This window comes from Hemitrygon akajei, chromosome 26 (assembly GCF_048418815.1).
Source record: "Hemitrygon akajei chromosome 26, sHemAka1.3, whole genome shotgun sequence".
Taxonomy (NCBI): domain Eukaryota; kingdom Metazoa; phylum Chordata; class Chondrichthyes; order Myliobatiformes; family Dasyatidae; genus Hemitrygon; species Hemitrygon akajei.
Genome location: NC_133149.1, coordinates 41,481,534 through 41,625,712, shown reverse-complemented (window position 1 = coordinate 41,625,712; position 144,179 = coordinate 41,481,534). Strand labels below are relative to the sequence as shown.

Below are 144,179 nucleotides of genomic sequence, written 5' to 3'. Positions count from 1 at the left end.
GGAGGAGATGTTGTTGCCAATCCAAACTGACTGGGGACTGCAAGTGAGGAAATTGAGGATCCAATTGCACAAGGAGAAACTGAGGCCCAGACCTTGAAGGTTATTGATTAGTTTTGAGGGGATGGTAGTATTGAATGCCAAGCTGTAGTCAATAAAGGACATTCTGATGTATGCATCAATCAAATTCTATTTTCCTGCATCCAGCCAGTGATCTATTCACCACCCAAGTAAGTCACCAATCTGTGTACTTTCACTACAATCCTCAATTGGATTTTTAAGATCCCATTGTATAATTTCAAACAAAGAAGGAGCTTTCTCCATGATACGTCCCTCAGCATCACTACGTACAGAATGCGTGGTAGATACTACTTTGTATGTTTACGCCTGGGTGAATACTGATGTACATACTGATCTATTCATATCCCACTTATCACTACCCCAGGACACTCTGAAATACCTGCAGCTCTTTTGTTGAACTCGTTGTAACAGAGAAATGTCCCAAAAGAAGCATTATATAACACGAATATCACAAAAGGTCATTAACCGTATCTACTTACTGCTTTTAATTCCATAAATGCCCTTCTTTTATCTATTTAATAGCATTTCAATTTTTGATTCTGAACTTAACCCTTCCCTTTATTTTAATAATCAAGCCCTTTTTATTTCTTCGAGTGAAGCAATGACAAGAAAGCAATTTGGCCCCTTTGTGAGCTCTTTAGTGGGACTATTCAATTAATATTGAAATCTTGCTCTATTCCCACATCCCTATAAAATAATATCCTTCCAAACTTGACTAATGATTGTAAATTCTTATTGAATCTGATTTCACTGTAGCAGGTTCCAGCTTTCAACGTTTAAAAAAAAATTGCTCAATTCTGCATTGTATTCTTGCTTTTTATCTTTTATTCTTGACACAGTGGCCCTCTGTCCTCCATGCACTTTGCATATAAGGGCTTCTTTGCAATGTGCTTTAGGGACATTTTCTCTCCGGGAAGTGTCCAGTGAGTTGTTTGCTGTCCTTACGATCAGCTCATGACCCATGAGGAACATCCATGAAGTGAAGTCTGACGCACTCTGCGATCTTGGGTTTCAGCAGATGCTTAAAACTGTTCCTTGATGTCCAGTCTGCTGAAATTTACCAAACTCACATTCTCATCCTGTTCTGGTCACTTTTCATCTTGTATTGCTGCTGTTTCATATCTTTATAGGACTGTTTGTTTTATTATACTATGTCACTGACATTATACTGTCTTACAGTAACATGCACCTCACACTGGCAATCTTCAGGCCATGTCACTCAGGGACTTGTGACTGCATGTGCTAGACCGTAACTCTATGTGCTGTGTGTGACTATGTGTACTGTATTTTGCACCTTGGCCTCCGAAGAATGTGGATCCATTTACTGAAAATAACCTTGAACTTGAAGTGAATGAAGCTCCAGTAACATCTACAACTGGTCAGGATAAAATAGTTTGCTTGATTGTTGGTTTCTCCAATATACTAAATGTCCGCTCTGACCACAGAAAGTACCATGTGGTTGTCGACTGTCACAGTAATAGAGGCCACTGCACAAGGGAGTCGGGACTTCATCAGCACTGCTACCTCCTTCTGGCCCTCATTGGGTGAGTTTGGAAATTAAACCGGTACCAGGTTATGCTCTGGGTTCTATTTTAGGGACTTCTCTCCCTTTTGCTCTTTCTAAATTGCCAAAACGAATTGACAACCCGATAGTTAAATATACCTTACGTATATGGTTTCAATTTCGGAAATTTTTCGGGTTGACTCAATTCGTTTTAAATATTCCTATTGTATCTAATTGTTTTTTCCACCCCTCAATTATAGATCAAGCTTTTTTGGCTTGGAAAACTAAGGGTTTATTAAGATTTTCTGATTTATTTTCAGACAATTGTTTTATGTCTTTTGAGCAATTATCTAATAAATATAATTTGCCTAGATTTCATTTTTTTAGATACTTACAGGTTAGGCATTTTTTAAGTACGGTACTTCCTACGTTTCCAAATTTTGTGTCTTCAGATATTTTGGAGAGTTTGTTTGAATTAAACCCTTTTCAAAAAGGGCTTATATCAAAACTTTATAATATAATTATGAAGATACGTTCAGTGCCCCTTGATAAGACCAAAAAGGATTGGGAAAGAGAGCTCAATCTTATTATTCCTATTGAGAATTGGGATAGAATTCTTCAATTAGTTAATACATCATCTATATGTGCCAAACATTCATTAATACAATTTAAGGTTGTACATAGGGCCCATATGTCCAAGGATAAATTAGCTCATTTTTATTCTTATATAAACCCTATTTGTGACAGATGTCGATTGGAAATCGCGTCTTTAACTCATATGTTTTGGTCATGTCCGCTTTTGAAAAAATATTGGAAAGATATTTTTGATATTATCTCTGCAGTACTGAACATCGATTTACAACCCCATCCTATTACCGCAATTTTTGGTTTACCAATGATGGACTCACTTCATTTATCTTCTTCCGCCTGTCGAATGATTGCTTTTCTCACTTTGATGGCTAGAAGATCTATTTTGTTGAATTGGAAGGAAATTAATCCTCCCACTGTATTTCACGGGCTTTCTCAAACTATGCTATGTTTAAATTTAGAAAAAATTAGAAGTGGTGTATTCGATACTTCTATTAAATTTGAAAGGATATGGAGACCATTTATTCAATATTTTCATATGATGTAATACGACCCTGTTCCAAGCTTATTGGTTTTTTCAGCTTTAATCGTATTTATATTGAGAGGATCAGAGTTGACGACATTGATGTTTATGTATTCTTGTGATATATTATAAACAGCCCTTTTTTTCCCTCTTTTTTTTAGTTTTTCTTTTTTTTTTCTTTTTTTGCTTTTTTTCTCTTTAGACACTAGATTAGTAGGTTAGTTAACTTTGCATATATATATTTTTTCTTTTTTATATTATATATTATGAAATTTCTAGATATACCTTGTTTATATATATACTATATGGTTCATGTTTTGGGAAAACTTATTAATACTGTATTCATTGCTTATGTATTCTTTCACGTGCAATGGGAATTTGTATGTTTGTAATCCCTTTATTAATATATCAATTGTATTTTGTTCATAATATTATTAATGCAAATAAAAAGATTGAAAAAGAAAAAGAAAAAGAGCACTGCTACCAAAGCTCATGATCTCCATCACCTGCTTGGACAAAGCACGGAATCAGAATCAGATGTAATATCACTGGCATATGTCGTAGAATTTGTTGTTTTGCAGCAGCAGTACTTTACAATTGGTGATAATAAAAATATATATTAAAACAAAAATATATATCTAAAACTAAAATAAATTAGTAGTGCAAAAAGAGAGGAGAGAAGATAGTGAGATATGTACATGGCTTCATTGTCCAATCAGAAATCTGATAAAGGAGGGGAAAATCTGTTCCTGAAATATTGACTGTGTGTCTTCAGGCTCCTGTACCTCCTGCTTGATGGTAGCAATGAGAAAAGGGCATGTTCTGGGTGATGGGGGTCCTTGATGATGGATACTGCTATTTTGAGACATCACCTTTTCAAAGTGTCCTCGATGCTCAATGGAACTGGCTGAGTTTACAACTTTCTGCATCAACAGATCACTTGCAATACCAGAGGAAACAACACACTGGGCCATTGCTACACCACCATCAAGAATGCCTACCGTGCTATTCCACACCCTCACTTCGGGAAGTCTGATCACCTGGCTGTACTTCTACTCCCTGAGTATAGGCAGAGACTGAAGACTGCAGCACAAGTAGTGAAGACCAAGACAGTTTGGACAAGGGAAGCACAGGAGCACCTACAGAACTGCTTTGAATCAGTGGACTGGACTGTATTCAGGAATTCATCTTCAAACCTGGATGAGTATGCTGCAGTTGTTACTGACTTCATTAAAACCTGTGTGGATGAGTGTGTGCCTACAAAGACTTACTGTACTTTCCCAAACCAAAAGCCGTGGATGAACCTGGAGGTACGTCATCTGCTGAAGGCTAGATCTGTGACATTCAAGTCTGGTGACCCAGGACTGTACCAGAAAGCCAGGTATGATTTGCGGAGGGCTATTTCAAGGGCGAAGAGACAATTTTGACTGAGGTTGGAGGCGACATCGGATGCACGGCAACTCTGGCAGGGTCTGCAAGACATCACTTCCTACAAAGCAAAACCCAATAGCATGAATGGCAGTGATGCTTCACAACCAGATGAACTCAATGCCTTCTATGCCCACTTTAAAAGGGAGAATACAACTACAGCTGTGAAGATCCCTGCTGCACCTGATGACCCAGTGATCTCTGTCTCAGAGGCCGATGTTAGACTGTCTTTAAACAGAGTGAACCCTCGCAAGACAGAAGGTCCCAAAGGAATACCTGGTAAGGCTCTGAAAACCTGTGCCAACCAACTAACAGGAGTATTCAAGGACATTTTCAACCTCTCACTCCTATGGGCAGAAGTTCCCACTTGCTTCAAAAAGGCAATAATCATACCAGTGCCAAAGAAGAATAATGTGAGCTGCCTTAATGACTATCACCCGGTAGCACTCACATCGACAGTGTGAAATGCTTTGAGAGGTTGGTCATGACTAGACTGAACTCCTGCCTCAGCAAGGACTTGGACCTGTTGTAATTTGCCTATCGCCACAATAGGTCAATGGCAGATGCAATCTTAATGGCTTTCTACATGGCTTTAGACCACCTAGACAACACAAGCACCTATGTCAGGATGCTGTTCATCGACTATAGCTCAGTATTTAATAGCATCATTCCCACAATCCTGATTGAGAAGCTGCAGAACCTGAGCCTCTGTAGCTCCCTCTGAAATTGGATCCTCGACTTCCTAACCGGAAGACCACAATCTGTACAGATTGGTGATAACATATCCTCCTCGCTGACGATCAACACTGGCGCACCTCAGGGGTGTGTGCTTAGCCCACTGCTCTACTCCCTGTATACACATGACTGTGTGGCTAGGCATTGCTCAAATACCATCTATAAATTTGCTGACGATATAACTATTGTTGGTAGAATCTCAGATGGAGACAAGAAGGTGTACAGGAGTGAGATATGCCAACTAGTGGAGTGGTGTCGCAGCAACAACCTGGCACTCAACATCAGTAAGATGAAAGAGCTGATTGTGGACTTCAGGAAGGATAAGACGGAGGAACACATACCAATCCTCATAGAGGGATCAGAAGTGGAGAGAGTGAGCAGCTTCAAGTTCCTGGGTATCAAGATCTCTGAGGATCTAACCTGGTCCTAACATATCAATGTAGTTATAAAGGAGGCAAGACAGCAGCTATACTTCATTAGGAGTTTGAAGAGACTTGGCATGTCAACAAATACACTCAGAAACTTCTGTAGTTGTACAGTGGAGAGCATTCTGACAGGCTGCATCAAGATATATTAAAAAGTCCAATGGGGAGTTAAGTTTGGTGACATTTTCGAGACTGAAAGATTGAGTTTTTGTGTGTTTACTGGAGCTTCATCTTTTAGTTCACTTCAGTAGACTGAACCACGTTGCTGTCTGTAAGGAGTTTGTACGTTCTCCGTGTGACCACGAGGGTTTCCTTTTGTTTCTCTGGTTTCCTCCCACAGTCCAAAGGCATACCGGGTGGTAGGTTAATTGGACTTTGTAAATTGCCCTGTGATCAGGCTCGGGTTAAATTGGGGGCTTGCTGGGCGATGCAGCTTGAACAACCGGAAAGGTCTATTCCATGCTGTATCTCAATAAATAAATGATTTGAAATAGTTGCAAGCACCTTCCAAAGCCCTAGATCTCAGAGTCAGACGTATTTCTCTTCATGAATGACCCTCGCGGAACAACAAATAACTCACTTAATAGCCAGTACTTCCTGAGGGGAAAAAAATGCCTCTAACACACATTGCCATATTGTCCTCATATGCAAAGTATATGGAGGAGACTGGGCCACTGTGGCAAGGATGAAAGACGAAAGACCTGAAAGTTTAAAAGGCAGGGATATATTAAAGCTGTGAGTCCCCAGCAGTACAGGCCTTGGAAATCACTAAAGTATAGACACCAGACCACAATAAGTGTTCCTACCCTAACGGTTTAGTTTGAGAAGAGTGAGAAAGATTGAAATCTACTGCGGGAGTGCCAATAACCTTCCTAAGTTGTATTGAGCAACACACACAAAGTGCTAGAGGAACTCAGCAAGTCAGTAAGCACCTATGAAGAAGAACAAACAGTATATGTTTCAGGCCGAGATCCTTAATTGGGACTGGAGAGAAAGTGAGGGGAGGTGAAGGAGTACAGGATAGGATCGAGATAGCTGAAACCAGGTGAAGGGGAAGATGGGTGAGTGGAAGAGGTAAAGGACTCAAGAAGGAGGAATCTGATAGGAGAGGACAGTAAACCATGGAAGAAAGGGAAGAAGGAGGGGCACCAAAGGGAGGTGATGGTTGAGATTCTACTAAGTTGTACTAAGATAGATCTACTTACCTAGTTGTAAAATCTCTAGCGATTTATTTTATCTATGTCTCATCAACGGCTCATCATTGACTGTGTACAGAATATCTAGCAGGAACTCATAACAATTTTTACAATCTTTACCAGCTCAGAACAGAAGAAGAAAAAGCAAATTTATGACAAACCGTGAGGCTTAAGTATGTAAACAGACTAGAGGAAACAAAAATATTCATGAAAGTAATGGAAAGATGTCTATCATATTTCAATATATAAAGCTTGTCAATAACGTTCTGGCCATCAAATTTATATTATCTTAGCATATGAGAGGAAGGTGATTACATTGCAGGACTAGTAATCAGCAACCAGGCATTGCTTCTAAATCATCAGCAGCAACTGTGGAATTTAAATTCAGTCACTTGATGATGGAATAAAATGCCAGCCTCAGAATAAAATTGGAATCAATAATTGCACAAGTTTAACAAACTGCAACAGCCTCAGGCCAGTCAAAGCCTGCATCACCCCACCACCAAGGAGGACAAAGGAAGCAAAATGGGTTAAAGTTTGCATGGAAAGGGCTAACTATTTGCGAACAGGTGGGGCTAACTGGGTCATTTTGAGATTGGCACACAGTAACCACCGCTGTGCCACAGGGAAGGTGCTGGATTATATTAAGGACGGGTACAAAGGGGTGAAGTGTACTGTTGCCAAATTTACTGATGATACAGAGTTAGGTGGATTCTCAAGTGGTGAGGACAAAACGAGCCTGCAGAGAGATAGGGGTAAGTGGGGAAGTCGTTAACAGATGGAGTATAATGAGCGAAAAAAGTGCTGTTATTTGGAGGTATAATAAAAATATTATGTAAGTTGAGTAGATTTATAAAATGCTGCAGTGCAAAATTGTCTGAGATCCTAGAGCATTAAAACTGCAGATACAAGAGAATAATTAGGAATACACACAAAATTCTGGAGGAATTCAGCTGGTCAGGTAGCATCTACGCAAAAGAATAAACAGTTGACGTTTTGGGCTGAGACCCTTCTTCATGACTGAGCAGCAAGGGGACAGATGCCAGAATAAAAAGGTTATGGGGGGTAAAGGGGTTAGCTGGAAGTTAATAGGTGAAGCCAGGTGAGTGGGAAAGGTAAAAGGCTGGAGAAGAAGGAATCTGATGGGAGAGGAGAAGGGACCATAGGAGAAAAGGAAGGAGGAGGAGACACAGGGGATGTAATAGGCAGGTGAGAAGAGGTAAAAAGTCAAAGTGCGGAATCGAGGAAAACAGAGAATAGAAGTAGTAATTAGGAATGATAGCATTCATTGCAATGGGTACGAGGTATTAAATGAAGGAAGTTTGGATGCAAATTGACAGGGTTCTGGGTTGATCATACCTGGAGTACAGTTTTGGTCTTCTTACTTAAGGAAAGAATATTTGCACAGGAGGGCGTGAAGAGATGGTTCACTAGGTTGATGCCTGCGATGAAGGCGTTGGTAATGGAAAGGCATAGAAGACACTGAGCCTGTAGTCACTGAAATTTAGAAGCATGAGAGGTAATCTTTTTGAAATGTACTATGTATCCATGAGCTCAGGCAGCAGAAACTTGCTTTACACACTTACAAATCACAAATCCACCAATCTTCGTATCATCTGCAAACTTGGCAGTCTTCAGATACAGAATGAAAATTCACTTCAGGAGGATTTAGAGTCACTGAACCTCATCAGACTCCTAACGAAGTAGAGCATAACAAAGAAAATACTAATTATCTATTTCCCTACACAGAGGTCCTCCAAAAGCTTGTTTTCTTTGTGTGTTCCAGATTCCAATATTTGTAATCTTGTGTGTGTCTCTCTGTGTAGATCCTGTGTAATGAATAGGATTTGATAAGTGATCTTGAAGTAAAGGAGCCATTAGGAGGTAGTGACCATAATATGATAAGTTTTTATCTGCAATTTGAGAAGGATAAGGGCAGATCGGAGGTGTCAGTGTTGCAGTTGAACAGGGGAAAATATGGAGCCATGAGGGAGGAGCTGGCCATAGTTAACTGGACGGATATCCTAGCAGAAAAGACAGTGGAACAGCAATGGCAGGTATTCTTGGGAATAATGCACAAGGTGCAAAATCAGTTCATCCCCCAGAGAAGGAAGGATTCAAAGGGGGAAAAGGGGCCACAGTGGTTGACAAAGGAAGTCAGAGATTGCATAGCATTAAAAAAAAGGAAGTATGACAGAGCTAAGGTGAGTGGGAGGACAGATGATTGGGAAGTTTTTAAGGAACAACAGAACTTAACTAAAAAGGCAATACGTGGAGAAAAAATGAGGTACGAACGCAAGCTAGCCAGGAATATAAAGGAGGATAGCAAAAGCTTTTTTAGGTATGTGAAGAGAAAGAAGATAGTTAAGAACAATGTTGGGCCCTTGAAGAATGAATTGGGTGAAATTGTTATGGGAAACAGAGAAATGGCAGAAAAATTTAATAAGTACTTTAGATCTGTCTTCACTAAGGAAGACACAAGCAATCTCCCAGATGTATGGATGGGCCAAGGACATAGGGTAACAGAGGAAATGAAACAGATTGACATTAGGAAGGAAACGGTGATGAGTAGACTGATGGGACTGAAGGCTAACAAATCCCCAGGTCCAGATGGTCTGCATCCTAGGGTACTAAAGGAGGTGGCTCTGGAAATTGTGGATGCATTGGTAATCATTTTCCAATGTTCCTTAGATTCAGGATCAGTTCTTGAGGATTGGAGAATGGCTAATGTTATCCCACTTTTTAAGAAAGGAGGGAGGGAGAAAACAGAGAACTATTGTCCTGTCAGTCTAACATAAGTAGTGGGGAAGATGCTAGAGTCCATTATTAAAGATGAAATAGTGGCATATCTAGATAGCAGTGATAGGATTGGGCCGAGCCAGCATGGATTTACCAAGGGCAAATCATGCTTGACTAATCTATTGGAGTTTTTCGAGGATGTAACCAGGAAGTTAGACAAGGGAGATCCAGTGGATGTAGTGTACCTCGATTTTCAGAAGGCATTTGATAAGGTCCCACATAGGAGATTGGTGGGTAAAATCAAAGCTCAGGGCATCGGGGAGAAGGCATTGACATGGATAGAAAACTGGTTGGCAGATAGAAGGCAAAGGGTAGCAGTGAATGGATGTTTCTCGGAATGGCAGGTGCCACAGGGCTCGGTATTGGGACCACAGCTGTTTACGATTTACATCAACGATTTAGACGAAGGCATTGAGAATAACATCAGCAAGTTTGCTGACAATACTAAGCTGGGTGGCAGTATGACATGTGATGAGGATGTTAGGAGAATTCAGGGTGACTTGGATAGACTGGGTGAGTGGGCAGATACTTGGCAGATGACGTTTAATGTGAATAAGTGTGAGGTTATCCACTTTGGGAGTAAGAACAGGAAGGCAGATTATTATCTGAACGGTGTAGAGTTGGGTAAGGGAGAAATACAAAGAGATCTAGGAGTCCTTGTTCATCAGTCATTGAAGGTGAATGAGCAAGTGCAGCAGGCAGTGAAGAAGGCTAATGGAATGTTGGCAAAGGGAATTGAGTACAAGAGCAAGGAAATCCTCTTGCATTTGTACAGAGCCCTGGTGAGACTACACCTGGAGTATTGTGTACAGTTTTGGTCTCCAGGGTTAAGGAAGGACATCCTGACTGTAGAGGAAGTGCAGCGTAGATTCACAAGGTTAATTCCTGGGATGTCTGGACTGTCTTACGCAGAGAGGTTAGAGAGACTGGGCTTGTACACGCTGGAATTAAGGAGATTGAGAGGGGATCTGATTGCAACATATAAGATTATTAAGGGATTGGGCAAGATAGAGGCAGGAAATATGTTCCAGATGCTGGGAGAGTCCAGTACCAGAGGGCATGGTTTAAGAATAAGGGGTAGGTAATTTAGGACAGACTTAAGGAAAAACTTCTTCTCCCAGAGAGTTGTGGGGGTGTGGAATCCACTGCCTCAGAAGGCAGTGGAGGCCAATTTTCTGGATGCTTTCAAGAAGGAGCTAGATAGTTGTCTTATGGATAGGGGAATCAAGGGATATGGGAACAAGGCAGGGACCGGGTATTGATAGTAGATGATCAGCCATGATCTCAGAATGGTGATGCAGGCTCGAAGGGCCAAATGGTCTACTTCTGCACCTATTGTCCATTGTCTATTGTCTCTCTAGGTTGTCATATCTTATGTTCAAGCTCCGAAGAATTCCTGGTCATAATACAAGATTTCTGCAGACCTCTGTAAAAACAATGCAGGTAATTAGGAAATTCTTCAAGAAAATCTTAACACCTGGCCCATTTTGTTCTTTTATTTATACTTTGGCTTCAAACAGAATTTAAACTGTTTTTCTCATTACATTCACTATCTTCTCTGCCATGCACTATGTCCCTTCTCCCTTGGGATGCTGAACTCTCAGTTCGGCAAATGAATCAATTTCCTGTGTACTTGCAGAAAGCAAATCCCTGGAGAAACGGTGTATCATGCAATGGCTAACAGTGCTTGTTGTTCACTTTGTGGAATATCTTTCCTATTGCTACAAAAGAAACTGTGGCTAGAATGGCAGGTTCAAGCCATCCAGCCAGTAAGTTTCTCACTTTCTAATGGACCTGAGAGGAGAGACAGTGTGGGGATGGATGTTCTGGGAGACTAATAGTGGCAGAATGAGAGGGGAGTGAAACATTCAGTGGCCACTTTATTTGGTACACCTGTTCGTTAATACAAATATCTAATCAGCCAATCATGTGGTAGAAACTCAATGCATAAAATCACGCAGACATGGTCAAGAGGTTCAGTTGTTGTTCAGATCAAACATCAGAATGGGAAAGAAATGTGATGTGAGTGATTTTGACTATGGAATGATTGTTGGTGTCAGATGGGGTGGTTTGAGTATCTCAGAAACTGCTGATGTCCTGGGATTTTCACACACAACAGTCTCCAGAGTTTACAATGGTGTGAAAAACAGAAAAATCCAGTGACAGTTCTGTGGGTGAAAACACCTTGTTAATGAGAAAGGTCGGAGGAGAATGACCAGACTGGTTCAAGCTGACAGGAAGGCGACAGTAACTCAAATAACCACATGTTACAACAGTGGTGTGCAGAGGAGCATCTCTGAATGCGCAACATGTCGAACCTTGAAGTGGATGGGCTACAGCAGTAGAAGACCATGAACATACACTCAATGACCACTTTATTAGTTACAGGAGGTAATAATAAAGTGGCCAGTGAGTGTAAGTGGACCTGTGATGAAGTCTTGACCAACCAGGGCTGGCAATTTTATTGTTTCACTTCAATGGATGTTACCAGATCATCAGTAGCCTCACCGAAGTGACCAAACTTGTTGTGGTCTGGGGATGGAGTTATCAGATAATTAGCAACGTTCAAATGATCAGATAATCATTAATAATCAGTGAGCACTAAATTTTAATGCTGACTTTCAAAATGTATTTAAGGAGAACATCTTGATTAATGTGTTTTTAACCCTATAAAGGATGAGGCATGTTGGATTTGGTTCTGGGAACCAGAATGTGTCAATCTGGTCATAATGGTTTGATATAAAATGGAGGGAGATTGTGAGAGAATACTATCAGAGTTTTGGGATAATCTATGCAGATTGTTAGTGTCTAATACACATTCTTGGATATCCAGCATTGAGTACAGCAATGCTGATGTACAACAGTTCTGAAATATGAAAAAGGAAGCATTTAATTTATCTAACACTCTGCATGAGTTCTCGATGTCATAACTAACTTGAATCCAATGAGAATGTTTTCAAATATTATTACTGTAGTAATGGAGGAAATGTGACAGTCAATTTGAGCCCAGCTTGGTTTCATAAAAGCAAAAGTTTACAATAATGTTTCAAAAACCTGCATTAAATGTCTTCATGAGAACAAATGTGGCTGATGGATGTTTGGCCACAGGAGGCACAGAGGCACATGTCGGGCAGGACATACAGGTGAAGAATCCTGGTTGGTTTCAGTGTCTAGACAACCTAATGTACTGGAAGATTGATTCAGTTTCAAACAGTCATTAGTATTTCTCGGGTTCAATAAATGGCAGGGCTTCAGTGAGCTTTGCCAAGCAATCAGTATTTTATTAGAGTCACTTTCTCTGGAGAGGAGTTGAAATTTATCTTCTACCTTTAGTCTTTTTAACATTCTGCAGCAGATTTGGACTCTGACAATCCCATGGACTATAAAAAAAATTAAGAATTTATTTTAAGTCATACAAGGACATCATTGTCAAGGCCAGTGTTTAATGCCCATTCATAGTCACCCTCAAAAAGGTGGTGGTAAGCAGTCTTGACTTAATACATGGAGTAAATGTATTTGTGCTCTATGTTTTGTGTTTTTGGGAAAAATAAGTGAATGGAACAGGAGTTTATTAATTAGCTACTCGGACCTGTTGCATCCTTCAATAAAACCATGACTGATTCAATTCTGTCCTCAATTTCACTTTCCTCCACTCTACCCTAAGGCCTTGGTTCCCTCATAATTCAAATATCTGTCTGTCTCCACCCTGAATGTAATCAATGGCTCTGTTGTAACTGTGAACAAAGTCACCAGAGAGACACTGAAGAAAATTCAACAAAAATGAGCAACAGGTATTGTATTGAGACACCCTTGGAAGAAGAGGCCTCCTCAATCCAATATTACATGACATTTTTAAGTGCTAAAGATCAAAGGTTACAGCAGGACAAATGTATAGTTACGATGTATCTACAATGCTTCCTTTGAATTACATATAGTTTTCAAACACCTCCTTCTTCACACCCACACTCCAGACACCCAAAATGAATGTTAATCCCCACTGACTCCAGGCCACGTTCATGCATATACAGGCATCTGAGGTCTAGCTGGAGTGTTTGCGATTGACCCCAGCTTGCAGCTCCACAGCTCTCTGGGGCAGAGAACTGGAAGAAGTCATGACTCCCTGAGAGATGAAATTTATCTTCATTTCTGTCTTAAATGGACAACTTCCAATTTTGAAACCATTCTCCCTAGTTCTATATAACCCCTCACTTGGGGAAATATCCTCCCAGTATCCGCCATTTATTTTCCTGTTGAGTCAAATTCTCAGTCAAGTGCCTCAAAAATCTAAGAATATCTGATATTCCACTGACAAGGAATCTGCAGTAAATAAGATTGGATAGAATGATGAAGCAGACACCTACAGCAAATTATACCTCTGCAATAGTCTCTAGCTTAACAAATGAACCAACATTTAATAGTCCTTTCAACCAAATCCAATCTCAATACCAGCGCCTGTTAACTCAGCTCTGTACAGCGACCCTGACCCCTGGTGGTTAACTGGTAGAACTGCAAGCAGGCATTCTCTGCTTGACCAGAATGAATCAGAATCAAAATCACAATGGGGTTTATTACCCACTGCCATATACCATGAAATTTACTGTTTTGTGGCAGAAGAACACTGCAAACATAAAAAAATCGTTAAGTTTCAAGAAAAATAAATAAATATTGCAAAAGAGGAATAGCATGGACCAATGGCAGAGGGGAAGAAGATGTTTCTAAAATGTCGTGATGGCATCTCTGATAGCAAAATGCTTCTCCACTACTGCATTCAATTCCCTGGACTGAGACTTGAGTCCAGGGACCCAGGATCTTCTGACATACAGAGCAAAGTAAATTCAGATCATTCATAGCTAATAAAGCAGGTTTCTAGCTAGGTGGTTCTTGATATATTTTAATTTTGATAAACACTTAAATGATGTTATGTACCAACTTGTATATTAATTGTTGGTTAGATATTGAAGCTAATAGATGATGGGCAAAGTTACTAAATGATCAGGTGAAGTGATGTGCAGGTGATTCTCAACCAGTACTGCTAAACTGACTGGGAGTAACAGAGTGGAAATTCTGCTTATTTCTCTAAGGATGTGTTGGAGGGAACTGTCAGGTCTGACACACCTGATAGTGTTATCAGGACATGTGCAAAATAAAATGGAAAATGCTTCCTCTTTCAGCCCAACTTACCCAACTGCCCTTAAGTCAAAGAAACATACTGAGGCCAAGCTGTAGCCTTAGGTAAATCAAGACTATAAGATCATAAGACATAGGAGCAGAATTAGGCTATTTGGCCCATCAAGTCTGCTCCACCATTTAATCATGGCTGATCCTTTTTTATCTCCTACTCAACCCTAGTTCTCCCCATAACCTTTGATGCCATGTCTAATCAAGAACCTATAAATCTCTGCCTTAAATACACCTGGCAACCTGGCCTCCATAGCTGCCTGTGGTAACAAATTCCACAAATTCACCACCCTCTGGCTAAAGAAATTTCTCTACATCTCTGTTTTGAATGGACACCCCTCTATCCTGAGGCTGTGCCCTCTTGTCCTAGACTCCCCCTCCATGGGAAACATCCTTTCCACATCTACTCTGTCTAGGCCTTTCAACACTTGAAATGTTTCAACGAGATCAACACCCCCTCGTCCTTTTGAATTCCGGCGAGTACAGACCCAGAGCCATCAAATGTTCCTCAGATGATAACCCTTTCATTCCTGGAATCATCCTCATGAACCTCCTCTGGACATTCTCCAATGCCAGCACATCTTTTCTAAGATGAAGGGCCCAAAACTGTTCACAATACTCAAGGTGAGGCCTCACCAGTGTCTTATAAAGCCTCAGCATCACCTCCTTGCTCTTGTATTCTAGACCTCTTGAAATGAATGCTAACATGGCATTTGCCCTCCTCACCACTGACTCAGCCTGCAAATTAACCTTTTGGGTGTTCTGCACAAGGACTCCCAAGTCCCTTTGGATCTCAGATTTTTGGATTTTCTCTCCGTTTAGAAAATAGTCCACACATTTATTTCTACTACTAAAATGCATGACAATGCATTTTCCAACATTATATTTCATTTGCCACTTTCTTGCCCATTCTCCTAACCTGTCTAAGTCCTTCTGCATCCTCCCTGTTTCCTCAACACTACCTGCCCCTCCACCAATCTTCGTATCACCTGCAAACTTGGCAACAAAGCCATCTATTCCATCATCTAATTAATTTATATACAGCATAAAAAAAAGTGGTCCCAACACCGACCCCTGCGGAAAACCACTGGTCACTGGCTGTCAACCAGACAAGGATCCACTCGCTGCCTCCTACCAATCAGCCAATGTTCTAACCATCTTAGTAACTTTCCTGATGCCACACTTTACTACAGGTCTAGGAGTAATCATCTGATTTGCTGGTGTCATTAGAAGATAGTGAAGTCCAAATGACCATCAGCAATGACAGAAGATAGTGAATGGTCAAAGGCCGCATGGTAGCGTAGGGGTTAGCACAACGCTTTACAGTACCATGGACCAGGGTTCAATTCCCACTGCTGCCTGCAAGGAGTTTGTATGCTCTCCCTGTGATTGCGTGAGTTTCCTCTGGGTGCTCTGGTTAATTGGTCATTGCAAATTGTCCTGTGATTAGGTTAGGGTTAAATTGGGGGTTGCTGGGTGGTGCAGTTTGAAAGATCAGAAGGGCATAATCTGCATTAATATATAAAAAATTACCAAAGTACATATATGTTACCATATATGGCATTTACTGGAAAAATAAACGTATAGAAATCTATGAACAGCTACACAAAAAGATAAACAACCTCTGTACAGAACAAGTCAAACTGCAAAAAAAAACACTTTGAGAACATGAGTTATAAAAGAGCCCTTGGTAATTAGTCCGGGGGTCATAGAATCAATTCAGTCAGTGAAGTTATTCACACTTTTTTCGGCTGCGTCAGAAAGACTCCCAGATGGAGTCACTGTAGTTAACCTATGTCTCAGTTCTCTAACTATTCTGTAGTTCAATTGTGGGGCAAAGTGGGAATTAGTAAAGCAGAGTCTGTTACTCACATAATCACCGGTGCCATTGAGAAAAATTGTTGCAGAAAGTCAAACAGCTGTTCTAGTAATGAGGGTCTTGGGCAGTGCTCTCTACGCATTCACCTGATCAACAAAAGCACTAAAACACTTCGTTAGACATCATGGGCTAACAAGCACAAGGGTTCAGTCTCATAATGACACGAACTAGAACGAGGTAAGGCAGCAGATTGTTTATTAAGCCCAGGCACCTGGAAGCATCCATGCAAAAACGTGGACTGCTAATTGTTGATAAATACATACGTCAGTGTTAAGAATTACTTTCAAATTCCTCATGTGTTACAGATGATTCATTCACAGGATGTGTAGGAATAGGAATCTGTGCAAATGATTTTCATTACACGCTCCATGTGATGTTCACTTTTGATTCAATATGCATATTATAGCACTGATTATGTCACATTGGGGAAGTTAATAACATTTAATTAAATACATGTTGATAATATTGAGTTACAAGATCAATACCTTTTTAACTAGATCATACCCACAAGATGTTGAAGTGGGAGAATATAAAACTATAGGATGTACAAAATCTTGCTGCTGTAGACGATATATCAAAAAAGATTTACAAAAAAGTTGTGGGTCTGAATATACCCTTCCTGTACTTCCCTCTGGGATTCTCCCTGCAAGTGACAACACAAGTAGACAGAGTGATAATGAAAGCATACAGCATGCTTACCTTCATCAATTAGGGTATTGAGTTCAACAGCCCAGAAGTCATTTTGCAAGTGTATAAAACTTCAGTTAGGCATCATGTGCAATTCTGGTCATCCTATTACAGGAGAAATTGCGGAGGCTTTGGAGAGGGTCCAGAAGAGGTCTACCAAGATGCTGCCTGGATTAGGGGGTCATGAGCTATAGGGAGAGATTGGACAAACTAACTGATTTTCTTTTCTGGTACACCAGAGACTGAGAGGAGTTCTGACAAAGATTTATAAAATTATGAAATGCATAAATTGTGATATGCATAGATAGGGTAGATGGTCAGAATCTTTCTGCCAGGATAGAAATCATAAATACTCAAGGGAATAGATTTAAGGTGAGAGGGGAAATGTTTAAAGTTGTGAGGTAAGATTTTTTTTCACTCAGAGAGTGGTGGGTGCTGCAAGGAGGACAGTGGAAACAGTGGGTTTGGAAAACCTGTTAGATAGATAGGCGCATGAAAATGCAGAGTGGAGGAACATATAGGCAGAAGGAATTGATATTATGTTCAGCTCTACTGTCCTTGTTTCTATCTATATGTAGTGGTTAGTGTAACACTTTACAGCACTAGTTGTAAGAACAGGGTTCAATTTGTCTAAGGAGTTCTTATGTTCTTCCTGTGAATCCGTAGGTTTCCTCCCACAGTCCAAAGACATATGGGATGGAAGTTCTGGGCATGCTATGCTGGTGCTGGAAGCATGACAATATTTGTGGGCTGCTCAGCAGAATATTCAAGCAACACACACAAAATACTAAACACAAAGTACACTGCAGATGCTGTGGTCAAATCAAGACGTACAAACAAGCTGGATGAACTCAGCAGGTCGGGCAGCATCCGTTGAAAGGAGCAGTCAACGTTTCGGGTCGAGACTCTTCATCAGGACTAAAGAAGGAGGGGGCAGGGGCCCTATAAAGAAGGTGGGGAGAGGGTGGAAAACCAATCAGAGAAAAGATCAAGGGGTGGGGGAGAGGAAGCAGGGAGGGGATAGGCAGGAGAGGTGAAGAAGGAATCTAAGGGGAGAGCACTATGGGTAGTAGAAGGAGGCAGAGTCATGAGAGAGGTGATAGGCAGCTAGAAGAAGAGACAGAGTGAAAGTGGGATGGGGGAAGGGAGAGGGAGGGAATTACCGGAAGTTGGAGAATTCAATGTTCATACCAAAGGGCTAGAGACTACCCAGACGGTATATGAGATGTTGTTCCTCCAACCGAAGTTTGGCCTCATCATGGCAGTAGAGGAGGCCATGTATGGACATATCTGAATGGGAATGTGAAGGAGAGTTGAAGTGAATGGCAACCGGGAGATCCTGTCTGTTGTGGCGGACGGAGCGTAGGTGTACACACAAAATGTGTACACCTACATATCCGTGTGTAGGTGCTCCGTCCTACGCCGTCGTGATAGATCTTTGCTTGTTTCATGATCAGCATACCGTTAAGCGGCATATATTCATTCTGATGCTGATAACTCCACTTTTTCAATACACGATCAAGATCTCTATTTTTCACTTTATGCAGTTTTTTTTCTATTTTTCGTTAACTCCTGTTCAATACATTTGTGAGATCATTTCTCAGAACTGTCTGGGTCATGTAGAGACCTGCACGTCACTAGGAACCTTCCGAGTGCCTCGTGGAATTTTCCATTTGTGACGTCAGCTCAATGCTCAAAAAAAAATCTGATTTCTGAGGTATTTGGATTTTGGAATTTCAGGTAAGAGGTACTCAGCCTGTAAAGAGAAGAGGGTATGGCCTGAATTGTGTGGGTCTTCAGTGATGGATGCTACTTTCTTAAACCATGCATAGCCTTTTGAAGATGTCCTCAATGGAGGGAAGGCAAGTGTCCATGATAGAGCCAGCTGTGGTCACAACCATCCACAGCTTTTTCCAAACCTGTGCATTGGCGCCTCCATACCAGACAGCGATGCAAACAGTCAGAATATTTAGCATAATCCCATCAACTATTTCTAATGATGTTTCATTGGCACTAAAGCAGAGTTGTACTCTAAGTATGTCAATACATTTCTGTTAAAGCTCCTACACTGATTTCAGCTCAATCAATGACAAGGTAATCACAGCCTGACACAACATTTCACTACAACATAATAAAAAACCAAAAATAATGGAAATACAGATCAGGCTACATCTGTAGGAAGAGAAACAGAATTAATGTTTCAGATCAAAGAGCCTTAATCAGAACTGGGAAGGAGAGAAGTTTGTTAAGATTTCCCTTCTGTTCTGGTCAACACCAATTTCTTAAAACTAGCTATAATTATAACTAAAACTATGTGTTCTGGTGCAGGGTTTCAACCAAAAACATCATGAATTCTCTTCCATGACAGATGCTGCTCGGCCCACTGAATTCCTCCAGCAGATTGTTTGTTACACCACAATTCGAATATTTGTTCATTATTGTGTTTCACCTTTTTTGGCATTGCATTTACTACTCAAATTTTTCCCCCAAGTAACTATTTGGCCTGGTGACCTTCCACCTTCCTTTCTGGTTCCGCATTGACAATCAGGCCACACAACTGTCAATCAATGCCAATCACCAATCAGAGAGCATCAATGTGCTGTAGACCAACGTTTCTGAGCTCCCCGTCACCAGAGACCTGGAGGTCACCTTTCACCACAAACATGACATAAATACTGAGGTTACAATCGGTCTGGGTATTTTGGTGTGATCAACTCATCTCCTCATACCTCAAAGGCATATTGCAGTTTCAGCTATACTTCAACAGATCACCCCCATCTATGACAAAGGTGTTTGTTTGTTATAGACCACATTCAGCACACTGAACATTCAACACTGCTTCTGTGGTGCTTTATGGCTGTAATCTGTTCCATCTTCCAGATGCAATGTAGCCTGGCTTATTGAACAGCATTTCCCATTACTTCCACTAACCAAAAAAAAACAGGACATTAGGAACATGGGAATCCCATCTCCAGCAATCAGCTGGGTCCCAATCTATCTTTTGATTGAGACTGAGAAATAGGTGTGGGAGAGAGCAGAGTCTTCTGTGGAATCCATACTGGGTTGGGTAGGGATTGGTCCCTTCCATGGGCGCTGCCCTCCAGGGTTTTCTCGGTGGAAGACAAGCCAGACCCGGACAACGTTCCATACAGCATCAGTCTACAAGCCAGCCCATTCAGGGACGTAGTCACAAAACATATAATATAACCTATGTTGTTTTGGCTATTGGAACTATATGCGCTATATGCTGTGCTGTTGGCATTGTGTTTTGCACCTTGGCCCTGGAGGAACACGGTTTCATTTGGCTGTTTTCATGTATGGTTGAATAACAATTAAACTTGAACTATGAATTTGGACTATAGCAGTTTAAGAAAGTGTTCAACATTTTCTATTCAAGGACAATTAGGTCAATTGATCTTATCCCACAAGAAGAATTTAGACTGATTCAGCAGTCTGATTCAGGGTAACTGGTTCCCAGGCAATATACGAGATGATTGAAATTCTGGTCTTGCTGCGTTGAGTCCAATTAATCCCTGCATGTTCATGGCTAACAAGTAAAGACAGATCTCACCATGAAGTGATGTGAAAATCAATAGTAAGTATAAATCAATGCCATAATTTTAAAATAAATTCAAAGACCATGGAGCCATGGAAACAGGCCCTACAACATACTGGCGCTACCCATCACCGATCGAGGTTCGATTCCTGATGCTGTCTCTCCACGACCGTGTGTGCTTCCTCCGGGCTCTCTGTTTTCAGCCCATATTCCAAAGACATATGGGTTAGGGGTTAGTAAGTTGTGGGCATGCTATGTTAGCATCTGAAGTATGGCAACTCTTGTGGGCTGCCCCCAGCGCATGCCCACTGATTTGATTTGATACAAACAATACATTTCAATGTATGTTTCCATTTACATGTGACAAATAAGCTCATTTTTAATCTTTATCTTTACCACCCATTTACACTGTAAATCACCTTTAATGTGTACGATTTAGTGGGTAAGTAAAATATACCAGCCTGCATGGATGTGGGAGGAAAACTGAGCACCCAGAGGAAACTCGTGCAGTCACAGGGAGAAGGTGCAAACCCCACACATACAGCACTCAGAGTTCAGGATTGAACCCGAGGCAGCTGTGCCTGCGTGCCTCTCATTCTCTCTGCACTCAAGCTTGCATCCATTTAAGGTTTGAAAGTTTAGTTTCACTGAAAACCTCAGTGTTTTGATGAACAACATGTCAGGCTCCTAGGGGACATTACTGTGCAACACCACCAAACTATTTGACTCAAGTACCATGGATGGAGTTCCAGTAGATCTATTGTTCATTTTGCAGCAAGTAATGAGTTATAGATCCACTTCTTCATAAAGACAAAAAAAAATTGAAGAATTCCTGTAGTCATCCAAAGTCACGGCTGGTGTTCCACCTCTGGTGCCTCACATCTCTCCCTTTCAGTAAAAGTTAGAATTTAACACTTCGAGAATGAAGACAGACAATTGTAACTGTAGTTGCAAGAATCCTTGTCCTTTTGCATGTCATTTCTCTAGATCTGCTATGAATGATGAAGTTTGCAGGCAATCATAATCTACGTGGTTATAGTTAGTTTTACCTTTTCAACTGGTTGTAGTTAAAGCTTGAGACCCTGCGTCCAAAATTCCCCAAGATGCTTATGGTAATCACGCTGTCATTTAACTTTCTGCATTACAGCTTTACCACTCTGTTCTCACACCACGTGATTCAATTACCACAAACCATTGAGAATATATTCCATGAGCCTTCACCCACACATCTCTGAAGAACAGAATTCCAAGCTGCATAGACTTTTGAGTAAAGACAGTTTTCATGCAGAGGCTTTACGTTCTCTGTTTCTCCCAGTCTTCCCTCTCCACACACACACACCTCTTCAATCTGTGTAATCTGCACTTCAGCATCTACTTTGTCAGTCAACATTTGTTATTTTTTAGGCAGGTGACCTTTCAATAGGCCTCTTGAAAAGGAATTAAACTGAAAAAAATATACAAATCTGTTCAATTCCTTGCAAATACCATCAGCTGATTAATTAATTCTTAACAGAGAAACTGAATTAAAGGGATTTTAAAACAATTTTGATAACATGGTCATTAGAAATCAAGTGAGTTGAATTTTACATTTGGAACTGTTTTCACAACAGCTACAAAATTCCATTATGGGGTGATCTTAAGGTTGTGATTTATTCTTCAGACCTCTCTGTAGCTGTGGGCTTGCAATGCCCTCTGCTGGAGAATTCAGATTCAGCTTCCTATGTTTATCACATGTACAGAAAAACACATTGAAATATGTTGTTTGTATTAAAAACCAACACAACCTAAGGATATGCTGGGGGCAGACCGCAAGTATCGCCACACATTCCGGCAGCAACTTACTATGCTCACAATTCTCATCAGAACCACAACAACAACAACAACAGAATAACAGCAGCAAAACAAGCCCCTTTCCTCCCAGCTGCCCCTCACACACACACATATTCAGGCCTCCTCCGAGCATTCAGCCTTCAGTGGACTCTGACTTCCCCAGTAGACTCACAGACCCAGGGTTTTGGCTATCAGGGCTTGCCTTCTGGACTTGTTGACTTCGGTCTTTGACCTTTGATATTTGGTATTGACCCCAGGACTCGCTGATGCCTGGACACCAAAACCCAGGCCTCAAAATCCAGACTCGCCAAATTAAGGGGTCACAGTCCCTCGTGCCTGGGCGGTGGTCTTTGTCCACAGCACTTGTCAATCTGACATCCATCCTCAGGGATCGCTGGCTTTTGACTGTTGACTGTTCCAACCTGGAGTCTATTTTGACCCATCCCTGTGCCTAACCCCCAACCTCACCCCTAACTGTGAATACCTGAAAATGCACAGCTCTTCATTTGAGTAAGGAGGAGGAAGCCACCACTTTCCTCATTCAAATTCATGGATGGTCATAGAGAAGTACAGCACAGAAATAGGTTATTCAGCCCATCTAGTCTGTGCCAAAAACCATTTAAACTGACCATAGCCCTCCATACCCCTACTAAGCATGTGCCTATCCAAACTTCTCTTAAATGTTGAAATGGAGCTTGTAGGCACCACTTACGCTGGCAGCTCATTCCACACTCTCACCACCCTCTGAGTGAAGAAGTTTCCCCTCATTTTTCCTTAACCCGCGACCTTTAGTTGTAATCCCACCCAACCTCAGTGAAAAACCCTGCTTGCACTTACCCTATCTATACCCCTCATAATTTTGTATATTTTTATAAATTTCTCCTCAATCTTCTACATTTTAGGGAATCAAGTTCTAGCCTATTGAATCTTTCCTTACAAGTCAGGTCCTCCAGACCTGGCAACATCCTTGTAACTTTTCTTTGTACTCTTTCAACCTTATTTACATCTTTCCTGTAGGTAGGTGACCAAAAATGCACACAGTTCTCCAAATTAGGCCTCACCAATGTCTTATACAATTTCAACGTAACATCCCATCTCCTGTACTCAATACTTTGATCTATGAAGGCCAATGTGCAAAGAACTTTCTTTTCAACCCTATCTACCTGTGACAATTTCAATGAGTTATGGACCTGAATTCCCAGATCCTTTTGTTCTACCGTACTTCACAGTGCCCTAGTGTTCACTGTGTAAGACCTACCCTGGTTTGGTCCTCCTAAAGTGCAACACCACACATTTGTCTGTATTAAATTCCATCTGCCATTTTTAGCCCATTTTTCCAGCTGATGCAGATCACTCTGTAAGCCATGATAGCCTTCCTCACTGTCCACTAAACCCTCAGTCTTGGTGTCACCCACAAATATGCTGATCCAGTTAACCACATCATCATCCAGATCATTGATAACAAAAGACCCAGCACTGATCCTCGCGGCGCACCACAAGTCACCAGATTCCAGTCAGAGAGGCAGCCCTCTACAACCGGCCGCTGGCTTATCCCGTGAAGCCAATGTCTAATCCAATTTTCTTGAATACCAAGTGACTGAACCTTCTTGACCAGCCTCCCATGTGGGACCTTCCAAGAAATACTCTATAAGATTGGTTAGACATGACCTACCATGCACAAAGTCAAGCTAACTGTCCTTAATCAGTCCATGTCTATCCAAAATACTTGTATATCCAGTCCCTCAGAATACCTTCCAATAACTTTCCCACAAGTGATGCCAGACTCACCAGCCTATAATTTCCTAAATTTTATTTAGAGCTTTTTTTAAACAGTGGAACAACATTGACTATACTCCAATCTTTTGGTACTTCTCCTCTTGCTAAGGATGTTTTAAATATCTCTGCTAGGGCTCCAGCAATTTCTGCACTTGCCTCTTGTAGAGTCCAAGGGAACACTTTGGCAGGCTCTGGGGATTTATCCACCCAATGAGCCTCAGGGTAGCAAACACCTCCTCCTCTGTAATCTGTACAGGGTCCATGAAGTTGATACCGTTTTGCCTCACTTTTATAGACTCTGTGTCCATCTCCCAGGTAATTAGAGACGCAAAGGATGCATTTAAGATCTCTCCCATCCGTTTTGACTCCACACCTGGATTATCATTCTGGTCTTCCAGAGGACTAATTTTGTCCCTTGCAATTCTTTTGCTCTTAACATATTGGTAGAAGCCCTTTGGATTCCCCTTCACCTTGTTTGCTAGAACATCATCATCCCTTATTTTAACCATCCTGATTTCTTTCTTGAGCGTCTCTTGCATTTCTTGTACTCCATAGTGGGGATGACTGGAAGAATTGGATCAGCCCATGATTGAATGGCGGAGCAGACATGATGGGATGAATGGCCTTCTTCTGCTCCTATATCTTACGGCCTTATCTCTCCCTTTCAGTATAAATTATAATTTAACACTTGGAGAATGAAGCCAGACAAGTACAATCATGGTTGCAAGATGATATCTATTTGCACATCATCTTTCCAGATCTGTTATGAACAATGAAGTTTAGAGGTGCCCATATCCTTTGTGGTAAATCAATGGCAGTGACGGCCTGTTTTAGAAATTTCACACAATGCTTAATTGTAATTGCTCTTTCATTTAACTTCCTGAGTTACAGCAGGGGTAATGCTGCTTCAGCAATCTGTTCTCACTCCACCTGATTCAATTACCACAACCCACTGACCCACAACCCAGCAATATACATTACAGATCTCTGGAGTGCAGAATTCCAAGCTGCATAGACTTTCACATGAAGGCATTTTTCACTTCAATCTTGGGCTTATTCTTCCTGCCCCACTCCCTCTCATCCACTCACATGAATCTTCAGCAGGGTCAACTGCCCCTCAGCATCTACTTCATCAAACCTTTAGGGATTCAACTCTAGAAATATATTCTCTGTATCAAAAGTCCAAGGACATTGCAGTATCAATATCAAATGAGACATGTGTTTAAATCTTTAGTAGAAAATGTGTTATGCTGTCAGTTTGTAATCTTAACTGTATAGATTTTACATAATTTCATTTTAAAGCTCAAAGTAAGTTTATTATTAAAGTACATAATTGTCACCGTATTAACTGTGGGCATACTCAATAAATCCAGTAACAATAATAGAGTCAATGTTGTACCCAACAAGGCAGATAATCAGTGTGCAAAAGACAACAGAGCAAATACAAAAGAAAACAATAATAATAAATAAATAAGCAATAAATATCAAGAACATGAGTTGAGGAATCTTTGAAAGTGAGTCCATAGGTTGTGGGGACAATTCAGTGATGAGGCAAGTGAAGTTATCCTTTCTGGTTCAAGATCCTGATGATTGAGGGGTAATAACTGTTCCTGAACCTGGTGATGTGAGTCCCGAGGCTCCTGTACCTTCTTCCTGATGGCAGCAGTGAGAAGAGAGTATGGGGTAGTGGGGGTCCTTGATGATGGATGCTGATTTCCTGCGACAGCGCTCCATGCAAATGTGCTCAATGGTGGAGAGGGCTTTACCCGTGATTGACTGGGCCATATCCATTACTTTTAGTCGAATTTTCCATTTAAGGGTATTGGCATTTCAATACCAGACTGTGATGCAGCCAGTTATTACAGTACACCTGGTAATAGAAGTACCAATCTCATAGGGCCAAGTTGATATCTATTATTTTGCATTAATTTACTAATTAGAAATCTATTTAGCCAGATCTATAGTCCCAGTTAAACTCATGACCCATGTTGGCTTAGCTAATATGTTGGACAATCCTGGCAGTTACTATCAATAGGATGTGTTCTGCAATAACTCACCAACTTAATTCTTCATTACATCGTAACTCCAGGCTGGTAAAATGTTACCATTGTCTGTCATCACTGGGTTAAAACTCTTCATATCCATTACTAAACTTCAAACACTGCACATTCTGAAATCTTCATAGAGTCAGAGCAGTACAGCACAGGAACAGGCCCTTCAGCCCATCATGTGCCAAACTACTAATCGGCCTAGTCCCATTGACCATAGCCCTCCATATCCATCCCATCCATGTGTCCAGATTTCTCTTAAATGTTGAAATCAAAATTACATCCACCACTTCCACTGGCAGCTGGTTCCACACTCTCACCACCCTGAGTAAAGAGGTTTTCCCTCATGTTCCCCTTAAACATTTCACCTTTCACCCTTAACCTGTGACTTCTATCTACTTCTAGTTTCACTTAACTTCAGTGAAAAAAAGCATACTTACATTTACCCTATCTATGCCCCTCATAATTCTGTATACCTTTATCTTCTCTCAATCTCGTACGTTCTAGGGAATAAAGTCCTAACCTATTCCTATAACTCAGGTCAAGTCTTGGCATCATCCTTGTAAATTTTCACAGCACTCTTTCAATCTTATTGATATCATGTAGGTAAGTGACCAGAACTGGATACAATACCAAATTAGGCCTCACCAAAGTCTTATACAACAACATCATAACATCCCACACAGGGAACCAGATCATGAAAGCTAAAAGATCAAAATGGAGAATGTGGTTATTAACAATGTGAATTGTGAAAATACTTGTCCAAACTATTTCAAGTAAATAAACAAATCATGTGGTTTTACATGACTTGAATTTTAACTATCTACAATGATTGGGGAGAGTGGAGTACAGGGTCATGCTGTTATAATTAAAATTCTGTGTTGAAGCCAAGTTGCTTTGTGTCCATCAGGATGTAGGTGAAAATGTTGGATACGAGCAATAACGACTTCATGCATCACTGTTAATGTAATGAAATACCTAAACATGCTTTAAGGGAACGCCACCAAATAGATTGGATAAGATTTATATAAAGATTTCCGAAGAAAATTCTCCTTCGAACAAAGAATGGGATGCAATGTCACATGAGATTAGAAAACTGACCAAATTAAATAGGGTAGATAAGGAGAGATTGTTGCAATTAGCAGATGGTTCATGGACTGGGGAAACACAATTTAAAAGATAAGAGGAATAGGGAAAATGTTGTATAGAGTAGCGATGATCTTCAGCACACTGCCTACGAGGATGGTGGAAACAAAATCAATGTCTTTGAAATGGAATTAGACAGGCAATTAGAAGAGAGAAGATTGCACAGTTGTGGGAAAAGAGCAGGGAATGTAGCTCAGAGTCACTATAGACCCATGGATCAATTATTATTACTTTAGTACATCATAGAATTTCATTGAACAGTACAGCACAGGAACAGGCCTTTCAAACCACAATGTCTGTGCCAACTATGATGCCAACTTAAACTGCACATCTGCCTGCAGTTGACCTAAATCCCTTCATGTCCTGCCTTTTCATATATCTACCTAAATGCTTCTTAAATGTTGCCATCTTATCTGCTTCCACCAATTCCCTTGACAGTGTTTCAGACACATACCACTATGTAAAAAAAAAGCCTCAAAACCTTCACCTTCTCACCTTAAACTATCCCTTCCTATTTTTGACATCTCCACCCTGGACAGTCTATTTACCCTTTCAATGCATCTTGTAATTTAATATACCAATTTAAAAAGTGTCAATCATTTGTGGAGTTGTTTCTTACAGTGATGCCTAGAGAGCAGTGGCAGAGACCATTTCTGCACTTTTACAATTCTATGGCATCAGGTTAGAGGACCGTAAGCTTGGTCAAGGAGGTCGATTATAAGGGATATCTTCAAGGTGGAAATAGCGGCAGAGGACAGTTTAATAGGGGGGAAAATTCCAGAAATCTGGACATTGGCATGTACCATCAGCAAAGTTCAGCAATTACAATTGGGCAGAATTAAAGGAGTGCGGGTAACCCAGAAGCTTCTGCAACTGAAGGAGTTACAGGATTAGGAGTGAGGTCATGTAAAGAATATGTTCCACAATCACAGCAGAGACCTTTTCAAATAACATTTTTATTATAGTTTTTCTACTTAAGTGCAAGTTCTACGGAAAGATTTCAAAGCATGAGCTGAAAAGCAATTTAACTGCGGCATGGTAGCGTAATGGCTAGTGTAACACTTTACAGCACCAGCACGCAAGGTTCAATTTGTATGACCTCCCTGTGACTACACAGGTTTCCTCTGGGTGCTCCTGTTTCCTCCCACAGCCCAAAAATGTACAGATTAATAAGGGTTAGTAAGTTGTGGCATGCTATGCTGGCAAGACTTGGAGGCCCGCAGCATATATTTGGACTGTGTTGGTCGTTGACGCAAGCAACACATTTCACTGCATGTTTCAATGTACTTGTAACAAATAAAGTGAATCAAATACTTAAGTTACACCTTCTTTGTACATCTGTGAACATCTGCAACGCTGACAGGCAAGGCCTGTGGTTCAAGCCCCGAGATGGGTTGTTCAGTAACTGTATCCACCTGCTCAAATGAGTAAAACAGACTCAAGGACCTGAATGCTCTAACCCTATGACCCTGATCACTTCATCCTCCTGCTGCAGCTTGTGTGGAGCTAATATTGGCCTTGACTTCCACCAAAATCTTTTGAAACTTATACAAACACAGGAAATGACAATTGCACACGAGGAAATAAAATACAAATTGTATTTATTGCACAACAAATACAAAATTTAGAGTTGCATGAGAACAAATATGCCCAGTATTTCATGTAACTAATGCTATTTCTCCACTCTCTCTGACCAGGTGTAACAGATAGAGGATCAATGCTTGTGAATTGCTTTGGGACTCAAGGACCACATAATTCAAAGGATGAAGAATTGAAAATCGCATTTGCCCCTTATCAGATGGAGGGACTATTTGACAGTGACAGGTGAAGTGCTGTGAATGGATTCCATTACTGCTGCAAACCTATTACACAGGTCGTGGGGCGAGTTTGGCCGGATCTTTGGCGGCTCTCGTAGGATTCGAACTTCTACAGAACAATCCAGAAGCCTCGGGAGGAATTCAGTGAGTTTCTCCTGCAGATGGGCTACAAAGTAAAAGCATAGAAATTAACCAAGATTATCGTTTCAACATTTGAGAGTATTGACTCCACACAGATGGAATATATTTCCAGAATATCAGAAAAAACTGTCAAATAAATTATTTCAGGAATTCCTCACCAAGTATTATGAATATCTAGTTAACTTGACTTTGGAGGAGCTGGTTGATGGATCAATTGGATTGAACATCAAACTTTCTACTCATCTTGCATTGGTGCCGTAGAATCTCATAGATCTATCGAAGCAGCTTGATTTGCATTTTATCCATGGTACAGTGATTATGCTAATAGTAATTACTATGCTAGCTATAATTACTATGCTAACCATTACTTAAAATTATACAAAAGGAGTGAAATGTGCTCAATCCCTGCATGGATAATTGCAAGATACGTACAAATGCATGTCTACAGCCAGAAGGTGGTGAATCTGTGGAATTCATTGCCACAGACAGCTGTGGAGGCCCAGTCATTGGATATATTTAAAGCAGAGGTTGATAGGTTCTACGTTAGGGAGAGCTTCGAAGATTATGGGGAGAAGGAAGAAGAATGGGATTGAAAGGGGGGAAAAGATTGGCCATTATGGAATGGTGGAACAGACTCAAAGGGCTGAACAGCCCAATTCTGCTCCCTTGTCTTATGGATGCTGATTCTCGAGCAGCCATTTGAAAACATCAGTTTAGGAAGATCCTTAATTTCACCTATTTGCAGAGGTAGTTTTTTTTTAATTGGTTATCTTCACCTTCAAATGGTAGCACCACACAGCTCTATATCCATTACATATCCTGAGAAAGTCTCTTTTGCTAATGACACTCCTACTTCCTCTTATGCCGGGGTAGTGATGGAAACACACACAATAGTGATTTTGTTTATTTCACTTCTTCTATGTCTTCCTTTTATTTTAAACTTGTTTCTGGTACTGTTAGAGCCAGTGATCTACAGTTTGAAGATTAATTGAGTGATCTGGCATTTTGCTGTCTCTGAGAAGATTCCAGAAGGTGAGTGACTTCAAGGTGAAGAAGCTTGGAGACAGGACGCAATTTCTCCCGACTACAGCGTCAAGGGGAATGCAGAAGGCAAGTGTTCAGTGCCGACTAACAGCCTCTCGGAGAAGATGTGTGCGTGTGACGGACTCTTACTCGCTGCTCCCAAGGGAAGGCCTCTGCGTTCAAGTGCTCTCTCAGGCACAATGCTGTTGGAGGATGTTACCGAAGTTCTGTGATTTATGGATTGGACTGTAGTTCAGATTGGACTCTTACAGTTTTATATTTTTATATTGTGCTTTCGCCTGTTCTTCCTGGTTGCAGTTTGTGCAATTAGCTGGGGGGTTTTTTGCGTGGGGAGGGGGGTTTGATGTTCTTGTTGCTGCTTGTGCGATTGCATGGGGTGGGGGAGAGTCAATGGTTTTGTTTCATGGCTGTCTGGAGAAGATGAATCTCAGAGTTGTATACTGCATACATACTTTGATAATAAATGTAACTTGAAGCTTGTGTTTAAGAGGCTTTTGGATGAACACATGAATATGCAAGCAATGGAGGAATATGGGTCATGAGCAGGAAAATGGATTGAGTTTACTCTGGCATCGTGTCCACTGCAGACATTGTGGGCAGAAGGGGCTGTATTGTTCTGCATTCTATGCTAATAAGAAGGAACTGCACTGAATCCAAAGCATTCTTCTACCAAATGAACTGCAGACACATTGATCAAATCAAGAGGGCAACCAAACAAAGGGAAGAGGTAATTCAACAGTATTTTCAAAAAGATGACACAGAGAAGGAAAGTCAAATAACTTCTTTCAAGGAGCAGATACTAAGACTTACAATCCATGTCTTCACCAAGGTAGGAGCACCAATGGTTTCTCATCATCTCCACTGCAGCCAGGTCTTCTTTAGAGAGCTCATTCGTGACAATCAGGTGCATGCAGGGAATGACCAGATCATTCATTATACTCAATCCTTCTGCCACATCGCTCTCACTGCCACTTTCAAACAGGTTTGCTGCATATGCGTTCAGCTCCTGCAATGAGAAGCGAAGTACAGGTTAGTATATTATTATTGAAAGGGATTTAAATACTGTACTGTAAAATATTGAGTCCTGATGAAGGGTATCAGCCTTAAACATGGACTGGTTATTCCCCTCCATAGATGCTGCATGACTTGCTGAATTCCTCCAGCATTTTGTGTGTTGCTCAAGATTTCCTGCATCTGCAAAAGCTTGTGTTTATAAATACTGTAAGAATTGTTCTACTCTGTTGATACCTGTAGCTTAATCCAAGCAATTCTTTTCCTGCTTGTATAGCTATCAACACTGAAATATTATCAGGACCAAGGACCAATTTTAATCACCATATACATTTACATGTATTAGGAATTTGCTGTAGTGTGTTGATGCGACATGCCATAAAAACATTCAACAATTATAAATAATAAACACTTTATAATTCCACATTCTATGCCAATGAGAAGGAACCCCACGGAACCCAAAGCATTCTTCTACCAAAAGAACTACAGACACAATGATGGGAGGATTTCAACTAGATGTGAAGGGGAGTGGGAACCGAAGTGAAGAGACAGACGATAGGGCGGTTAGCACACAAGTACAAACAGCTTGTCGGGAGTTTGTGTGGAAGGATCAGCAGATGTTACAGCAAAGATGCACTCAGCCTGATGGTTTGAGATGTGTCTATTTTAATGCAAGGAGCATCATAAACATGGCGGATGAACTTAGAGCGTGGATCAATACAATATGACGCTGTGGCCATTACCGAGACTTGGATGTCACAGGGGCAGGAATGGCTGCTGAACGTGCCAGGCTTTAGATGTTTCTTTAGATGGAGGGAGGTGGGGTGTGGCACTGCTAATCAGGGATAGTGTCACGGCGCAGAAAGGGAGGAAGTCATGGAGGAATCATCTACTGAGGCAGTCTGTGTGGAAATCAGAAACAGGAAGGGGGCAATAACTCTATTTATTTATTTACTTACTTACTTACTTACTTACTTACTTACTTACAGGCTACCCAGTAGTAACAGGGACAGCGAGGAGCATATAGGGAGGCAAATTCTGGAACGGTGCAATAATAATAGGGTTGTTGTGATGGGCGATTTTAACTTTCCTAATACTGAGTGGCATCTCCTTAGTGCAAGGAGTTTAGATGGGGTGGAGTTTGTTAGATGTGTCCAGGAAGGTTTCTTGACGCAATATGTAGATAAGCCTACAAGAGGAGAGGCTGTACTTGACTTGGTATTGGGAAATGAACCTGGTCAGGTGTCAGATCTCTCGGTTGGAGAGCATTTTGGAGATAGTGATCACAATTCTATCTCCTTTGCCATAGTATTGGAGAGGGATTGGAACAGACAAGTTAGGAAAGCGTTTAATTGGAGTAAGGGGAAATATAATGCTATTAGGCAGGAACTTGGGAGCAGATGTTCTCAGGGAAATGCATGGCAGAAATGTGGCAAATGTTCAGGGAACATTTGCATGGTGTTCTGCATAGGTATGTTCCGTTGAAGCAGGGGAAGGATGGTAGGGTAAAAGAACTATCTTGTGTGGAAAATCTAGTTAAGAAGAAATGAAAAGCTTACAAAAGGTTCAAGAAACTAGGTACTGATAGAGCACTAGAAAATTACAGGGTTGCTAGGAAGGAGTTTAAGAATGAAATTAGGAGAGCTAGAAGGGGCCATGAGAAGGCCTTGGCAAGGAGGATTAAGGAAAACGCCAAGGCATTCTACAAGTATGTGAAGAGCAAGAGGATGAGCCGTGTGAGAATAGGACCAATCCGGTGCGATAGTGGAAACATGTGCGTGGAGTCAGACGTGGTAGCGGAGGTACTTAATGAATATCTTGCTTCAGTATTCACCTGGGAAAAGGACCTTGGCAATTGTGGGGATGACTTACAGGGGACTGAAATGCTTGAGCATATAGACATTAAGAAAGAGGAGCTGGAGCTTTTGAAAAGCATTAAGTTCGATAAGTCAACAGGACTGGACGAGATATACCCCACGCTACTGTGGAAGGTGAGGGAGGAGATTGCCAAGCCTCTGGTGATGATCTTTGCATCATCAATGGGGACGGGAGAGGTTACGGAAGATTGTAGGGTTGCAAGTGCTGTTCCCTTGTTCAAGAAAGGTAGTAGAGATAACCCAGGAGATTATAGACCAGTGAGACTGACTTCAGTGGTGGGCAAGTTGTTGGAGAAGATCCTGAGGGGCAGGATTTATGAGCATTTGGAGAGACATAATCTGATTAGGGTTAGTCAGCATTGCTTTTTCAAGGGCAGGTCGTGCCTTATGAACCTGATTGAATTATTTGAGGATGTGACTAAACACATTGATGAAGGTAGAGCAGTGGATGTAGTGTATATGGATTTTAGTAAGGCATTTGATAAGGCTTCCCCATGCAATGCTCCTTCAGAAAGTAAGGTGGCATGGGATCCAAGGACACCTTGCTTTGTGGATCCAGAATTGGCTTTCCCACAGAAGGCAAAGTGTGGTTGTAGATGGTTCGTATTCTGCATGGAGGACAGTGACCAATGGTGTTCTGTGGAGATTTGCTCTGGGACCTCTCCTCTTTGTGATTTTTATAAATGACCTGGATGAAGAAATAGAAGGGTGGGTTAGTAAGTCTGCTGATGACACAAAAGTTGTGGGTGTTGTGGATAGTCTGGAGGGTTGTCCGAGTTTACAGTAGGACATCGATAGGATGCAGAACTGGGCTGAGAAATGGCTGATGGAGTTCAACCCAGACAAGTGTGAAGTGGTTCATTCTGGTAGGTCAAATTTGAAGACAGAATATAATATTAATGGTAAGACTCTTGGCAGTGTGCAGGATCTGAGGGATCTTGGGGTCCATGTCCATAGGACACTCAAAACTGGTGTACAGGTTGACAGTGTTGTTAAGAAGGTGCATGGTGTGTTGGCCTTCATCAACCATGGGACTGAGTTCAAGAGCTGTGAGGTAATGTTACAGCTATACAAGACTTTAGTCAGACCCCACTTGGAGTACTGTGCTCAGTTCTGGTCACCTCGTTACAGGAACGATGTGGATACTATAGAGAGAGTGCAGAGAAGACTTACAAGGACGTTGCCTGGATTGGGGAGCATGCCTTATGAGAATAGGTTGAGCGAACTTGGCCTTTTCTCCTTGGAGCAACTGAGAATGAGAGGTGACTTGATAGGGGTGTATAAGATGATGAGGCATTGATCACGTGGATAGCCAGAGGCTTTTTCCCAGGACTGAAATGGCTAACACGATGCGGCATAGTCTTAAGGTGCTTGGAAGTAGGTACAGAGGAGATGTCAGAGGTAAGTTTCTCCACACAGAGAGTAGTGGGTGCGTGGAATGCATTGCTGACGACAGTGGTGGAGGTGGATACAATAGGGTCTTTTAAGAGACTCTCAGATAGATATATGGAGCTTAGAAAGGTAGAGGGCTATGCGGTAGGGTAATTCTAGGCAGTTTCTAGAGTAGGTTACATGGTCGGCACAACATTGTGAGCTGAAGGGCCTCTAACGTGCTGTAGGTTTTCTATGTTCTATATAAATAAGCACAATCTGCTTTCTTGCAAAAGCAAATCCTGGATAGACTTGAGATACAAATGGAGCACAAAACACCATTCAGAAAGCTGATCAACAGCACAGTATAACAATATGGCAGCAGGAAAAATGTCGAAGTTGCAAGAGTCTAAAATGAAATAAGATTAGATATGATAGAGGGCTGAGAGCAAAGGAGAAAAATCATTAACTCTCTTGGATAAGTAATTTCAAAGGTTTGTAAAGAAGTCTTAAGTATTAACCTACTTATTTCTAATATTGTGTAATAATGTTATTTTAAATAAAATATTTTATTATTTTATAATAAAATATTAAATCCTATATGTTCAACAACTGACCAAAAGGCACTTTCTCCTGTAGAATGCAATCAATGCCTCATCAACTCCCCGATTTTTCCCATTCTTCAACAGCTTCAGGTTGCTGTGGTATGCATGGACCAAGTAAGTGAGGGATTCACGGCATCTGCAAGGTACAAATATTTGGATTCAAGCACTATTTTGAACAAGTAATCCTATCATAGACAGTACAAGATCAGTCTATTTTCCCTATACCTCTTCCCTGTTGAGTAGCACTTTAAGGCTTTTAAATCTAGGAATAAGGTTCCACCAATGACTTCAAACAACTAGCCCACTTACAAATTCCTTTCAGTAAAACCTTCAGTAGGGCAGAAGAAGAACTTGGTTTAAAATTTCTTCCACATCTGCCTCCAGAATGATGTCCTGAAATAGGTTTCATGACCCAGGCTAGTTTGGAGAGATTTCCCCATGGGGACTCACTATGATAAACTCAACTTCTGTGAACTTTCAAAGGCTGTGGACAATGCATTTTCAAAAATAAGTTCCTGAGTCAGAGTTTTAGCCTGGCTTCCAAGCATTCAATACATACTTTCCATTTTGGTAGCACTCGAGTCCAGTCAGGAAGTAGACAGAAACTTTCCGAAACAGGCTGTAGTCCTCGTGCCATTCCTGGAAACAAGGGCAGCACGTCACTGAATTAGTATTGAAATGCGGTGCATTTCAAAGATAAATTGCACCCATTAAGGCTGCCATTTCAGATACAATTGGCATTCATACATTGTATGGAGATGTTAAAGGCAGGAGCATTTGACATTTATAATGGGCTTCCTGAAGCCAAAACAGAAATAGGAGAGAAAAAACAAAGTGAATTTATAGCAAAGGTTAAAAACAATATACTTAGTTGTCAATAGCTATTTTACCCCACCACATTACAGGGCTTAAAAATCTAGTTAACAAAAGTCATACATTAGACAAGAATAATCGTACCTTATATTCCTGCATGTCCATATCAGAGGGTCCAATAAGCTTGAGCTTTGTCTGTGCCACTTTCATTATACTTATGGACCTACAAATTGAATAAAAAGGGATTTTCTTTAATATTTTGCAATGGGGTTGATGAATATGTACATATATTTGTTCCATAACATCCATTATTGCCCATCCCCAGTTGCTCTTGAGAAAGTAATTGAGTGGCTTGCAATGTCAGTCCTGGGAAAAGAGCCAAACACACTAGTATAGGATTGGAGTCACATTGGGGCTCGTGCCAGATGGAGCTGAAGTTTTCTGCTAGAACTATCAGATCAACCACATCTTTACTGAATGTCAGAGCAAGTCCACAGGCTGTATGATCTACACCTATTTATGTTTTTACATAAGAACCATGACAGTTTGCATTTAACACAGATGTCACTTATTAAGAGTGTAGAGTAACTTTCAAAAGGTAAAAGCTTAGAGAACATTAATGGTTGTGGGAAAGATGTAGAGGAATGAGATTAACTGGATAGCTTTTCGAAGAGGAACAAAAGGCTGACTTGTCCAATTTTGTTATGCATGGAACAGCCCCTTTTGGCCCAACTCATCCACGCCAATAGCATTGCCCACTGAGCTAGTCCCATCTGCCAGTGTTTGCTCTTAGCCTCTATCAACCTCTCCTATCCATCTACTTATCTGGATGGCTTTTAAATGTTGCTAAGGTGCCTGCCTAAACCACTATTTCTGGCAGCTCATTCCAAATAGAAACCTTTCTTTGCATTAAGCAGCTGCCCCTAGTGTCCCTTTTAAATCATGCCCTCTTGTTTTCAGCAACCCCTCCATGGGAAAAAGACTGTGTGCTTTCACCCTTTGTCTCTTATGATCTAGTAGATCTCTACTGGATCAACCCTTAATCAATATTCCAGGGAATAAAGTCCCAGTCCATGTTCCATGAATCTAAACATTAACATTTCTGGTCAGTTTTTACACAAATCCCAATGGGCAACATCAGTTTATGCTACAACGATGCCCCCAAATTAAAGTAGTAAAGTAATTGGATAAAGCAACATTACACTGGAATTGTGATATATCTAAATGGAATCAGAATTGGGTTTAATATCACCGGCATATATCATGAAATTTGTTGTTTTGCGGCAGCAGCACGATGCAATACATAGTAATAAAAACGATAAATTACAATAACAAGTACAGTATATATAAAAAAGAATTAAATTAAATAAGTAGTGCAAAAGTGAGGGATAAAAAATACAAAGGTAGCATTCGTGGGTTCATTGTCCATTCAGAAATCCGATGGCGGAAGGGAAAAGCTGCTCCTGAAACACTGAGTGTGTCTTCAGGCTCCTGTGTCTCCTTCTTGATGGTAGCAATGAGAAGAGGGCATGACCTGGGTGATGGGGATCCTTAATGATGGATGCCACTTGAGACATTGCCTTTTGAAGGTGCCCTCGATGCTGGGGAGGCTCGTGCCCATGATGAAGCTGGCAAAGTTTACAACTTTCTGCAGCTTTTTCCGATCCAGTGCAGTGGCCCCTCCATACCGGACAGTGATGATTATATTGAAGTTTTTGTACCATAATTGGAATGGAGGATGAAGCTTCATTCTAGAATTGGGAAGTCCCAGCTCTAAATGAACACTGTACAAAGTGATGCAAACTACTTTGTATTTGAATAAACATTGAAGAATTGATTGCACTGTTTGAAAATTCAAAAGAAAGTGTCAAAATAAATCATTCACCCTGCAAAGCTGCTCCTTTTTCAGCACCATTGAATGTGGACAATTAGTTGGTATAAAAACAGGAAACGTTAGAAACACTCAGCAGGTCAGGCAGCATTTGTGGGAATGAGGAACAGTTAACAATTCAGGTCTGGAACTCTTATTCAGAAAGATCAGCACCTTTCATCATAACTCAGGTTTTTGTCTGCAAACTGCTCCAGGAGCGTCCGCTCAATCACCCGCTTGGAAGCCTTGTTCTGGAAAAAGTAAACCAGGACATGCTGCAGTCGAGGATCATTCTGGGGTGTCGGTTTGTCCTTGGCCAAATCAAACAACCGTGAGTACTCTTCGTGGAATGCCTAGGTAGATAAGGGAAAGAGAGGAAAGAAACATATAACTGAATACCAAACAAGAGAACAGAAGCTGGAAGCAAAATAGGGGTGAATGGTGGATAAATTCATGAAATTACTCAGCATCCGCCTGAGGTATCTTGCCTATTTGAAGATGATGGGTAGAGATCAGAACTGGCATTTAGCACACAAAAAAGGACATTTACCAAAGTAATTGAGGCTAACAAGGGAAAATAGTACTCTTGCACCTAGCACTAACTAAGGGAAAAGTGGCTAAGCAGCTCTGCAGAATGACAGGATGGAAATCATACAAAGGTTGGACAAGCTCTCCTTAGACTAGTGGAAAGACCAAAATTCACAAAGCTACCTGGGCAGACATCCAGTCTGAGCTCACAGGTTAGTGACACTAAAGGCAGAATAGGTGTTACTGACAACATGCAGCTCCATTGATTAGTGACTGAATATGAAATTCAAGTCTAAGGAAGAAAAAACACCTCACAGACACACACATAAACACAACTGGGCCTCACCCTGCCGCTACCTTATTTGGAGAGTTGCTTTAAAGCTTCACCCGAATTCATTATAAAATCATAAGACCTTAAGACAGAGGAGCACAATTAGGCCATTTGGCCCATCAAGCCTGCTCCACCATTCCGTCATGGCTGATTTATTAGGCCTCTCAAAACATTTCTGCTTACTCCCCGTAACCTTTGACATCCTGACTAATCAAGAACCTATCAACCTTCATTTTAAATATACCCAATGACTTGAACTCCACAGATGTTTGTGGCAATGAATTCCACACATTTCATGGATTCACTATGATCTGGCTAAAGAAATTCCTCCTCATCTCCATTCTAAATGGACATCCCTCTATTCTGAGGCTGTGCTCTCTGGTCCTAGACTTACCCACCATAGGAAATATCCTCTCCCCATCCATTCTATCTACACCCTTCAATATTCAATAGGTTTTAATGAGATTCCCCTTTATTCTTCTCAACTCCAGTGAGTACAGGCTCGTAGCCCTCAAATGCTCCTCAAACATTAACCCTTTTATTCCCAGAACTGTTTACATGAACCTCCACTGGGCCAATTCCAATACCAGCACATCCTTTCCAAGATAATATGCCCAAACCTACTCACACACCAAGTACGGTCTGACCAATGCCTTATAAAGCCTCACTATTACATCCCTGTTTTTATATTGTATTCCTCTCGAAATTAATGCTAGCATTGCTTTTGCCTTCCTCACCACTGACTCAACCTGCAAGTTAACCTTTAGGGATTCCTGCACAAGCACTCCCAAGTCCCTTTGCATCTGTAATTTTTGAATTTTCTACCCGTCCACCATTCCTTCTACCAAAGTGCATGACCATACACTTCCCTACACTATATTCCATCTGCCACTTCTTTGCCCATTCTCCCAATCTGTCCAAGTCCTTCTACAGACACATTGCTTCCTCAATACTACCTAGCATTGTATCAACTGCAAACTTGGCCACAAAGCCATCAATTCCATCATCCAAATCATTGACATATAATGTGAAAAGAACCAGTCCCAACACAGACCCCTGTGGAATACCACTAGTCACCAGCAGCCAAACAGAAAAGGCTCCCTTTCTTCCCACTCTTTGCCTCCTGCTAATCAGCCAATGCTCTATCCATGCTAGTATCTTTTCTGTAATACCAAGGACTCTGAACTTGTTAAGCAGCATCATGTGTAGCTTTCTGAAAATCCATGCAAACGACATCCACCAACTCTCCTTTGTCTACCTTGCCTGTTATTTCCTGAAAGAATTCCAACAGATTTGTCAGGCAAAATTTCTCTTTAAGGAAACCATGCTGATTTTGGCCTGTTTTATCATGTGCCTCCAAGTACACGAAACCTCATCCTTAATAATGGACACCAACATCTTCGCAACCACTGAAGTCAGGCTAATTTGTCTATTATTTCCTTTTTATCTGCCTCCCGCCCTTCTTGAAGAGTGGAGTGACATTTTCAATTTTCCAAACCTCTGGAACCATTCCAGAATCTAGTGATTCTTGAAGGATCATTACTAATGCCTCCACGATCTCTTCAGCCACCTCTTTCAGAGCCCTGTGGTGTAGTCCAGGTGACTTGCGTACCGTCAGCTTCTCAAGCACCTTCCCCCTAGCAATAGCAACTACATTCACTTGAACCCCGACACTCTCAAATTTCTGGCGTATTGCTAGTGTCTTCCGCAATGAAGACTGATGTAAGATATTTATTAAACTCATCCACCATTTCTTTGTTCCCATTACTATTTCTCCAGAGTCATTTTTCAGCAGCTCAATATCCACACTTGCCTCTTTTTAACTGATTATATATCTGAAAAAACATTTTGTATCCTCTTTGATATTATTGGCCATCTTACCTTCATGTTTCATTCCCCCCCCCACCCCTTATAGCTTTTTAGTTGCCTTCTGTTGGTTTTTAAAAGCTTCCCAATACTCTAACTTCCTGCTATTTTTTGCTATATTATATGCCCTTTCTTTTGTTATGTCATCTTTGTCCCTTGTCAGCCATGGTTGCCTCATCCTCCCTTTAGAGTACTACTTCATCTTTGGGTTGCATCTTTCCTGCACCTTCCAAATTGCTCTCAGAAACTCCAGTCATTGCAGTTCTGCCATCATCCCTGCTAGTGTCCCCTTCCAATCAACTTTGGCCAGCTCCTCTCTCATGCCTCTTAATTGTAATACATCTGATTTAAGTTTCTCCTTTTCAAATTGCAGGGTGAATTCTATCATATCATGATCACTGTCTCCTAAGGGTTCCTTGACCTTAAGCTTCCTAAACAAATCTGGGTCATTACATAACACGCGGGCTCTGTCGTGGGCAAAGTACTGGAGAGTTTAACATCGGTAGCTGAGCGAAGGGCGCTGAGTAGGCTACGGTCAATTATGGAAAACTCTGAACATCCTCTACATAGCACCATCCAGAGACAGAGAAGCAGTTTCAGCGACAGGTTACTATCGATGCAATGCTCCTCAGACAGGATGAAGAGGTCAATACTCCCCAATGCCATTAGGCTTTACAATTCAACCGCCAGGACTTAAGAACTTTTTAAAAGCTATTATTAATGCTTTTTGAGATAGTGATTTAGATGCATATCTTATTTTTTACTGAGTTAAGTATTGTATGTAATTAGTTTTGCTACAACAAGTGTATGGGACATTGGAAAAAAAAAGTTGAATTTCCCCATGGGGATGAATAAAGTATCTATCTATCTATCTAGTGGGCTCAATCACTGGCTGCTCTAAAAAGCCATCTTAAAGGCATTCTACAAATTCCTTCTCTTGGGATTCAACACCAAACTGATTTTCCAAATTTACCTGCATATTGAAATCCCCCATGACTAGTGCAACATTGCCCTTTTTACATGCCTTTTCTATCTCCCATTGTAATTTGTACCCCGCAACCCAGCTATTGTTTGGAGGCCTGTATGTAACTCCCATCAGGGAGTTTTTACCCTTCCAGTTTATTAAGTCTACCTACAAGAATTCTACATCTTCTGATCCTATGTCACCTCTTTCATCTACCTTATTCCTTATACTGCATGCATTCAAATATAACACATTCAGTCCTGCATTCATCATCCTTTTTAATTTTCCCCCATATTACACTTCTACTCATTCAATTTTGTCTTGTCCTTTCTCACAGTCTCACTACACACTGCATCGACTTGGTTACCATCTGCTCCACCCTTAGCCCTATCACTCCAGTTCCCAACCCCCTGCGAAATTAGTTTAAACCCTTAATAAATCAAGCAAACCTACTGGGGAGGTTTTAAATTAACTTGGCAGGAGGTCAGGAACTGAGGTGACTAACATTGGCCCTCCCACCTTGCCATCCAATTCGTCAAGGCGAAAAGGCCACGGAGGAGCATAACTGACCCCAATCAGCAAGTCAGAGCAGTGATAACTCCACCCTGGTGGTCTCCAGTGAAGATTTTTGACAGCAACCATTGCTTTTTGATCTGCCTGAAACTTCTTGTCCTTCCACCAAGATATATGTATGTAAGTGCTGCTGGCTAGTAGATTCCATACTACGGGTGAGGGATGCACTGAGGCTTGGTGTAGCCAGTGCAGTGGCTCTGTGGAAAAGGGCTCCTTCCACTACAGACATGGAGTGGCTGAGATGGATGGGGAAGACCCTCAAAAACACCAGGGAAAAACCATGGTGCCATTAGTATCAGGTTTATTATCACTGACATACAGTATGTCATGAAATTTGTTGTTTCGCAGGAGTAGTTATAAGATATAATAATTACAGTAAGTTACAAAATTAAAAAGTGCAAAACACGATGGAGTGAAAGAAGCTATTCTTAAAAAAGTAGAGTGAGAGACTTCTGGCTCCTGTAGCACCTCCTTTTGTTTACATATTTAATTTGGAATTAAATTTATAGTTGAAATAATAAAAATGAGCCTCAACAGCAACCATTGAAGCCAGTGAGGATCACAGCCAGGCTTACTGTAAGGCTCCAACAAAGTGTGGGGTGGCACAGTAGCTTTACAAAACCAGCAATCATCGATTGGGGTTCGCTTCCTGCCGCTGTCTGTAAAGAGTTTTTTTTATTTTCTCCCCATGACCGTGTGGGTTTCCTCTGGTTTCCTCCCACATTCCAAAGATGTACATGTTCGGGTTAGTAAGTTGCAGGCATGCTATGTTGGGACTGGAAGCATGGGGACACTCATGGGCTGCCCCCAACACTTCCTCTGATTGTGGTAGTCGCTGATGCAAAAGACACATTTCACCGTACATTTTGATGTACATGTGACAAATAAAGCCAAACCTTATCTTTAATCTTTATCAAGCCTGATGTTTAACATTTCTACACAGACATCTATTTATATTCCAACTTCCCATATGTCAGAAAGCTATCTCTAAGAATCTGTCAGCCTAAAAATGTATTCACTGATGAACAACAGAGAGATGATGACCAAAAAAAAAGTATGAAAACTGTTCCTTAAGGGATATTTGCAAGCAGACTTTTAGAAAATAAAACCTTTTGACAATTTTTCAAATGTAGTTCAAACTTCAGTTGTATATGCCTCATTAATTTGCAATTCCAGATATATATACTGCCAGATTATCTTACTACAGGAAGAAAAATTGGTAAATGCTACCTTCGCAAGTAATACAGATGTTGAGTTGACCCTAGACATTACAGGTGTTATTACATTACATTACACATATCATCATGAAGCAGCTCAGCTTGCTGACAAATATAAACTGCTTGACTCAATTAGTGATTTGGAGGTTGAGTTGGCGCACACTGACTAATAATACAGATCCATTGGAATGAAAATTAATTTGCCATTTAGGACTTGTGTATCACTAACTTGACCACCCATCATTCTGAGCATAGAAGTTCTGGTACATGGCATTTACATGCAATGATGGAGAACATGCCATTCCGACCTGGACAGGATGTTGTTGGGTTGGTCAGACAAGCACACCAACATTTGCTGATTTAGATCTAAAGGACAATTACTTGGGGGTAAGTACACTGAGGCCAGACATTGTACAAGAACATATTTATTGTCCAATATGTACTGCTGTGAAGGAGATGGCAAAACAGATTCATAATTCTCAAAAGGTAACAGAATGGAAATAAATAAGGATATGTCAGAAGAACAATGCTGAGTGGAATTAACTGGATAGTGGTTTGAAAGAACCAAGGGAATATCAGTCTCTTTCTACACCCAAGATTCCAGAAATAAATGGTATATGTTAAGATGAAGCAGGCAACATATTAGAATAAATTAAATCCCGAAAATCTACCAAACCAGGACAGTAAGATTGTTAATCAAAATAAGTCTACACAAGACTTATGTACAGTAGCATAGTGGTTAGCACAATGCTATTACAGCTCAGGCAATGGAGTTCAGAGTTCAATTCTGGCGTCCTGGCTAAGAAATTTTGTACGTCCTTCCTGTGTGATCGTGTTTTCTCCAGGTGCTCTGGTTTTCTCCTGCAGCCCAAAGACATACCAGTTAGTAGGTTAATTGGTTATTATAAATTGTCCCATGGATAAGCTAGGGTTAAATCAGTGGGTTACTGGGCAGCTGAGCTTGGAGGGCCAGAAGGGCTGACTATAAAAATAAGTAAATAAAGATCCATGCAAATTACAAGCTTGGCAAAAGTACAACAGAGCAAATACCTTTCTCAACCCTGCCTCAGCACCATCCCGGTCATAGACTTGTCTGGACTTGGCAATAGCTAGAATGATGCCCTGCATAGCCGGACTTAACATTTCCTGCCGTAAGACAGTGATAGGAAGGAAAAAAATGCATCAGAAAGACAGAGAAATGTCATAGAAAAAAAAGGACTGAGGTCTATACAAATTTTAAAAGCATTACAGGAGCTGAGCTAAGAACTTTTTTTTAAATAAATTTTTTTTATTGAATTTTCAAATAGGTTACAGAAGGAAAAAAAATTATTAAAAAATTTATCAACCCTTCCCCCCTCCCCCCTAACATATCCCTGTAGAAAGAGGGGAAAAAAAGAGAAAAAAAAAGAAAGAAAGAAAGAATGCCTGGATATCGGAAGATCCCCACATGCTCCATGGAGTTTATAATAGCTTTAGTATACATATTTATTTCTTTCCCCAGATAGCCAATAATTTTATCTTCGGAGCACCTATATATTTAATCCTATCTTTTGTAAATAAGGGTGCCAAATTTTCAGAAATATTTCATATTTATCTCTTAAATTATAAGTAATTTTTTCAAGTGGAATGCAGCTAAAAATTTCATTCTTCTAACGATCTATACTTAAGTATGAATTCGATTTCCAAGTAACTGCAATAGCCTTTTTGGCTACTGCCAACGCAATTTTTATGAATTCTTTCTGATAATTATTCAGTTTGGATTTCGGTTTTATCCCTTCAATATCGCCTAGTTAAAATAATGTTGGATTATGTGGAAGTTGTGTTCCAATAATTTGTTCCAATAAAATTCTTAAATTTGTCCAAAAAGGTTGAGTTTTAAAACAAGTAGAGTGTAAAAAAGTACCAATTTCTTGATTACATCGGAAACATTGATCAGATAAATTTGGGTTTAATTTATTTATTTTTTGTGGTGTAATATGTAATTGATGTAAAAAATTATATTGCACTAATCTTAACCGGACATTTGTTGTATTTGTCATACTTTCAAGACATAGTCTTGACCAACTTGTTTCTTCAATTTTAATATTCAAATCAGTTTCCCATTTTTGTCTTGACTTGTGAATTCCTTCTTTAATTGCCTGCTTTTGAATCAAACTGTACATACAAGAAATAATTTTTTTAATTTTTCCTTTTTGAATTAAAGTTTCTATTTCATTAGGTTTCGGCAATAACATTGTTTGACCCAATTTATCTCTTAAATAAGCCCTTAATTGGAAATAACAAAAAAGAGTGTTGTTTCATATTTTGTATTTATTCTTTAATTGATCAAATGACATTAATATACCTCCTTCAAAACAATCTCCTATATATCTAATCCCTTTTTGAAACCAATTGTATAAAAGTTGGTTATCCATTGTAAAAGGAATAAGTTTATTTTGAATTAAAGGTCTCTTTGCTAATAAAGATTTCTTTATCTCATCATCAACATTTATCTTATCCTATAAATCAATCAAATGTTTTAATATAGGAGCAAACACGAGGAAATCTGCAGATGCTGGAAATTCAAACAACAACACACACAAAATGCTGGTAGAACACAGCAGGCCAGGCAGCAACTATAGGGAGAAGCGCTGTCAACGTTTCGGGCCGAGACCCTTCGTCAGGACTAACCGAAAGGAAAGACAGTAAGAGATTTGAAAGGATTTTAATATAGGAGATTCTTTCTTTTCCTGTATCCATTTAGATTCCCACTTATATATAAAATCTTCTGGTATATTTTCTCCTATTTTATCTAATTCTATTCTAATCCATGCCGATTTATCTTCATCAAAAAAAGATGCAATAAATCTAAGTTGATTTGCTTTATAATAATTCTTAAAGTTTGGAAGTTGTAACCCTCCTAGGTCAAATTTCCATGTCAATTTTTCCAACGATATTCTTGACATCTTACCTTTCCAAAGGAACTTCCTCACACATTTATTTAACTCTTGAAAAAACTTCTGCGGTAATTGTATTGGTAGTGTTTGGAATAAATATTGTAATCTAGGGAATATATTCATTTTTACAGCATTTACTCTGTCTACTAATGTTATTGGTAATGTAATCCATTTATCAAGATCTTCTTGAATTTTTTTCAATAATGGTAAATAATTTAATGATAAGCAAAAATTTGCAATATTAGAGGTATGAAATCTAAGTACTCAGTTCAGGGAGCGTCAGTAGAGACAGTAGAGCTAACATTTCTCTCAGAAGGGTTTCTCTCATCATAGTAACTGTCAGATTTGCTGAGTATTTCCACCAGCTTTGTTTGAAGCCCAGCACTACCAATGACCAGTTAACACCATTTCCAGATCAGAACTGTGCCACTCTTTGAAGGGTTACCCAAGAATGCCACAATATTTCTAAGATACTCATGATCTTCATTCAGTATACTGTAGCAAAGTGCCAATACTTCCCAAAGTCCTACCATTCTTGGTACTGGATGCGGCTTTTACAGAAGATCAACAGGAAATAGTGATATAGTCAAAAGGCTGGCTCCAATCCCAGTGTTGTGAGATAGTTAGTGGGATTACATATCACATTACGACAGGAGTAAAGGCAGGTATTAAGGATAAAGAGAGGACAACTTTTCACCACTTGCAGTCATCTCAATTTTCTTTTAAATGTTACTGCTGTAAATCTTTGCTACGTTTGGAATCATGTAAGCTCCTCACTTATATCACCCATTGGCAGCACAATATGAAGCAGTTTGGCTTCATGTTGGCACCGGCTTTAACAACAAAAGGGGTCAGTCTTAGAACTTGAATCTCAAACTAATACTGGAGCAATGAATTGTGAGACACCATGAATGAACAAATTGACTCAGGATTTTGTTGCACCAATATTTGCAATATTAATGATGCCTTTAAAATTGCAATGTCAAATAAAACTTAGCTAAGTTTCCTCAAAAGTTATAAATTACAACTACAATGTACTAATTTCATCAGGCAAGGAATTTAACATTGCTCAGTCTTCTGTTGACCTAGTACCTCCTCGTTGTAGCCATCAGCATCATGGCGAACCTGAACCTTTCCAATAGTCGGAATGTCCACCTCTGTTATCTGGGTACCAGTGTGCTCAGGCTGCTCCTCTTGCTCACTGACTGCCTCCGACTCTGGCAATTGCTCTGCTTCAGGCTTGAGCTCAGGCTCAGACTTCTCTTTGGTTTCCTTGGTCTCCAGGCCTGGTTCTGACTAGCTCAGAAAACAATGGTGAAAGAGCAGAGGAAGTGAAAGGAAAGGGAAAGAAGAGGACAGAGAAAAGCAAGAATGATAATCAAGGAAAGTTAAAAGTGTGTGCTTATTAGCAGCATTTGTGTAAAATATAAGTATCTTCAGCAGAAGTATTTGGATAGGGTAGTATTGGAGCAATAACCATGGATTGGTCTGATAATCTTAAGATCAACTCTGTACTGTGAGTGAGAAATTAGTTGAAGAAATAAATTGTTGTCAACCACGAAGCTATTGTATTGTTGGAAACCTAACTGGCTTGCTTTCATACTTTTGACAAGAAAGGCTGGACTTGCTTAGAAGCAATTCTGAACCCACAGCCCTCTGACCTAAAACCCTTTTGAAATGATCTAATAAAACTTTGGTGTATCAAGCAAATCAAGAGTCAAGCAGTGGAGAAACACAACAGATTCTGAAGATGCTGGAAATCCAGAGCAACGCACACAAAATGCTGGAGGAACACAGCAAGTCGGGTAGCATCTATGGAGAAGAATAAACAGTTGACGTTTTGGGCTGAATCCCTTCATCGGAACCAGCCAGACCTCAGTTCTGATGAAGCATCTCGACCTAAAACATTGTTTATTTCCCTCCAAAGATGCAGCCTGACCTACTGAGTTCCTCCAGCATTTTATATGTGTTGATCCAAGTAGATGGTTTGCCACAATCTACTAGAAAGCTAGGAATGGAAAATAAACTCTGGCATTGACTGCAGCTTCCAAACAAATTCTCGGTGATGTCTATATTAGAATCCAAGAAATAAACTTCCTTGATGTAATCCACCAGAAAGGGGTATCAGATTCAGGCACTGAAGAGAAGTTTACAAAAGGTGATTAACACAGGCTTCTCATAGTATCAGCATTGCTCCCTAATGGGGGATTCTCAATTATTCTATTAATTCACTAATTAAATGGCATTAAACACAATTTAAAAAGGATTGCAAACAGCTCCACTTCCAAAGAGCAAAACATTGCCTTGCTTTGCAGCAATATATTACAAAAGGAATTTATCGCATTGATATGAAATATCTCATCACATTTCAGGAGCACCTACAAATGATAAGTTGCAATAGATATTGTGCTCACTCCAACCTCTCAGCAAGTTACAGAAATTTGTAACATGGTGATCACAGAATCAGCATTCATCTACATCAGAATAGAAATAATCGCCGCTTGGTGAACCGGAAGGATGCTGTGCTTTAACATAACCATAGATTTCAATGATCACTTTCGCCACCGGATCATCTCATCAGTCCAATGACAAAGCAGCCCTCTTGATAATACAGTGCTTTATGAATCGTTCTACAGCAACCCTTCATAAGAACTGGGGACTGGCTGGTCCCAATGAAGGGTCTCAGCTCGAAATGTCAACTATTCATTTCCCTTCATGCCCAGCTTGCATTCCATTCAACTGCTCAGATTCCTCCCACATCTCACAGTTTGTCACATCTCACTGTAAATTGCCCCCAGCGTGTAAGCAAGTGGGAGAATCTGGGGGAGTTGCTGGGCAGAATAAAATGGGTGAGGATAGGATTCATCTATTAGTGTGGTTGATGGTAGGTGAAATATCAATGGGCTGAAGGGCCAGCTTCTGGGCTACAACTCTCAATCAGAAATTAAGCCTTATTGAAATTTGACTCAACAACACAATGCAGGAGACATATTCACAGCTAAACTGCTTAAAGCTGAGCTTATGGTCTTTTTCTTGTGATAAAACTTCTACACCAGTAACATGCCAAAGAAATGGTTGTATGCAGCTCTAGTGCTCTCACCTCCTTCAGGGCAGCCTCAGCACCAACGTTCTCATAAGACGTTGCAGCTTTCTCAATGGCTTGGGCTGTCTGATCCTTGACCATCACAGCGTGCTTGGCAGAGGCAGAACATGTACTCTGCTGACTGGCAACAGTTTGTTCTGTAGGACACAGGGCAAAACCATAGGAGATGAGAGAACTGCCGGACTTTACTGCAGTGCGGCTAACACTAACCTGTCAAAAAGAGAACTTAAGAATTTTAGTCAGATTCTTTGAAACTTTCAAATTATGATCTTAAGATCCTTTCCAAATGTTTCAGAGCACTGCAATTGCGCATGCAGCATATTCATCAGATATGCAATGGACAGAATCTGATGAGCATGCTAATAATTATGTAATGCACTCAACTGTTCCATCATCGACTACTCCCATCACCCAGCCCATGCTCTCTTCTCATTGCTGTCATTAGGAAGAAGGTACAGGAGCCTCAAGACCCACACCACCAGGTTCAGGAACAGTTTTCATCCCTCAACCATCAGGCTTCTGAATTAGAGGGGATAACTTCACTCACCTCAACACTGAACTGATTCCACAATCAATGCACACACTTTCAAGGATTCTAACACTTAAGTTCTCAGTATTATTTTTTTTTATTTATTATTACTACTTGGTTATTTTTGTGTTTGCAGTTTGTCTTCTTTTGCACATTGGTTGGTTGCCCAACTTTGTGTGAAGTTTTTCATCGATTCTACTGTATTTCTTTTTTCGACTGTGAATGCCCACAGGAAAACAAATCTCAGGGTAGTAGATGGTGACATGTACATATTTTAATAATAGTTACTTTGAACTTTGTTTTTAGTTTCCAAAACCTTTCATATGCTTTCAGAGGTTAAAACCATTGAAAACTTGGAAGCAGCGAAGCATTTTCCATTGCAAGGAAAAAGTGCTCTTGCCTCATATTACTCATACCACATGCCGGTCAATACCCCTGTGCGCTTACAATTGTGATCTTTCACACACTGCTAATTTTCCTGAGTCCTTCTTTGGATGTAGTCCCAATCAGCTAGACCTCAAGCTCTCTAATTCCCCCATAAGCTTCTGCTCTCTGTACGTTTGATGGTTTTAAAACTAGCTCTTTAACAAAGCTGCAATCATCTACCCTGCTTTCTCCATGTATGGGTCTTCCCCTGTTATACTCTTACTTTGCAGTGAGAGATCCCATATAATAAGTTATTTTCATTCCTCATACAGTATGTTCATCTTCCTGCTCTATATTTATAGAACTTTCTGTAGGTACTTCATATTTACAATCATCAAAATTGTTCTTAAATGTTTAAGTTTGCCAAGTTACAAGTTCCCCAAAATTTAAAAGGACTGAGGTACATTGCTCAAGTTGTATAACACTTGACAACTCCCTCACATTGAATGATATCCCAGTCCTGTGGCCTTTCTCCATATTCGTGAGGTTTTTTCTAACCAGATATTTATTCACATTCCTTTATACAGTTACTTCCAACTCTGCCTCTATCACCTTTATTAGGTTTTATATTGTAGATCATAACAATTAATTGCATTTAAAAATACAGAATTCAATTGTTTTACCTTAAATTTGTGTTTACAATCATTAAAGCTTTCCCAAATTTTCCATATTTCTCATTTATCAGCTCTACCGTAAGGTGACCAATCAGTTAGTTTGCTCACTGCACAGAAATGAAGTGCCTCATCTTGGTACAGTTCCAGTTAATCTTTCTTGTAAGTCCTTTCCTTTCAAAGTTTAGTGTCAATTACTGGATACTGATTATGTTCTGCAACATAGACCCTTGGCTCTCAAGCCAATTCCCAATGAAATCAAATACCTTCAGTCGCACTGTCCGTAGGTTCCTGAACCTGTGGCATTGGAACCAGTTCCTTTTGTGGGATTTTTCGGACCTGCTCATCATTCCACTCTTCCAGCTCCTGCAGAAAATGCTGGTTATCTTCACGAACAAACTCCACAAGTTCAAGTGGAAGGGCATGGATGGATCTCAAAATCTGTCCTGTTTCCACATCCGTGTCCTCTGTAATGTTGACAACACTCATGATTTCTTAACATGTCAAGTGAAGAATTGGAAAGCAACATATCAATATTATTGCCCTCTTGACCAACAGAATAGTCCAATGAGCACATACCCACAGAATAACTGCTCAAGAAACCTGCACAAAATGATAGTTTCTGCAGCTGTGTTAGCATTTAAGTCAATTTAATCAACACACAATGAATACAATCTGTAGCATATGGAAAGACTGTACACTGCAAACACCATATTAGGGTCATGTCTTATTTCTGAAAAATGATCTAAATAATGTCGAGTAGACGCTGGAAATTGCAAACGAAAACAGAAAATGCCACAAATGCACCATAGTTCAATTTAGGAAAGAACATCCATTTCATCTACACCAGGACGGTCTAAAGCAGCAGCTCCCAACCTTTTTTACGCCATGGACCAATATCATTAAGCAAAGGGTCTGAGGACCCCAGGCTGGGAGACCTGATCTAAAGACCATTAATTTTCTCCTTAAAGAGAGGTCCAACACATGCACTCTAGTCAGGTCCCTGCAGCTAGAATGACAGATCACACTTGACCAAAAGGTTGATAAATCCAATCTAATGGTGCAGTGGGGCCCAATGTCAGGGTTGAAACTCTTAAGCAATTTGTAAATGGGAAGAAAATGCCTAGGTATTAGTTTATTTAAAAGATGCAATTTTTCTCTGGACATTTACTGCGACACTGTTACCCAAGTAACAAGCCATTATAAGAACAAAGGTGACTGCGATGTGTCTAGCTCTGTCCTCACCAGTCATTTGCAGGTATGAATATTCATGACAACACGAGAAATTCTGCAGATGCTGGAAGTCCAGAGTAACACACACAAAATGCTGGAGGAACTCAGCAAGTCAGGCAACATCTATGGAAATAGTCGATGTTTCGGACCAAGACCATTCATCAAAACTGGAAAGTAAGGGAGAAGCAGCCAGCTTCTTCCCTCTTCCTTTCCAGCCCTCATGCAGGAGACCTATTAGAGTATAAGAGTGTGGAACATTTTAGAACATTACTTGGGTAATTTTGTGTAACATCACAAGCAACATCATTTGTAGTGCTTGTATTTACATTATTTTGCTTGTGGCATTGAGTAAGGCTTTAATAAACTAGAGAGATATGAGGTTTGCTGCTTATGATTATTATAAGATTTTCCCTGCCAGAATAGATTCACACTGAACTCGGAAAATAAAAGCTAAAGGATGCCTACACCTCTTCCAGTAAAAGGTGCTGACCCGCGGTGCGTTCCTACCATTGTTCATTGTTTGCATTTTGTGATTTTGTCCAATGCAAGAAAGACTGAAAAATGGCCTGTGTTACTGCGAATTCTACAGGGCACCTTCATCAACCTCATTGGAGCTTAATCTAAAATCTTGAATTTAACGTAGTCTCCATTACTCATTATCATTATGTGCCATGTCATATAACGTGGGCGATCATGGTCTTCCACCTGCCTTTAACCTCTATTACTCTTTAACCTCTTTTATCTCTACTACTAATGAACTAAAATACCAATCTAGGTGCTTAAATTTTCTGGTAGGAAATTATGAAAAGGCCTTATGTGATAATGACCTCAACAACTTGCATTTGCATTGTACCTTTAATGATATAAAATATCTCAAGTCTTTTCAATAGAGGAAATACTCAAAGAATGTCCACAAAGTTGATTTTCAAGAGCATACTAAAAATAATGAGCAGTAGAGGTGTAGAAGGCTTCAGTAAAGTTTCTAAAGCTTAAGAGAGTTGAAGACATGGTAAGTAATGGCTGGGCATGGAAAATCGGCGATATGAAAGCTGCCAGAATTAGAGGATCAAAGAGATGGAGCATCGGGCAGAAAATACAAAGCTTGAAAGTGCATATCACCAGACTCGAGGACAGCTTTCACCCACTGTTACTAGACTATTGAACGTTGCCCTAGTATGTTAAGATGGACACTGAACTTACAATTTACTTCACTATGGCCTTGCACCTTATTGCTTCCCTGCACTGCACTTCTTCTGTAACACTTCATTCTACATTCTGATATTGTACTACTTATTACTACCTCAATATACTGTGAAATGAATTGATTTGTATGAATGGTATGCAAACATTTTTTCCATTGTACCTTGGTGCACGTGACAGTGACAAACCAATTTACCAATTCAACAGAAAACATGGAAGGGCTTTTTTCTTTACCAGCGATAAGCTGAGGTAAGTTATCATTGATGTACATCAGGCAATATGCGCTAGCATTCCGTGACCCTCCATATGAATCTCTCTGCAGTTCTTCCCATGACGATACAGAGACTGAGACATCATTGTACTTCAGCCATATTTTCTTGCTGTGGTCATAGATGTAAGCCCAATAGTGTCCAGCTGAAGCCTGGCCTTCGTGCACAAGCACTGCGTGAAGCCGATAAGGAACCTAGTTGGCAGAGAAACATTCACCAAATTAACAATGTCTTTGCTGTAACACTCCAGAAAACTTATTCCACCAGCTCCAATGTAATATGGCTGACCCCAAAATTGTTCACCAACTCTGAGGCACAGCTCTGGGTTCTGCAGCACTGCAACTCGGGATGCTGTTATACAACATATTTCAGTTGTTTCTTACGATCACGGGAAGGGAACTCAAAACTGCATATAACCATGTAACAATTACAGCACGGAAACAGGCCATCTCGGCCCTTCTAGTCCGTGCCGAACGCTTACTCTCACCTAGTCCCACTGGCCTGCACTCAGCCCATAACCCTCCATTCCTTTCCTGTCCATATACCTATCCAATTTTTTTTTAAATGACAAAATCGAACCTGCCTCTACCACTTCTACTGGAAGCTCGTTCCACACAGCTACCACTCTCTGAGTAAAGAAGTTCATCCTCGTGTTACCCCTAAACTTTTGCCCCTTAACTCTCAACTCATGCCCTCTTGTTTGAATCTCCCCTACTCTCAATGGATAAAGCCTATCAACGTCAACTCTATCTGTCCCCCTCATAATTTTAAATACCTCTATCAAGTCCCCCCTCAACCTTCTGCGCTCCAAAGAATAAAGACCTAACTTGTTCAACCTTTCCCTGTAACTTAGGTGCTGAAACCCAGGTAACATTCTAGTAAATCTCCTCTGTACTCTCTCTATTTTATTGACATCTTTCCTATAATTCGGTGACCAGAACTGTACACAAAACTCCAAATTTGGCCTCACCAATGCCTTGTACAATTTTAACATTACATCCCAACTTCTGTACTCAATGCTCTGATATATAAAGGCCAGCATACCAAAAGCTTTCTTCACCACCCTGTGACATTAGGAGGCAGCAGAATCAGATTTAATATCAGACATACTGTATGTCGTGAAGTTCATAGTTATGCGACAGTACAGTGCAAATTGCAATGAGAAATATATATCAAAATTAAATTAAACAAGTATTGCAAAAAAGAGAACAAAAATAGTGAGGTAGTGTTCATGGGTTGGTTCACTGTTCAGAAATCTGATGATGGAGAGGAAGAAGCTGTTCCTAAAACACTGAGTGTGTATCTTAAGGATCCCGGTTGAAAATGGTTACAAAACTTCAGCAAGAATAAATGATGCACGACCAAACACAATCTTAATGTGGACAAATTTGACATCTACATTAAAAGAACTTCTGTTAAAATAGGAACGTTCTGTCTGTGTAAGCCTACTATTCAGCTGGTTGGTGGAGGGGAGAGGGATGGGGGGGAGAGAGGGGTGGAGAGGGGGTGGGGATGAGGATGAGGATGGCAATGAGGGTTGGGGGGTGGCTGGGTTAAACAGTCAAAATGTAATCAGCAACTGGTTGTATTGAATGTAATTTGTTGGTGTTGCAATAAAAATTAGTGATTAAAAAAATGGCTACAGAACTTTCAGCCTTATATTTGGCTCTCAAGTGCCGTGTGTTATCATTGAACATATATGTGTATACCGACTGGCTGCATCACAGCCTGGTATGGTAACACCGATGCATGTGAACCGAAAATCCCACAAAAGGTAGTGGATTTGACCCAGTACATCATGGGTAAAGCCCTCCCAATCATTGAATACATCTACGTGAAACGTTGCCGTAGAAAAGCAGCATCCATCATCAGAGATCCTCACCACCCAGGCCATGCCCTTTTCTCACTGCTGCCATCAGGTAGAAGGTAGAGGTGCCTCAGGATTTCCACCACCAGGCTGAAGAACATTTACTATCCCTCAACCATCAGGCTCTTGAACAAAAGAGGATAACTGCACTCATCTATTAAGATTTTCCCCACAACCAATGGTCTCACTTTAAGGACTCTATCATTTATTTTGAGCTCTTGTTATATATTGCTAATTTATTCGTATTTGCATTTGCACAGTTTGTTGTCTGCTACGCTTTGGTTGACCTTTCATTGATCCTATTACAGTTACTATTCTATAGATTTGCTGAGCATGTCCGCAAGAAAATGAATCTCAAGGTTGTATATGGTGACATGTACTGTAAGTACTTTGATAATAAAATTTACATTGAACTTTCTCCTCTTCCCATCAGTCCTCAAATGCTCACCATAACATTATTGGGTGTGACAGGACTTCACTGTCACCCGGCTCCACGATTAACTCCAGATCATTTTAGACCTGGTAGGGGAACACAAGTACCTATTGTGCACTGAGCCATCATTAAGGACCCTCTTCTCATTGCTACTATCAAAGAGAATGTACAAGAGCCTGAAGACCCACACTAAATGTTTCAAGAACAGCTTCTTCCTCTCTGCCATCAGATTTCTGACTGGACAATGAACGTACGTACACTACCTCACTTGTTGCTCTCTTTTTTGCATGAGTTATTTTATAATTTTATATATTTTAATTAATAATTTAGAGTACTTTTTCCATTGCACTGTTCTGCTACCACAAAGCAACAAACTTAACAATATGCAGTATGTCGGTGATAATAAACCTGTTTCTGATTCTAAGCCAAAATGAGCTAAACCCACATTATCTTCCATTGCCATTTTCTGCTTGTTTTACACTCAAGATTCTCAAAGAATGTGAGCTATTTCCTTTAAATGACCTAATGTCATCAAATGCCAAACTTCCGTTCAAAGTTGTTACAAGTCAATTTACATATCTAGGTGTAACAATTACTAAAAACTTCAAGAATTTACTTAAAGAAAACTTAAACCCCTTATTGAATTATGTGAAAAAGACGCTTTCTAAATGGTCCCCTCTTTCTTTATCCCTAATTGGCCGAATTAATTCGATTAAAATGAAGATTCTTCCTAAATTGTTATATCTTTTTCAGGCCTTACCTATTTTTATTCCTAAGATGTACTTTGATTCTTTAGATTCAATTTTAACCTCTTATATTTGGAATAACAAACAAGCTCGTTTAAGTTAAGTTTACTTACAAAGAAATAAAGAGATGGGTGGACTAGCCCTACCCAATTTTAGGTTTTACTATTGGGCTGCCAATATAAGGAATATTACTTTCTGGTCCTATTATATTTATCGTAAAGATCGCCCATCATGGGTCTCCTTAGAAGTTAATTCTGTAAAAAATTCCTTGGATCATACTCTTCTTTTTCAGCAAATAAAACAACAGATAATATAATTGTTAAGCAAACTTTAAGGATCTGGTCTCAATTTAGAAAATTTTTTGGTTTAGCGAATTTTTCATTATCATCTCCCATTCTCCTTAATTATTTTTTTATCCCTTCCATGACTGATAAAGTCTTTAAAGATTGGGATGAATTAGGTATTAAGTGTTTTTGGGACCTGTTTATCTCAGGATCTCTTGCTTCATTTGACCAATTGTCAAATAAATTTGCACTCCCAAAAACACATTTTTACAGATACCTTCAAATTAGAGATTTTCTACGTTTCCAATTAGCTACTTTTCCTATAGGTCCTGATAAAAAAATTACTGGATGATCTTTTAAATTTAAAACCTTTTGTTAATGGTTCTATTACCGGTATCTATAACTTGTTGATTGATTCTAGACAAGACTTTTTAGATAAAATAAAAAAAGCTTGGGAGGATGACCTAAATTGTCAGATTTCTGATGATAGATGGAATAAGATTCTTAAACGGGTTAATAAATCATCTTTCTGTGCTTGTCATTCTCTTCTACAATTTAAAGTGGTTCATAGAGCTTACATTTCTAAACAGAAGCTCTCCAGTTTTTACCTGAATGTTTCTCCACTTTGTAATAAATACAACTCTGCTGATGCCTCTTTAATTCATATGTTTTGGTTTTGCCCTACAATTGAAAAGTTTTGGCGGGAAGTATTTCATACCTTCTCTCAACTTTTTAGGGTCCAATTTGACCCAAATCCCCTTACTGCCTTGTTTGGTATTATTGCAAATGAAGATATAACTTTAAATACTCCTAACCTACAGGTTTTAGTTTTTACCTCTCTTTTAGCAAGAAGAGTAATCTTGCTTAAATGGAAGGAGTCCACCCCTCCTACACATCTTCAATGGCTACGTGATATTATGTCTTATTTAAATTTATAGAAAATCCGCTGCTCAGTCTTAAATTCGAAACAATCTTTTAATGATATTTGGGGACCTTTCCTAAATTACTTTTCCAATTTATAAAGTTTAACAGTGCACAGACTTTTATGTATATTTTTATCTTCTCTTCTTAAGTGAATATGTTTTTTTTCTAATTATCCATTGTCATCCATCAGCTTTTTTCTTTGGTAGTTGGTGGGGGTTGACTTTTTTTATATAAAAAATTTCTTTTATGATGTATGACTTATCTTTAAATTTTTGATTACAGAGTGGTATACCTTTATGTGTTATGCTATAACATTTTGATCAATTTTATCACACTATATGAATGTACACAAGTTATGTTGAGATGTATCTATGTGTTGCACTCTGTAAATCTTGTTTTTTTTTCTTCTGAATAAAAATATTGTAAAAAGAAAAAGATTCTCAAAGAGCAACACTGGGTGGCACAGTAGCGTAGTGGTTTATACGCTTTACAGTAAAGGCGACCCAGGTTCAATTTCTGCCGTTGCCCGTAAGGAGTTTGTACATTCTCCCCATGGCTGCGTGGGTTTCCTCCGGGTGCTCCAGTTTCCTCACACAGTCCAACAACGTACCAGTTGGTCATTGTAAATTGTCACGTGATTAGGCTGGGATTAAATCGGTACTGCTGGGTGGTGCGGCTCAAAGGGCCGGAAAGGCCTAATCGACACTGTATCACAATAAATAAATAAATCATGATGGCTGTACCTGACACATTAAACTGTCCGTGTACATTTGTTCAATTGAATGCTTGATCTGTATGATCTTGTTCTTCAGATCTTAAATGGAAAAAAATTAAGAGACTGTAAAAGATGCAACTCCATAAGTTCATTTAACTCACTATTTTTTCCAAGGGTTGTTGAGATTTTTGTCTCACACACAGACAGAAACTCTAGGACACATGTACACATTCCAAAATATATACACACAGGCAATGCCTACATACACCTTTTGATTTTCCATTTGCTTACCTGCAATATCATGTTCGACCTCTGCCCTCCAGCGCTGAAGACAGTTCTCCAAGAAGGTAAGCTCTTCGGCCGTGATGTGTCGGGGTGCTGGGTGTGCAGGCATTTCCATGGGAGGCTTGGTCTGGGTGAAAGGCTTGTGCAAGGTTGCACGCTGCAACTGGGGTGTGCTTGTGGGGCTTGCACTTTCAGGCAATTCAGCATTTAATTCTGAGTGACTGAAAAGGGGAAAAAATTAACTACAATCATTGATTGGGAGGTAGCAGCCTCGATGCAGAATCACCCCTCAGGAAGTTCATTGGCATCCAGAATGAAGTAATCCCAGTGACTACTGCAGTGTGTAACATCCACAAGGTGCACTGCACAACCTCCGTGAACTAGAAAGATACCGACAGCAAGCACACAAGAACACCATTAACCAGGTTACACAGCTACCCAAAATGAAGGCATGTCAGATGTTACTTCACCATTGCTGGGTCAGGGGGGACGTCACGTGATGACGTAGGATCGAGACGTGGAAATCCAGCTCTCCCGTAAAAAAACAGTAAAATAATGTTTAAGTGAAGAAAAGTTAGTAAATACTTTTTAAAAATTACTTATAAACTACTCAGGGTTGTCTTAAGATATGTCTCCTAAACAGAAGCAGAAGGAAACTACTACTTTGAAGACAACACAAGTTGGAAAAGAATCAAGGCTGGCAGCCATGAAAGAGCCTCGGGCTCAAGTGCATTTTACCTCCGGCAATACAGAACAGGAAACTGCGGCAACATCAACCGTTTCCAAAAAAAAAAGAGCAATAGGAATTGCGCATGCGTGAAGGAAGGGGCATGCGCAAACACGAGCAACCCAAACTACAAATCCCAGCTATGATCGGAACTGAAAGTGAAAGTGAATATGAGGTGGAATCAGATTCTCTGGATAAATCAGACAAAGATGAAGAGACAAACAAAGAAGAGCAACAGGAAGAGGTTGGAGGTGATATTGGAGACATAAAAAAAATTTGGTGCAAATAATGCATGAATTAAAAGCATTAAAAGTAATAAAAATATATTAAAAATATGAAGATTATGTTTGATAAAATGATGAAAAGACAGGACAAAATGGGCAAGAAAATTAAAAACTTGGAAGAAATAACGGGAGACACCATTGATAGAGTGAATAAAATGGAGGATAATATTTCTGCCTGGACATCAGAAAGAAAACTGTTGTTGGAAAAAGTGGATGCACTTGAAAATTTTAGCAGATGAAATAATATTAAGATTGTTGGAATTAAAGAAGGTATAGAGGGAGAGGATCCAATAAATTTTTTTCAAAAATGGATTCTGGAAATTTTGGAAATGGAAGAAGGAACCCAGTTAATTGAAATTGAAAGGGCTCACAGAGCCTTAAGATCAAGACCTCAAGTTGATCAAAACCCACGATCAATCTTGATAAAAACCTCAGTATGTGCGGTTGGGAGACTGTAGGTCTGACACGGTGGTCAGCAGCACAGGGGCGTCGCAGGGAACCGTACTCTCTCCAGTCCTGTTCACCCTGTACACATCAGACTTCCAATATAACTCGGAGTCCTGCCATGTGCAGAAGTTCGCTGATGACACGGCCATAGTGGGGTGTGTCAGGAATGGACAGGAGGAGGAGTATAGGAAACTGATACAGGACTTTGTGATATGGTGCAACTCAAACTACCTGCGTCTCAATATCACCAAGACCAAGGAGATGGTGGTGGACTTTAGGAGATCTAGGCCTCATATGGAGCCAGTGATCATTAATGGAGAATGTGTGGAGCAGGTTAAGACCTACAAGTATCTGGGAGTACAGTTAGACGAGAAGCTAGACTGGACTGCCAACACAGATGCCTTGTGCAGGAAGGCACAGAGTCGACTGTACTTCCTAAGAAGGTTGGCGTCATTCAATGTCTGTAGTGAGATGCTGAAGATGTTCTATAGGTCAGTTGTGGAGAGCGCCCTCTTCTTTGTGGTGGCGTGTTGGGGAGGAAGCATTAAGAAGAGGGACGCCTCACGTCTTAATAAGCTGGTAAGGAAGGCGGGCTCTGTCGTGGGCAAAGTACTGGAGAGTTTAACATCGGTAGCTGAGCGAAGGGCGCTGAGTAGGCTACGGTCAATTATGGATAACTCTGAACATCCTCTACATAGCACCATCCAGAGACAGAGAAGCAGTTTCAGCGACAGGTTACTATCGATGCAATGCTCCTCAGACAGGATGAAGAGGTCAATACTCCCCAATGCCATTAGGCTTTACAATTCTACCGCCAGGACTTAAGAACTTTTTAAAAGCTATTATTAATGCTTTTTGAGATAGTGATTTAGATGCATATCATATTTTTTACTGAGTTAAGTATTGTATGTAATTAGTTTTGCTACAACAAGTGTATGGGACATTGGAAAAAAAGTTGAATTCCCCCATGGGGATGAATAAAGTATCTATCTATCTATCTATCTATCTAAGATAGCAAGATAAAGAAAAGATCCTGAAGGCGGCTGCCCCACGTGCCAGAAAGAGAAACGGGCCATTGATGATAGAAGGGAAAACAGTTCTTTTCTATCCTGATATAAGTTATGACCTTTTGAAGAGAAAGAAGGAATTTAACCCAGCAAAAAAAGTTTTATGGGAAAAGGGTTATAAATTTATATTGCGCCACCCGGCAACCCTGATAATTTTTTTGGATGACAGAAAAAGAAGATTTTTTACTGATTATCGGGATGTGGAAGAATTTGCACAAGAACTCCCAAATATTATCTAACCACAGCCAAAGATTTAAAAGTGAAACGGATTAAAGATGAAGACAGGGACAGTGAATGGAGTTGATGGATGTTTAAGGACAGAAGAATATTTAAATATATTCTTAATTATATGATACGGGAGAGAAAGGTAAAAATTTGAGAAATATTAATCGAGAGTAGTGATATTATTTTTTCTTCTCTTATATATACTTCTTTACGTTACGGGGGAGCTGGGGGAACTTCGGATCGATTGCTACGGGATTCACGTGTGTAATCATGGCGATTGCCATGATCCGTACAACGGAGGGGGGCAATGTTGTGTTTTTTTATTCACAACATTAGTAGGGGGGTATTTTGTTATTTTTTTCTTTATAATCTATTTTTCTTTAATCTTTCTTTCTTTGCCTGGACAATCACGGGGGGGGGGGGGGGGGTGACACATAGCAACATGGAGAATTTTAAAAAGATTCCCCAAGGTACTACGAAAGTTGAAAAGTTAGGTATTACTATAGACTGGAGTAACCCTGTTAAAAATAATGACGAATTTACTGAATTTTTAAAGTTTTAATGTTAATGGGCTCAATGGACCGGTGAAAAGAAAAAGAATTTTAACATAACTAAGAAAATGAAAATAGATATAGCTTTTTTACAAGAAACACACTTAACAGAGATAGAACATCAGAAATTAAAGAGAGATTGGGTCGGAAATGTTATTGCAGCTTCACTTAATTCAAAGGTGAAGGGAGTTGCAATTTTGGTTAATAAAACTTTACCAATTAAAATACAAAATGTATTAATTGATTCTGCGGGGAGATATGAAATTATACATTGTCAAATTTTTTCAGAACTATGGACTCTTATGAATATTTATGCACCAAATGAAAATTATGTAAAATTTATACAAGAGGCCTTTTTGAATTTGGCTGATGCACATGACAAAATATTAACAGGTGGAGATTTTAATTTTTGTCTAGACCCAGTTTTAGATAGATCAACAAAGGTTGCTACAAAATCAAAAGTAGCAAAATTAACTTTATCATTGATGAAAGATTTAAATTTGACTGATATATGGAGAAGAATTAATTCAAAAGAAAGAGATTATTCATTTTATTCAAATAGACATAAAACTTATTCAAGGATAGATTTTTTCCTATTATCAATGAATATTCAAGACAGTGAAAAATATGGAATATAAAGCAAGAATATTGTCAGATCATTCCCTCTTGACAATGACAATGATAATGATGGATAAAGAGGAAATCGATTTATAGATGGAGATTTAATTCAATATTATTAAAACGTCAAGATTTTTGTGATTTCATGAAAAAGCAGATTCAGTTTTTTTTAAGATACAAATTTACATTCAGTTGATGATAAATTTATAGTATGGGAAGCAATGAAGGCATATTTGAGAGGCCAGATAATAAGTTATACTTCTAAAATTAAGGAATATATGGTAGAAATAGATCAATTGGAAAAAGAGATTACAAAATTAGAAAAAGAATCTCAAAGATATATGACAGAAGAAAAACGAAGACAACTTGTTAACAAGAAGTTACAATATAATACACTTCAGACATACCGAACAGAAAAAGCAATTATGAGAACTAAACAGAGATGTTACGAACTAGGTGAAAGATCACACAAGATTCTTGCTTGGCAGTTAAAAACAGACCAGATTTCCAAAATGATAAATGCAATTAGAACAAGTGTAAATAAAATTACTTATAAACCTTTAGAAATTAATGAAACTTTTAAGAATTTTTATTCTGAACTGTATCAATCAGAATCACAAAATGATAATGTCGAGATAGAAAGGTTTTTATCACAAATAACTCTTCCAAAATTGAATTCGGAAGAACAGAAGGGATTAGATATGCCTTTTACATTAAAAGAGGTCAAAGAAGCTCTAGGATCACTTCAGAGTAATAAATCCCCAGGAGAAGATGGTTTTCTGCCCGAATTTTATAAAAAGTTTAAAGATTTACTAATTCCTCCTTTTATGGAGTTAATATACCAAGCAGAAAGAACGCATAAACTTCCAGAATCTTTTTCAACAGCTATTTTAATAGTATCGCCAAAAAAAGATAGAGATCTTTTAAAGCCAACATCATATAGACCTATTTCTTTGTTGAATACCGACTATAAAATAGCAAAAATGTTATCTAATAGATTATCTAAATACCAAAATTAATACATATGGATCAAACAGGATTTATCAAAAATAGACAATCGACAGATAATGTAACTTGGTTACTTAGCATAATTCATTTGGCACAAAAGAGGGAGGAAATGAGTGTGGCAGTTGCCTTAGATGCAGAAAAAGCATTTGATAAATTGGAATGGGATTTTTTATTTAAGGTATTGGAAAAATATGGATTAGGAGTATCTTTCATAAAATGGATTAAAACCTTAAATACTAATCCCAAAGCTGAAGTAGTGACAAATGGTCAAATTTTAACATCATTTCAGTTAACAAGGTCAACTAGACAACGTTGTCCATTATCACCTGCTTTATTTGTGTTGGCGATAGAACCATTAGCTGAATTAATTAGAACGGACCCAGATATTATGGGTTTCAGATTTAACCAGGAGGAATATAAGATTAATTTATTTGCTGACGATGTTTTGCTTTATTTAACAAACCCATTGTATTCGCTGCGTAAATTATCTTATAGATTGGAAGAATATGGGAAAATATCAGGCAACAAAATAAATTGGGATAAAAGTGAAATTCTACCCCTTACTAAAGGAGATTATAGTCAATGTCGACTAATAACTCAATTTAGATGGCCGATAAATGGTATAAAATATTTAGGTATAAAAGTTGATAATGATATAAAGAATTTATATAAATTAAATTATTTACCATTATTGAAAAAAATTCAAGAAGATCTTGATAAATGGATTACATTACCAATAACATTAGTAGGCAGAGTAAATGCTGTAAAAATGAATATATTCCCTAGATTACAATATTTATTCCAAACACTACCAATACAATTACCGCAGAAATTTTTTCAAGAGTTAAATAAATGTGTGAGGAAGTTCCTTTGGAAAGGCAAGATGTCAAGAATATCGTTGGAGAAATTGACATGGAAATTTGACCTAGGAGGGTTACAACTTCCAAACTTTAAGAATTATTATAAAGCAAATCAACTTAGATTTATTGCATCTTTTTTTGATGAAGATAAACCGGCATGGATTAGAATAGAATTAGATAAAATAGAAGAAAATATACCAGAAGATTTTATATATAAGTGGGAATCTAAATGGATACGGGAAAAGAAAGAATCTCCTATATTAAAACATTTGATTGATTTATGGGATAAGATGTTGATGATGAGATAAAGAAATCTTTATTAGCAAAGAGACCTTTAATTCAAAATAAACTTATTCCTTTTACAATGGATAACCAACTTTTATACAATTGGTTTCAAAAAGGGATTAGATATATAGGAGATTGTTTTGAAGGAGGTATATTAATGTCATTTGATCAATTAAAGAATAAATACAAAATATCAAACAACACTTTTTTGTTATTTCAAATTAAGGGCTTATTTAAGAGATAAATTGGGTCAAACAATGTTATTGCCGAAACCTAATGAAATAGAAACTTTAATTCAAAAAGGAAAAATTTAAAAATTTATTTCTTGTATGTATAGTTTGATTCAAAAACAGGCAATTAAACAAGGAATTCATAAGTCAAGACAAAAATGGGAAACTGATTTGAATATTAAAATTGAAGAAACAAGTTGGTCAAGACTATGTCTTGAAAGTATGACAAATACAACAAATGTCCGGTTAAGATTAGTGCAATATGATTTTTTACATCAATTACATATTACACCACAAAAAATAAATAAATTAAACCCAAATTTATCTGATCAATGTTTCCGATGTAATCAAGAAATTGGTACTTTTTTTTACACTCTACTTGTTTTAAAATTCAACCTTTTTGGACAAATTTAAGAATTTTATTGGAACAAATTATTGGAACACAACTTCCACATAATCCAACATTATTTTAACTAGGCGATATTGAAGGGATAAAACCGAAATCCAAACTGAATAAATATCAGAAAGAATTCATAAAAATTGCGTTGGCAGTAGCCAAAAAGGCTATTGCAGTTACTTGGAAATCGGATTCATACTTAAGTATAGATCGTTGGAAGAATGAAATTTTTAGCTGCATTCCACTTGAAAAAATTACTTATAATTTAAGAGATAAATATGAAATATTTCTGAAAATTTGGCACCCTTATTTACAAAAGATAGGATTAAATATATAGGTGCTCCGAAGATAAAATTATTGGTTATCTAGGGAAAGAAATAAATATGTATACTAAAGCTATTATGAACTCCATGGAGCATGTGGGGATCTTCCGATATCCAGGCATTCTTTCTTTCTTTCTTTTTCCTTCTCTTTTTTTTTCCTCTTTCTACAGGGATATGTTAGGGGGGGAGGGTTAAGGGGAGGGGGGAAGGGTTGATAAATTTTTTTATAATTTTTTTTCCTTCTGTAACCATTTGAAAATTCAATTTAAAAAATTTATTAAAAAAAACATTGCTGGGTCAGAAATCCTGGAACTTGCTGCCTAACAGCATTGTTCTGCACCGAATGCGGCGGTTCAAGAGGAAGGTTCATTACCATCTTCTCAAGGGTTAACTTGCTCAGCAACAAATGTGGTAATGCTCACATTTTGAGAACAAATTAAAGAAATACTGGTCCATTTTAGCCTCTGGGCAAATGGTTTCTTTTCTTCCCAGTCAGTGTCCTGCTAAACTTACTGACTTGAAAATTCAAACACTGACATGGCAACTCACTCTCTGACTTAATTGTTTAACTTGCACCTTAAGACCATAAGATATAGGAGCAGAATTAGGCCATTTGGCCCACTGAGTCTGCTCCACCATTTGATCATGGCTGATTTATGATCCCTCTCAGCCCCATTCTCCTGCCCTCTCCCTGTAACCTTTGATGCCCTGACTAACCAAGAACTGACCAACCTCCACTTTAAATATACCCAATGACTTAGCCTCCATGCCCGTACACAAATTGCATCCCATCTCTACTACCTGACTGGCATCGGCAGGGCCACGTTCGTGTCAGGCAGTGGCTTTGGAGGTGATATAATCGTGGCATCTTGAGTAGGAGGTATGCTTGATGGCTGAGTGCTGGCAAACTCCCAGACATATTGTAGAATGTCTGCCAGAGGGAACCGACTGGGACCAGACCCATAATTCATATACCTAAAGAGAACCACAGAGGAGAAAACAAATTACATTGTAGTAATGGGAAAACAGTTTCAAAGAATTACATAGGATTTACGACACAAAAACAAAACTTTAATCAAACTGGTCAATGGGACATAGAACAGTACAGCACACTACTCCAAGATCCTTCTAACCCTTCCTTTCTACATAGCCCTCCATTTTTTCTTTGATCATGTGCCTATCTCAGAGTCTCTTAAATATCCTTAATTTATCTGCCTCTATTACTGCCACTGCCAGTGTGTATCAAGTACTCACCACTCTCTGTGTAAAGACTCTACCTCTGACATCCCCCCATACTTTCGTCCAATCACGTTAAAATTATGCCCCCTCCCCTCATTTTAGCCATTTCCACCTCGGGGAAAAAGTCTCTGGCTGTCCACTTTATCTATACCTCTTATCATATTATACACCTCTATCAAGCCACCTCTCTTCCTCCTTCACTCCAACTATCCTCATAAAACATGCTTTCTAATCCAGGCAGCGTCCTGGTAAGTCAGCTGTACGCCCTCGCAAAAGGTTCACATACTTCCTATAAATGAGGCGACCGGAACTGAACACAATACTCTAAAGAGTGGTCTAATCAGGGTTTCATAGAGCTGCAACATCACCTCGCAGCTCTTGAACTCAATTCTCCAACTGATGAAGACCAACACACCACCCTATCAACTTGTGCAGTAATATTGAGGGATCTATAGATGTGAACACCAAGAAACCTCTGTTGGCCCACACTACTAAATATCCTCCCATTAATCTTTACTCTGTGTGACAGAGCAGGTCTTCCTCCTCCCCACATCCCCCCAACCCACCCCCAGTAGCCCCGTAATTCCCATTATCCCAGTCTGGCAGTGCTGATGTTATGTTTATCAGGTGCACACGCTAGATTAACGCTTTTGTTAGTCCTTGCACATTCCAGGACAGGAGCATTCTTTGACGTGTCCTGCTTGTTGTTGCTTCCAGTTTCAGGGAGGGGACCTGACCGATGGGTTGGGTGTCTGCTTGTGGTGGCGCGTGCTCTGTGCTGGCTCAGTGAAAGTGCTCATATTGGGGATGGGGGAAGAGTCCTGGCTCCTGGAAAATGGTTAGTTGTTGATTGATTTTGTTGCACAAAGTCTTTGTGATCTTATTGCAATGAATGTATTTGTAGACATTTGTGATTGTGAAGAAGGATGTGAATTCTTGCGCTTTGGTTTTTGTGTAATTGCTCAGGCTCATGGTAACGACTTCCCCCACATTCCAAAGAATGGAATATTCCTCTTCTCCTCTGGTAAAGGCAATCGCGGCTTAAAAGTTCATTTTGGTGTAAATGGGGAGGGTAGAGAGGCTGTGGTAAGGTGAGGTGAGATGTGTACATAAGAAACATAAGAAATAGGAGCAGGAGTCGGCCATCTGGCCCGTTGATCCCGCTCCACTATTCAATAAGATCATGGCTCATCTGGCCATGGACTCATCTCCACCTCCCTGCTTTTTCCCCATAACCCTCAATTCCCCTACTATGCAAAAATCTATCTAACCCTGCCTTAAATATATTTACTGAGGTAGCCTCCACTGATTCATTGGGCAGAGAATTCCAGATTCACCACTCTCTGGGAAAAGCAGTTCCTCCTCATCTCCATCCTAAATCTACTCCCCTGAATCTTGAGGCTATATCCTGCCTCTACTCATCAATCCCTCTCATAATTTTATATGTTTCTATAAGATCTCCTCTCATTCTTCTGAATTCCAGCAACTACAGTCCCAGGCGACTCAATCTCTCCTCATAGTCTAACCCCCTCATCTCTGGAATCAACCTGGTGAACCTCCTCTGCACTGCCTCCAAAGCCAGTATATCCTTCTTCAAGTAAGGAGACCAGAACTGCACACAGTACTCCAGGTGTGGCCTCACCAGTACCTTATACAGTTGCAGCATAACCTCCCTGCTCTTCAATTCAATCCCTCTAGCAATGGTCAACATTCCATTTGCCTTCTTGATAGCCTGCTGCACCTGCAAACCAACCTATTGTGATTCATGCACAAGCACTCCCGAGTCCCTCTGCACAGCAGCATGCTGTAATTTTTTTTTACTATTTAAATAATAATCTGCTCTTTCATTTTTCCTTCCAAAGTGGATGACCTCACATTTACCAACATTGTGCTCCATCTGCCAGACCCTTGCCCACTCACTTAGCCTATCTATATCTCTCTGCAGACTCTCCATATCTTCTGCATAACTTGCTTCTCCACTCAAATTAGTATCATCAGCAAACTTAGATACACTACACTCGATCCCCTCTTCCAGTTCGTTAATGCATATTGTGAACAGTGGCGGGCCCAGCACTGACCCCTGTGGCACACCACTCCCCACTGATTCCCAACCAGAGTAACACCCATGTATCCCAACTCTCTGCTTTCTATTGGTTAACCAATCCTCTATCCATGCTAATACATCACCCCCAACTCTACGTATCCTTATCTTATAGACAAGTCTTTTATGTGGCTCCTTATGGAATGCCTTCTGGAAATCCAAGAAAATAACATCCACTCTATCCACTGCACTCATTATAACCTCAAACAACTCCAGTAAGTTTGTCAAACAGGACCTGCCTTTGCTGAATCCACATTGCTTCTGCCTGATGAATCCATTTCTTTTCAGATGCCTCGCTATTTCTTCGTTAATGATAGCTTCAAACATTTTCCCAACTACAGATGTTAAACTAACTAGCCTATAAGTTACCTGCCTTTTGCCTACATCCTTTTTAGAACAGTGGTGTGACATTTGGCATCTTCCTATCCGTTGGGACCTGCCCAGAGTCCAGAGAATTTTGCTAATTTATCACCAAAGCCTCTACTATAACTTCTGCCATTTCTTTCAGTACCCTGGGATCCATCAAGATCAGAGAACTTACTATCTTCAAGCCCACACTACCCCTTTAATGATAGTTAATTCAGATGGGTGGTTTGGAGCTGTAGGCCTAAAGGTCTGATGGAATACATTTGTATTTTCTCTTTTTGACATTTTTGTCATTTTTTGTACTGTAAATATTTTTGGAATTTTTCTGAAATGTTTACCCCGGCACACCATTAACAGTTTTGCACTGTATGTGCTTTTGCAGACTGTCGTCCGAGTTTTAAAATTTTAAAACTTTAAAAGTGTTGATCAGCCTTTACTGCTTGGAGAAAGTAACTGTTTTTGAGTCTGGTGGTCCCAGTGTGGATGCCGCATAGCCTCCTCCCTGATGGGAGTGGGACAAACAGTCCACGAGCAGGGCGAGTGGGTTTCTCATGATATTGCTGGCCTTGTTCCAGGTTCTTGATGGCTGGCAGGCTGGTGCCATCAAGTCAAGGTAATTTGGAGGTGTTCAGAATAAAGAGTGGCTTGAAAGCATGAGTAAGGAAAAATTGTTTCAGATGGCAGGAGATAAGTTGGCATAACCAAAAAGGATAATAAGCTTCATCCCTTCTGTATCCCTTAGTGATGATTCTAATTCAATACACTTGAACCCTCACTAATACAAAAATCAAGAGAACTTTCTCTTTCTATAAATCTGAAATGACTTGTCAATGAGTGATGAAAGCATCTGTATCACATTGAACTTACTGCATGGGTTTTGCCACAGCTCCAGTTTCCTCCCACCTTCCAAAGACCTGCAGGATGTTAAGTTACCTACACTGGCCACTCTGAATAAACCAGTGTAGGTAGTCTGTGAGAAAATCAGGGTAGTGGGGTGAGGGTATTGGAATGGGCATGGGAGAAACAATAGCTTTCAGGAAAATACATGGAGGATTGATGATGCTCCTTCAAGAACCAGTATAGACTCAATAGATTAAGTAGTCTATGTATTAAGAAAAAAATTGACAGAATTATGGAAATAACCTTTCTAATCGCTGCAGGAGGACAGTTGATTGTTCTTTGAGCTTCTTCACCTCTTCCCTTCTGCTGCGAGTCAGTTCCTTGTTCTTGTGTAGATACCTATGGATACATAAGAAAAAGGTGCAATGCAAGCAGATTTTTACCAGATACATGACAATTATGATCCATATTCCTCCAAATCTTGCATCTTCTACAGAACATACTGGCTTTGGAGAGTGGGACGTGGTTATGCACTTTCATACGTGAAACTGCAAACCACTTCCCACTACACAAAGTCAATATTAACACCACGTAGCGGTTAGCATGACACGACTACAGCTCGGAGTGTTGGTGGTCAGAGTTCAATTTCAATGTTGTTTATAAGGAGTTTGTACGTCCTCCCTGTGAACACGTGGGTTTTCTCTGGGTGCTCTGGTTTCCTCACATAGACCAAATGTGTACCAGTTAGTTAGTAGGTTAATTGGTCATTGTAAATTGTCCTGTGATTAAGCTGGGGTTAAATAGGTGGGTTGCTGGGTGGTGCGGCTCATTGGACCAGACAGGGCCTGCTCTGTGCTGTATCTCTAAATAAATAATATCTTCCTTCCCTTGAACCACAGACACTGCAGATCATTTTAAGGCGACTTGCCTTATCCTGTAAAATTTATAATAACATTAATGGTTAGACACTAATCTAAAGCCAAACTTTGCTTAAATCTCAATTGCAATAAAGGCTATCACAGAAGAGTAGATAATGGGGTCTAGCAATCAAAATTTTATTTAATAATTAGCTTGAAAGGTGTAGTAGTATTACATTATCACCAAGATGCAAAAGCATCATGAAAGACTAGTGTAGATTAAACCATGGTGAACACCCTCTTCCTGAAGGACAGTAGTGAAACGGTTGTTTTAAATAGTGAAGCTTTAAACATAATGCTCATTAGCTGAAACGACTACCTCCTGATATAGTGATACAGTATCTACATACAAGCTCCAAGTTACTAACCCATCCTCAATTACCAGATCTTTATAATTTGGAAATAACTTGCCTTTACAGAGAACTTTTAACAGCTTTTGAATATCCCAAAGCGCTTCATAGCCAGTGAATTACTTTTGCAATAGGTCTCCTGTACTGCAGAGAAACACAGTTGATAACTCAAAGACACCAAACAACGAGATCCACGCTGGTTCTTGGTCAGGGCACCGGGGAAAATGTAGTTGTTATTCGATAAATATCTATTGATGTCCACCAGAGTACATGAGATCAGATTCTAATCGTTTCATCTGAAAGATGGTATAATGCTCCCTCAGCATACATCAATTTGGATTGCAAACTCTGGTCTCTGGTGTGGCTTTGAAATGATCTTTCTCCCTGAGGTTGGCATTGGTTTAAACATTTGGGATGACGGAATAGGGGTTGGGGAAGTTAAGATGGAGTACAGCCCCAGAATCTTAAAAAAAGGTTGCAACAATGAACCGGAGTCTCATTTCCAAGCAGGAAAGAAGAGATTTTGCAATATTATTCAAATTGCTCTTTTATTTTGGAATTTACATGAGAAACCAGAGATTTACTGAATTCCTTCCCGCCTGCCTCTTGGACAGAGGTACGTGGCACCTCGACACAGGTACCAAATCACCTTTTAACCATACTTTACTGGCTGTATGCATGTGAGCAGGTATAAATGAAACAATTTGAAATAGTTTCACTTGGTTAAACTTCTATTCCCACTTTGCATTCAGCACTCGCAACAGTAAACATTCCAAATTCATCTGGAACAGCCACATGAAATGTAAATCACCATCTAACTTGTTGGGCTTATAAGCAAGCATCAAAGATTTATTAAGTAAAAAGTAGAGTCTAGTGAAATTGGAAACTAGCATATCTCTACTGTGTCCAAATTATCTGATAAGTTTATTGCAAAGCGAGCATTAAAGTGTAGAAAACAGATTGGTCTGTCATAAATCAATGCAATTTTCCAAGAAATCTCTCAACATGGCAAGAAGATTCCAAATTATAAACACAAGAGATTCTGCAGATGCTGAAAATCCAGAGTCATATACACAAAATGATGGAGGAACTCAGCAGGGCAGGCAGCATCTATGGAAAGGAATAAACAGTCAACACTTTGGGCTAAGATACTTCATCAGGGTTGGAAAGGGGGCAGAAGACAGAATAAGGGATTCCAGATTTACCGTTTTAGACCCATCTCACAGATGCATCATGCAACTCTCTCAACTTCTGTAGTACATCTGGTATAACAAATGACAATGCTTCATAGTGAAAAGACATCTGTAGCATTCTAATATATTCTGAATTTACAGTATAATACGAATCTAACTTACTCTGCGTCTGTGTTATAAACCAAGCTGCAACATCAGAAAACCGACCTTGCACATAATTTGGATATTAAAGACCTGGGATCTTTAAGGCTTTGTAAATTATAAACTGGTTTATTGTTGTCACATGCACCAAAGTAGAGTGAAAAACTTTTGCTTTGCATGCCATCCATCCAGATCACTTATCAAAATAAACCAATCATTAATTCTCCATAAACACTTTCTACTGACCACCGGTTGAACCTACCTGTCCATATAGATGATGTGAGGAAATTCCAGTTTCTTGTGAATTTTTTCTGGCCTTCCCAAGGATTGATTGAACTCAAATCTAGAGAGTTCAAAAGTCAGCACAGGAGGCAATTTTGTAAACCAGTTCTGGAAAACAAAATGGCAGAGCTGAATATCAGAGTTTTAGTGAGAACTGAGGTTAATGTGAACACTTGAGAATTGAACTTGTCCATTCATGGATTAATCTCGAAGGTTAGTAAGGAATAAATAGGAAGGAAAAATAAAATAAATAAATAGTACAAAAGAGGAACACAACCTCACTACTCCCCTTTGCATTATTCATTATTTTTATTGTAACAGAGTAATTTTTATTATTGTATTGCATTGTACTGCTGCCACAAAACAACAAATTTCAAGACATATGTCAGTGATAATAAAGCTGATTCTGACAAAGCTCATACATAGATATTGATTTTTCACATCTCCTCTCAAATTAAACTCGGCTGTTACTGAAAATCTCAACATTCTGCACGTGACCAGGTCCCTTGAAATAGTAATGAAACTCACGGTCATTTACTGGATTAGAAAGGTGATGAAAAGAGAGAAGAAAATGAAAATATGGATAGAGATAAATTCCAGTCTTCAGAGGCCCCAAATTTCCAAGATGGAAGACAAAATATTGGGGCCATAACCAAGCAGTTGGGACTTTCCTGCATTTTTCCAAGAAAATCTAGAGAAGAATATTTCCCAGATGGAGCTGGACTGTCACACATGGATAAGAGCAGCAGCAACGGGGCAAGAAAATGTGGCACCTACTGTTCTTTTCTCACCTCTTGGCCAGATCTCACTGACTGATCTGAATGCAGAGTCTCAATCTCTCCAACAACCATGGCTCCTTCCAGACACTCATGGAGATCATTAAATCCATTAACCTGCAGAGGATACTGTCCGAACGTTTCAATATTAGAGAACATCTTGCCTGCAGAAGTGACAATAAGACAAACAAGACTGTAAGATGGCTTCAGGTGGCATAGTTGATACAAAAGAATGGCACCACATAATCTCATATTTTGCAAGGAATACATTTTATAAGAGATATTATTCACATTGACAGAGTTAAGAATTGAAACAACTGCATTGTTGAAGAAAGTGAAATATCTAAGTTCATGTTGGAAAACTTATCATTAACTTTTAATCGTAACTACACTCCTTTTGTATCTGATCAATACAAATAGCCAGATGCACTTTTTATAGACTTGAAATAAAACTTTTATCTCACTAACATGGTTCCATTTTAACCTTCAGACATTTTAGGTGCCATTCCCCATTAAGAACAAACATGGAGCCAAGTCTCAACATAATATTTATTTGATGGTCTATTTTCAAAATCTGACAAGTTTTGGGAACGTGGACAACCAATTCTTAAGGCAACACAGAATAAATTTTATCAAGAATAAATGGCATGGTATGAATGATGAAATGCTTCTGAATTTTTTTTTTAACTTTCACTAAAAGCAATGGGAAAGGTTCCACACCATAATGGCATGACATGTTATCATTGTTGATCTAAAAATGAGTTGAAGATGAATAAGACCTAACGGAAATAATTTATGTTACAATGCACAGATCTTTTAAGTTACCAAATGGAGCCTATTTGAACTGCACAATGATGCTCTATTGAATAAACTTTGCAATTTGCTGAAGAAATTGCCCAGTGAATGGAATACAAATTACATGTAAGAAGAAGAATCTCCATGACTTATCATAGTGAACCAATAGATTAACAATCCCAATGAGTGTAGTGGTGTCACAATAAATACGATTAAAATGGGCATTGCCCCATGCTGCGGTTCTCTGCTCCAGCTGCGTGAAGGTAAAAAGCTAACAAATAATTCTACAAAATCAACAGAACTGGAGGGGGAGGGGGTAGATAGACGAAATTAAAAGAGACTGACATTGAAGGTGTGCTAAAAGATCATCAAGTTTAAAACAAACTGTGCTTTCACTTGACCACGGTGTATGAAAGGAAAGGATCTTGTTCATCACATTTGGGGAATGCCACACTTCGCTATTAATGAGCTATCAATTATTGGCTCCTTGGCTTCTAACCTGGCTCAGAATTGAACCAGCTCCTATGAAAATGAAACTCTTGCTTTCACATCAATGAGCTCTATAGCCTTTCCCAAGAAAAATATAGCAAAATAACAGGAACACCAATGAAGTGACCTGCACTGGGCTTGTGACTTCTAGAGCGGAGTCAAGTTCATCTGGCATAAGGGTCTTGTAGGAGTCATGAATCCATTCTCCATCTGCATTGTATTCAATTCAGTGTTGAGTGTTTATTATGTGTACTATGGTAACTTGGTCACAAGTATGGGGGGGGGGGAGAATGTGGTAAAAGCAAAGGGAATAAGTTATTTCATGAAATATGCTTATTTCATGGCAATTTGTGGCTTGGGACGTATCTTCTGCTGACTGCTGAGATAATGCTCAACAATGCTAAATACCATTTAGCTTACACTTGGATATGCTTAAGTTTCATTGCTTCAAGATTGTATGTTTGCTAATTGCTAATAAAAGATTCGACTCCATTCCAATGGAGCTGAGGGCGCGCCATGGAAGTATTATAACTCCATAGTGGTCGCAGGCTAGTGTCAGTTGTTTTGTTTCGGTTTAGTTTTGCCACTACATTTTGTCAGCAAAAGATTTTGACAGTTATACCAAACACTCATTCGATAGGTCCTAGAAATTAGGAGCACTGCAGCTTGGAGCAGCTTGCAGCAAGTAATGACTATTTGTTGATTCATGCTATGTTTTTGGGTTTGAAACACAGTTTTGAATGGTCATCGTTGCCGTGTCCAACTGGTTTGGACTGAAAAGCTGTATGGTGGTGGTTGCCTGAAGATTTTGCCCTTGGTTTTGATGAAAAGCTGAACTGAATTTGCCATTTGTCTGGTTTGTCTGGTTTGCGCACTTAGAAACAACGTGAGTCCAGCTGGAAGCAGTGACTTTGAAGCCAAGACAAAGAGAGAAATTAAACAAACATGTGATGTTGATAGGCAGTTTGTTGGAAGAAATGAAAATATTTACAAAGCCAACGAACAGGCTGTATTACATACAAAGGTAATGAACTGCAGTAGGGCGACACTGGTGTTTCAGATGATAAGGGTCTAAATGCCGCGCTGGAGGCCACAAGGACCCAAAAGGAAATAACAAGCATAGTGAAGCAACAACAACACATCGCATCTCTGCCTAAAAGAGAGATTCAAACCTTTGTTGGTGATCCATTGCAGTATCATTCATTTATAAGGACTTTCAAGAATAGCATTGAAGGCAAGACTGATGATTCTGGTGAGCGTGGCCATTTTCCAGAACAGTTCACTGGAGGTCACCCTAGAGAGCGTGTCAAAAATTGCCAAGGGGACAGCCCGGAGCAAGAATAACTGAAGGCCCAAGCTTTACTACAGGAACATTTTAGTCATGAGCACAAAATTGCTGTGGCAACATAGAAAAGGCTCTTTCTTGACCGCAAATCAAATTGGAAGACATGAAAGCTCTTCAAGATTACCGTCTTTATCTTAGAGGCTGCTGCAATGCCACAGAAGACATGTAGGACATGTGTGAGTTGGACATACCTGCTAATATGAGGGTTGCTATAAACAAATTGCCTGACAAGCTTTGGGGAAAATGGAAAAAGAGGAAGTTGGCTGTCTATAAACTGCAAGAAAGATGCATCCACAAGGTTATTTTCACTGACATTGTTGGTTTTATTGAAAGGTAAGTAAAGATTGCTACAAAAAATACAAATGCTTTGCGGCTACTGTGAAAAAATACAATGCTTAGTAAAATAGAGGCTATGCGGTAGGGAAATTCTAGGCAGTTTCTAGAGTAGGTTACATGGTCGGCACAACATTGTGGGCTGAAGGGCCTCTAACGTGCTGTAGGTTTTCTATGTTCTACATCGCTGGCAGTAAGTAAAGGCATGAACAAATACATTCTCAAGCTAAAGAAAGCAGCTTTACTGCTACTGTGGAGCATGAAGCTACAACTGAGCCCGGCACTGATGAAAAGGGGGCTGATTCGAAACAAGCTGAGAGAGAATCAGACACAGCAGCGAGTAACAGTCTGGTATCTAATGGCTTTACGGGAGCTGGTGATCATAAGTGAAAACTTACGATAATTCCAGTTCAGGTAAAGAGTAACAAGACAGTGGGTATTTATGCTTTCCTAGATCAAGGAGGTAGAGCAGGGTTCTGCACAGAGAGCCTCATAAACAAGCTCAACCTGACAGCAAAAGGAATTACACATTCTCTTACGCATTGAGGGGTCATGAGAACGCTGTGAGTAGCTACGTCGTTTCAGGATTGGAAGTGGCTGGCTTAGATGGTGAAAACTTATTGTGAACTGCCTAACATCTATACACAGGAACGTATGCCTGTCTACAAAGGAAACATTCCTCGTCAGAGAGATCGTCAGGAATAGTCTCACCTGAAGCATACTGCCAGAAACTGAGCTGCTGATAGGGACACATGTACCAAAAGCATTGGAGCCACTGCAAGTGAATTGCAATGTTAAAGATAGACCCTAATGCAATTAGAACAATGCTGGGTTGGACTGTTAATGGACCACCAAAAAAAACATACCCTGGTGGTAGACGAGACGACACTCAGCCAGCGCTGACAATTAATGGGATTTCAGTTTTGCATTTCGATGAGCTTTGGCAGCAGCGATTCAAGACAGATTTTCCTGAATGCAGTCAAGAGGAACAACCTGGCTTGTCAAGAGAAAATCACGATCCAGGATGGACCACATAACAAAAGAGGACATTTGTGTGTATGTTAAGATTTCATGTCACCTGTGTTTTGGCAGCATATAGTTGTAATTATTATAGTAAAATAATTAGGGGGCTGGGGTGTAGGAGCCACGTGTGTGTTCTCTATCTGCATTGTATTCCATGTTGTGTGTTTATTATGGTAACTAGTTACCAGTGGGGCCATGTTAAAGAGAAGGGAACAAGTTACATATTCTTGCTTATTTCATGGCTTGGAAGCGGGAGGGGGAAGTCACATCTTTTGCTGACTGCTGAGATAAAGTTCAACAGCGCTAAATATTGATTAGCTTACACTTGGGTAAGCTTAAGTTTCATTGCTTCAAGACTGTATGTTTGCTAATTGCTAATAAAGGATCGAATAAAGGATTTGACTCATTGGAACCATTTCATTGGAGCTAAGGGCTCTGCAGCAGTCGCAGGCTAGTGGCAATTGATTTTGAATTAGTTTTAGTTTAGTTTTGTCGCTACAGGTCTTATAACCAAAATAAGCAAAGTTAAAAGAATCAGCCCACTAGGTATGTTTCATGCTCCTTTGCCTCCCAGCACCTAAGGATCCAAATGTCATTTGACCTTCCTAATTACATGCAATTTACAAAATTAACAAAATAAATGCAACCTTTTAAATTATCTGAATTATTTTATGAACTCTGTACCGTCATGAATGCCTTCAGCCAAAAATGTGCCATAGAAGAGCTCCACCATTGGATTTTGCGACGTTTTGCATGAATTTCTGTAGCACACAGAGGACAAACATTTTTAAGCACAGTCATAGGCTTCCTTTTAATGCAGAGGTTGTCAACCTGGGGTCCACAGACCCCTCAGTTAATGGTAGGGGTCCATGGCATTAAAAAGGTTGGGATCCCCTGATTTAATGGTTAATTGAGAGAAAATACAAAATAAATGATATTTCACAACAGGCACCTGAAAAAATAGAAGACAATGGCATTTAAGGGAAAATGGAAGCCTGGATACTACACTCAGTGGTCACTTTATTAGATGTCTCCTGTGCCTAATAAAGTGGCCACTAAGTGTATTGTTCGTGGTCTTCTGTTGCTGTAGCCCATCCACTTCAAGGGTCAACGTGTTGTGCATTCAGAGATGCTCTTCTGCACACCACTGTTGTAACGTGTGGTTATTTGAGTTACTGTCACCTTCCTGTCAGACTGAACCAGTCTGGCCATTCTCCTCAGACCTCGCTCATTAACAAGGTGTTTTCACCCACAGAACTGTCACTCACTGGATTTTTTTGTTTTTGTTTTTCACACCATGCTCTGTAAACTCCAGAAACTACTGTGCATGAAAATCCAAGAAGATCATCAGTTTCTGAGATACTCAAACCCCCACCTGGCAGCATATCAAAGTCACTTAGATCACATTTCTTTCCCATTCTGATGTTTCATCTGAACAACAGATAAACCTCTTAACTATGTCTGCATGTTTTTTATGCATTGAGTTGCTGCTACGACTGGCTGATCGGATATTTGCAATAACGAGCAGGTGCACAGGTGTACCTAATAAAGTGGCCACTGAGTGTATGGTTTAATTGACAGGCAGCAGACAACAGGTGATGGAGCAATATATACAGTGACAGCCTGAAGGGGAGTGCTGATTATATATTTGCAGAAACTCTGTAAAGTGACTGCAACATTCAAGAGAAGTTTGAATAAGTATATGGATGAGAAGGGTATGGAGGACTATGGTCCAGGTGCACGTTGATGGGACTAGGCAGAGTAGATGAGCTAAAGGGCCAATTTTTGTATTATAGCACTCTATAACTTTAATTATACGTAGCTCTAGTAAAATTAAACTATAAAATATTCATTTCCCCCAACTAATTTTATACCAACCTTTTCAATGATTTGGAGAAAATTATCAGCGACAAGAGCATGATGATGGTAATTCCTATTCAAATATTTTGTTTTAAGATATCAAGTTCATATTAAAGCAGAATCTGATGTCTGCAAGGTTCCCCTACTGAGTGTCTTTACGACAGTGAGCATTTAGATGAAGAGGTGCACTTACTGGTTAGGATTAGTAAGTTGTGGACATGCTATGTTGGTGCCTGAAGCATGGCGACACTTGCAGGCTGCATACATCCCAGGTGGGCTGGTCATTGAAGCAAACAACGTTTTTCACTGCATGCTTTGATGTACGTGTGACAAATAAAGCTAATTTTTATCCTTCTCTTTACTTACTTTGTACTTGCTGCCAATTGGAAAGAATCTTCCAACCAATCCAGGAGTTTGTGTGTAAACTCACTCACATCCTGGTTAAAAGCAAAGACAAAAATCACAAAGACTCTTCATTTCATCTGATCTCCTCTTCGACAGTCATTCCAACAAAACCCAGCTGTTTTCACCTTTAATACTGTACCTATACAAGATGGAACCTGTCAGAAGACACATCTGCCAAGGCAGCATTCCCTCTGTTGTGCACAGATTCAGTCTGTTGGCCTAGGTTAAAAGTCTACAGGATTCAAATCCTTAATCTTAAGATTCAAAGTATTGACAGTTCTGTCAAGCTGGCAGAAGATCTAGAGAACAAAAGCAGCACACACACAAAATGCTGGAGGAACTCATCAGGTCAGGCAGCGTCTATGGAAAAGAGTAAACAGTTGACATTTCGGGCCAAGACCCTATTTGGGACAGAGAGGGAAGGAGTGAGATGCCTGAATTAAAAGGTGGGGGGGAGGGGAAAGAGACTGGAAGGTGATAGGTGAAGCCAGGTGGGTGGGAAAGGTCAAGGGCTACAGAACAACCCCAGTAACAATATCACAACCTAAACAGTCGGCTGATAAAAACCACAATGCTGAAAACGTTAACACATGTTGAACTACAAACTGGATCACAGCTTAACTTCACCTGTATCGCCCCCTTTTCTTCTGTGCGCAGATATCATCACCACTTCAGAGGTATAAGTGGTAGCAACCTAGTCAAACCAGGATCTTTCAAACTTCACTTAGCAACTCTTTCTCAAAGATGAAATTGGTAAGCACTTTTCATATCTCCAGTTATGATGTACCAATCAGTGTAGTGATAAATACTAAGCTAGCTACATTATAACTGGAAATGGAGAAAAGGTTACTCAAAATATTTGAGGTACAAAGAAATCAGTAACACATCACACATGGAACAAACTGCATTGCAGTATGAAACAGGATTAAAATATAAAAGCAATGATGAAGCTTTTTAAGGCATCGACCAGACCGCATTTGGAGGTTTTTGAACCGTTTTGTGCCCCTTGTCTAAGGATGGATGTGCTGGCACTGGAGAGAGCCTAGAGGAAGTTCATGAGAATGATCCTGGGAATGAAAGAGTTAACATATGAGTAGCATCTGTTGGCTTTAGGCCTGTACTTGCTGAGCAAACACGAGGAAATCTGGGTGGTGTCTCATTGAAATCTATCGAATATTGAAAGGCCTGGATAGGGTGGACGCGCTGAGGTTCCTTCAATAGTGGGAGAGTCTAGAACCAGAGGACACAGCTCAGAATTGAAGGATGTTACTTTAGAACAGAGATTAGGAGGAATTTCTTTAGCCAGAGGGTGGTGTATCCGTGGAATTCATTGCCACCAATGATTATGAAGACCAAATCATTGAATATGCTTAAAGCAGAAGTTATAGGCTCTTGATTTGAAAGGGAGTCAAAGGTTACAGGAAGAAGGCTAGAGAATGGGATTAAGAGAGATAATAAATCAGCGATGATTGAATGGCAACCAGATTCCATGGAATGGCTGAATTCTGCTCCTAGGCATATTGAGTATTCTGCATCCAGTCAACATTATAAATTACCCAATGGTGTCAATTGATCAACAAGCAGCTTCAACAACTGTGGCAAGTCCACAAGGGAAATATTAACCTTTCATTCCTTTCCAGATGGTTTCTGATTCACCAAGCATTTTAACATCTTCTGCATTTATCAGCATTGAACACTTCTGTTTAATTAGCCAGCGTATGCCATGGATGACAATATTTCCACATGGTACAAACTCACCTGCTGTGCTTCAGCTGACCGAAATGCATCTTTAAGAAGGTCTACTGCATTTGAAGGATCAACATACTTCCGTTTGGAGGCAACCATCAATGCAAACAGGCAGCGAAGTTCCTGCATAAAGGCCAAGTTTCGCAGCTCCTGTTAAAGAAGAAACACAATTATTTAAATAACTCTCTAGAGTGAATATACTCTGTTGTAAGAGCTGAATAAATTGCTCAACATTGCTTTGCAAGAACCAGAATGCCAAGTCTTATAATATCTGAAGTGAACCATTTCTAAAGAATAGGAGGGTTCCAAATATATGTTTTTTTCCTAAGGAGTGATGCATGCAGTTTACCTTCCATCATTTATAAACACAAGAGATTCCAGAGTAACACACACAAAACGCTGAAGGAATTCAGCAGGTCAGACAGCATCTATGGAGGGGAATAAAGAGCCGATGTTTCAAGCTGAGATCCATCAGCAGGTCCATTACTTATCCCTGAATTTCTTTCCTAGTGACATTGCAGTTCATTCTTTTCACCAGAAGTAGAAAGACTGAGAATTGGAGAAGGTCCATTGAAATAAAACAAAGAATGACCCTCTTGAAAACTTTAAAAGTTCAATCTGAGCAAAAGGAATAAATCTCACTTCCGTAAAACCATAGTTTTAAAATAAAAGATTACATTAAAAAATTCAAAATAAAGACTGATGTAACATTGCAACATCATGACATAAGTGATTGACAGCTGAATAATCAGAAAATATGCCCTGCAAAAAAAGGGTTAACTATTTAGGACAGAACATGAAATGTTTTCAATCAAAATTTTGAGAGAACAGTGGATGCATTAATGTCCAAACTATTTAAGATTGGTTATCAATGGCCAAATTTTAAAGAGGTAAGATTGATAATATTCACTATCATTTCATAACATCGTAAGATACAGAAGCAGAATTAGGCCATTTAGCCTATTGAGTCTGCTCCGTCATGCCATCATGGCTGATCCAATTTTCCTCTCAGCCCAAATCTTCTGCCTTCTCCCCATATTCCCTCATGCCCTGACCAATGAAGAATCTACCAACCTTTGCCTTAAATATACATAAAGACTTGGCCTCCATGGCTGCCCGTGGCAAAGAATTCCACAGATTCACCACTCTCTGGCTAAAGAAATTCCTCCTCATCTCTGTTTTAAAAGGATACCCCTCTATTCTGAGGCTGTGCTCTCTGGTCTTCGACTCTCCCACCATAAAAAACATCCTCTCCATATCCACTCTATCAAGGCCTTTCACCATTCAATAGGTTTCAATGAGGTCACCCTTCATTCTTCTGAATTCCAGCAAATACATGCCTAGAGCCATCAAATGCTCTTCATATGACAAGCCATTCAATCCCAGCCTCTCTACTCCACATGGGATAACGAACTCACATACACTACCTCACTACTTTTTGGCCCTCTTTTTCCAATACTTACACTACTTTTATATAAAAAATATACATACAGCACCTATAAAAAGTATTCACCCTCTTGGAAGTTGTCATGTTTTATTGTGTTACAACATTGAATCACAGTGGATTTAATTTGGCTTTTTTTTGACACTGATCAACAGAAAAAGACTCTTTCGTGTCAAAGTGAAAACAGATCTCTACAAAGTAATCATTTCTTTTCATGGATGCTGCCTGACCTGTTTTGAATCCCTTCAGCATTGTGTGTGTGTTACTCCAGATTTCTAGCAACTGCAAATCTCTTGTGGCTGTTTCCACCTGTTCCTTTCTCCCTCTCAGATTCACCTGCCACCACATAATGTAGTTTGTACACCATTACTGTAATTTTTTTGTGAACCATTGAGCCCTTTCCTTCATGAACTTACAGTGCGGCTTCTGCAGTTTTCATGTGGATTTTCTGGCACCTTGTAGCCCAGCACAAGGCGACGAAACACAGGTAGTTGGAATAGTGACTGAAAACAAAACACACGCAGATGTTAAACCAAAGAAATTGAATGAATCTGAAACAGAACTTAAACCCAAAATAGCTCCCTATAGATTGTAATTGTGAAATAATTTCATTCTGCTCCCGTTCCTCAACTTCTAACCACCTTTAGCTCTACAAACTTCCAAAATTTTCCTGTTCTGACCTCCTATGCGTCTCCAATTTCTTTTTATCACTATTGGAAGCCTCAAGTTCTGAACTTGCCTTTCTAATTGTTAAATTACTTAGGAATCCTGACTTGCTCTCCAGGAACTCTGTATAAATATTGGCCATTGATGGATTATCATAGCAGACTCTAATCTATCCACAGGCATTATTATTTGTCTTGTGAAGAATGGCCACCAAGAGATGCTGAGAAGCCACAGCGAGCTATAAACGGGAGTGCAAGTTAAGGTAGAAACATGATAAAATTCCTCATTTTCAAGGCGGAGGTGCATCCAGAGATTAAAGACAATACCAAATGGAGTAGAAGGGAAGAAATGCCTTAGATTATGATAATGCTGGAGAGGTACAGGGAAAACTGAATTTTTCCAGATACTCTCCACCTCAGTCAACACAATTATTCAAAGGCAGTAAATGTACAGATTTTTAGCAATTGTAGATATTGTTACACAACAGGAAATGCAAAAAAAATCACAAACAAAAAGGGACAAGATGAGGAAAATCATCTTTAAAAGGTTTTGGAGAGCTGCATTGTTAAATGAGGTTGCAGGAGATGTGTTTGGATCAAGTTGTCCCACAACCTATTCCTAAGCAATTATATTCCATTAAGAATGTGGAGTGAGCTCATCTGTTCTGATAAACAAGAGTGCTCTGCCTCAGCCTATTCTTAGCACCTCATACCAACAATGCCATGCCATCCGCTCAATGAGACATACAGTATATCAGAGATGCCAAGTTATAATTTAATTCTACAGCCTAGCTTGGCTAGAAATTAAAGTAGTAATTACTGCACAGATTTGATTTCCATCAATATTATTTTACACTGCTCTCTAATCAGTGAATTTGAGCAGAAACTCATTTTGTATCCCTGCAGCCTTGCAGATCCTCCTGTAAAATCTGCCACTCCAGTTTATGCAGTGATGTATAAAACACTGTGATGTCCCAAAGGAATCTGTCAGAAAATGTGAATAATAACTCAAACTAAGTAGCATGAAGCCAACTGTCAGTGGTATACTGTTTTCTACAGGAACTTTAGAGCACAGATTAACTAAGAAAAATAACTGTCAGGGTAGTGTGCGAAAAGCTTACTGGAGGAAAGAAAGAGGGCAATAAGTTCATTTCATTTATTCATTACATGTACACGTAAACTTTCAGTGAAACGCATCATTTGCATTAACAACCTAAAGATATGCTAGCGGCAGCCTGCAAGTGTCACCACACTTTCCAGCGCCAACATAGCATGTCCACAATGCTCAGCAGAACAACAACACAAAACAACAGCAGCAAAACAAGCCCCTTTCCTCCCTCCCATCCACCCACCCAGTCACAGTCTTCTGACCCTAGGATGGGCCATCTCAAGGCCTCCAGGCTCCAACCGATTTTCAGCCTTGCAGATATCAGGGCTCCAAGATTCCCAGTGGACTCGAAGACCCAGGGCTTCGGCCATCAGGCCTTGACTTCCGGACTTCTATTTTTGGTATTGACCCCAGAACTTGCTGATAACGGGGCGCCATACTCCTCAAATTGTAAGAATGACCTGGGATTCCTTTCTTCCCCCAGATAAACTGTGCCTTATACTTCCTTTAGGATAAATTATGTCTTATATTTCCTTTAGGATTAATTGAGCTACATAAATAGCTTGTATCTCTAGTTTTGCATTTCTTGTGTCATTTACACATCTACCCTGTATAACGTTTAAGCTTGGACCACAATTGACAGACCACCTCATGCACTAAACTACCCACACAAGGGTGATGCTAACTTGTGTAAAAAGCCAGATAAATATGCGCACATTTCCACATTAACTTTGAGGAAATGAAGTAATTACTTAAATTCAAGGAGAAATAAAAATAGAAAATACTGGAAACACTCAACAGGAATCTGTAAAAAGAGAAACAAGAGTTAATGGTTCAGACTAACACACACAAAATGCCAAAGGAACTCAGCAGGTCAGGCAGCATCTATGGAAATGAATAAATAGTTGACATTTTGGTCCGAGACCCTCATCAGGACTGGGAACGAAGGATGAAGATGCCAGAATAAAAAGGTGGGTAGGGAGGGGGAAGGAGGATAGTTAGAAGGGTATTGGTGAAGCCTGCTGGGTTTGAAAGATAAAGGGCTAGAGAAGAAGGAATCTGATCATAGGAGAAAGGGAAGGAGGAGGTGACCCGGGGGAAGTGACAGGCAGGTGAGAAATTGAGGATGGTTCGAAACTAATGAGCTTTCATCAGAACCAGACTTCCTTAACTACAGCCCTCATAACAAAACCCAAGCTAACAAAAAAAGTCAACCACAGAAGGATATCCCAGGGACTTCCTTGTACTGAAAATCCATTGCCAATCCAAAGCAAAAACAAATTCAATAAGAAATGGAGGAATCGGATAAATAATTCAGAGTTAGACATAATTGAAGAAACCAGCCAGACTCATTTACAATCTACAGATATAAGATACAAGCAAAATAAAAAGAATCAGTTTGTAAATACCAAGAAAAATCATTGCTGGTCAGCAGTGCTAGGTGCTTGTTCTTTAGAGAAGCAGTAATACATTCCATTCTAAGCTCAAGAACTGATTATTTGTCTTTATTGGAATCAAATTTTATAAGTGGCATAGCAAATGCTGCTTCTATCATTGGAATGATTAATACTATTAATTACCCACTCCATCTCCCTTTTCTCTTCTTTGACCAGATGGCTCCATATTGCTCTTCAAAGAGGTATTCTGGAATACTTTACTATGTAAAAGACACTATATAACCATTATTAATGCACTGTGATAACAGAGAATAGCCACAGGGTTAAGGATAACTCATTGTTCCATTGAATTACGATGATCCTCAACACTCAATGTCATTACCTGTATCACGGCACTGAACCAGCAAGTATTCCCGACATTCTTGAGTCCCACTGGCCACTGATCCTCCCGTTTACGATCATGTGGGTTGGGAGAATCACCCCACGCTTCACACCTCTTCCTTTTCAATCCAGCTTTACTCTCAGCAGCATTTGTATCGCCTGCTCTATAAGGCAAGAAGATATTTTCATCATCTTTCAATCAATAAGAGCATGATTAAGTTGAAAGACATGTAAACAAATTATATAAAAGGGCAAAAAATCTAGGTGTTGCTTTTTCTCGCAAAGGATGGGAGTGGGTGATGTTCAGGGACTTGATAGAATCCAGAAGTCAAGGGCAATGCTACAGATTTCCTGGCATTTAAATCGTTGGAAATTTTGAGTTATCCACACCTCAATATTAAAAATAGCAGTGACTAAAATGATGAAGGAGCCATTGTGAAGAAAATATGGGAGCCAATGGAGTTAGAGTTCAGTTTACAATTTTAGTTACTTCCTTCACATCATATTGCTTCATTTGAAGAAGCTGGAATATCCCCTCCTATTACTGTAGTACTGAACTGTTTGATTAATATTGCAATGTCATGTCCTCATTTACATCCTGCCCGCCCCCATTACCCCCACCCAGGAATGTCCTACCCACCTTTGAATCACATTACCTCAATATCACAATGCCTTCAGTTCATCTGCCCCACATGTAAAACTCAGGCTAAAGTAGATGCAATCAAGCCTCTCTTTCTTGCCTTGCCTTATCAAGTATATGTACGTTTCATGCATTTTCCTTCTATATCTTGCTGTTCCTCATCCCTGCCGTATTCTTACTGTGTTTCAATCCCCTGCCAAACTAGCACCTGCGTAGCACTACCAAACCCGTTCCCTTTAGGATGCTTGCAGAGTTCGTACTGGTTAGGGTCCCGATTCTCCATGGCAATCCCAGCGTCCTTCTGCAGCTTATTGCTTTCCTTCAGGCTCAGTGCAATCGCTTTTTGAAGGTCCTCCTTTTCATCACCAGTGAGGTCAATGACACCTGAAAGAGACAGTGGGAATTTATCAGGTTAAGCTCATTATCACGTGTGCACATGCAGTGAGGTGTAGGTAAAATGAAAAAACTGTTTGCAACAGCATCACAGATACGTGGGTTCAGATAGCACAGAGAACATAAGTTATACCAGTGAAGAGAAAAACCAAGCCTGCGCAAAATAGACAATAGTGCAAAAGAAGTCCACAGTAATGCAGAGCTGCTCCATAGTGTTCTGTCACTCAGGTAGGATTAGGGTAGAGCAGGTTGGTTCAGGAGCCAGTAGCCGAAAAGAACCAAAATAGAGATCATCTTCAAGAGATTAGCTTTTTATTTAGCGCATCGAAACATTATATACAGTGAAATGCGCATGCGATTTGCGTCGAATCAAATCAGCAAGGATTGCGCCGGGGGGCAGCCCGGAAAAGTCACCACAGCACGACCACAACATCACCACAACTTACTAACCCTAACCATATGTCTTTCGACTATGGGAGGAAACTGAAGCACCCAGAGGAAACCCACATGCTCATGTGGAGAACATACAAACTCCTTACAGACAGTGGTGGGAATCGAAGCCCAATCTGTGATCGCTGCCGCTACAAAGCGACTGTGCTAACCACTACGCTACTGTACCACCCCAATCATTTACAGTGGATTCCAGTTAATTGGGACACATCAGTATATTTTGGCCCAATTAAGTGGCTGCCCCAATTAGACGAAGTTTCACGGAAATAGCTAAAAAGGTACGCAAAAAAAGACAAACTAAGTAGCAAATCATGTATTTAAATGAAATACCAAAGTGTAGCACTACCAATACTACAGCAGTATTATAAAACTGTGTATTAGCTTCTAATAGTTATTGACAGAAGAATCCGCAATGCATTCTTCTGATGTAAATGAACAATGTCAGCTCAGACACCTAGTGCAAACAATGAACAGCTTTCATACTATGTTGTCGATGATTGCATCCTCAAAATCTTCATTTTCACTGTAACACTGAATACCTTCAAATTCTTTGTAGTATCTAACTTGAAGTTGTGAAATCATTTCATTTTCACTCATGGCCATTTCTCACATCCCAAGCCTGAATTCTTGAAACGGCAGCAAGCAAAACCGTTCTTAATTGTCTTATTGCTTATTTCTCGCCAACCATCAGTAACAAAAATCACTGTTTTTTGAACATAAACACACGCACTGACTCTATTTAAAAACTGTTCACCCTAAGCACAATGTAGTGTCTAACAGCCACACAAGTGCACACATCTAACGTTAGTTAGAAACTGTTTGGCAAAAGTCTCCTGTCCAATTAAGCGGCATAGTGCTCCTAATAAATGAAAGGAATCCTGGCTATTTCTTTGATTCATTTTTGTTCTTTAAGAGTTGTTCCAGATAAGTGGTGCCCCAATTAACCAGAATTCAGTTACCCTGCCTTTTGGCGCAGAACTAAAGTAAAGACAACTGCAGGCAGAAACTACTTACTGCTACGCGAGTGGTTATCTGTGGTTCCACTGCACTCACTGTCCGGTTCAGTGGCTGTTGCTCCATAATCTGGCTCCCTGGCACTTTCATCAGTGAGGAAGCTCACTGCCTGATTTATGTCACCATTACTGACCTGCAAGAGGCAGGACAGGCAATAACCATGTTAAAAGATTACAGCAACGATTTAGCATGCTTATAATCAACACTTAAGAAAAGAGAAAACAGGAAATGCTAACATTCTAACTACAAATCTTAAGGGAATGAAACATCTAAACAGACTTTAAATACACAAGAAAGGGGAAGCTGCTTTAGAGGCAAGGACTGAGATGAAATACTTTCCACCTGGCTCTCCTTCAGGACAGCTTAAAACCTTTTGCTTTTGTTAACTTGTGTGGCTCAGAATCAAATTTTGCTTGGGTTAGATGCTAGGGATATCTTACAATGTTAGTGGCATGATATATTGCTGATTTTGGTAATATACACTCCAAGCAACCTACATCCCACAAATAAAACCGCAGGCCCTGGAAATGTGAAACAAAGCAAAATACTAAAAATAGACTGCAGGCCAGGCAGCATCGGTGGAAAGTGAAACAGTTAACATTTCAAAGAGCAAAGTAAATTTATTATCAAAATACGTACGTCACCATATACAATCCTGAAATTCATTTTCTTGTGGGCATTCACAGAACAAAGACATACAATAGAATCCATGAGAAATACACACAATGTGTAAAAGTAGATAAACTAAAAATACAAAAATACTGATAACAAATATTGTAAACTTGAAAGCGAGTTGTAGAGTCCTTGACAGTGAGTACATAGGCTGTGAAATCAGCTCATTAGATGATTCTCATTTGACACAGAATGTGTAAGCCTTGTCTGACGAGAGTGGAGATCAAGCTGGTGAAAAGGACTCGTGCTGGAAAGTGTTTCAATTACATTGGGAAACAATATCAAATGAAGAACAAAACGAATATAATTCTTGAGCTGTTTTCTTTGCGATGGGTATTATACCAAGGATTTAGCCAACCTTTGATGATATTCCAAGATGACTAGGATCTCTGGGCAGCCTAATCCGTGTTACTCATTTAACCAGCGGAGTTAAACGCGAATTAAGTGGTCACTACTAATGCCACACGTAGGATCTTGCTGTTTGTAACCACAGTTTTCAAAAGTCATTGTATATCAAAGCAAATCATCACAAACTCCCACAGCACCTCCACGATCCTGTGATTTCAGTCTCTGAGGCCGACGTGAGAGCAGCCTTCAGGAGAGTGAACCCTTGGAAAACACACAGCTTGGGCGGGGTACCTGGCCGAGTACTAAAGACCAACTGGCTAGAGTGTTCACTGAGATATTTAACCTCTCACTTCAGCAGTCTGAAGAACCCACCTGCTTCAAGGAGGCTTCAATTATACCTGTGACTGAGAAGAACATGGTAACCTGCCTCAATGACGAGCATCCAGTAGCACTGACATCCACAGTAATGAAATGTTTTGAGAGGTTGGTGATGAACCACATTAACTCCTGCCTGAGAGTGACTTGGATTCGCTACATTTTGCCTACCAGAGCAACAGGTCCAAAACAGATGCCATTTCATTGGCCTTTCACTCAACTCTGGAACACCTGAACAGCAAAGATGCATACATCAGGATGCTCTTCACTGAATACAGTTCGGCATTCCACACTATTGTCCCCTCGAAACAAATTAATAAGCTTCAAGTCCTGGGCCTCAATTCCTCCTTGCGCAATTGTATGCTGGATTTCCTTACTTGCACCCCAGTAAATTCAGATTGGCAACAATATCTCCTCCACAATCTCCATCAGCACAGGTGAACCACTAGGCTGTATGCTTAGCCTCCAGGTTCAGGAACAGATATTACCCCTCAACCATCAAGTTCTTGACCCAGAGGGGATAACCTCAAAATTTCACTCACCCCATCATTGAACTGCTCCCACAACCTATGGAGTCACTTTCAAGGACTCTTCATCTCATGTTCTCATTATTATTTTGCTTTCTTTTTGTATTTGCAGTTTGTTGTCTTTTGCACACTAGTGTCTGCCCTGTTGTTGTATTCTTTCATAGATTTTATTATGGTTATTATTTATTGAGTATGCCTGCTCAACAAAATGGGTGGCTGCAATTTCAGACTTCTACCACAAGAGGCCATACTTTAGCTGTGTAAGTGTCACACAAGCTGATTGTGGAAAGGGTCAGAATCAGATTTAATATCACCGGCATATGTCATGAAATTTGCTAATTTAGCAGCAGCAGTACAATGTAATACATCATAATATAGAAAATAAATATAAATCAATTACAGTAAGTATATATGTATATTAAATAGTTAAATTAAAAATAGTGCAAAAACAGAAATAATAAAAGTGAGGTAGGGTTCACGGGTTCAATGTCCAATCAGAAATCAGATGGCAGAGGGGAAGAAGCTGTTCCTGAATCGCTGAGTGTGTGCCTTCAGGCTTCTGTACCTCCTACCTGATGGTAACAGTGAGAAGAGGGCACGTCCTGCGTGCTGGATAATATCCTTCATGATAGACACCACCTTTCTGAGGCACTGCTCCTTGACAACGTCTTGGATACTACAGAGGCTAAATGGAGTTGACTAATTTTACAGCTTTCTGTAGCTTCTTTCAATCCTGTGCGGTAGTTTCTCCCCTCCACCCACCCACACCCGTCCCCAACAGTGATGCAGCATGTCAAAATGCTCTCCACAGTACATCTGTAGAAGTTTGGGTGTCTTAGGTGATAAGCCAAATCTCCTCAAACTCCTTATGAAATATAGTCGTTGCCTTGCCTTCTTTATAGCTGCATCGATATGTTGGGGACCAGGTTAGATCCTCGGAGATCTTGGCACCAAGGAACTTGAAATTGCTCACTCTCTCTACAAGTTTATGAGTGGCATAGATAGGGTGGATAGTCAGTACCTGTTTCCCAGGGCACCAATAGCAAACACCAGAGGGCATGTACCAAATTAAGGGAGGGAAGTTTAGGGGAGACATCAGGGTTAAGTGTTGTTTTTTTTTTTTTACACAGAGGGTTGTGAGTGCCTGGAATGACTTGCCAGGGATGGTGGTGGAGGCCAAAACATTAGGGGTATTTAAGAGCCTCTTGGACAGGCACATAGATGAAAGAAAAATAGAGGGTTATGGGGTAGTGTGGGTTTAGTACTTAAAGGATTATATGGGTCAGCACAACATGGAGGGCTGAAGGGCCTGTACTGTGCTGTAGTGTTCTATGGTTCTCTCCACTTCTGATCCCTCTCTGAGGATTGGTTTGTGTTCCCTCATTCTATCCATTCTGAAATACACAATCTGTTCTTTGGTCTTACTGATGTTGAGTGTAAGGTTGTTGCAGCACTACTCAACTAGCTGGTTTACCTCGCTCCTGTACGTCCCCTCTTCTCCATCTGAGATTCTGTCACCAATGGTTGTATTAACAGCAAATTTATAGATGTCAGTTTCCTTACTGAGTGTGGTGTTGTTCTTCCACAGTAGTAAACATTCATTTTGCACATGGCCATGCTTCATGTGGGTGACTGCATTTCCAGCACATTCCCCAGAAAGCTTCCTTGTTCACGGTTCAGACCAACGATCAGCTTTGATATTGGCTTGGGTAACACCACAAAGCATTTATGGCACTGCTTGGCAACGCATTTGTTCAGTCAGTGGCTCCTTCGGCTACTGAAGGTGTTATTTCATTATTACTCCCAGTACAAACTTGTATCATTTGGCTCAATTTGTCAAACCATTGTTCATGTCCAACGGGGCTCCTTCCAAACTCCCATCTCACCGTTCCTCATCTCCATCTATTCCTTTCTCCCTAATTCATGTTCCTGAGTTAAACTTACTGAACTACAGTGCACACTTTCTTGTGTAAAATAGATTTTTCTTGAAGAAATACGACAAAATCTATCACAATCATTTATTCCCAAACAAACACTCCTTCGAGATGCACATCTGACATAATAATACTCAAGCCACAGTTCTTTACTAGCAACTCACCTGATGTTCTTGAGTAAGTGCACTGTGCGGTGTGGAATGGAAATGAGCATTATCTTGCGATGCTAATCTCAACCACAGTTCAAAACACTATTCTCTCTCAGTTGCGTAGGTGTGTATCCACGCGGTAACTGAAATTCTCCAGTGCACCATAGCCTTTGTTGCTGCGCAACTGGAATTTTCTTTTATATATGTTAATATAATTTTGAAATTATGCTTATATAATCTCAAAATCTATGTTAATATAATTGTGAAATAACCTGTAATTATGTTAATGAATGTAATCCATAAAATAATAAACACACCACAACTTTGAAACATTTTACAGCTTCAACATATTTACATTGTCACTGTTTCAAGTTACAACGCTTTTACAAATTGCAACAATAAACACAGAATGGAAGTCAGTAGTTCATTGTTAATAAACTGCTGAATGCTGATGACATCAACAAAAAAATTTTTTAAATGCAGCAGTTTTCAGGCCATGTAAAAATTTCCGGTTCAGAGCAACGATCGGTCTGTGCAACTGTAAAAAAAATCTTGATGCGAGAGAACGTTGGTTCTAAACGTGGACCTAAAGCTGAGAGGTTAAATTGACCAACCTAATCAATGTGTAGTGACTCAAGCTAGCAACAGCATAAAAAAGAAATCAACACCATAGTTAAGGTGTTCAGAAGGAATTAAAATACTTTTCCAGTTTACCCATTGCTATCAATATACACAGCAGTCTCTATATACACCAGATTTACCCAAAAAGATGTGCGATCATAGCATGGTCATCCACTGGCTGAAAAGGCGGCTCAGTTTAGTTTCAGAAGATCAACCGCTCTACAGCATTGCAGTTCGTGTGTTAGCACTATTTTCTCTGAAGGATATACTACTTGACTCACTGTTAGTTACATCAGTGCTCAGCTTGAATAAAGTCAAAAGTAAATTTACTATAAAAGTACTATATTGTGTGTCTGTGTGCGTGCCTGTGTCTGTGCACCTGTGTGCATGCCTGTTTCTGTGTGCACTACCTTGAGATTTATTTTGCTGTGGGCTTTCACAGTAAGTACAAAGAAATATAATAGATTTTATGAAAAACTATAAACAAAGACCAACAAGCAACTAATGTGCAAAAGGTGGTAAATTGTGCAAATAATAAAACAAATACTGAGAACATGAGTTGTAGAGCCTTATAGGTTGTGGAATCAGTTCAGAGTAGGAGTGAATGAAATTATCCACACTGATTCAGGAGCCTGATGGGTGTAGGGTAATAACTCTTTCCGAACCTGGTGGTGCAGGACCCAAGGCTTCTGCAGTTCCTGTCTGATGATAGTAGCAAGAAGAGAGCATGGCCTGGATGTTGCAGGTCTTTTAAGGATGGATCCTGCTTTTGTGCGGCAGTGCTCCATGTAATTTTTCTCAATGGTGGGAAAGGTTTTTGCCTGTGATGGACTGAGCTGTATCCTCCACTTTTTATAGCATTTTCCATTCAGGGGCATTGATGTTTCCTTACCAGGAAACACCAATGCATCCAGTTTGGATACTCTCCACTGTGCATCTATAGAAGTTTGTTAAAGTTATGGTCACATGCCAAATCTACGTAGAATCCAGAAGGAGCTGACTGGAAAACAGGGAATGTTGAGGTGCTGTCATGCCTTCTTTGTGATGGCACTTACGTGCTGGTCCAGGACTGAACAGGACTGGACGAAGTACCTCGTAACTTTGTTAACACATTCTACCTTGACACATCCTTAAAGAGTGGCCAGTTTAGGATGTTCCAAAAATAAACAAATACTAAATCCAATAAGGATGGTTTTTACTCAAATATGTGTAAATGCTCCAGTATCTATTCAGAAGGAACTTAGTGAAAGGTGGCTGGGAATTTGCGGGCCAAGGTGCATTTTGCATGACTGGGTTGTGGGACAGTGGTGGATAGGCTGAGAAACATAATTTCACACCAATCTGTTGTGCAATACACCAACAAGGGGAACACTAACCTGGAGAGCCTTCTGTAGCAACCGATTGTCATGGACTCCTGTGATCTCCCGTAGCTGGCTGATGATTAAGCAACTGTTCTGGGAGAGAAAAGAGCAAGTAATGTAAGACAGTGTAATCAGACATGCTCTAGTGCTCTGCAGGTGTTGACCCATGTAGCTTCCAAAGCCAATGAAATGGATGAGTGGTTGATTATTGGAAGGCATAACACACAAATGGTCCTAGTCTCAAGACAGCCATCAGAAACTCACACAAATTGCTGAAGGAACTCAGTAGGTCAGGTAGCACCTATGGAAAGGAATCAACAGTCAAAGTTTTGGGCCCAGACCCTTCATCAGAACTCATGCAGTGACCTCTCATTTGACAAGTCCTGATGAAGGGTCTCGGCCTGAGATGTCAACAGATTATTCCTCTCTATAGACACTCCATAGTTCCTCCAGAATTGTGTGTGTGTGTTACCCTGGATTTCCAGCATCTGTAGAATCTCGAGTTTATGATGTGCAACCAGAAACTATTAGCAATCAGTCTTCACTGAAGTTTCAGCACTTGAAGGCCATTTAGAACACTGTGCTAGTACACTGAATAACCCTTCGAATGTCTTCTGTACTCTTCTCTAAACACATTTACTTTTAAATGTACTGTTCCAATAATTCTTTTTTTCTCCAACACAACACAACCCCTATAGACTAATTTTCAAGGACTCAGACTTGTTTGTTTATTTATATTTGCAGCTTGCCTTCTTTTGCAATTGGTTGTTTGTCAGTGTTTGTGTGTAGTTTTTCCTTGACTCTATTGTACTTCTTTGGTCTACTGTGAATGTCTGCAAGAAAATGAATCTCAGGGTAGAACATAGTGACATACATGTACTTTGATAATAAATTTATTTTGAAATTTGAATTACCCGAACTCCATAAAGGTACAACTAGTAGAGTCAATTCCTCACAAAGCTAGAGGCACAGGTTCAACTTAGACCTGGGTCCTGTCGGTGTGGGGTTTGGACATTCTCCCTGTAACTGAGTTTCCTCAGGATGCTCTGGTTTCCTCCCACATTCCAAAAACATACAAATTGGTAGGTTAATTCACGCCTGCATATTGCTCCTTGTGTACAGACGAGAAGTGGAATTCAGAGGGAGTTGACTGGAAATAAAAATTGCAATTAAGATGGAGGAGACTGATGGGTTTGCATGGACTCAGTCATAGATATGGTTGCCATGTTGTATCTCTCTATGATTCCACACCTTTATTCAACAAATGAACAAATTTGCATTTCGATAACATCTTAATCCCTGTGCAGCCTATGAAGTTCTGAAAATCTGAAACTTTGAAAATACAGCGAGTACACTCGCAGGAAATACCAAGGTGTTAATGAGTAGATAACTCTTCTTCTTGGTTTAAGGAGAGATGCTGATCAAAGCCCAGGGATAACTTTCTACACATCAAAACAGTGTAATAGAGTACATGCACCCAAACCAGTGAAAGAGTGTATTTTCAACTGCATGGACCTCCCTCAATACAGAACTGACTGCTAGCCTAAACTCGAGGGTAATGCCCAGCCAAGAGGGATTGGAACCAGGCATGAGTGCTCCCAGCTCAGGAACAACTGTCCAGTATGATGTGATCAAAATCCATACTTACGTAACAATTGGAACCACCAACCATTTTTCATGTAATGATCTCTTCAAAAAAACATAATTCATAGTTTAACACAATCAATTCTTTATGATGAATCTATATCAGATGCTCCAATTAACTCATTTCTCTGTATTCAAGTTCCTGTCTGAAGCTAAAGGTGCTGGTATCGTGTACTGAATCTGAATTTTACTCCAGAGACAGAGTGTAAAAATTAATCTTCTTATAGTCTATTGCTTTTTCAATGAAGACAGAAACTGCCCCTAGACTTTCCCTCCACTTAAATTATGCTTCTGGGATTTCTTATCTTTCTCCACAGACACCAGCTAAGCCGCTTAAAGGAAATGAAGTTTGTTTCCTTCCTTCTGTTAACAAGGTGTATCAAACCACAAAGCAGTCTTTTCTCTTTACCCTGGAAGAAATGCTGTCCCAAGTCCTGAGCTAATGTACAGTGAAAACTGATAATCTGCTTAGTAATCTGGCTGATCAAGTAATGTTATTTATACTTCCTTCCTAACTTGGGCAGCTAGTTCACACACTCCCCTTCCCACACACCTGACCTCTCTGTTCACATGCCCCTTTTGAACTTATCTGATTTACTGGAAAATTTAGAACGTTTCCCTTGCGATCGCAAGACCCTGGTGGACATTGATAATGTATGATGCCGCAAGCCAGTTTCCCTTGTTTGGTGGTAAGACAGGTGGGGTGAGGGCTGCATAGCCTCAGTTGTAGCGGGGACCAGGCCTCAAGCCACAGGCTTTCCTGCTGCTGCAGTCCAGGCGAGGAAATGCTGAAGGCGGAGTAGTGTGGCATCCGTGCTTGGCTGGGGGCTGGCCTCTCCCATTGGTGCTGCCCTCCAGTGTTCGAAGTACTGTGTGTGTTTTGCACCTTGGTCCCAGGGGAATGCTGTTTCATTCGGCTGAACTCATGTATAGTTGAAAGAAATATGCTGGGATATCAAGAGAAATATTATCCAATAGTATGGACAATCTGGAGACACAAGAGACCACAAATGCTGGAATCTGAAGCAACACACAAAACACTGGAGGAACTCAATGGGTCAGGCAGCATCGATGGAAGGAAATGGACAGTTGACATTTCAGGTCGGGAATGGATAATCTAAGAGTCCAACACCACCAGTGTGAATATTGCACAATGTTTTCATGGACCATTTCCTTAATAAGAGCTTGTTTCTTGTGTTCTCTCATTGTTAAAATAATACCAACAGGACAAAGATACAACCAAGAATGGCAATGTGTCACTCTGCATATCATTTCTGTTTACCAATAATAATGCTGGGGGCAACTCAAAATGTAATTTACTCCAATAAATCCTTTCTCAACAATGTAATTATTTGGGAGAAACCCCTTTACCCAATGTGCTCATTATGTGGAAATGCTATCCTGGACAGCAGCCGATGGAAAACAAAGGAGAACTGAGGAACCCAAGATAAAGCTGAAGAGACCAAGACGGAGCTTCTTACAAATTATTTGGGCCAAAAGGCCTGCCTCTATTATGGAGAGACGATCAATGGACTTAGATTGTTTTCTACGAAGTGTCGGAGGGTGAGTTTCATAAAATTATCAGAGGCAGGGATAGGATAGACAATCAATGTCTTTTTCCCAAGATATGAATCTCAAATACTAGAGAATATAACTTTAAGGTGAGAGGGGGAAAGTTTAAGAGATGTGTGCAGTAATTTTGTTTTGAAAACTCAAGAGTGCTGGGTGCATGGAAGGGGTAGAGGAAGAAACGGAAACAAGTGGCATTTAAGTACCGTAGTATTTTGACAAGCATATCAGGAAATGAAGGAATATGGATCATGTGCAGACAGACATATTTAATAAAGCATCATGGTTAGCGCTTTAATGTGGTGTCACATGGTAGAATACAAGACTAAGACGTAGGAGCAGAATTGGGCCATTCGGCCCATTAGATCTGTTCTAACATTCAATCACAGCTGATTTCTTTTCCCTCCCAACCCCATTTTCCTGCCTTCTCCCATAACATTTGACACTCTAATTAACCAAAAATCCATCAATCTCCATTTTAAATATACCCAAATGTGTAGCTTCTATCAAGGATATATAGCGGTAAGAGCAACATGGAATAAAATTAATCATTAAAAGACATCAAGACCCGATGTCTTCAACATAGACTAAGAAGCTGGACCGAGCTGAGACCAAGGACAAACTTTGACCCTTGTCTAATTCAGATGTTCCAAGCTATTGTAGTGCACGTGAGCAGTTGGCCTCAGTGCACAAAGGCTAACAGGTGGGGAGGGGCAATGGAATATCTTGCGTTTCAGCAAATACTCTCATTACAAAGGAGTGAAGGCATTCAGAGAGGAAGGGAAGACGTTTGCAAGGTACTGCTCTGAGGCAAGATGGGTTTCCAAAAAGGACTCACTTTAAATTTTCAGCCATTCATCTATTTAAAGGGCACCTCTACAAACTGGTTAGCATTAAAGAGGACCCCCAGAGATTGTTGAAACTTAGAAAGTGCCTTAGCATGGGTCATTATTGAAAGGGAAGTCCCAGAGAGATCACAATATTTAGAAGGAGTCTCAAGGAGTATGTAAAGGGAAATAAAGGTTGTGTGGAAGTTTAAAGGGCATGCCTAGAAATATGTCCATATTTAAAAGGGAAGTCCTTCAGAATGTATCAATATTTAGTGGGATGATGTAAGGGAAGATGCCACAATCATAAAGTGCCAATATTTACAAGGTCCCGAGGTGCTAAAGGGAATCCTTTGCACAGAGTAAGTTTGCCAGGCATGACACGTGGAATGCATCACATAGAGACCAACAGAGCAAGGATTTAACTACATTATCGTGGCAGATGGCTATCAAGAACATGGAGGAAAGGGTTATGTGTGTGTCTGTGGGGGGGGGGGGGGGTGGAAGAAGGGCAGACACTGTATTGGATTACATTGAGGAGAAGGAACATCTTCCTCAGAGACAACTCCACATCCAAGATTCAACCTAATGAGGCTTTTGTTGAGGATTGTGCACAATATACAAGGATATCTTTTACTTGTAAATCAATGGAGAAATACTGGTGATTTATTAAGCATGCCCTTTACAACAGTTAGACACTTCCATGAAAAATTGCTACCAATATGCATCAGAGGCTAAGAAAAGCCACAGCAAGGTTTGTTTACTTCTGCTCAGGAGCTAGGCCATGGGACATCAGACATATATGGAACTAATGCTGACACGGTGCTGGCAAGAGATTTATTTTCAGCAGGATCACGAATACCATCTCTGTTTGTCATTCCACTTCTCACATGACATATCACAGAAGAACTGTTCAGAACATTTCTTTAGAGGGAAAGCAAAGCCATCAATCTATTTATTTCTTCAGAAAATTATCCCCTCCATGGAGTCCGTTCTCTTTAGGATTATTGTTCCAAAGACCAGTGGCCACTGTAACTCCTGTCAACTGGAAGTTCTTCACGGTCAGGAAAATCAAGGAGCTGTGATTGGTTCTTTGCTCTTGCTCGATTCCCAAACATGTGCATTTTTTTTTTAAATGTGTCGGGGAAAATCAGTAAGGTGCCATTAAGAGTGTGGTTACTTTTCTTTCTTATGCTTTCCCCACCTCCATGTGTTTCTGGGTGGAAGAGTGTAGAAGAGTGTTGTTAGCAAATAATATCTACGCTGACGGATCATCGGGGGGGGGGGGTGGACGATAGGGGTAGAGAGTGGCCCTTCAGCTGCAAAATAGTGACTGGAATCACAGAACAATACTATTCATCCCACTAAATCTGTGCTGTTGTTTTAAAAAAACAAACTCAGTTAACTTTATTCCATAGCTCTTCCCCTTCAAATGTCTATCCAATTCCATTCTGAAGGCTAAACTATCCAAACTGCACATATTTCTGGGCACACACCCAGACCACAGTCTGGCAGGAGATACACAACGAGCCAACCCCACCTGAAGGTTTGACTAGATACCCCAACTGTACTGCAAACCCATAGCGTACAACAGTCTGATAACCGAGCCAGGTGCTAAATCATCAAGACTTCCAAACAATTACATGCCAGATTAGAGCCTTACTGTAGCTTTTTGGGCTTCTTCCAAGGTACCGACATTCCTAATCTGCCTTATATGCATTTCTTGCCAGAACAATTTTCTGCATTGTATAGTAAGAAACCCAGCTGAGGCCAGATAGGTACAGACAATGAGGATGGGCCAAACTAGCTCTGCCTACACCCGCTGAATAAAATAGCCATCCAGGTTCTTAAAATTAGATCACACTACATGTCTGAACAGGACTAATGGCCTAAGAGCATTAGGAACCTGCTGTTCATCGAACATTTTTATACACAGGTAAAATTGAGGTACTACACAAATGACTGAAATAGCACACACTATAAGATGGCTGTGGAAGCAGGCAGACCGGCCTGCATAAAATTCTGCATGTTATTGGAAGTCATCATATTCGGTATTTTCCATTACACCACAATAACAGATAACATATGAGAAAATACATTCCTAGCCTACTATAAATAACTTAAGGAATAAGGCCACTAGAGCATTCCCTGGTGTGATCACTCAATTTGGAAACACTGCACATCTCTGATTGAATGTGTTTGCAGCTGTGACATGCAGTGACCTTTGCTCATAGTTCATAGTTGTGACTATTTAAGAAACTCTTTACATGCATGTTAAAGTTGCTGGGTAAGGTTTTATAATTAACAAGTGACAGAATGTTCCCTCAACGTGAAAACAGACTTAAAAGCCCCACCTGCTTTTTCAGATGAATTTTTAAGATCTCATAACAATTGAAAATACAGGAATTAACGCTAAGCTCATGACTTACACATCCCAACTTCTAATATCACTTCCAGAAGCAAGAGCCATCATTATATCTAACATTGCACAGAAGTGGTATAGTTACAACCACATTTATAAAACTATTTAGTATTCTTATGTGATAATGTGCCACATAAATACTAAGATTCTTTTTGATTTTTGATTCAAGCATTGTCTGGAGATAGATGACATTGGGATTGTAAGGAACTTGCAAATGTAAATTCTATCCAGCTGTGATATTAATTAAAATACCTTTTATTTCCCCACATCATACTCTACCATATAACCATATAACAATTACAGCACGGAAACAGGCCATCTCAGCCCTTATAGTCCGTGCCGAACGCTTACTCTCACCTAGTCCCACCTACCTGCACTCAGCCCATAACCCTCCATTCCTTTCCTGTCCATATATGTATCCAATTTTTTTTAAATGACAGAATCTACAGAAGTGCTCCAACCATGTAAAGGAATATTAGGAATAACAAAAGGTTAAGTATAGATTATTAAAGAGCATCTCAAGGAAATGGAATGGCAGTAGCAGTGGGATCTTGTATTTCTGAATCACAGCATACAAAGTCTGCTGATTATAGTAAACACGAGATTCTGCAGTTGCTGAAAATCCAGCGCAACACACATAAGTTGCTGGAGGAACTCAGCAAGTCAGGCAGCATCTATCGAAATGAATAAACAGTCCAGGTTTCAGGCCAAGGTGCTTCATCTGGACGGAAAAGGAAGTAAGAAGAGGCCAGAATACATTGGGGGGGGTGGGGAAGTACAAATTACACATGATAAATGAAACCAGGTGAGTGGGTGGGGAGAGATGTATGAAGTAAGAAGTCAGATGGTGATAGGTAGAAGTGGTGAAGGGCTGAAGGAGGAATCTGATAGGAGAGAACCTCACCTGGTTTCACCTTCCCCTCCCCCCCCCACCTTATTCTGACTTCTTCCGCCTTCCTTTCCAATCCTGATGAAGGGCCTCAGCCTGAAATATCCACTGTTTATTCCTCTCCATAGATGCCACCTGACTTCCTCCAGCATTTTGTGTGTTCTCCTCGGATTATAATCATTGGTTCCCATTGGAGTTAGCTGTGCATAAGATCACTGTTTTCATTACAAAAGATATTTAATTGCCTGGAATGGGTCAAAGTTTCCGCATGGCCATTAAAGATGTTACGGTAAAAATAAGACCTCGATTTGGGACACTATCTGAAGAGTAGTTCATTTTCCCACCTGTATCCCATAGCAGTGGCTGTAAATCCAGGAATTCTAATACAGCATGGAAATTTTGGCCCATTGAGTAATCCCACTTCCCTGCAAATTCTTTCTTGGCAGATGCTTATCCAGCTCCCTTTTCAATGGAACAATTGGATCTGCCCTGACTACTGTCTCAGCAATGCATTTGACATGTCAGATTTAAGGATAAGGATGAAAGATTAGCTTTATTTGTCACATGTACATTAAGGCATACAAGGAAATGTAACAGTTTGCATCAAGGATCAACACAGTTCAAGGATTATGTTGGAGGCAGCCCACAGGTGTCACCATGCTTCTGACAGCAACATAGCATGTCCACAACTCACTAACCCCAACCCTAACCATACCATCTTTGAACTGTGGGAGGAAACTGGAGCACCTGGAGGAAACCCACGTGGTCACAGGGAGAACATACAAACTCCTTACAGACAGCATCCGGATTTGAACCCCTACCTATGATCGTTGGCGCTGTAAAGTGTTAGACTACGATAGCAAAGAGACAATTTATATTGTTTCCTCCCATTCTTCCTATAAAATGTAGATCTTCATATTTGTCATGTTACCTGTAAATTTCATACATTTCATCTGTTACCTGTAGGACCTTTCCACCAACCTGCCTGTACCTCAATTCTATTTCCAGCCTCAACATCCACTATGCCTCCCAGTTTTGAGAAGGGCAATTTCCTCAATCTAGGCAGAAGGATATTGCAGAAGCAAAGATTCAAACACAGCTGAGGGATTTAAAGTTGGCGATTTTCTTCCCCTTAGGGAAGAAAGTATAGACAAAAAAGCCAGAAAAGACTTTCTACAGGAGAAGGGATAAATGGCTCTTGTAGGAGCCAACAGGCACTAGAGCTACAATCCTTGACCTGCTACCTCTCATTTGGCTAATTCTGTTCTGCACTGCTGAATCACCTAATTTCCAGGTAATGCTCAAAGTTGATGAAATGGGTAAACACAGAAGATGAAACATTCCTAGTCATTTATAACTGGCTTCATTAGAAGATCAGAGGTTTAAGGATGGCCTACAAGCTCATTGTATTCATTCTCTATAAAAACCTAATTATACTACCGTACTTAATGCATTGCCACAATCATAAAACACATTTTGCCCGTTTACTGAATAAGAATATAACTGCAGCCAACTATATTAACACAAAATTAAAATTGCTTGGTGACTATCACAGTATCACAGTGCGTGCACTATAATATAACAGGTTATCGAATTTGATTAAAGTTGACTCTCCTAATGTGTTCCTAATGCTGTTCATTTGTCAAGAAAGGCACAGCGGCATCTACACTTTCTGAGGAGACTGAGGCCTGCAAGGCCTCCAACCTCTATTCGAACAACTTTCTACAGGAGAACCATCGAGAGTATCTTGTCTGGCTGCATCATTGTGTGGTACGGAAGCTGCAAGGATTCAGACTACAAGAAAATAGTAAAACTGCTGAGAGGGTCACTGGGATTTACCGGGAACACTATACGAAGGGCCTGAATCATTTCTGGGATCCCTATTACCAATCCCGCAACCTCTTTGACCTACCGTCAGGAAAGAGGTACGGGAGCACCAGGACTGGGACTGCCAGACTGGCTAACATCTTCTTCCCTCAGACCCTACCACTACTGAGGTCTCATCACTAGGACATACGCTGTTTACTGTATGTACTGTTCACCTGTGCTGTACACTTCACGTGCATTTTGAATTACATTTTAACTTATATGTGGTAATATTTTTGTTCTACGTGCTGTGTGTGATACACGTTTTGTGGGTGTACTGTGGTTTGGAGAGGCATTGGTTATGTAGGTGTATAACTACAGTCAGATTACAATAAACTTGAACTTGATGAGAGTTCACATAAATGATTTAAAAATGTGCAGTGCAATATTTGCAACAACTCATTAGAAGCTTGTTAATGGCACCTCAGAACAGTTTATGGCAAGGCATTGTGCACATTGCCTTGAAAATTTAACAAACTTACAGCAGAATCTCAGAGAGATGCTCACCTTTCCCTCCCAACCAGTTCCTCACCAACCACATCCATAGATGCATACCTGTTCTTTACAGAGTTTTGGACCTATTCCTATACACCCAGATTAATGGAGGTACTTTACACCCCCTTACCCCATCTTTCTGGTTGGGGAAATGACTTCCTTGGGAATAAATCTCAAGGAAGATCTTCAAACAGGTAGAGGTGTGGGAGGAAGACTGGCCAGACCATTCCGAGAGTATTGCTCCATTCACTGATCCAATTACACAAAGGGAATGAAACCGAATATTCTGGAACACCATTATCCCGCAAACCCACTACTTCCACAGATGTTAAACCTATTAGTTTTCTACTGACACTTCAGTGCTCCACTGTTCCATCTCACCCAGAGAGTGTTCACCTGAACACACAAAATGCTGGAAAGTGGGGAGGAGGGAAAGATAGATGTGATTGATGGTGGGGTTTCGTTGGAGATGGCAGTAGTTACAGAGATTTAAGTACTGGACACAGAGGCTAGTGGGGTGGCAGGTGAGGACAAGAGGAACCCGATCCCTGGTAGGCTGGCGGGAGGATGTCCCGTCTCCATTTTCTATTTTGCATGAATTAACAAACTATTTTTATGGAGAGCTTTATCAGCACAGGTTTCCCCCACTATCTGAAGGTAGAGTGTTCCTATGAAATGGTTCGTAAGCCAGAATGTCGTAAAGTAAATAAGCAATTACCATTTATCTATATGGGAAAAATTTGAGAGCGTTCCCAGACCCAAAAAATAACCTACAAAATCATGCCAAATAACACATGAAACATAAAATAACAGTAACATATAGTAAAAGGAGGTGTATTTATATGATAAATACACAGTCTATATAAAGTAGAAATACTTTTCTGCAATCATTGCAGCACTGTCTAGTGAAAATCTCACTACGTAGCGCTACTAGCATAGCGGAAGCAGTCTCTCCAGTAACCTTTAAGCTATGAAGCTGCCAAATCATACCAACTAACACAAAAATACACAGCCTATATAAAGTAGAAATAATGTATGTACTGTACAGTGTAGTTTCACTTACCAGAATCGGGAAGACAGCGAGCACACTGATGATGGTGTGTTAGGCTGATTCGTCGGAGGTTGGGGTGCTCAGCGATTTTTTCCAATAAATTGCAGTTTCGTCACAGTTAAACACTTGCTTATACGAATGACCACCTTCTGTAATTATTTTCTTCAGTTCTGCTGGGAACTTTTCGGCAGTTTCAGTATCAGCCGAAGCACTCTCTCCAGTAAACGTTAAACTATGAAGCTGATGAAAAGTTCCCAGCAGACTAAAAGACACCACTTTGCTATGAGCAGAACCAATAGTAACATTGGCAGCTTTCAAGATTCCCTCTCTGTGTGTAAATAGTGCGAATGGTGGACGCAGGCAAGTTCAACGCACGAACATTGTCCTTACTTCGTTCACCACGATTGAAACACTTAATTATGTCTAGTTTTACGCTAAGTGTAACACCCTTACGTGCTCTTTTAGGCTTTTCCGATACCTTAGAACTCATCTTGCTAACGGATGCACAAAATAAATCGACATAAAGCACAGATGCTCACAGGCACGTGTTTAAGCAATGCCGGCTAGAATGCAGTTCCAGGGGAGGAGCTTGTCTGCTCTTTGTGCGAGCGCTGCCTTTTCTCATAACAATGAAAACAACTTCTGTTAGTGAAAACAGGTAACTAATGTAGGTCTTTCATAACAGCGAGGTGTCATAAAGCGAATGTTCGGAAAACAGGGGCCACTTGTACTATTACTTTTTACCTCAGCTGTCCCTCAGGATTGAGAAAGTCTTGCAATCACTTTAGCTTTGTGGTCCCAATGAAGCAGCTGGGTGGGGATTTGCAAGCCTGCTCAACACCAGTTCTCACTTCACTGCGCCCTGGGCAATGCATTGCAATGCAAGTGCCAGCAAAGGGGAGAGGGATGCACATCAGATTCCAGCACCAGGTTCCTGGCATAGCAGCAAAGCTGGTAATTATCACCACGTTATCACAGAAACGTACAAGGGGCCATTTTGACCCACCTTGCCCACACTAATCCCATTTTCCCCTCATTAGGACCATATCACTCTATGCCTTTCCAATCCAAGTATCTGCCCAAATGCACTTTAAACGTTCTAATTGTATATGCCTCCACCACCACCTCTGGCCACTCATCCCAGATATTCACCACCCTCCGTATGGAAAAACCTACCCCTTAAATCCCCTTTAAATGCTTCCCCTCTCACCTTAAACCTGTGTCCTCTATTTCTAAACGCCCTGCCCTGATAAAAAGTTTGACTAGCTTCTATAATTCACAACTACCTGATTAACTTTGACTAACTCCCAGTGTAGAATGCCCTCCTGCTTCAAAACATCCACCATCATTGCTGTACCATAAAAGACCAAGGTAACATGTCTGAACAACTGGCGGTCTGTCGCACTCACCTCAATAATAAGCAAATGCTTTTGAAAGGCTGATCAAGGACTACATCTGCAGCTTGCTACCACCCACACCGGACCCGTTAGAATTTGCCTACCGACACAACCGATTGACAGACAACATAATAGCCACAGTTTTACACACCGTCCTTACATATCTGGAGAAGGATACATACGTGAGAATGCTGTTCTTGGGTGACAGTTCAGCATTCAGCACCACAATTCCATCCAGGCTCGACAAGAAGCTCAGAGACCTCGGCCTTGACCCCGCCTAGTGTAACTGGATCATGGATTTCCTGTCAGATCGCCAGCAGGTGGTAAGAGTGGGCTCCCTCACCTCTGCCCTTCAACACAGGTGCCCCTCAGGGCTGTGTCCTAAGCCCCCTCATTTATTCTCTGTATTCCCATGAACGTATCACCACCCACAGCTCCAATCTGCTAATTAAATTTGCCAATGGCACTACATTGATTGGCCTAATCTCAAACAATAACGAGGTGGCCTACAGGGAAGAAGTCATCTCTCTGACACAGTGGTGTCAAGAAAACAACCTCTCCCTCAATGTCGCAAAAAACAAAGCAGCTGGTTGTGGATTACAGGAGGAATGGAGACAGGCTAACCCCTATTGACATCAATGGATATGGGGCTGAGAGAGTAAACAGCTTTAAATTCCTCAACATACACATCATCGAGGATCTCATGTGGTTTGTACATATTGGCTGTGTGGTGAAAAAGCACAACAGCGCCTCTTTCACCTCAGACGGTTGAGGAAGTTTGGTATGGGCCCCCAAATCCTAAGGACTTTCTATACCACCATTGAGAGCATCCTGACTGGCTGCATCACTGCCTGGTATGGGAACTGCACCTCCCTCAATCGCAGGACTCTGCAGAGAGTGGTGCGGACAGCCCAGCGTATGTGAACTTCCCACTATTCAGGACCTTTACAAAGATAGGTATGAGAAAAGGGCCCGAAGGATCATTGGGGACCTGAGGCACCCCAACCACAAACTGTTCCAGCTGCTACCATCCGGGAAACGGTACCGCAGCATAAAAGCCAGGCACAACAGGCTCCAGGACAGCTTCTTCAACCAGGCCATCAGACTGATTAATTCATGCTGACACAACTGTATTTCTATGTTGTAATGACCATCCTGTTATACATACTATTTATTATAAATTACTATAAATTGCACATTTAGACAGAGACGTAACAAAGATTTTTACTCCTTGTGTATATGAAGGATGTAAGTAATAAAAGTCAATTCAATTCAATATAATTTTACAAACCTCCCCTCAGCCTCCCATGGTCCAGTGACAGCTTATCTAAACTCTCCATTTAACTACAGCCTTCGATTTTAGGAACATCCTGGGGAAATTCTTCTGCGCTCTCTCGTATTTCCACCACATGCTTTCTGCAGTGCAGTGACCTGAATTGTACACAATATTCTAATTGCAGTCTAACCAATGTATCATTATACTAATTATAATGGTCCCTCTTTGTATAAAATTGTGACGTGCTATTCTTTGGAAACTACGTTCTGCATGAAGGAGCCAGTGTACTTATCAAATGATAAGTGAGCAATATAATTATCAAAATGTAAATTATTTGACTAGAGAAAACTAGACATCCTTTTTAAAGCACCTCCAAGCATTTTTGCTTATGGAAATCTTTTGTTGTTGTTCCTTCTTGCTTGTGGCACATCGGGCTGCAAGCTTCTTCAGCATTTGACTGTTTTTTACAAGGCTGAGTTGCCAGCTTGACGCTCAACCCAGCACAGATGGAAAGCGTGCAAGGAGCTGGCCAGATTCAAACCACTCGCCTGGAGGTTCGGTGCTGATGCCACTACACCACCAGTCGGCTAGTAGAAATCTTTTAGCTTAATTACATGTCTTAAGGTGCCACACAGGATCAGATTTATTATCACTACTTAAATGACGTGAAATTTGTTTTGTGGCAGCAGCACAATGCAAAGACATAAAACTGCTATAAGTTACAAAGACAAATAAAGAATTGAATGACAAGGTGGTGTTCATGGACCATTCAGAAATCTGACGGTGCAGGGGAAGAAAATCATTGCGTTATTATTTCAGAGGATCTGTCCTGGGCCCAGCACATCAGTGCAATTATGAAGAAAGCACAGCAGTGCCTCTACTTCCTTAGGAGTCTGCAGAGATTTGGCATGACATCTAAAACTTTGACAAACTTCTATAGATGCGTGGTGGGGAGTATATTGACTGGCTGCAACACGGCCTGGTATGGAAACACCAATGTCCTCAAATGAAAAATCCTAAAAAAAGTAGTGGATATGGCCCAGTCCATCATGGGTAACCCTCCCCACCCCGACCACTACCATTGAGCACATCTACATGTAACACTGGGGATCCCCACCACCCAGGTCATGCTCTCTTCTCATTGCCACCATCAGGTAGAAGGTATAAGAGCCTCAGGACTTGCACCATCGGACTCCCCCCCTCAACCATCAGGTTCTTGAACACAAGGGGATAATTACACTCACTTGCCCCATCATTGAAATGTTTCTACAACCAGTGATCTTACTTTAAGGACTCGTTACCTCATTATTTATTGCTATTTATTTATATTTTCATTTGCACAGTTTGTTACCTTCTGGACTCTGTTTGATCTTTTAATGATCCTGTTACAGTTACTATTCTATAGATTTGCTGAGTGTACCCACAGGAAAATGACTCTCAGGGTGATAAATGTATTTTGACAATAAAATTTACTTTGAACTTTGAGTTTGGGTCTAAGCTCCTGTACCTCTTTCCCCTCACAGCAGTAACAAGGACAGGGCAAGTCCCATTTGGTAAGGGTCCTTAGTGATGGATGGCATCTTCTTGAGAGACCTCTTGAAGATGTCCTCATTGGTAATGATGCAGTCTACAACCCTCTGCAGCCTCTTATTATCTGACTATTAGAGTCTCTACACCAGGGTGTGATTCAACCAGTCAGAATGCTCTCCACCATAAACTTAGAGAAATTTGTAAGAGTTGAAGCACAACAAGTCTTCTCAAAATCCTAACAAAGTGGAGTCACTGGCATAGCTCATCTGTAGTTTCATCAATGTGTTGGGCCTTAGATAGATCCTCTGAGGTGTTGACGCTGCTCACCCTTTCCACCGCTGACCCAGTAATGAGGGCTGGTGCACGTTTTCCTGATTTCCCTTTCTGAAGTCCACAATCAATTCCTCATTTACAGTTGTGTCACCAGGCAGATTGTGAGTTTAAATCCCACTCCACTTCAGTGCAATTTTCAAAGAAAACAGCACCTTCAGAAGTGAGATCAGGCAAGGAACTAAAATCTCTGTGCTATCATGTGAACATAAAGCACCCTCTGCCTCTGTTTTAAATAGCAGGAAGATTCTCTGCTCTGGCCTGGCTAACATTCACCCTTTAAGCTGAGAGAAAATCTGGTCAACATTGAATCATTGTCTGAGAGACTTCTGTGACCCTCAGGCTGGGCCAGCACGTGTTCGTCTAGGGGAAAACAATTTCTAGCCCTGCTAAAGAGAAGCCTCGTTCATGTGGATGCTGCGTGATGTGTTGCCCGGTTACAAATCCACACCGCAAAATATCAAACAGTACACCATATGCAATTAAGTGATTGAACTTTATAAATCTTAATCTGAAAATAGGGTTAATAAAGAAAATAAAAAGAAAAAGGGCCCATTTTAAGAGAAAAGTCAGAAATGCACATTGGAGCTCACTGATTCATCAACCATCGACCTCCTCCGAGTTTCACCGACCTTCTGACCTTCGCTCCCAGTCCACTCCATCCAGTGGTCTTCCAGCTCTCTCCACACACAGCTTCCTTCCTTCTCCTCTCGCTGACCAAAAACAGCAAAAATCTCTCTTCCAGCTCACAAGAAAGAACAACAGCATTCCAAAGCCCCGTTATCTCTAGTCATAACCCAAACATTGCTGCTACAGAGAAACCATTACATTATCAGTGAAACCTTACAGCATGTTACGCAGCAGTGAAACCTTACAGCGGAAATTAGCTGCCAGGTTTCCTTCATCAATTCCAGTACTACACTTAGCATGCACTTCCCAACTCTATGGTACTTTGAGGCAATGAGGCCATCTTTTACAGAGATCACAATTGGTGACTGGTAGTTGCAGAAGAATGATTATATGCGCAAATTAACAGGATAGCAGAAGACCAAGAACCATTGACTTTCAGGGAAAGGAGAAATGAAAGAGAAGTATTTCATCTAAAGATAAGCTTTATTTGTCATATGTACATTGAAACATACAGTGAAATGCGTCATTTGCGCCAAATCAGTGAAAATTGTGCTGAGGGTATCCTGTTAAGTGTCGCCACGCTTCTGGTGCCAACATAACATGCTCACAACTCACTAATCCTGATATCTTTGAAGCGTGGTAGGAAACAGGAGCATCTGGAGGATGCCCACACAGTTACAGGAAGCGCATGCAGACTCCTTTCACAGTGAGTATCAACTCCAGTGATTACTGCTGCTGCAAAGCAAATATGCTAACCACTACACCACGCCCACTAAATTGCCGCCCAATGTATCAAAAGTACATTGGGGCTGGAATCAGTCAGTTTCAATATATCAAATGCAGTCAGCAGTCTACAAGTGCATCAAGCATTATTTGAAACAGTATAGTGGCGCAGCTAATAGAGCCACTGCATCACAGCTCCAGTAACCCAGGTTCAATCCTGGCCTCTGGTGATTTCACATTTTCACTGCAAATGTGGTTTCCTCTGGGTGCTCCAGCTTCCTCCCATACCTGAGGGAGTTCGGGCTTAATTGGCTACTGCAGGTTGCCCTCTAATGTGTAAGGGAGAGGTAGAATGTAGGGGAGAGTTGAAGAAATGTGAGGAGAATAAAATAGGATTTGTTTAAATGGACACTTGATGGTTCAAAGTACAAGTCACTATATACTACCCTGAGATTCGCTTTCTTGCAGGCATTCCCAGTAAATACAATGTAACAATGCAAAACTACACAAAAAATGTACAAAGAAACAATATGCAAAAGACAAGCTGTGCAAATACAAAATAATAATAATCAATAATATTGAGAACATGAGTTGTACAATCCTTATGAGTCCATAGGTTGTGGAATCAGTTCAGTGTTGAGGTGAGTGAAGTTCTCCATGCTGGTTCGGGAGCCTGATGGTTGTTGGGCAACAACCATTCCTGAATCTGGTGGTGTGAAGCCTCAGGTTTCCAGTGTGGAGTCAACGGGCAAAGGGCACATTTCATGTTATATGACTATAATTCTAATGCCAACCAGTTTTTAAATTGACTCTTATGCAGATATCAGCATCACCATGCTTCTTGGGTGTAGGTGTCAAAACATGGCCTACTTTACGTGCAGGATGGGACAGCTGAGTTCATCATTCCAGAAATATCGCAACTGCAATGTGCTGGTCTGCCTGTCATGAGCCAGACTCAGAAATAGAACTGGCGAAACAGCTGCTTGGTGGGGGGGGGGTAGAAAGTTAGGTAGCAAATTAGAACCATGCTTCAGGTACATCAAATGCCATAAGGTTCCAACTAGATAGAACACAAACAACAACTTGAATTAATTTAACACCTTTATTTTAGTTAAACTGCTTCAAGGTATATCCATAGGAAGGTCATAAACCTAACATCAAAACACTCTAGATTATTAAAGCAGTTGTTCAAAAGCTTGTTCAACGAGGCAAATTTTAATGAGTTCTAACTCATTAGTTAGAAAGAGGCAGAGAGAATTATAAAGCTTAGGAACTTGCCAGATAAGGACAATGGTGACGTTATTATACACTCCCTCCCTCTTGACAACCTCTTCCTCAATGTCACAAAAACAAAGGAGCTGGTTGTGGATTACAGGAGGAATGAAGATAGGCTAACCCCTATTGACATCAATGGATCTGGAGTTGAGGGGGTGAACAGCTGTAAGTTCCTCGGCACAAACATCACCAAGGATCTCACGTGGTCTGTATATACCGGCTGTGTGGTGAAAAAGGCACAACAGCGCCTCTTTCACCTCAGACGGTTGAAGAAGTTTGGTATAGGCCCCCAAATCCTAGGAACTTTCTATAGGGGCACAATTGAGAGCATCCTGACTGGCTGCATCACTGCCTAGTATGGGAACTGGACTTCCCTCAATCACAGGACTCTGCAGAGGGTGGTGCGGACAGCCCAGCGCATCTGTAGTAGTGAACTTCCCACTATTCAGGACCTTTACAAAGACTGGTGTGTAAAAAGGGCCCGAAGGATCATTGGGGACCTGAGTCATCCCAACCACAATCTATTCCACCTGCTACCATCTGGGAAACAGTACCGCAGCATAAAAGCCAGGACCAACAAGCTCCAGGACAGCTTCTTCCACCAGGCCATCAGACTGATTAATTCATGCTGATACAACTGTATTTCTATGTTATATTGACTGTTCATATTTAACTATATTGTTACTGTCCTGTTGTACATTTAGATGGAGATGAAGCCTAGAGATTTTTACCACTCGTGTATATGAAGGATGCAAGTAATAAAGTCAATTCAATTCAAGTCAATTCACTCAGTGGCCACTTTATTAAGTACACCTGCTCATTATTGCAAATATCTAATCAGCCAATCATGTGGCAGCAACTCAATGCACAAAAGCATGCAGACATGGTCAAGAGGCTCTGTTGTTGTTGAGACCAAACATCAGAATGGGGAAGAAATGTGATCTAAATGACTTAAGACTGTGGAATGTTGTTGGTGCCAGATGGGGTGGTTTGAGTATCTCAGAAACTGCTGATCTCCTGGGATTTTCACACACAACAGCCTCTAGAGTTTACAGACAATAGTGCGAGAAAACAAAAAACATCCAGTGAGCGACAATTCTGTGGGCGAAAATGCCTTGTTAATAAGAGAGGTCAGAGGAAAATGGCCAGTCTGGCTCAAGCTGATGGGAAAGCGACTGTATTTCAAATAACTACACGTTTCAACAGTGATGTGCAGAAGGGCATCTCTGCACAATACCTCAAACCTTGAAGTGGATGGGCTACAGCAGCAGAAGACCATGAATATACACTTAGTGGCCACTTTATTAGGTACCTCCTGTATCTAATAAAGTGACCGCTGAGTGTATTTGATATGAACAAAGGTCAGAATCAGAGGAATGTAGATCTCAAGATGTTGCAGTTGCTGGAGGGAAGGAGAGGTAAAAGGTTTGAAATCAATAAATTTTAAAATTGAGGCATTGTTATTCCACAACACTTTGTAAGTCAGCATGCATAGCAATGATGAGCCCCAAGAGTTACTCCAAAAGGCCACAGAATTTCCAGTGATAAACCGCCAGATGTTAGAATAGTTAAGCTTAAATTGAATGTTTAAGTATCAGCTGACATGGACAAAGTTGATCAATGTTACAGAGCCAGAAATTGGCATTTTGCTGATGGTATAGATATGTGGTCCAAAGCCATCCTCAGGCCAAATATAATACTAAAAGGTGTGAACAAATCTGGTTCACTTTCAAACTGTCAACAAGAACCATGGTTAGAGATCAGCATGTGGCTTCCCAAATATTAAGCTGTTATAAATCATCATTCATTCAGTACTGTATCATTCATGGGAGGATCCCCCCTCCCAATGAACCAATTGCTAAATGCAGCAGTGTGAAGCAAGTTCAAGCAAGAAGAAATACAACTGCAGATTTTACTGACGACATTAAAATACAATTAAATCCTCGACAGATCTTAAAGAGTAGATTTAAATTGACAAGTGAATTTCAATGGGTCCTGATGAAGGGTCTTGGCCTGAAATGTCAACTGTTTATTCCCCTCCGTAGATACTGCCTGACCTACTGAGTTCCTCCAGCACTTAGTGTGTGTTGTTTTCAATAGGATGCAAGATGCTGAAATTCAGTAGCAAGTAAACAACATGCTTCTTGGAATGTAAAACAAAACAGAGTGGGGGAATAATGTGCAGAGAAAATGTGATATTTAAAGTAGTCAGATTAGTAAAGCCATATTAAAAGAAAAACTACTGGGTCCAAACCACTGGAAAGGTGGCATGTACATTTCCTGTATTATTGTGTTGTGATAGCATTTTTCCTGTCAATGCCCAAAAGAAAATGAATCTCAAGATAGTATATGGTAAAATGTGTACTTTGATAAAAAAAATTAACTTCGAAATTTATATATGATCTTGATTCTATTATATTTGCAAAGCTTCACTGTCAGGTCACGATATCTTAAACACTAAAGAAGCACTGGTAGAGGCAAAAAAGAATTAAAGGATAACACCAGAACTGAACATCATATCTACCAGGAAAAGATTAACACAATTGATCTCTTTTCTACATAAAATAGTTATCCTTGGGGGCATTCTGATTGAAAACTTCTAAGATTTTGAAAGGATTCGTTGAAATTCCACATTAGGAACCATGAGAAAAAAAAGGAGGCATTAGTTACTCTCAAAGTTAATTCAGAAGTTCAGTTTATTCCAAAAGTGGTTAAGAATCTGAAACTCACTTCACTATGAACCAAACGAGTTAAGTAACGAATGCTTATGAGGCAAAGTGGATTTTAAAAAATATGAAGTAATACATTACTTGGACATTTGATGCAAAATACATAAACATGAGCAGAGAAATTCAGTTAACCTGAATGACATATTTTACTACTTTGATCTCTATAACCATACAATTCAGATTCAGCACACACACAAAAACGGATGAATTTCTAAAAAGAGCTCCTTTGAAGGGTTTGTGGTGATTACACTAAAGCACACAGATTATAAAAGTCCCAGCTTTCGCTCTTGGCCTCTACCTTTATTCCAGCTGTGGAATGGTGGTGCAGACCAGTGTTGAGAGATGGTGGTGGGAGAGGAAGGGGAAGGGAGTGTAGGCAACTGGTTCTAGAAGTTATACAAAGGGAAGGGTTGGTCTAATAGCCACACGTCTCCCTCCCTAACAGAAGAGGAATATGCAGCTGCACACGGGTGGGATGGCGTATACACGGCTCTCAATGGTAGTTACATCTGGGATCCATCCCTTTCAGAAATGATGCTTGAATAGCCAAGTGATTGTCAATATCTAAGCCCTCACCTGAAAGTACTACACTTTAGCAAAGTATTACAAAATCTATACTGCCTATTAATACATGATTAGATTGGTCTAAATGATGAAAAGGGGTTTTAAAAAAGCTTGAGTATTCTTAATAGATTCTTAGCTTCAGATTACATTAGTCAGCCACATCCACACAAGCCTCCTTTACAAATTTCCTGCAATTCAGACAAGAACTAAAGCACATACACAAGAACTCCTTATTCAACACTGACACGTGTCCTGAGCTTTGACCAAAGGAAACAAAGGCTTAGTGTTCTGATAGACAATATTCAATTCAACATCAGTCCAAGCAATAAACAGGATAAAAAGCCCAGGTGTGGAATTAGTTCCATCTTAGACCATATGACATAGAAGCAGAATTAGGCCATTCAGCCCATTAAGTCTGCTCCACCATGATTTATTAACCCTCTCAACCCCACTCTGCTGCCTTCTCCCGATCTTGAACCTTAACAACATGCTGCAAAATCAATTATTGCATCATGCCTATTATAAAGAATGACATTTGCATGAATTAAATGCTCATGCAGTCTTCTGATCCAAATTAATTGATATCCAGTAGATAAATAAACTTAGTCATATAGTACAGGAACAGGTCATTCAGTCTATATCTACACTGACCAATGGGCACTCATCCACATTAATCCCAACTGTAAATGCCCAAGCAATAGACAACCTCTTAAATCCCATCAGCAACTCTGCTTCTGCTCTCCCACCAAGCAATGCATTCCAAGTTCTCACCATGATCTCACGCCTTCAGATCCTCTTCAAATCTGATAGCCTTTCACATAAATCTATGCCCTCTAGTTTTATTCACCTCTGATACCCGTTTCACGAGCTCACAACTCACACATATTACGCTGTGCGAGTTCTGTGCACAATTCTGGCCACGTTCCCCATGGAGGTGGGTCAATGATGCAAGAGAGAAGTCTGGGTTCTGGGATGGATATAAACTAGAATAATTATGAAACAGAGTCAGTGTGGCTTATGGAGTAACGCTCTGCGCAAAATATTGTGGGAGCAAGTCACAACACCAAAGACTGGGGTAGCACAGTGACATAACGGTTAGCACAACACTTTACAGTACAGGCGACCCAGGTTCAATTCCAATGCCCTTTGTAAGCAAGTTTGTACATTCTCCCTGTGACTGCGTGGGATTCCTCCGGATGCTTTGGCTTCCTCCCACAATACAAAGACATACAAGTTGGTAGTTAATTGGTCATTGTAAATTGTCCCATGATTAGGTTAGGATTAAATTGGGGGATTGCTGAGCAGCATGGTCCAAAGTGCCAGAAGGGCATCTTCTGCGCTGGCTTTCATTCAATAAGTAAAACACCTTCATAATTTTAAAACCTCTGCCGTATTCCCTAGGAAAGGAAAGACCGAGGACAAAGGAGTGCTGCTGTTTGGGTGCACTCTGCCCGGTAGTAAACTCTGCAGTAGGTTCTGCTGGATCAGCGTCTAATTGGTGCAGGGGGTGGGGTGCAACATCTTAACATCTTTCTTTACTGCCCTTCAGAATTGTCTAGCTACCTTGAGGAGAGACCAGAAACCAGCATGGAATGGAGGTTGTAAGTAACTTTCTCAATCAGTCTAAGGATTTCACTGGGCTGTGATTAGGCTAGGATTGAATAGGGGCAGCCCGGCTCAAAAGGCCAGAAGGACCTGTTCTGCTCTGTATCTCAACCAATAAATAAATAAATAACACCTTAAAATTCTGTCAGAGTAGCCTCCAAGCTGATGGCATGAACATCGATTTTTCAAACTTCCAATAATGCCCCTCCCCTTCACCAATCTCCATCCCCTCTCTCACCTTATCTGCCCATCGCCCCCCCTCTCATGCTCCTCACCCTTTCTCTTTCTTCCATAGCATTCTGTCCTCTCCTATCAGACTCTCCCTTCTCCAGCCCTGTATCTCTTTCACCAATCAACTTCCCAGCTCTTTACTTCATCCCTCCCCCTCCCAGTATCACCTTGTGTTTCTCTCTCTCCTCCCCCCACCTTTTAAATCCACTCCTCTGCTATTTTTTTCTCCAGTCTTGCTGAAGGGTTTCAGCCTGAAACATTAACTGTACTTTTTTTTCCCCATAGATGTATCCTGACCTGCTGATTTCCTCCAGCATTTTGTGTGTGTTGCTCAGATTTCCAGCGTCTGCAGATTTTCTCGTGTACCTGAAAAATAGTAGTAAGCATTCCTTGGGAAAGTTTAAAAAATGAAAAAATAAACTGGGAGAAGTGCATAATGAGCATTTTCATACCATATATTCCCAGGTGTGGAACGGCACATCATTCGTTATATAATAGCTTAAATCAAAGACATGGACCTCAAACAGCCAGGGGCTTTTTAGTGGAAACTCATTAACTGAAAGTTCAGAAATCAAGAAGTCACAGTACAACAGCAGTTACATTCCACAAGTAATTCATTAAATACAAAGTACATCACATACTACAGGTTTCATGATTTTCTTAATGACTCAGCAGACTTAACTCTACAGAAAGCAAGCAGGTACTGCAACTTTAAGTGGACAAAGGTTCATCACCATTGCTGGAAGCAATGCGGAGGGGGGTGGAATGGGTGGGGAGCACTCCAAGTTAAATGAGGGTAACAAAGAAATGAGACCCCACTAGCCAAGCATCTTGTTAGCAAATGTGCAGTTGCTGCAGAACAAAATGGAGGACCTGAGGGCAAAATTATTGTAACAGAGGGGAATCGAGAGATTCAAGCAACACACACAAAATGCTGGAGGAACTCAGCAGGCCAGGCAATATCTATGGAAGAGTATAGTCGACATTTTGGACTGAAACCCTTCAGCAGGATTGTTGTGTTCTATGTGTAATCGAGACATGGATTACTCCCAGCACATAAGATTTGGCGATTAGACCCAAAGGCTTCTCGGTTCACGGGATGGACTGATTTGGAAGAGGCGAAAGGTAAAAAGGTGTGTGGTTTATGATAACCTCTTGGCTGTGCTCCAATATGGCAGTTTTATTAAACTCATGCTTCCCCAACCATGAAAATCTGATGATCAAATGCTGTCTGTTCTATTTACCTAGGGAGTTCTCCTTAACGTAGGCCGACTAATCAAGCACTTGAGACACTGAACGATGCTGTCTCCAAACAAGAAACAGTCCATCCTGATGCATTTTTAATCAGTCAGAGACTTCAACCAGGCTTGTTTGAAGAAAGCCCTGCCCAATTACCATCTGCATATAACTTGTAGCACCAGAGATCCCCACATACCAGACCACTGTTATACAGAGATAAGGAAAGTCTACTGTTCCTGCCCAGACTGCATCTTGGTAAATCGGATCACTTGGCTGTCCTTCTCCTATCTGCATACAGGTAGAGGCTAAAGAGCAAAGCTCCAGAGATTAGGACAGCAAAGAAGTGGTTGCGGGAGGCAGAGGAGCAGCTGGCTATCAGATTGCTTTGAGTCAGTGGCTGGGCCGTGTTCAAGGACTCATCTGTGGATCTGAATGAATTCAGCCTGGCTGTCACGGACTTTATTAAAACAGTTGTAGACGAGTGTGTCCCCATAAAATCATTCCCCTACCAGAAGCCCTGGATGAACCATGAGATCTGCAATCTGCTGAGGGCCAGATCGGAGGCATTCAAGTCTGGTGACCAAGAAAGTTACATGAGGTTCAGCTACAATCTCTAGAAGGCCATCTCACTGGCGAAGTAGCAATCCCAGACTAAACTTTGGAAGCTCGACAGGTGTGACAGGGCTTGAATGCTAACCCCTCCTATAAAGTAAAATCAAGTGACATAGGTGACTACAGGACTTCGCTTCCAAATGAGCTCAATGTCTTCGATGCTTGCTTTGACCCTCAATACATGGAGGTATCGTCACAGTCTCCCATAGCACCTGATGAACCTGTGATTTCAGTTTCTGCGGCTGGTGTGCAAGCAGCCTTCAGGAGGGTGAACCCACGGAAAACATCCGGCCCAGAAGGAGTACCTGACCAAATACTAAAGACCTGTGCTGATCAACTGGCTGGAGTGTTCACTGAGATCTTTAACCTCTCACTTCTGAGGGGATGTTGCATTGAATACAGAGTTGTAGTCAATAAAGAGCATCCTGATGTATGTACCTTTGCTGTCCAGATGTTCTGGCTTGAGTGAAGAGCCAATGAAATGACATCTGCTGTGGGCCTTTTGCTCCGGTAGGCAAATTGGACCTGCTGCTCCGGTAGACCAATTGGGGAGCATGCCTTGAAGCAGTCTGAGGAACCCACCTACTTCAATTATACTGCAGGCTTCAATTATACCGGTGCCCAAGAAGACATGGTAACCTGCCTCAATGACTATCGCCCAGTAGCACTTAGATCATAGAAACATAGAAAACCTACAGCACAATACAGGCCCTTCGGCCCACAATGATGTGCTGAACATGTCCTTACCTTAGAACTACCTAGGCTTATCCACAGCCTTCTATTTTTCCAAGCTCCATGTACCTATCCAGGAGTCTCTGAAAAGACCCTGTCGTTTCCACCTCCACCACCACCGCTGGCAGCCCATTCCACACATCACCATTCTCTGCGTAAAAAAAAAACTTACCCTGACATCTCCTCTGTACCTACTTCCAAACACCTTAAAACTGTGCCCTCTCGTGCTAGTCATTCCAGCCCTGGGAAAAACCCTCTGACTATCCACATGATCAATGCCTCTCATTATCTTATATACCTCTATCAGGTCACCTCTCATCCTCTGTCACTCCAAGGAGAAAAGGCTGAGTTCACTCAACCTATTCTCATAAGGCATGCTCCCCAACTTGCCTACTGGAGCAAACAGGTCCAATTTGCCTACTGGAGCAACAGGTCCACAGCAGATGTCATTTCATTGGCTCTTAACTCAAGCCAGAACATCGGGACCACAAAGATACATAACATCAGGATACTCTTTATCAACTACAACTCTGCATTCAATACAACATCCCCTCAGAAGTGATCAATAAGCTCCAAGACATTGGTCTCAATACCTCCTTGTGCAATTGGACCCGCGATTTCCACACTTGTAAACCCCAGTCAATTAATTTGTAAAATGTTTTGAAAAACTAATTTTAATTTTTTTTTTTAAAAACCCCAGTCAGTTCAGATTGGCAACACCTCCTCCACATTCTCCATCATCACAGAAGCACCATGTGGATGTGTGCTTAGTCCCCTGCTCTACTCACTTTACACCTATGACTGCATTGTAGGCCCAAAACAAAGGTGGTGACGAATTAGCATAGAGCATTGAAAATTTGGTTGCGTAGTGCCACAACAACAACCTCTTACTCATGTCAGCAAGACCAAGGAGCTGATACTTGACTTTCAGGAGGAGGAAACCAGACATTTATGAGCCAGTCATCATCAGGGATCAGATGTAGCCAGTCAGTGGAGAGGGTCAACAACGTTAAATTCCTGTGCTATCATTTCAAAAGATCTATCCTGGGCCCAGCTCACAAGTGCCAGTATGTAGAAAGCACAGCAGATTCTCTACTTCCTTAGATGCTTGCGAAGATTAGGCATGTCATCATATCTTTATCAAACTTCTACAGAAGTATGGTGGAGAATATATTGACTGGTTGTATCGCAGCCTGGTATGGAAACATCAATGCCCTTGAACTGAAAACCCTACAAAAAGTAGTGGATATGGCCCAGTACATCACAGATAAAGCTCTCTGCAACACTGAGCACATCTACATAGAGCGCTGTTTCAGGAAAACAGCTAGGGTGCCTAAGACTTTTGCACAGTACTGTAGTGATTTTATGTATTGCACTGTACTGCTGCACAAAAAAAACAAATTTCATGACACATGAGAGTGATGATAAACCTGATCCTGATATGGGTCTCTATTGTGGACTGAGAATGGGAAAGGGGCAGGGAGAGGGGAATCATGGTTGGGAAAAGGAGGATGGAGAGGGGAGGGAACAGGAAGCACCACAGAGACATTCTGTAATTGTCAATAACTCAGTTGTTTGGAATCAAGTGACCTTGCCTGCTGTCTGAGGGCTGGATATATCTGCACCCACACTACCCTGCCCCCTGCCACTGGTACTCCTTCTCTGCCACCTCTCCCACACCCCTCCCATGGCACTCTACCCTCATATTCCCAACGCCTTTTACTCCCGTCAGATTTAGAAATTTGCTCTCCATTTTATGTTGACAATAAGGTACTGTGGAAAAGTCTGAGGCACCCCAGCTATATATATTTACCTAAGACTTTTGCACAGTACTGTATGTACCTCCCTCCAAAAGGACCACAACCTTGTTGTGGTGTGGAAACTTGCATGCCTCAGTGACCTGGAGAGCTATGTTGGCTGGAGTCAGGGCTTTATGCCTTGCCTCTTGGTAGGGCCATGCCAAACAGGTCAAAGGGGAGAGGACAGTCTAAGAGTGGTACATCGGTCTTCCAGGTTCGGGGGTTCAGCTCAGGGCGGACAACCCTGACTGGACAAACAAAATTGTTACAGAAACAGCAATGAAGAATCCTTCTTCATCTGAATGGCCAATAACAAATGGATAGAGGACCTTCATTGCTGCCCTAAACACCAGTAGGCGTAACAGGCAGTATGTTCTTTGATGATAAATTTACTTTGAACAGATACATCTTCTTCCTTCCTTTGCCACTTTCATTGACAATTCCCTCATTATTTCAGGAGACTTCTCCACAAACCAGCAACATTTAAATCAATGACAGTTCAGCCCAAAACTCCAACAACAAAAGACCCGACTTTAAAGACAGTTGGATTAAACTAATGTTTACAACACAGGCAGCAGCTATGGAGGGAAAGAAACAGTCAACATTTCAGCCCTGGATCCTTCAGCCCAAAACTCCAACTGTTCATTTTCCTCCATAGATGCTGAGGAACCTTCAGCACTTGTGTGTTGCTCAAGCATTTACAGGACCTTATGTGTCAGCTGCTTGCTTTGCATTAGGAACTGGGTATCAGTAAGCTGTGGCTTCCATTCTTCAGTTTGGCTAGTATCTTTTTAATTATCAGAATTAATATTGATATTGGTTCATTATTGGATCAACCAAAGAACTGTCTGTAGACTTCAGAAGGTGTAAGATGAAGGAACACTCAGCAGTCCTCATCGCAGGATCAGCAGTGAAAAGGGTGAGCAGTTTCAAATTCTTGGGTGTCAACAGATCTGATGGCCTGTCCTGGGCCCAGCATATCGGTACGGCTACAAAGAAGGCATGACAGCAGCTATATTTCATTAGGAATTTGAGAAGAATTATATCACCATAGACACTCGCAAATTTCTACAAATGTACCATGGAGAGCATTCTAACTGGCTGCATCATCGTCTAGTATAGGACGGGGGACACTGCACAGGATCAAAATAAGCTGCAGAAAGTTGTGAACTCAGTCAGCTCCATCATGGGCACTAGCCACCTCAGCATCCAGTACATCTTAATGAACCATGCCTCAAAAAGGTGGTATTCGTCCTTAAGAACCCCCATCACCCAGGACATTCCCTCTTCTCATTGCTACCATCAGGGAGAAGTTACCGGAGCCTGAAGGTGCACATACATGATTCAGGGACAGCTTCTTCAGGAACATTTACTGTAATTTACAGTTTTTATTATGTATTATAATGCAGTGCTGCCACTTAAGTTTCACAACATATGCCAGCAATTTTGATATGTCACGTGTACCAAGATAGGGTGAAAAGCATGCTTTGCATACTGTTCATACAGATAAATCATTACACAGTGCATTACACAATGCAAAATCAAGTGTAAAAAGTACAGGGAAAGTGCATTGCAAGTAAAAGATCATAACGAGATAGATTGTGAGGTTACGGGGTCCATTGTATCACACAAAAGGCTCCATTCGATAGTCTGATAACAAGTCCATGATTAATCTGCTTCAAAAGTGTAATTATGATCTTCAACAGCTTTAAAACAAATTACACATCGGAAAAAAAACATTTGAAAGTATTAAGACATTCCTACTAGCCTCCTGCAAATACCTGCAGACTGCTTGAAATCCCCTACAAGCATATTTCTGGGAATCCCCTGCCTTCATTTCCAAAGCACAGTGTCAAAGGAAAACATTGTTGTCATGACAGAATGGATCATGCTGACAAGTTAAAAGCAAATGGGTGGAAGGGGGCTGCACTGGAATAGAAAGACTGTCAATACAAAAAGAAAACAAAAGTCTGTCTATGACTATGATGTCAAAAAGATGTGGAGTTACAAGTTTGGGTTGTATGATTGTTCAGAACCAAGTCAAATGTCACAAGGATACATCAGCTGATAAACAGAGTTTACCTTCAACACAATAATTAATTTTAAATGCAATTCCAGTTTCCCAAAGTTATAAAGTCAGAGTCAGAGAGCTCTACAGCACAGAAACAGATCCTTCAGCACAGAGTCCATGCTGAACTATTCCCATCAACTCGCATTTGGACAATACCCCTCCCATCATGTACTTATCCAAACTTCGCTCAAATGTTGCAATTGAACCCACATCCAACACTTCCATTGGCAGTTTATTCCACACTCTCACCACCCTGAGTGAAAAAGATCCCCTTCAGCTTCCCCTTAAATATTTCACCTTTCACTCTTAACATACAACTTCTAGTTCTAGTCTCACTCATCTTCAGTGGAAAAGATCTCTTCATTTCTTCGAAAGAAAGCAACATCTCACAATTGTTTCCATAAGCTCTACACGACCTTACTCAAGAGAATTTCCTTGATGACTACTATCCCAATAAAGCATAAATTGCTTTGTGATTGTGGCAACCTCGCTGCTATTTCCAGCAATACAAAGACATGACAGTGCATCTACCAAGTCAGTCATTTGGGCAGCTCATATCTATCTTAGACAAGCTTGCTACTGGTTTTAGATTCCACAGGAGGCGCAAATTTTTTTAAATGTGTCAGTGATTCTTTGACTTTAACATCTGACATCTAGCCAATAACCCTTTGTGGCGGACAAGGCAGTGCAATAATCTTTTTATTCTCCTACCCTTTGTCACACAAGTTTAAAGATCTCTGCTTGAGGCAGGACATGTAGGTTAATTAATTTAAATCTATTCATCACCAAGTACACTCAAATATATACAGTAAAAATCTGCAGTAAATGTGCAGTTATTACAGTAAAAATGTGCTCCAAAACAAAATTAACTACCTCCATGTACATTACTATGGATATTTTTAGGAACTCAGTATGTGAATAATTCAAGGCGCTAATGCAGCCACAAGAGATTACCCTGGAGTGAGGTGACATTTTACAGGCAGTAGAACATGTATACATGTAACATGTCTGTAAGAAGCAAATGACTTCATCCTTATGTTCTCCAAAACTCTCGCCACTTCAAGTTCATTGTCCTTCAACTGGAATCATGTATACCACCAAATGAAACAATGACACACAACACAGTACATATAACTCTCACACAACACAAAGCAATATTACCACAAATAAATTAACAAATAATGAATTATTATTTGTTAGAAGTTTGACATTTAGCATAAGATGCATTTATGACACAAGTTAAAAAATAAACAGTATAACACTACTGGCACTACATACGTGCTGACACCTGGGTGGTAGCAGGAAGTTCAGTAGTCTTGCAGCCTGGGGAAAGAAAGTTTCACATCCTAACAGTTCTTGTCCTAATGCTATGGTACCTCCTGCCTGATGGTAGGGGGTCAAAGAGACTGTTAGACAGATGGGAGAGATCACTGACAATGTTAAGGGCCCTGTGTACACAGCACACCTTGGATGGGTGGAACAGAGACCACAATGATCCTCTTAGCAGTCCTCATAATGCTCTGTAGGGACTTGAAGTCAGATGCCTTGCAATTTCCATACCAAACAGTTAGGAGACCTGACGGTGCTCCTGTAAAAACTGTGTTAGAATGGGGGATGGGGGAGCCTCACTCATCTCAATCTCCTTAGGAAGTCGAGGCACTTCTATGCTTTTTTTGACTAAAGAGGTGGTCTTGATGGATCAGATGAGACTATCTTTATTTTGTTTTATGAGTCAGTTGCAGTGACTGGGGCACATGATAAGGATGCCCCCATGTCGGCTACCCCGCAGAGTGTTATATGGCCAGCTACATCATGGTCGACGCTCAGCTGGAGGGCTGAAGAAGCGCTATAAGGATCAGATGAAGAATGCTTTAAGGAAGTGCAAGATCAGACCCGAGGACCTGGAGGATGTTGCTGCTGACCGTAACACTTGATGACAGCTGTGTAGGGATGGGGTTCGTAGTAGAGAGACAGGAGAAATGCAGCCATGGCTGCCATCACTACCACATATACATGTCACACCTGCAATAGAACTTGTGGGTCCAGGATAGGACTGTATAGTCATCAAAGATCTCACCGTTAAAGGAGTGGACGTCGTCATCAGATTCTGATGGACAACCGAAGAGAAGAGATCTGTATTTATGTTTTGATCAGTTACCAACACCAATAATAATAATAACAATAATAGAGTATCCGTTGTAAAGGTGTACTCTAGTATTACAAGTCATAACAAGTACTTGATAATGTGCCAAAATGTTAATCATGTTGAAACACAACTATTACAAAGTAAAAGCTAATTGTAGTCACATACAGAGTTTGGCAAAGATCATAGAAGATGACATTCATTTGGCAGATGTTGGAAAACTATTAAGTACTTCTGTATTTATAGTAATATTGTCTTAGTCAATTTCATCCAGAAATTAGTATTTATGTATACATGTCATTATTAATATTACAGAAATTACTATTATGCAGTAAAGCATAGTGCATTGTTGATTACTCAAATTCCAGTCTCTGCAGTTATTTCATCCAAGCCCTTGGTCAAATTACTATCTTGTGATCATACTCCGTGGCATTATCTAGTCACTACATAACATTCTCTCTTCATGTGAATTCTAACATGACAGAGCTTGTATAGAGTAAGTAAAAGTGGGCCTACTTGAGCTGAAAGATTCATAATTGCATTGTAACATTCTGTCTCTGAATCTTTGAATCAGATTCACCTTGAAACATATCACAATCAGACTTAGGACAAGGAACACTACAGCACAGGACCAGGTCTTTTTGGCCATGATGTCTGCACTGAACACAATGTTGAATTATGCTATTTTCTGCCTGTACATGATCCATATCTATGTGTCTGTTTAAATGTTACTGGTGCATTTCCTTCCACCACTCCCCTTGGAAACCGTTCCAGGCACTTATCACTCTGCGTGGAAAAACTTCGCTCTTCTCACCTTAAAACTATTCCCTCCAGTATTAAGAGATTTCTACCCTGGGAAAAAGATCTAAGCCTCTTATAATTTTATAAACCTTCAGCAGATCTCCCATCAGCCTCAATGCTCCAGAGAAAACAAGTAAAGTTTGTCCAACTTCTTCTCATACCCTTGAATCTGGGCAGCACCCTAAGGAACCTTACCAAAACCTCCACATCCTTCCTGTAAATAGAGAACCAGAGCAGCATACACTAAATACAACTGAAGAATACCTTGGCTTTTCCACCAGACTCACAAACAAGACCTCTACACAGTGATCTTCATCTACCCCTTTGTTGTTATTGTTTCATATGGCATTCACACTTCTAATTGAAGGGAGGCCTGGGAGGGGCAGGTGCAAGTCTGTCCATTCGGGGGCTAGGGTTGGATTGATCTTTGTCCGGCAGCCATTCCAACATGAGTGACCCTGAGCTGGCATCGCCTGATGGAATCTTTGAAACATGCGCGCCTCCACATGACATCAATATGTTGATCCAGGTCATGGAAGATCCATCCCTTTGCACCTACATTAATCCCAGATTCTCATCAACTTCCCTCAGATTTTATCACTCACCTACACACCAGAGGCAATTAACCTACCAACCTGCACTTCTTATTGCACAGGAGGAAACCAGAGCACGTGGAAGAAACACTTTGGGCCGAAGGGAGAACTTGCAATCTCTACCCAATCAGAAACAACCAGGGTCAACTCCTGCTTTTGGGCACTGTGGAGGTTTTAGAAGGGTTTCCTAGGGTGCTGCCTGGATTCAAGGGTAGAAGCTATGACAAGAAGTTAGGCAAACTTGGGTTGTTTCCTCATGAGCATCAGAGGCTGAGAAGTGATCTGATAGTTTATAAAATTACGAGAGGTATAGACAGAAACAGATAATTCTCAAATACTAAATAGAATAAGTTTAAGGTAAGAAGGGGAATGCTTTTCCACACAGAGGGTGGAAGGTGTCTGGGATGGCTGCTAAAGGGAAAGCTGACCAATCGGTTATCTATCAGGAACCCTTGATATCGAGAGAAGACTCATGCTCCTTAGTTAAGTTGCAATCTAGGTTAAAGGGTGCTGTAACAATCCAAGTTGTTGTTATGTTACAACTGCTCAAAACTGACACAGTTGTCAACATTATGGAGCCACTTTCCAAAGGCAACAGCATAATTACAGGGTATGAGAGTTAACCAAATGAGAAGCCATTAATAGATGACAGTCAGCAACATGTCATCATACTTCAATTTAACTTAGAAAAATGTGACTGACCAGTAGTTCCCCCAGCCATATCAGTTTTTGGATGACCTTGTGGACCACAAGATACACAAACCAAAAAAATAGCATGAAAGGCCATGACCGCCTTCAAGGGGCTTTTGCTGTAGGTCGCTGTCAAGAGGCCTCTGAAACAACATCACAAGATGAATTGCTGTGCAGTTAATATGATTTGGTTTCTGAAATGTCTTCTTTCCCCATTTTGAAAAAAAAGTTGGTTTTCTTTGTTATCTCAAGCAAACTGTCAGCTTGAAATCAATTCTGTATGACATGCAGTCAAGTGGTTGGTAAAGCATTGCCAGAATCATAAACATTTATGGCACATCGGGAAATTATTCACTCGTTAAATCTATGTCTGACAAAAGAGCCATACCTTCCCTTGCCTCACTGATTGTAATCTCTAATGGGTTAAGGGATCTTAGTGAGAATCAAATATGATCATTTTCTGCCTCCCTCTCCCCAGGAATGGATTCCATTCTTGAGGTTAAAAAAAAAGTCCTTTATTTCTTTCAAATGCCTTCTAAACATGTTACCTTAAATCTATGCCTTGCAGTTCTGACACCTTCACAAAGGGAATCCAGTAGTAGATTAGTAGTATTCTGCCTGGGCATTGGTGACTAGTGGCGTTCCTCACAGATCAATTCTGGGACCCCTGCTCTTTATGATTTTTATAAATGACTTGGGATGAAAAAGTGGAGGTGTGGTTTAGTCAGTGATGCTTGAGACAATTTAGAAGGTAGTCATAGGTTACAATGAGATATAGGTAGGATACAGAGTTAGGCTGAGAAGTAGCAAATGGAGTTCAATCCAGAAAAGTGTGACAAGATGCACTTTCAAAGATTGAATTTAAAGGCAGAGTTCAAAGTTAATGGCAGTGTGGTGTAATAGAAAGATCTTGGGGTCTGAATCCAATGTGGTCACGCAAGTTGATAGAGTGGTTAAGAAGGTGTATAGTGTGCTGGCCTTCAATACCCAGGGGATTGAGTTCAAAAGCAGCTCTATAAAACTTAGATTAGTCAAACATAAAGTACTGTGTTCAGTGCTGCCCACCTCATTATATTAAAGATGTGGAAGCTTTAGAGAGTGTGCAGAGGAAATGTATCAGGATGTTGCTTGAATTAGAGAACATGTTTTATGAGCAAGCTAGGGTTTTTCCCTTTGGTGTTATGGAGGACAAGATGCGACTTGATAGAGGTGTATAAGATTATGAGAGGCACACAGTAAACAACCAGTACTTTTTACCCAGGGTGTCAATGGCCAATACCAGAGGACATCCTCTATTAAGGTGAATGGAGGAAAGTTTAGGGCAGGTGGTAGATGCAGCTTTTTTTCATATATACACAGAGTGGCAGGTGCCTGAAAAGCACTGCCAGAGGTGGTGGTAGAGATCGATACAATATGGAGCTTGAAAAGACTTAGAAGGGCACAGATAAGAAAAAATGGAGAGTTATGGGCTGCGTAGGAGGGAAAGGTTAGAGTGTTCATGGTGTAGGTTTACATTGGTTGATTCAACATCAACCAAAGGGTTTTGGACTGTGCTGTACTGTTCTACATTCTTACTTCCCTTAACCAGGCCTCTCTTCATTTTACATCCTTTAATTTAAACTGCTCTAAAGAAAACATCACCCAAACAAATGTTCCCATACAACTAAGTTTCTTCAACCCTGGTAACATTACAATAAATTTCTGCACCCTCCCTAGTGCCATTACTTCTTTTCTGAAGCGTGGCGAGAAGAGCTGGATGGAGGAATCTAGCTGTGGCCTAGCTGCTGTTTTATACATTTCTAGCATGTCGTATGCCTCCCCAGTTTGGGAGAGTCTGCATTCAAATTGTTATGAATGCAGAAAAGTTCACTGGAGATGAGGAATGGGGAAGCAATGAGAAATTATGGATACATTCTATCCCGCTCTTGAGGCTACGTACACTCAGCAGACATTTTATTGAGCACCTCCTGTACCTAACAAAGTGATCACTGATTGTATCTTTATGTTCTTCTGCTGCTGTAGCCCATCCTCTTCAAGGTTCGATGTGATAATGCGTTCAGAGATGCTCTTCTGCACACATGATTATTTGAATTACATTGCCTTCCTGTCAGCTTGAAACAGTCTGGCCATTCTCCTCTGACCTCTGTCATTAACAATGTGTTTTGCCCACAGAACTGCCGCTCACTGGATTTTTTTTTCTGCTTGTTACACCATTCTCTGTAACTCTAGAGACTGTTGTATGTGAAAATCCCAGGAAATCAGCAGTTTCTGAGATACTCAAACCACCCCATCTGGCACCAACAATCATTCCACAGTCAAAGTCACTTAGATCACATTTCTTCCTCATTCTGATGCTTGGTCTGAACAACTGAACCTCTTGACCATGTGTGCATGCTTTTATGCAATGAGCTGTTGCCATGTGATTGGCTGATTAGATATTTGCTTTAACAAGCAGGTGCACACAATAAAGTGACAATTGAGTGTATGACAGAGGTCTACACCTAGCACACATCTCTTTTCAGTTTTCAATGCTCCTGCTCAGAAGCATTGCTGGAATAAAGCTGAGAGACGCCAGAGAAGAGGAATGCCAGTGATATTACTCTCAGCATGAGATGAGAGTAAACTTCCCAGGGTATCCAAAGCTCAGAGGCAATATGGTAGAGCTGCTAAATCTAACTCTGATACCACTGTTCCAAAGTCTGAAGGGTTCTTCAGCTGCTGTCAAAAGACAAGGACTAAGAATGTATAACCTTTAGTCTCACTTGCTGGCTCAGGACCTGGAACAGAATGTGCTGGTTAGAATCAGAGCTCAACAGGAAACTTGTCTCTCCAAGTTCATAGAATCATACAGCGCAGAAATGGGCCCCAGAAGCCCACTCATCCATGCCAACTGTGATACCCACTATGCCAATCTCATTTTGTCTGCATTAGGCCCATATCCCTCCACGCCTTTCCTATTCAACTACATGTCCAAATACCTTTTAAACATGGTAAACATTGCCTCCATCACCTCCGCTAGCAGTTCATTCCAGATATTCCCCACCCTCAGCATGAAAACTAAACCCTCAGATCTACCTTTAAATTTATTTATTGACATACAGCGTAGAATAGGCCCTTCAAGCTGCACCTCCCAGCAACCCATCTATTTAACCCTAGCCTAATCACAGAACAATTTGCAATGACCAATTAACCTACTAACTGGTACATCTTTGGAACGTGGGAGAAAACCAAAGCACTGGAATAAACCCATGCGGTCAAAGGGAGAACGCACAAACTTCTTCCATGCAGCAGTGAGAATTGAACCCGGGTCGCCTGTGCAGTAAAGCATTGTGCCTTTTAATTCTGTGCCTTTTGCTTCTGGACTCTCCGTACTCTAAGAAAATGTTGTTGCCTAACCATCAGGTCTATGGACCTCCATATTTGCAAGCACCCATAAGTTTTTCCCTAGGTTGTGGATTTAAGTCTTAAGAGATGCATATGCCTAGGCTAACAGTCTAATGCTATACCAAAGGAGTGCCATAGTATTGGCAAAGTCACTTTGCGAATGAGATGTTAAAATAAATCCCATCCAAACACTCAGGAGGATGTAGAAGATCTCACCACATTATTTCAAAGAAGAGTAGACAAGTTATCCTGCTCGCCTGTCCAATACTTTTCTCACAACCAACACCACTGAAAACAGATTGCTTGTCATAACCATGCAGCTAGCTGTCTTTGGGAATTTCTATACATAAATCCAATGTCACATTTCCTACCCTACCACAGTGGCACCCATGAGCTAATAAGACCATACGACAAAGAAACAGAATTAGGCCAATCGGCCCAAGTCTTCTCCACCATTCAATTATGGCTGATTTATTATCCCATTCTCCTGCCTTGTCCCTGTAACCTTTGACGCCCTTACTATCAAGAGCTTGTCAACCTCCGCTTTAAATATACATATACTTATATATAAAAGAGCAGCTGCCTCACAACTCTAGTGATCCGGGTTTAGTACAAAGTGGTAGCATAAAGTCAGTCATTTTACTGAGCAGCACAGCAGATCAGGAGGTATAACTTACTCCTAGGTCAACTTTTCAGTTCTGGATATAAATAAGGCGGCCATACATCCATAGATGCTACCTGACCTGCTGTGTTATTCTAGCATTTTATGTGGATTACAGGCAGTTTAGACAGGTTGAATGACCATCTTCTGTAACTTATGCCAAGGGCAGACTTTTAAATCAAAGGCTGCAGCCACACCATACAACGGCTACAGCCCATTCCCCTCCCCAAACCCGCAAACACGGGGACAGCTATTTAAAAAAAAACAGCATTTAAGCAAACAAAAAAAATCAATTACTATTTGAAAAAGCAAACACGCCATGTGGCCATTTACAATGTGGGTTCGGACAAAGATTAGCAGGATCATAGGTGAACTTCAAGAAGTTGTAGGAGAAACACTAAATTGGCTTTAAAGTATCAGAAAAGCGCGGGTGAGGAAAATATTACAAAGTATCCCTGCGCTATTAAACTTTGTAACATTACTGCCGGCGTGTTGTTACCTTTCCCTCGCCGCTCTGCTCTGGCCGGCTCTCCCCCGCCGTCATGATCACGGCTTCCTCTTGAAGAAAATTATTTTACTTTATTTCGATAAAAGTTGGTGTCAGATGAGTCTCCAAGCCTGCGCCGGGAAGGTGGAAGAGAGCAGCAGCAACAAGCCAGCCCCCGCCGACGGACACACAGACCCACTCCACCCCCCCCTGCAGCTCGTGCCGGCGCTCCCGCGCACGCCACATTGCGTGTGTGCGTGCGTGCGCGTGCGCGCGCGCCGCCGATTGAAAGTGAGGGAAATGGATTGCCTTTGATTAGCTCGATTTGCGAGCTGTTACTGTGCTACTTTCGCTTTCCTGGTGTAGGATTCAGTGAAGTAAGCTCAACTGATTGAATCTCTCTCACCGATTTGAGTTTGCCGAGATGACTTGCCCCATCTTCTTCCAGCAGATTTTATATATTTGGGGAGGGAGAGTTTTGCCTCTGTATGGGGCCTTTCATTTCCCTTCCAGAAAGATCAAACGGGCAATAAAACGCTTTTTGAAACCGTGGTCGTCCATGTGAGTATGTGCAGCCACTTCCGAAACCACAACTGAGTTAGTAGAAGGACTTGGACAGATGGGCAAAGTGGCCAATGGAATAGTTTAGGGAAGTGTAACCAAGAAATAAACATAGAAATACAGGCCCTTCAGCCCACAAAGCTGTGCTGAACATGCACCTACTTTAGAAATTACCTAGGGTTACCCATAGCCCTCTATTTTCCTAAGCTCCATGTACCTCTCCAGGAGTCTCTGAAAAGACCCTATTGTATTCGCCTCCACCACCGTTGCCAGCAGCCCATTCCACGTACTCGCCTCTCTCTGTTTTAAAAAACTTACCTCTGACGGCTCCTCTGCACCAACTTCCAAGCACCTTAAAACTGTGCCCTCTCATGTTAGCCATTTCAGCCCTGGGAAAAAGCCTCTGACTATCCACACTATCAATGCCTCTCATCATCTTGTACACCTCTATTAGGTCACCTCTCATCCTCCGTCACTCCAGGGAGAAAAGGCCAAGTTCACTCAACCTATTCTCATAAGGTATGCTCCCCAATCCAGGCAACATCCTTGTAAATCTCCTCTGCACCCTTTCTATAGTTTCCACATCCTTCCTGTAGTGAGGTGACCAGAATTGAGCACGGTACTCCAAGTGGGGTCTGACCAGAGTCCTATATAACTTCAACATTACCTCTCGGCTCCTAAACTCAATCCCAAATTTGATGAAGGCCAATACACCATATGCCTTCTTAACCAAAGAATCAACCTGCATAGCAGCTTTGAGTGTCCTATGGACTCAGACCCCAAGATCCCTCTGATCCTCCATACTGCCAAGAGTCTTACCATTAATACTATATTCTGCCATCATATTTGACCTACCAAAATGAACCATCTCACACTTATCTGGGTTGAACTCCATCTGCCACTTCTCAGCCCACTTTTGCATCCTATCAAGGTCCCATTGTAACCTCTGACAACCCTCCAGACTATCCACAACACCCCCAAACTTTGTGTCATCAAAACGTACACAATATGACCAAAATTAGAGACTTTCATTCCCTAGGAACTTTGAACTATAAAGACATTTTATTACTTAAACATAAAGACAACAAAAATCAAGTTACTTCTGATTTATCTTCCAGCTTAAATAAATTCACTGAAGAAACAAATTGACTGAATAAGTTGAACTTATTTACAGTGTTCATACTTGGGGAGTAAATTCAGAAATCAGAGGTGCAAAGGGACCTGGGAGTCTTAGTACAGTATTCCCTGAAGGTTAACTTGCAGTTTTCAGGGTTAAGGAAGGCAAATGCAATGTTATCATTCATTTTGAGAAAACTAGGATATAAAAGCAAGGATTTAATGCTGAGGCTTTATAAGGCATTGATCAGACCACACTTGGAGTATTGTAAGCAGTTTTGGGCCCTTTGTTCATGAGAATGACCCCAGGAATGAAAAGGTTAATGTGTGAGGAGTGTTTGAGAGTTCTGGGCCTGTACTCGCTGTATTTTAGAACAATATGGGCTTGGGGATCTCACTGAAACCTTTCAAATATTGAAAGGTCTAGATAGAGTGAACGTAGAGAGGATGTTTCCTGCAGTAGGGGAGTCTAGAAACAGAGGGCATAGTCTCTCCCATTACAGGAAACATACAAGGGCATCCCTTTAGAACAAAGATCAGGAGATACTTCGTCAGCCAGAGGGTGGTGAATCTGTGGAATTCATTGCCACAGACAGCTGTCATTGAGTATACTTAAAGAGGAGGCTGACAGGTTATTCAGTAGTAAGGATGTCTAAAGTTGTGGGGAGACGGCAGGAGAATGGATTTGAGAGCAAAAGTAATTCAGACATGCTCAAATGGCAGACCAGTCTCGATGGGCTGAATGGTCTAATTTTGCTCCTGTGTCTGATGGTATTATGGCACAGCAGCATCTCTCAAACAGCAATGTCTCAGGGAATCTTAAGGATCACCATCACCCAGGATGTGCTACCATCAGGGAGGAGGTACAGGAGCCTGAAAGCACACAACACTCAATGTTTCAGGAATAGCTTCTTCCCCTCTGCCATCCAATTTCTGAATTGACATTGAACCCATGAACACTACCTCTGTTTCTCCCCTCTCTTTTTTTACTACTTATTTAATTTATTTTGTATATATATATATACTTATCGTGATTTACAGTTTTTATTATCATGTATTGCAATGTACTACTGCCACAAAACAACAAATTCATTACATATGCTAGTGATATTAAACCTGATTTTGAGTCTGATTCAAAAAAAATACAGATGCTGAAAATAAATTAAAGCAAAACACAAATGCTGGAAATACTGAGAGGCTAGATACCATTTGTGGAAAGAGAAACAGTTGGCAATTGCTGTTAAGGAATTGTCATTTTTGAAGAAGGGTCTCCAGCCTGAATTTGTTTGGGTCAGAGAAAACAGAGCAGAAGTGAAAGAGGCACAAGAGATTGTAGATTCTGGAAACTGGAGCAACATACAAGAAGCTAGAAGATCTTAGCAGGTCAGACAGGGAAATGTGGAGGTAATGGACAATCAATGCTTTGGTCAAGACCATCTCAATCTGAAAGATCGACTGTCTATTTCCTTTCATAGATGCTGCCTGACCTGCTGAGTTCCTCCGGTATCTTCTGGTTGCAATAGCAGTGAGAAGTTATTCTCTAGGCTGGGGGAAAATGTACAGCAGTCTCTGGGCATATGTACTGGGCCACTGCATGTTTTTTTCTTTCCACACCTGCTGAGTTCTTCCAGTATTTTCTGTTTTTATTTATAGAAAGCACCTGCAATTTTATCTTCATTTGCTGTTTTGATAAGTTGGCTGAGGACTAACTACATCAAAATTGCAGAATGAAAGGACTTCCTACAGGTTTATACCAGTTCCAAGTAAAAGGCATCTGGTGTACCAGTTCACCACACAGTCTTGCAATTTATTTTTTTATACCAAGCTTCCAAATGCATTTTCTTTCATGGTGAAGACTAATATGAATTATTCATTTAGAAATCAAAGTCATGTTCTCTGCTTCTGACCATCTGTACCTCACCTCTTACAGCTCTTTTTCTTTTCACACCCAGAGAGAATATTTTTCAATTCAGACTTATCCTTGCTGGCAGTTTTATTTTTGCATTAAAAAGCAAACTGCTGGAGGAACTCAGTGGGTCGAGCAGCATCTGTGGGGAGAAAGGAATTACCAACATTTCAGGATGAGACCCTGCTGCAGCGTTGCATCTGGAAATGTTGACAATTCCTTTCCTCCCACAGATCTTGCTCGAACTGCTGAGTTTCTCCAGCTGTTAGTTTTATGCTTCAGATTCTGGCAGCTGCAAGCTGTTGGTCATTTTATCATTTGTCTGTCTTATTTCACGTTTTCAGTTCCCTTCTGAACTTTTGTAATCAGTCTGACTATCACTGAAGTTAACAATCAACAGACCTCAGACTACCAGGTCTGCTCCTCCCCTCCCCATTATCATTAACACGGGTGCCTCTAGGGCTGTGTGCTGAGTCCACTGCTGTACACTCTGCTCACATGTGACTGTACGGTCAAGCAACCAAGAAATCACATCATTCAATTTGCTGATGACACAACAGTGGCAGGGTTCATCACCAATAACGATGTAACGGCCTACAGAGAGGAGGTGGAAGAGTTCGAGGCCTAGTGCCAGGGAAATAACCTCTGTCTCAATGTCAACAGGACAAGGGAGATCTTTATCGACTTAAGGAGAATTTGGACTACTCTGGTGGATATGTGGGTTATAACCAAGGAAATAAATGGCTGGAGTTGCTTAGGATGTTCATTAAAAAATCAAATTTACAGAAATTAGCAAAAATAGTGAAAAGCAAACTGCCAATATTACAAAAAGATACCTACCAGAAAACACAATGATAGCTCCATACTATTTGTCCAATGTGAACTCCTTGCAGCCTAATCTTTCTCTCTCTCTCTCTCTCTCTCTCTCTCTCTCTCACATTCCTATTGAGGGTGAAGAACCCCATTGATTAGTAACCAGGACGTATCATTGTTAATTACTAACAAAGTTAACTTAAAACTGCACATGAATTCGAATATGATGTACCCCTCAATGTAGTTACAATCATATTACAAAATAAACAGAAGTATTGGCCTTAAACACAATATACAAACAATATATACACATATACACATCCCCATTACTAAAGAAATGAAACATTCCACTGTGTATGGTGGGGAAGTCTCCAAAAAGCCACCTTGAGCTCATCAGCTCGGTTTAAAATCCGTTCTGAGAATATATCGGGGGAAGACTTTGAAGTCAGCACACTCAGCGCGATGACACAGAACGGAAGATAATGTTTGGAAGTGTATAAATGCACATAGATAAGGAGTGCATTTACCGAGTGCTCTCTGTCACATGCTCACACTCCCCTTTACATCAGCAGCACAGTGGTGGGAACAGCGGGCAGTTTCATACTCCTGGGAGAGCACATCTCGCACAACCTCTCACTGTCCCAAAACACATCCTACGCTATCACGAAAGCTCACCCACACCTCTATTTTCTGAGGAAGCTGAAGAGGGGTGGACTGTGCAAATCTACACTCACATCATTCTACAGCTGCACAGTAGATATCCATCTCAACAAGCTGCATCACTGCGTGGTACGGAAACTGCACTGCGGCAGACAGGAAGGCTCCACAATGGGTAGTCAAAACTGCCCAACGCTTTACTGGCACTAGCCTACCCGCCACCAAGGACATATCTAGAGACAAGGCCAGCAATATCATGAAGGATCCCACCCGTCATGGACTGTTTGTCCCACTCCCATCAGGGAAGAGGCTATGTAGCACCCACACCAGGATCACCAGACTTAAAAATAGTTACTTCCCCCAAGCCATTGGGCTGATCAACACCTCCAACTATTAACGCACCCCTCCACATCCCCACTACCATCACTTTATCATTTCCTGTCAGTCACCTTATGTACAGGCGCTCCTCCTAGTGACATGCAATCAGTCTATGTATATATAAGCTATATTATGTATTTTTATCATGTTAATCCAACGTAACTTGCATGTTACCTTTCACAGGGTAACTGCATCACAGCCTGGCATGGAAACACCAATGCCCTTGAACAGAAAGTCCAACAAAAAGTAAAGGATACGGCCCAGTCCATCATGGATAAAACTGTCACAGGAAAGCAGCATCCATCATCAGGGATCCCCACCACCCAGGCCGTGCGCTCTCCTTGTTTCTGCCATCAGGAAGAAGGTACAGGAGCCTCAGGACTCACACTTCCGCTTACAAGGATAAGTGCCAGGAGGGAGATCAGTGGGAAGGGGAGGGGGGGCAAATGGACAAGGGAGTCTCGTAGGGAGCGATCCCTGCGGAAAGCAGAAAGGGGGGGGGAGGGAAAGATGTGCTTGGTAGTGGGTAGTGACGTTCGTCCCCCCATCCCTTCCCGTCGATCTCCCTCCTGGCACTTATCCTTGTAAGCGGAACAAGTGCTACACCTGCCCTTACACTTCCTCCCTCACCACCATTCAGGGCCCCAGACAGTCCTTCCAGGTGAGGTGACACCTCACCTGTGAGTCAGCTGGTGTGGTATACTGCGTCTGGTGCTCCCGGTGTGGCCTTTTATATATTGGTGAGACCTGACGCAGACTGGGAGACCATTTCGCTGAACACCTACGCTCGGTCTGCTAGAAAAAGCAGGATCTCCCAGTGGCCACACATTTTAATTCCACGTCCCATTCCCATTCTGATATGTCTATCCATGGCCTCCTCTACTGTCAAGATGAAGCCACACTCAGGTTGGAGGAACAACACCATCCCATCATCCTTTCCCTTCTCCAGCTCTGTATCCCTTTTGCCAATCACCTTTCCAGCTCTTAGCTTCACCCCACCCCCTCTGATCTTCTCCTATCATTTCGCATTTCCCCCTCCCCCCACTACTTTCAAATCTCTTACTATCTTTCCTTACAGTTAGTCCTGACGAAGGGTCTTGGCCCGAAACGATGACAGTGCTTCTTCCTATAGATGCTGCCTGGCCTGCTGTGTTCCACCAGCATTTTGTGTGTGTTGCTTGAATTTCCAGCATCTGCAGATTTCCTCGTGTACAGGCCTCAGTTTCTTAGTTTTAATCTGGAATAAACCTGGCCTACTCTTCAAATATAATCCTATGTGCAAACAAGAGAATGAGTTGAGCAACCATGATATAGCTCAGAGGAAATGTGGGGAACGCCAGATGTAAACTAATTCCTTTGATGTTATGAATAGCAAATACACACTTTCAGTTTCAGAGGCACAATGGTGGTTCAGGGCTGTTGAAGAATGTGAGGACAGTTTTAATAATGTCACACACAGTTAACTATTAATATTGCCTTGGAAATTAAATGTGAAGCTAAAGTAAATAATTAAGAACAGGAAACTGGGTGACAGTCAAGAAGGAGAAAGGGGTTAAGTAGCCAGTGCAGAGTACTCTTGTGGCCATCCCCCTCAACAATAGGTATATCACTTTGGATACTATCGGGAATGGGTGGTGGGGTGGGGGAGCAATGATCTAACAGAGAAAAGTCACAGTGGTAGGCTCTCTGGCACTGAGTATCTCTGTTACTCAGAAAGGAAGGGGGGAGAAAAGGCACCTTGTGGTGATAGGGGATTCATTAGTTAGAGTTATGGATGCGAGGTTCTGTGGGCAAAAACGAGATTCCCAGATGGTATGTTGCCTCCAGGGTGCCAGGGTCCAGGATATCTTGGATTGAGTCCTCAGCATTCTTAAGTGGGAGGGTGAACAGCCAGAAGTCATGGTCCATGTAGGACATAGGTAGGATGAGTGACGAGGTTCTGCAAAGTGGGTTCAGGGAGTTAGGTGCAAAGTTGAAGGGCAGGATCTCCAGGGTTGTGATCTCAGGATTGGTACCTGTTTCACATGTTAGTGAGGCCAGAAACAGTTTAACATGTAGCTAAGGAGTTAGTGTCAGATTTTTGGATCACTGGGCTCTTTCTGGAAAGGTGGGCCCTGTACAGAAGAGATGGTTTACACCAGAACTGGAAGGGGTCTAATATCCCTGTGGGAAGGTTTGCTAATACTGCATGGAGCAGGGTTTAAACTAGAGTTGCGGGGGGGGGGGGGGGGGGGTGCGGAACCAGAGTGCCAGAACAGATAGTGGAGATGTTGTGGAGACAAATATTGTTAAGACCTTAGAGAAAGTCAGGATTCAAAATGCTGAGCATGGTATGACTAGTGTCCTGAGCTGTGTATATTTCAATGCAAGAAGTATTGTAGGAAAGGCAGGAGATCTCGGGGCATGGATCGACACGTGGAATTATGATATTGTAGCCATCAGTGAGATTTGGTTGCAGGAAGGGAAGGACTGGTAGGGCAAGATTCTGGGGTTCCATTATTTTTGACACAACAGAGTGGGAGGAATTAAAGAAGAGGTGGTGTTACTAGTGAGGGAAAATGTCACAGCAGTGCTTAACCAGAACAGGCTGGAGAACTTGTCTAGTGAGGCATTATGGGTGGAATTGGGAAATAAGAAAGGTATGACCAAGTTAATGGGGCTATGTTACAGACCACTCAACAGTCCAAGAGATTTAGAGGAACAAATTTGTTGAGAGATTGCAGACTGTTGCAAGAAACATAAGGCTGTGGTAGTAGGTGATTTTAACTTTCCACATATTGACTGGGACTTCCATACTGCAAAGGGACTAGATGGGATGGAGTTTGTCAAGTGTGTTCAGGAAAGTTTCCTTCATTAGTGCATAGAAGTCCTAATGAGAGAGCTTGCGATACTTGATCTGCTATTAGGGAATGAGACAGGGCAGGTGACAGAAGTTTGTGTAGAGAAACACTTTGCATCTAGCGACCATAATGCCATCAGTTTCAAAGTAAATATGGGAAAAAATAGGTCTGGTCCATGGGTTGAGATTCTAAATTGGAGAAAGGCCAATTTTGATGGTATCAGAAAGGATCTGGCAAGTGTGGATTGGGACAGGCTGTTTTCTGGCAAAGGTGTGTTTGGTAAGTGGGAGGCCTTCAAAAGAGACATTTTGAGTACAAAACTTGTACGTGCTTGTCGGAATAAAAGGTAAAGATTACCGGTTTAGGGAATCTTGGTTTTTAAGAGGTATTGAAGCCCTGGTTAAGAGAAAAATATGTACAAGAGATGCAAGAGAAGACTTAAGAAAGAAATCAGGAAGTGTAAAAGAAGACATGAAGTTGCTCCAGCAGTCTGGCAACCTGGTCTGGTATACTCTTTGATATTATTAGAAACATAGAGACCCTACAGCACAATACAGGCCCTTTGGCCCACAAATCTGTGCAGAACATGTCCTTATGTTAGAAATGACGTAGGGTTACCCATAGCCCTCTATTTTTCTAAGCTCCATGTACCTATCCAGGAGTCTCTTAAAAGACCCTATCTTATCCACCTCCACCACCATCGCTGGCAGCCCATTCCACACACTCACCACCCTCTGCGTAAAAAACTTACCCCTGACATCTCCTCTGTACCTACTTCCAAGTACCTTAAACCTGTGTCCTCTTGTGGCAACCATTTCAGCCCTGGGAAAAAGCCTCTGACTATCCACACGATCAATGCCTCTCATCATCTTATACACCTCTATCAGGTCACCTCTCATCCTTCGTCGCTCCAAGGAAAAAAGGCCAAGTTCACTCAACCTATTCTCATAAGGCATGCTCCCCAATCCAGGCAAAATCCTTGTAAATCTCCTCTGCACCCTTTCTATGGTTTCCACATCCTTCCTGTAGTGAGGCGACCAGAACTGAGCACAGTACTCTGTTACGTTCCCCAGTAACCGGGTGACTGACCAGCAAAGATAGATAGGTCCGCTGAAGCCTGGTGCTACTATTTTCAAACGTTTTATTTATAAAGGGGCACAAACGTATGGTTAATACAAAACATTCAGATCATATACATCGTCAAAACTCAATCTAAAGCACAGGTGTAGTAATAATCAATCAAAAATGAGCTCTATCGTTGTCTAGGGGATACTGAGTCCAATGAAATATAAGAGTCACTCAAAGTCTGCAGGCTTCCCCGTTTCGGGAACCGCTGGCGTTTCACATGTTGGAGAGAGAGAAAAGGAACACTTGCCCATCGTCCTTGCGAAGCAAATCCCTGCTGTTAGTTAAAGCTGTTTTTCCTTTTGGGTCCAGCCACAGACTCCCGATCCGGAATCTAACGCACGTGGCTTCCTTCAGAATGGCTTCCCGTCCCAACGGGAAGCACTTTCGTGTCTTCTTCGTGTATCTCCTTGGTGCGTCTGAGGCCCCGCCTCGGCAGCCCACCTTTTATCTGGACTGGCAGGGTTGTAGATGTCAATCAGGGTGGGGGTGAGGCAATCTTTCCCCCATCACCCATCTCACATTGCCCTTAGGGTTTGCACGTAGTCCAGTTCCTTATTCCACAAAGGTGTCTCCCAAGACAATGGCTATGTCCAAGGCTTTTGTCTGGCTGAGCGGCCAGCCCACATTCCAAACCGTAAGGCTCTCTCTCTTGCGCTTCTCACAAAGGAGGGGGCTGAGGTCATGACAACTCCAAGTGGGGTCTGACCAGGCTCCTATATAACTGCAACAATACCTCTCTGCTCCTAAACTCAATCCCATGATTGATGAAGGCCAATGCACTGTATGCTTTCTTAACCACATTATTGGCCAGCTTACCTTCACATTTCATATCTTCTCTCCTTATGACT

General features: G+C 40.7%; 1 protein-coding gene across 11 annotated transcripts; it reads right to left on the bottom strand.

Moving 5' to 3' along the window:
- Positions 1–28,960: 28,960 nt before the first annotated feature.
- usp28 (ubiquitin specific peptidase 28) lies at positions 28,961–134,133 on the bottom strand. Of its 11 annotated transcripts, none has more exons than XM_073030019.1 (27): positions 133,945–134,133; positions 119,018–119,086; positions 95,683–95,760; positions 89,681–89,813; positions 88,084–88,207; positions 87,185–87,347; positions 84,049–84,135; positions 82,201–82,338; positions 80,404–80,474; positions 78,862–78,938; positions 74,208–74,356; positions 73,397–73,524; positions 70,837–70,932; positions 66,789–66,962; positions 58,972–59,186; positions 58,709–58,779; positions 53,677–53,905; positions 51,276–51,503; positions 49,441–49,580; positions 47,433–47,636; positions 44,455–44,550; positions 38,100–38,278; positions 36,200–36,278; positions 35,802–35,881; positions 35,255–35,378; positions 31,189–31,384; positions 28,961–29,359 (listed from the first exon to the last, which is right to left on the bottom strand). In XM_073030019.1, the coding sequence occupies exons 1-27, from the start codon at positions 133,987–133,989 to the stop codon at positions 29,184–29,186; spliced, it is 3,549 nt and encodes a 1,182-aa protein (XP_072886120.1). In that variant the 5' UTR covers positions 133,990–134,133; the 3' UTR covers positions 28,961–29,183. The 11 variants fall into 11 exon arrangements, with proteins under 11 accessions (XP_072886120.1, XP_072886121.1, XP_072886122.1 ...); XM_073030020.1 differs by having other exon boundaries at positions 51,276–51,476; positions 133,945–134,132; XM_073030021.1 differs by lacking the exon at positions 133,945–134,133 and adding an exon at positions 119,173–119,245.
- Positions 134,134–144,179: the final 10,046 nt, after the last annotated feature.

What these genes read in the sequence shown, in the direction of transcription:
- usp28 (XM_073030019.1), bottom strand. Translation starts at nt 133,989, where the DNA reads ATGACGGCGGGGGAGAGCCGGCCAGAGCAGAGCGGCGAGGGAAAG. An exon ending in GGTTCAGTGCCGTGATACAG is followed by an intron (nt 84,136 to 87,184) that starts GTAATGACATTG and finishes TTTTGTTTTCAG; the next exon opens with TCACTATTCCAACTACCTGT. An exon ending in CAGTGAGATCTGGCCAAGAG is followed by an intron (nt 73,525 to 74,207) that starts GTGAGAAAAGAA and finishes TTTGTTTTCCAG; the next exon opens with AACTGGTTTACAAAATTGCC.